The following is a 144,179-nucleotide window of genomic DNA, read 5'->3' on the forward strand; positions in this document are numbered from 1 at the left end:
TCTTTGCATAAATGTTTTGCAGATGATCTATTTATAAAGCCCATAAAGTTGTTGTTTTTTTATAAAAATTTATAATTTTGCTTATTTTTAAATAACATTACTCTGATTTTTAGACTCCTAACCAAGCCCCAAAGTTTTATGTGAATACCGTCAGCTACCTTCTCCAGCTTGCTCCTGTTTGTGTAAAGGGTCTTTTCATATGCAAAAGAAGAAGAGGGGGGGAGGGTCTTATTTGCCACTTGCAGTGGGCTTTCTAACTACCTTTTCAACAGAGCCAAACTGACAGCTTCTAAGTACGTTTTTAAACCATTTTATACTGGATTTTTATATCAGTATCTGTGCATCTTATTCTTTATAGTAGTGTCTATTACACGCAGTTATATAAAAATGAGTGTATACTGTCCCTTTAAAATCATACAAGTGAGGGGTCTCCCATATTGTAATATAGTACAAGGAATAGACTTGTGGTGCACCACATAAGCTGAATAAAGCTACTAATGCCAAAGTAGATTTCCAAAGGTTGCTTAGAAGAGACATGCAATGCAGAAAGGCTTAAATGCATAAGTGTTAGTGAGCTCAGCGAAGCAGACAATGCTGGTAAAGTTCTCCAGTTTAAACTGAATGATAGAAAAGCACTTCAAAGAGCAGCAAAGCATAAGAATGTAGCAAGCCTAGTCCACAGGCAGTTTTTCAATCTTTAGACAACCTGATAGATCCTTGCACAGTCACAAGCAATTACCCTCACTTGAGGTAAATAGATGATACATTCACTCATGGAACCATAGGTACTGCACTACCAGATAGTGTGAAGAGGATCACAGCCAGCGATATCTCTGGCGCCTCCGGTCACATGTATACTTATCCACATGCAGCGTCCCAGCATCAAGGAGTGTGTACAAGCCACCGAGGGTAATGCGATGAAGAGGGGATCCCCAAACAGTAAAAGGTAGTGACAAACCAACGCGTCCCTGTACGCGTTTCACTGCGCTTTCATGGTCGCGCTGAGCTTCTTCGGGGTTGTGACATCACCCTGTAGAGATTGACACAGTGTTACTGTATACTGGAGTTCAAGCCAGAAAAGAAACCAAATTGTTTGTGATATAATATATCCTTTCTCTTGAAGGTTTTTAGTGACACTCATTGTATACCATATTAAATGAATAAAATAAAATGGTGTGTCACAGGCCAGTTTAGTAACATGTGACTTTCAAACAAGAAGATGATCCCAATGCAAAAAACCGGATGGGTACTACTGAACTGCATTTGAGATGTCCCATGTTTTTTTTCATTGCTATTTCAATAACTGGATCTAAAAAAAAAAGAGGCTGGATAATTACTCTTAAAACAACAAACAAAAAACAACCTGTAATGGAAATTTGGCTTTTGAGGTTTAGGATTAGTCACTACAAGTCATCATCAGGTTTTATAAAGTCAAGCTAAAGGTGAAGGGATGCCTAAATGATAAGCCTGATATTTTTCAGTTTAACTTAAGCCACGGCAAAGCCATAAAGTGACAGAAAATTCAAAATTAAACTTTCAGGATTCAAATAGAGCATACATATTTAAACAATCTGAAATTTACTCTATTTGCAAATGTGCTTTATTCTCTAGATATGCTTTGTTGAAGAGTAAAGTTTACTACAGGGATCTAGCTAAACACATCAGGTAAACCAATGATAAGAGACATATGTGCAGCTACTAATCATCAGCTAACTCCTCATAGTGCTTTGCTGCTCCTGAGCCTACCTATGTAAGCTTTCAACAAAGAATACCAAGAACAAAGAAAACTTGAAAACAGCAGAAAATCAGAAAGTTGTTGCTTGCTCTATTTAAACCATGAAAGTTTAATTTTGAGTTTACTATCCCTTTAAATTCTGAATTTTAGTTTTTATAGCAAATATATATATGTTTTTAAATTGTGTAGCCATTACTCCCCATACCCCTTCATCCTACCAAATGCCACTATCAGCTGTTTCACACCTAGAAGCGTAGAAGAGGTGAACACTCTCTTGTAATTCTCAGACCTCACAGACCATTTTATCCCATTTTGTCATTCATCATTGCTTCCCTATGTGTCATCATAACCCCAGCTGTTACAAACCAATTACACCTCACTTTACCCACTGGCACATTTTCATGTCATTTCAAGCATGCGCATATAACACTCATCTTAAAAAAACATTCCCTTGACACATCTTGTCTAACTCACACCCAAGATCTTAACTTGCTCTGGCCTCAAATCTACTCACTGACTCTCTATCCTCCAACTCCTTCTTGCTTGATCCAGTCAGTAACACAAAATACTGACTGAATTATTTTTAGCAAGTTACACAAAAAAACAAAGGGTAGTGACTAACCCTTTTTGAGCCAATAACATAACAGTGGTATAACCTCTCAGAGCCTGTAACACTCACAAACCAAGAACAATGATTAAAGGGACATGCAACCAAAAATTGTTTAGTTTACAATTTGCTTCATTATATTGGCATCCTTTGTTGAAGGAGCAACAATGCACTACTGCGGACAAGCTGAAAACATTTAGTGAGCCAATGATAAGAGGCATATATGTGCAGTCACTAAGCAGCTAGCTCACAGTAGTGCATTGCTCCTCATAAGCCTACCTTGGTATGCTTCTCAACAAAGGCTACAAAAAGAACAAAGCTAATTAGATCATAGAAGTAAATTGGAAATGTGTTCAAAATTGTACTCTCTATCTAAACATGAAAGAAACATTTTGGGTTGAAAGTCCTTTTAACTACTGTAAACGAGTTAAATGCATCAGCAAACTTGCACACACGGTGCACCCCATATGGCTTCCAGAGAAGGATACACAGAGTGATCACTCAGTTGTGCATCTATCATCTATCTAATCTTTCTATCCAATTATCAAATATATAATTCATCTATCTATCTAATCTATAATGTATCTATCTATCTATCTATCATCTATCGATCTATCTATCTATCTATCTATCTATCTATCTATCTATCTTGAGCTCTGATAATGTTTGTGACAATGTAGCCATTAAAATTACAAATTTATTTCTATTTAATTATTGATATATTCAGAGTTAAGGAATTTATAAAAAAAAATACACTTTCAGTAACATAATTTGAAATAAAAATGAATTTAAATTAAAAAATCAGTATGTAGTATTTTTTTTTATAAGATGAAAGCTGCATTGGTACTGAAAACCCCCGAATATATACAGTTACCCTGTGCACATGCAAACATACGTTTTAGGAATCAACTCCAAATGGATAGACTCCTGTCACTGAAGGAGTTAAAACTAGGATGGATACAACACACTATAGATAATATATCGATTAGTCAAACATTATATTATTCGCTGGTGGATTAAAAAAAAGTATCTAGCTATATATTTTTCCTTGTGAATTACCTTTTTCTTTTCCCTTGAATTATCTTACTGAAAAACTTCAGTTCCTGGGGAAAAAAACAACTTTAAAATACTGTACTACTGCCTCAAAAACTAAATACAACTGTAGCTTCAACACCATGAATGGAGTCTCTTGGGCTTGTGATATTAATTCCCTTTGATCAAAACAGTAAGAATATTATCAACTGGTTTTGAATCTCAGTTATTTACCTAAACTGATATACCAGCAATACAAGTATTACGTTTTGGATTTGTAGAAAGTTTGTCCTCTTCGAGCTACCATAGAACTTTCTGCACACGTGTAGCTGATGACAGTTGTGTAAGATCGGTACATCATAACAAACACCAGGACTTCCCCTGCAATGGAGCCGACAATAAGACTCACACCAGGTAACTAATGTAAATAGAGAATGTATCATTTGTTTATTTGCTTTTTTATGGGGATCGTTAGAAGATTCTTGCACCTGCTGGGATAAAAATACAAATAATAGATGCTGCATAAGTGTAAAAAGAGGCGTGTTTATTATATTTTTTAGGTGTATATTTTACAATTTTACATTAATGTTTGTATCACATGTTCTGCTTTCTTTTGTAAAAAGAGATATCAAAAGGAATGATTTGGGGGATGCCCAAAGACTTTAATGGGATGTAACGTTAAAAGTGTTATAGCAACAACACGATGAGACATATTACATATATATTTACCAGATATATTCCCCAAGTAAAGTAGCATATTCTAAAATTGACATTACTTGGAATTAAAGCTGCTTTCTATGGAATGACAAGGGTAAATGACAAAATAGAATTTGCATAGACTGTAATGGGAGGTAAAGTGCAACGTGTTATAATAAAGCAGATTCTGGAAGTGAGATTACATGGAATACTAGTTGCTGTCTATGGATTAACAAGGGTTAATGACAAAATGTAAGGTCCATAGACTTTTTAAAGGGATATGAAACCCCAAAACCATTATTTTGTGATTCAGACAGCATACAAATTCTAAAAAGTTTCCAATTTACTTCGTTCCCAAGTTATTCTTTGCTGAAGAGAAACTTAGGTATGTGTCTGGAGAACTACATTCTAGTGCTTTTGCATATGGATAACATTCTTGCAAAACTGCTGCCATATAGTTCTTCAGACACCTGTACGCTCCCGAATTTACACCCCTGCTTTTCAACAAAAGATACTAAAAGAACAAATACAATTTGATCATAGAAAAAAGATGTTTAAAATGTCATGCTCCAGCCAAAGCATGAAAGAAAGATTTTGGGTTTCATGTCCCTTTAATATGATGTAAAGTTAAAATTGCTATAGCAACATAACTATGGGTCATATCCATATATATTTACCAGATATATTCCTCAAGTACAGTAGCAAACCCAGAAAGTGAGATTATGTAGAATTATAGCTGCTTTCTATGGTATAGCAAGGGTGAATGACAAAGTGGAATGCCCATAGGCTTTAATGGGATGTAAAGTTAAAGGGACACTGAACTCAATTTTTTTCTTTAACGATTCAGATACAGAATACAATTTTAAACTACTTTCCTGTTTTTACTTCTCTTATTTAATTTGTTTAATTCTCTTGCTATCCTTTGTTGAATTTGAAGAAGCAGCAATGCATTACTTGGAGCTCGTTAACACATTGGGTGAGCCAATAGGATGAGACATATATGTGCAGCCACCAATCATCAGCTCCTGAGCCTACCTGGGTATCCTATTCAACAAATTATAGTGAGAACATAGAAAATTAGATAATATAAGGAAATTGGAAAGTTATTTTACTAAATTGTTTAAAATTACATACTCTATCTGAATCATGAACGAGAAAATTACAAATCTCATTGCAATGTTTCTTTAGTAGATTGTGATACCTTTTAATGAATTAACACAAGGTTTGGATACATATAACATAGGTATATTCCTCAAAACTGAAGCAGGTTATGAGAGATTATTTGGGATTAGGCCTTTTCTATGAGATGACAAGAGTGAATAATAAAATTAAAAATCTCATAGAAGCAATTCTTAGAGACATATCAACTAGATATTTGCAAATATAGTCCCCAAGTAAATAGTAGATCTTGAAAGTTAGATTACATGGAATTATAGCTTTTTCCTATTGAATGACATTTATTACTATGTACCTCTAATATCTCTCTTATTAAAACATAGATACAAAGAATTTGACGGTAAATACAACCTATAAATGGCCCCTCAAGTCTACCCATATTACATGTAACTTTTTTTTCATAGTATAGCCTTATGCATGTCCCAGGCATATTTCATTCTTTTACAGTCCTTATGTTTATAACCTCTAATGGAAGTTTTTATTCCATAAATCCTCAAATGTCTATGGGCATTCTGTTTTGTCATATACCTTGTTATTCTATAGAAAACCACCATGCCATGTGTTTTCACTCTTAGAATTTGCTTATGTACTTGGGGAGTATATTTGCAAATATGGGATGTGCATCAATGTTTTGTCTTCGTGACACATTTACTTTATTCCATTTTACCATTCACCCTTGTCATTCCATTCAAAACAAGTATAGTGACACATAAGCTCACTCTTAGAACCTGATACTATACTTATGAAATATACCTGGTAAATTTCTTTGTGATATGTCGACAGGTTTTGTTTGTATTCTTTGTTGAAAGCTAAACATAGGTAGGCTCATATGCTACTTTCTAAGCCCTTGAAGGCCGCCTTTTATCTCAGTGCATTTTGACAATTTTTCACAGCTAGACGGCGCTGGTTCACGTGTGCCATATAGATAGCATCAGCACTGATTGGCTAAAATGCATTAATTTAGCACAAAATAGCAAGAGCACTACACTGGTAAGATAGGAACGCTCAGTTTAGTAGTTTAATACATACAAGAAATATTCAGGTTATTTACAAATGGTGTATCCTTTTATATAAGTATATTTGGATACCTGTGTCGATTTATACCTGGTGAGCTTGAGTGCTTGTGCATAAAACAACACTAGTTACAAATATAGTCTATATCAGAGAAGATAGAGACTAAAGGAATGCACTTAAGTAGCACTTCTGTTCCTGCTACTTAAGTGCATTCTGGCTAAAATGCAAGTCTGTCAAAATAACTGAAATAAGGGGCAGTCTGCAGAGGCTTAGTTACAAGGTAATCACAGAGGTAAAAGGTAAATGAACCCCTTCACCTAAATGGACGTGTATATATACATTGTGCGGTACTTTGGCCTATCATACCACTATATATATATATATATATATATATATATATATATATATATATATATATATATGTACGTCTTGGCTGTTAAGTTACGACCAAGAGCTTGAGTTCCTGAGCTCCAGGAGCTCTTGTTCCATATGAGGGATGATGCAAGATGCTGGTGCTGGCAGGAGGGAATCTGGGAGGCAGGTGGCGGTCCAGCAGCGGAAGGAGGAGGGAGGTGGTGGAAGTGGAAGGGCACTACAATAATAAAAAATAAAAAAAGGGAGGGAAGGGGCCCTAACTAATGATCACAGGGGGGGACACTACACTACAGAAAAAAATAAACACAAATAACCTGCCAGTACCTAGGATGGTGGACATTAGTTAGAGGGGGTAAGGTTAGACAGCTGTTTGGGAGGGATCAGGGAGATTGGAGGGTAAGGGAGGATCCCACACTGCAGCAAATATAAAAAATATTTAATAATAAAAAAAGAAGCCTTAAATCTTTATACTGGCAGACTGTCTACCAGTACCTAAGATGGGGGTGACGGGGGGAAGAGAGTTGTTTGGGAGGGATTAGGGGGTAGAAGTGTCAGGTGGGAGGGTAATCTCTACACTAAAGCTAAAATTAAAGGGACAGTCAACACCAGACGTTTTTGTTGTTTATAAGATAGATAATCCTTTTATTACCCATTCCCCAGTTTTGCACATCCAACACGGTTATAGTAATACACTTTTTATCTCTGTGATTACCTTATAGCGAAGCCTCTGCAAACTGTCCCCTTATTTCAGTTCATTTGACAGACTTGCATTTTAGCCAATCAGTGCTTACTCCTAGGTAACTTCACATGCGAGAGCTCAATGTTATCTTTATCACACACATGAACTAACACCCTCTAGTGGTGAAAAACTGTCGAAATGCATTCACATAAGAGGCGGCCTTCAAGGTCTAAGAAATTAGCATATGACCTACCTAGGTTTAGCTTTCAGATAGAGCATGCAATTTTAAGCAACTTTCTAATTTACTCCTATTATCAATTTTTCTTCGTTCGCTTGCTATCTTTAATTGAAAAAGAAGGCATCTAAGCTTTTTTTTGGGTTCAGGAGTAAATTAGAAAGTAAATTAGAAAGTTGCTTAAAATTGCATTATCTATCTGAATCACAAAAGAAAAAATTTGGGTTCAGTGTCCCTTTAAGAGGCGGCTTAGAAATTATCATATGAGCCTTTCTAGGTTTAGCTTTCAACTAAGAATACCAAGAGAACAAATCAAAATTGGTGATAAAAGTAAATTGGAAAGTTGTTTAAAATGACATGCCCTAATTGAAACATGAAAGTTTTTTTGGATTTGACTGTCCCTTTAAACTTTACATCCCATTAAAGTCTATGGGCATTCCACTTTTCATTCACCTTTGTCATTCCATGGAAAGAAGCTATAATTCAATGTAATTTCACTGTCTACTACGGTACTTGGGGATATATCTGGTAAGTACCTACTTGATATGTCTCATAGTTTTGTTGCTATAGCACTTTTAACTTTACATCTCATTAATAAGTTTAAGGCATTTCACTTTGTCACTCACCCTTGTCATTCCTTTTAGTATCTCCCTTTTATAAACCATGGTCTTTAGTTCCTGCATGCACAGGGCATTAAATAAACAAAAAACAAGATGTCTAAATATTTTCTTTATTTCCATTTTATTTGATTAAAGGATACACCAAGTGGGATATTCGGCAGAAGGTGTGGGATTATATTGAGAATAATAATTTGGCTGACTTTCCAAGACCAGTTCATCATAGGATCCCTAATTTCAAGGTAATCCTTTGTAAAGAGTTTTATAAAGTTTACTAAAGGGACAAAGGACTTTAAAGGGACAGTATACTGTAAAATAGTGTTTCCCTTAATGTGTTTACAATTGCTTTTTTTTTACCAACTGCAGAGTAAAAAAATTATGAAAATAAGCATTTTAAGGTTTATTTGTGTATATTAAAGCTCTGATTTTGTGTTTTGAAGCCACAACCTAATAAAATGGGTTGAGCTTGTTGGTATAATCAGATCTCATTACTGTATCACATTGTGTACATATACCTGCTTCTTTATCATATATCTGTCTATAAACCAATCACCAGTACTTGGAGAGAACAATTGAAAATCAACATTTTATTACCTTATCTCTGCTATATCCCACTGGGAGTGTAATTTCTTCTGCTGGCTGTGTTTACAAAGCTTATCTATAGCTTGGACCTGCGGCCACAAACTTTCAGAATAGGTGGGGATACCACATGCTAAATCAACTATTTCAAATGCCAATATAAGGGTAAAGGAGCTACTTGTAAACAATCTAATACACTCCAGCAGGTAAAGTGAATCATTGGGAACAAATAAAAGGAGAGAACATTTTTGAGTAAACTGTCCTTTAAGACCGTTAATTAACTATCACTAATCCTCAGTCATTTCTCCCTTCTGTGGTTCAAACAAAATGATCTAGCTATATATCACTTAGGACAAAGGACATTTGTCAGTAATAGGTGAAATTCTCTTAAAGATATTTTTTTGTAAACATGAGGCAGCAATCAAGTTCCCAAGGGTGGGAGGGGTTATAACATGTTTCTTTTCAATAGCTCTCTCTAAGTATTGGCCATTGTGTATAGACAAAAATAAGATAAAGAGGACTTAAAGGCATATAAAACAGTTCTCCTTTAGTAGAAAAAAAAAATGTTAAAGTAAGCGAAAATAGAAACAGATTGTGTTAAAAACAGTAAACAACTTGTTTTCTTGCTAAATACGTATTTAGAAATTCTCAGTATAGCCACTGATTATAGTTAGATAGCAGAGCAGACGTTACAGAGCCTAGTTTCTATTGTCACATGATTTTTGCAACAAAGTCCTCTACTAAACATGGGCAATAAACTGATTGCAGCTAGAATAGATGTCTCCTAGCCACGCTTCAGGTGAAAAACTGCTACTTTACCTTACTGTAGAGACTATAGACCCCTTGTTGAGCTGTGACAGGAAGTAATGGGCTCTGCACAAATTAAGGTAAAAAACGAAATAAAAGGTAAAATCCATTTAAAATAATAGAATTAATCACAATATGTATTATTCACCAAGTATAACCCACTGCTTAATACTTAATAAAATAGACTCTTTAATGTAAAGAGAGATGGATAAGTAGGTTTGCTATTTCTGTATGCTCAGAACATGTTCAGGCATACTTTGGAGATATTGCAGTTTCGATTCCAGACCATCACAATAAAGCGAATAGCGCAATAAAGTGAGTCAAATTAATTTGTTTGGTTTCCATGTGCATATAAAAGTTAAGTTTACACTATACTGACGTCTATTAAAGGGATATGAAACCCAACATTTTTCTTTCATGATCAATTTTTCTTCGTTTCCTTTGTATCTTTTGTTGAAAAGTAGGTACATAAACGTAGGAGTCTGCCCATTTCTGGATTACTATATGGCAACAATTTTGCAAGAATATTATCCATTTGCAAGAGCACTAGATGGCAGCAATATTTCCTGCATTGTTGTGCCCCAGACACCTCCCTAGGTATCTCCTCAACAAAGGATACCATGGGAACTAAGCAAATTTGATAATAGCAGTAAATTGGAAACGTTTTTAAAACTGTATGCTCTTTCTGAATCGCAAAACAAAATGTACATACCTTAATTGAAAAAAATACTTTATTTCTAAAAATAATATTTTTGCTGGTGTGTGTGTGTGTGTATGTATGTCCCTCTGTGTCGCCAGTTGCGCACGCATCCTCAAAGGAATGTTGGCTACGCTTCGCTGCATCCCGGTGGAATAGCAGGGTGGTGAAAGAATCCACCGAAGGTGGATTCTTTCACCACCCTGCCATTTTCGGAATCAACCTGGATGCAGCATAGGCAAATCTGAAGCCGTTTAAAAAAAAAAAAAAAAGAAAACACGCAACCGTCCGCACAAAATAAATAAAAAACATGTAAGCACTCGCACGAAGTATAACAAAAAACCTAACCTCCCGTATGAGGTATTAACAAGCACCGAAACCACCAACCCCCACATCGCAAAATAATAAAGTAATTAACCCCTAATCCGCAAATAACATAATTAAAATATTAACCCCTTAACTGCCAGCCCCCCACATCACAGTAAACCTAATTAACCCCTAAACCGACAAACCCCCATATCGCAAAAAACTTATTAACCTATTAACTCCTAAACCGCCAACCCCCCACAACGCAAATAACTAATTTTAATTACTAAGCCCCCTAACCTAACACCCCCTAAATTAACCCCAATACTAAGTTACACTTAAATAAAACCTAACATTAAATTACAAAAAATAAAAAAATAAAATTACAGAAAAAAATTAACAAAATTATCAAAAATATTTTTTTTAAACCTAATCCCTATGAGAATAAAAAAGCCCCCCCAAAATAAAAACACCCCCTAATCTAAACTACCAATAGCCCTTAAAAGCCTTTTGTAGGGCATTGCCCTAAGTTAAACAGCTCTTTTACATTTAACAATTACTAAATCCCCCCCCTAACAGTAAAAAAAACACACCCACCAAACCCCCCCCAAAAAAACTAACACTAAAAAAACCTAAACTACCCGTTGCCCCATAAGGGGCATTTCTATGGGCATTGCCCTTTAAAGGACAATCAGCTCTTTTCCAGCCCATTAAATCCCTAATCTTAAAAATAAATATAAATAACCCCCCCCCCCCCAAAAAAAAAAAAATTCTAACACTAAGCCCCAAATAGGTACACTACTCACCATTCCTGAAGTCCGGTGGAGAAGGTCTTCTTCCAGGCGGCTCCATCTTCTATCTTCATCCGGAGCGGAGGTGTGGAGCTGGCTTTCCCGATGTGTGGATCCTCGGCGGTCCTCAACAATGGCGGTCCTTGGCGGTGGCGGTCCTCAGCATTGTGGAGGCTCCTCTTCATGCGATCGTCTGTTGCACACTGAAGATTGAATGCAAGGTACCCCATATTTAATGGTGTACCTTGCATTCCTATTGGCTGAAATTTTGAAATCAACCAATAGGATGATAGCTACTGAAATCTTATTGGCTGATTTAAACAGCCAATAGGATTTCAGTAGCTCTAATCCTTTTGGCTGATTTCAAAATTTCAGCCAATAGGAATGCAAGTGTCAGGGTTTTTTCCCTGCTTTTTTTGCCATGTGCTGCTGGCAGCCATTTTACTCACCTCTCTTGCTGACTCTGGTGCATATAGTGTGTGATGCTGCTCATTTCCTGCACGCCCTTTTATGGCCAGACTGGTGTACATCATCCATGTGAGACAGGTTGCAGTCTCAGAATTGTGATGTCATCACTTATTATTTAAAGGGCCTCTGTTCAGTATGCTTTGCCCTTGCGTTGTCTCAGACCTGTTTGTGAGTTCCAGTTCCTGTGTATTACCTGGCTGTCTGACGTCCTTCCTGGTTCCTGATCCCTGGCTTGTTCCTGACTCTGCTGTTTTCCTTGTTCCTGATTCCAGCTCGTCTGACTATTCGCTTTGGCGCCTGACTCGGCTCATCTGACTACCAGTTCTGGTTTTGATTCCTGGCTTGTTATTTGACTTTTGGACTTTTTATTATTTTTTGCTATTAATAAAGGTGTGATTATTTTTGCACTTCTTGTCTCAGTCTGATTCCTGGCACCCTGACAGCAAGGTACCCCAAATTGATTGCGGTACCTTGCATTCAATCTTCAGTGTACGACGGACATCGGATGAAGCGGAGCCTCCATGCCGCCGAGGACCGCCGCTGCGGATCCACGCATCGGGGAAGACGGCTCCGCTCCGTGCCGCCTTCGTTCTGGATGAAGATAGAAGATGATTGAGCCACCTGGAAGAAGACCTTCTCTGCCAAACTTCAGGAATGGTGAGTACCTATTTGGGGCTATGGTTAGTATAGTTTTTTTTTAGTGTTACGTTTTTTTATTTTTGGTGTTAGGGGGTAATTGGTAATTGTTGTATTTAAAGAGCTGTTTAACTTGGGACAATGTCCTACAAAAGGCCCTTTTAAGGGCTATTGGTAGTTTAGTATTCGATTAGGGGGTGTTTTTATTTTGGGGGGACTTTTTATTTTATTGGGGTATTAGTTTAGGTTTAAATTTTTATTTTGGTTAGCTTTGTTTATTTTTTTTCTGTAATTTTATTTTTTATTAACAAATCTAGACAGGCCAGAAGACTTGTTTTTCCCACAGAAAACCTCTGAATGACATTGTTTCCAATGCAGCAAAGGATTCTGGGTAATATATGCAAATTAGGTTCACAGTGACACACCTTTTTTACTTTGTCTGCTTTTCAGCAGATTCCCTTTACGCCAAAGCATCGCTGTTAACACAGCTTATAAGCTTAGCTAGGGTTACTGCAGTGATTTATAACCATCCCAGGACAGACTGTTTCGTAGTTATTGCTACATATATATATGTAAGAAGAAAAGGGATGCACTCGCCAGGATTTTCAAAGTTACCCCCTTCGTCAGACAATACAAAATAACAATCCACAACCTGTTACAAACCGTGTCTTTTAAACTACCCTAAGTGATACAGTTTCAGGTCAACATCTGTGATGCCACCACCACAATTGGCATATAACAGGTGAGGGCCCCCACTGTGCTTGACTATCTAATCATATAGACACCAAACAATAAATATATAGTGAACACCAAATCACAGATATGCATGAAAGCACCATACAGCAGAAGTCATGCAGGACATTGCACAGAACTGGTTTGCAAACCAAAGAAAACAATGAAAAAGCAATGAAAAAACCCCAGGAATAGAATAATAATGATACGCTGTAAATACCTTAAGTTGATTGCTGCCAGCAGGTGGTTGTCATAGCAACCATATCAACGATACTACGGCCCCCAATCAGGGGAGAGGTAAATGCAAGCCAATCAAATGTTCTAGGACATGGAGGAGCGCCCAACCCCCCAAAAAATAGATACAGTATAGTGGCCAGCACTGGAAGTGAACATAAACATAAAAATCATAAGCATGAAAATAAATATAAATATAAAGCATAAAAATATGTATACAGCAACAATATGATCCCAAATCATCTTAATATAGTAGCATAAAGCTAGCCAACTGTTTTAAAGTCAGCACAGAGCAGGATATGAATATAACCAAGTAATAAATTAGTGACCTGTTAGCCTAACAAAAGCCACGTAATATAGCTAGTTGGTTAAAAACCCAAGAGGGACCCAAGCAGAAAGGGGAGAGAACAATACATCAGACTAGATAGAAACATGGAAAAAGGATATGTAAGAGTAGGGAGACCATCCCTGCCATATATATATATAAATAAATCACAACAGTACTGTTAAAGTTAGTTAACCATGGAGAGAGGCCCTACAGAAAACAATGCCAGTCCACCTTGCTTCTCTTTGCAGAATAATTTTCCCTCTGTCCCCACCTCTAGATAAAGGTGGTATATGGTCAATGATTGTGTATTTCAGATCAATTACTCTAGTCCTTTTTGAACAAAGTGTCTTACCATCGATTGGTCCGATGTTCCCTTTAGAATGGCTGACCTGTGGTTGGTCATTCATGTCCTCAAGTCGTCCGTTGTTTTGCCAACGTAAAACAGGCCACATGTGCAGTGGAGAAGGTACACAATATAAGTGGTTGTGCACGTCACTCTGTATCTGTGCTTATACTTCATCTTTTTGGTAGGATGAGTGAAGTATGGTCCTGTCTGTAAGGCACTGCAAGTCGTGCAGCCAAGACATCTAAAGCAACCAGGTTTCCTTTTATCCAACCATGACTTCTTCTTCTGATAGCAAGGACGGGGGTCCGTCTTTACCAGCATTTCCCTTAGAGATGTTGCTCTACGGAATCCCATGCGTGGTGGTACCATATTTTTAAATGGCAATGATGGATCACTTCTCACGATGTCCCAGTGTTTGTTGAACAGATCCCTAAGGCATGATTTGTCATTTGTGTATGTCACAAAAGTGAGTTGTTCTTGGGGTGTCCGAGTTCTGGAGGTATCCAGTTCCATCAACTGTTGATCTAGGATTTTAGTGGGGTACCCTCTGTCCTGGAACCTTATGTACATTTCCTCCATCTGTTGCTGGGCTTTTTCTTCGTTCGAGTTGTTTCTTTGGACCCTTTTGAACTGGGATTTAGGCAGGGATCTCTTGAGTGATGGTGGATGTCCACTAACAAAAGATAGCAGCGAGTTCCTATCCGTCTCTTTTCTGTAAAGTGTACTCTTCAGAAGGCTTCCATCCTTGAATAGCTGAAGATCCAGAAAATTAATCCTTTTGTCATCTGTCTTCATTTTGAACTTGAATGCCGGATTGGCATTGTTCAAGCTCTGAAACCAAATGTCCAATGTTGCTCTGCTGCCTTTTCAGATTAATACCAGATCGTTGATGTAGCGTCTATAGAACAATATGTAGTCATCTTTGAATAGTTCTGTATCATTGGTTTCAAATTACGCCATTTATAGGTTGGTGTAGGATGTGGCCACATTGGACCCCATCGCTGTCCCTGTTTTCTGTAGATAAAATTAGTGTTCAAACCGGAAGTAGTTCATGGTGAGGCAGAATTCCAGTATATTGATTAGAATTTCTACAGTGGGTCCAATAAAAGGATATTTGCCTAATTGTCTGTTTACTGCTTGTAGTCCCTCCTGATGGGGAATGACCGTATACAGGCTTGTCACATCAAGTGTAACCAGCAGGTCATCTTCTTCCAGAGGGAGTAGTTCCTTAATTGTTTTTATTAGTGCCTGTGAGTTGAGAAGGAATGATTCCATATTCCTTACCTCCGTCTGTAATAATCCATCAAGGTATGTTGCAATACGCTGTTGTATTGAACCTATTGCTGATACAATCGGTCTGCCGGGAGGTGAGATCAGGCTTTTGTGAACCTTTGGCAAAGTATATAGTACCGTGGTTCTAGGAAATGGTGTAATAAAATAGTCCAATGTCTTTTTGTCCAGATAGCTTTCATTGAAGACAGTGCTCAGGTAAGTATCAATCCTTGCCTTGAAACTTATTACAGTGTCTGCTTTGAGACGTGCGTAAGTTTCAGTGTCATTTAACTGTTTCATAATTTTTCCTTGTATTCTTCATAATTTTGCAGAACAATTGCACCCCCCTTGTCCGCCTGGCGGATCACTATGCTGGTTTGCTGAGCCAAATTCTTCAATGCAAGTCTCTCAATGCCACTGAGGTTATTGTGTGTTGTAGTCTTTGCTTTGTTGATGTTAGCATCCATCTCGGTCTGCATAAGTCTTGCAAAGGTTTTGATGCTGGCGTTATTGCTAACAGGGTCTAATTTTGATGGTTTGTCCATTTCTAAGAATTCCCTCAGTCTCATGTTGCGTTGAAATTTTTGTAGGTCAATGTAGAGTTCGAAATCGTCTGTTTTCTGTGTGGGGATAAAAGATAGTGCCTTGTTCAAAATTTCATTTTCCATATCCGAGAGCGTGTAAGAACTGAGGTTGATCACGATATTATCCTTCATTATCTCGGGGGTCTGGGCGGTTTTTGCTTTGTACCCCCCACGTCTGGGGTTGGTTCTCGGCTTAGATAGTCACGCACAGTGGGGGCCCTCACCTGTTATATGCTAATTGTGGGAGTGGCATCACAGGTGTTGACCTGAAACTGTATCACTTAGGGTAGTTTAATAGACACGGTTTGTAACAGGTTGTGGACTGTTATTTTGTATTGTCTGACAAAGGGGGTAACACCCCGAAACGTTACATTAAATGGTAACTTTGAAAATCCTGGCGAGTGCATCCCTTTTCTTCACTATATATATATATATATATATATATATATATATATATATATATATATATATATATATTCTCCAATTTAGAAATAAATTTTACTCTCTGGATTTAAAGTGAACCAAAGTATCTACACTAGGTGAGTGCAATTTTTGGCAGCACACACATATGCGCGTATACAATATGTTGGAAAAATGGCACTAATAGACTTGCTTGATGCAGGGTTGCCAGAAACCTTTAACCCCTTAACGACCAACGTCGTACCCTGTACGACGTTGGTCGTTATGCCCTTAAGGACCAGCTGCAGTGCTGGGCTTCTCTCTGCTGCGATCTCGCTCAAAATAGCGAGATCACACTATTTCTGCATGCCCCACGAGTGGGGCACTGCAGAAATAGATTTGCAGAGTTATCGATGCATCAGACAGCAGTGGTGCCGATTGTTGGTGGGTGGGAGCCTTAGCAGAGGGGCGGGTGAGCGGACCATCGCAGTTGCGGTATCCAGATCCTGTCCGTGATCCTGTGAGGGGGCGGGGCTCGGGTGCGTGCGTGCAAGCGCACGGTAATCACATTTACCAAAAATGTATAAGCAAAGGAGAGAGAGGGGAAAGGGAGTGGTAAAATGTTTTGGAAAGGGATCCGGGAGGGGTAGGGTATAAAGGGGGAGGAAGCTACACTACAGAAAATAGGGGGATTCGATTTTAGAGAGCCGTTTGGGGGGGGATCAGGGAGGTTGGGGGCTAAGGAGGGATCCTACAAGGCAGATTTTTTTTTTTTTTTTTGGTGGGGGGAGGGAAGAGAGCCGTTTGTGAGGGATCAGGGGGTAGGATATGTCAGGTGGGAGGCTGATCTCTAGACTAAAGCTAAAATTAACCCTACAAGCTCCCTAATTAACCCCTTCACTGCTGGGCATAATACACGTGTGGTGCTCAGCGTCATTTAGCAGCCTTCTAATTACCAAAAAGCATCGACAAAGCCATATATTTCTGCTATTTCTGAACAAAGGGGATCCCAGAGAAGCACTTGCAACCATTTGTGCCATAATTGCACAAGCTGTTTGTAAATAATTTTAGTGAGAAACCTAAAGTTTGTGAAAAAGTGAACAATTTTTTTTTTATTTGATCGCATTTGGCGGTGAAATGGTGGCATGAAATATACCAAAATGGGCCTAGATCAATAATTTGGGTTGTCTACTAAAACAAAATATATACATGTGACGGGTTGTTCAGAGATTTCTGACAGATATCAGTGTTCCAATGTAACTATCGCTAATTTTGAAAAAAAATGGTTTGGAAATAGCAAAGTGCTACTTGTACTTATTGCCCTATAATTTGCAAAGAACATGTAAACATTGGGTATTTCTAAACTCTGGACAAAATTTAGAAACTATTTAGCATGGGTGTTTTTTGGTGGCTATAGATGTGTAACAGATTTTGGGGATCAACGTTAGAAAAAGTGTGTGTTGTTTTTTTTACATTTTTTCATAATATTTTCTAAAAATTTTTTTTTAATAAGATATGATGAAAATAATGGTATCTTTAGAAAGTCCATTTAATTGCGAGAAAAACTGTATATAATATGTGTGGGTACAGTAAATGAGTAAGCGGAAAATTACAGCTAAACACTAACACCGCAGAAATGTAAAAATAGCCCTGGTCCTTAAGGGAAGGAAATTGAAAAATGTCCTTGTCCTTAAGGGGTTAATTTGTGAAAAGTGCGATATCTGCGGAGCACAATAAAATGAGGTATGAGGTAGTCTGTATATTGCCATATTCTAGAGAACAATGGATCGAGGCTTCTTTCAGTAAAATACAAAATAAACATAAAGGAGTAATTTCTCATACAGTTTTAAGTCTACAGCTACTCTAACAAGTCACTGGGAACACATTAAAGGAATACAAAACCGTAATCCTTTTGTAAAAAAAAAAGTATATATGTTAAATCGGAGTAAACACAAAAAGAAATAGATTATGTTAAAAAAACAGCAAACAACATACTTGTTTTCTTTCAAAATTAGCACTTAGAAATTCTCAGTGTAGTCCATGCCTACAGCTAAATAAGGGAACAGACATGCTGAGGGCTTAGGTTGCATTCTGCCTTTTCTGACCATGGGCAGAACCTGTTTCCTATCTCTCTGGCTTTCACTGATTAGTAAACCATCTCATTTTACTCTAGAAGATTTATGACATCAATCTAGATATGCCTTCATGTAGAGCCCCCAGCCCCCTTGTAGGGCTGTGACAGGAAGTAATGGTCACTGCACAAATTAAGTTAGAAAAAATAAACCTTTAAAAATGATGAATAATAAATATTGCAAGGATTTGTTATGTATAAGCACTGTTTAGTAGGTATGTGCATTCAGATCCTTCGTTGGGCTCCAAAAGTGGAAGTATGCGCTATTCGGCTTTTTCTGGAGCCGGGTTAATTCTTGTGCAAATCCAGATCAATCTGGTTCCGAAAAAAGCTGAATAGAGTTTTCGTCCACATTTGGATCCTAACGAAGTCTACTGCTTAGTGCTTTTATAACTACAACAATGAAACAGACTGTTATATCCCTTTAAGGGGAAACTAATTTGATAGCACAATGTCCCTTTAAATGGACATTTAACTGCTAGGTATTACTAAAGTAGCACAGTTACTACTCCAATATGCTGGTTAGTGAAGCTCTGCATCTTATGGGCACCACCATTTTGGAAATTTAAGTATACTCAACACACAGTGAGAGAAGTGGTGCACAGTTACATATCAGTTAAATTGCCTTCTTGACAAGCTTTATTGTTCTCTTTAGCTTAGAGTGCACACTACAGAGGGGGAGCTGTACATTTTTTATTTTTTTTGGACAAATATTTTTATTGGGGTAATAAAGAGACGAAGTACAAACATAGTAGATAGGGCAATATCTCAAACAGAAACAAAAGCATGACATTATTCCAGCATTCGGACATACATATAATAGACAATAAGAGGAGCATTGTATTGACCCTAATAAAACCCCATTTTATATATTTTAATAACAGGAGAAACATGTGTCAACAAAGTAAAATAGGTCCACTTATGGGACCTGGAACTTAGTACTTGTTGAAGACATAACTCGTAGGGAAAAGATTCTCAGAGTGAGACAAATAGAGCTAAAGGCAAATGGTAGGTAATGCTAATCGTGGCAATTCGGGAATTGTGGAATATTAGATTGGAAACGGGAATCAGCTGGATAAGGTTACATGTTGTGGGGGGTGGGGAAAGAGGGGTGTGAGAAAAAAAAAAAGAAAAAAAAAAATTATAATAACAATATATATGTATATATACATTCTATGTTTTGTGGGCACTAGGAGCCATAGGGGTTCTCAGGTCGCCAGCCCCTCTATCCAGATTAGGGCCTACACATCCATCTGGTCATCCAGTGGGGTTGAAGATTAGCCAGATCCCTTATATTCATCCCATGCTAACCATATAGAGCAGTAGTAATCATATCGGCCTTCAACCCTTAGTGCGTATTCTTCCATGTTTTGGATATAATCTAGTGAGTGAAGAACTGGGGCGAGTGAAGCAGGGGCTTGTTTCATCCATTGTCTGGCTATAACCAGTTTTGCCGACAAAAGAACAATAACACCCAGAAGACGGGATGGTTTTGGGAGATCTTGCAGACCAAAATGGAATAATGCCGTGCTCCCTGAGAGGTCGTCAATGAGGCCTAGTCCCCGGAGCAATCCAGCCACCTGGTTCCAGAAGTGTCTTAACTTGGGGCATTCCCACCAAATGTGGAGGTGAGTGCCTCGGTGGGCACAGCCTCTCCAACAGTCCGCCGACCTGGAGGGGTAAATTCTATGTAGCCTGGTGGGAACCCAGTGCCACCGAAGCAGAATTTTGAGGTACAGTTCAAACATGTTGGAGCAGCGCACTGCTGCCCCGACATCCCGAAGAGCGCTCTGCCACCCACCCTCCGAAGCCTCTACTCCCAGGTCTCTCTCCCAGTCCTCTGTGGAGCGGGTTTTTATGAAGTGAGGAGAATCCAAAAGAGTCCTATAGTGAAACGACAGAGAGCCTCGCAGAGGTCTGCCTGCCAACCACCTCCTCTCCCACTTAGTGAGAGCTCTCATGTTGTCCTTATGGAATCCCCAAGACAAGAGAAGTGAAGCCAGGCGGAGGTACTCGAACTGCAGCTCCCCGGGAAAGCCGTCCGTCGGGTAGTTTTGGGGTGGGATAGCTAGGGCACCCCCTCTATACAAGTCCGAGAGTAATCTGAGCCCCAAGGCTTCCCACCTCCCGGGGTGTGAGTCCGGGAGGCAGTGTAGCAGAGCATTGATAGAGTGAATGGGGGAGGGATGCGGGGCAACCGGGTCTAGATGACGGAGCCCCCTCCAAAGTTTCAGACAGGTCTTGACTATATGGCAATGTATTCCGCTCAGTACCTCTGCATGATCAGGGATCCATATGAGGTTAGCTATGTCCACTCCAGCGGGTAGCGAGCCCTGTTCGATTTGGAGCCACCTCGCGGAACAGTCCCTCACTCCCCAGGCCGTAATATGCGAGAGCATGGCAGCTTTATAGTATAGCAAAATATTCGGCATCGACATGCCTCCGCATCTTTTCGGTTTTTGTAATTGGGTTAGGGGAAGTCGAACGTGTTGTCCCTTCCATACGTATTTTGTGAAAATAGATTGGAAGTGGTTGAGAAGGTATGCCGGGACCGGGACTGGGAGGCAACGGAATAGGTAAATTAGTTTTGGTAGCAGGAGCATCTTTACCGCCGCCACCCTACCCATCCAGGAGACCTCCGGGACCTTCCAACTAGAGATTGTCTGTTGGAGCTCTTTGAGAAGAGATCCATAGTTTGCTGCCACTACTCTCTTAGGGTCATGGGAGAGTACTACTCCCAGATGCTTCAGACCTTCCGTTGACCACTTAAATGGGTAGGAGCTTTTCAAAGTCTCAAGGGTGGCTTCCGGGAGGCCAATAGCGTAGGCCTCAGTCTTAGAGTAATTAAGTTTGTAAAATGTTAAATTGGCAAATTCAGTTAGGATCTCAAACAGTTTAGGGAGCGATTCCTCTGGATCCGTCAGGAAAATGGTCAAGTCGTCAGCGAAGAGGGCAAGGACCTGAGGAATGTCGTGCAAAACTAATGGTTAAATTGAGGGAGACGTCCTGAGTCTAGTCGCTAACGGTTCCATTATAAGAGCAAAGAGGAGAGGTGACAGAGGGCACCCCTGCCTCGTGCCATTCCGAATCTCAAAGGGATTAGAGACGAACCCCAATCCTCTAACTCTGGCAGAGGGGCTTGAATACAAAGCCATTACTGCTTTGGTAAAGGCGGGTGGAAATCCAAAGGAGCGCAGGACCTCAACCATATACTCCCACCGGACCCTGTCGAAGGCTTTCTCAGCGTCTAACGACAGGGTGACCAGTGGGATCCCAAGCGCAGCAGTTTCAAAGAAGATATTTAAGAGGCGCCTAGTGTTGTCCGAGCCCTGTCGTCCTGGGGTGAACCCTACCTGATCATGATGAATCAGGACCGGGAGAGTTTTATTTAACCTTGAGGCCAGTATTTTTGCATATAATTTTACATCTCCGTTAATGAGAGATATTGGCCGGTAGCTCTCACAGAACTCAGGATTTTTCCCTGGTTTGGGAATAGTTATGATTGATGCCTCTAGAAAGTCTTGGGGGAAGTTACCTGTGTCCATAGCCTCGGCAAACACCCGAGCGAGAATAGGGCACAACTGGGTCACGAATTTTTTGTAAAACAAGGCATCAAATCCATCTGGGCCTGGGGACTTATGTGCCTTCAGGCTTTTGATCGTTTTCTCGATCTCTTCAACAGAGATAGGAGCAACGAGTTGCTCCGTCATGTCCTCAGGAACCTGTGGCAAGTGAAGCCTATCAAGGAACTCAGGGATAAGATGCGCTGGTGCATAACGAATGCCAGGGTCATCAGCTATCTGGTACAGTCCTCTGTAATAGTTTGCAAAAGCATCACCTATATCGTTAGGGGAATAAAATTTTTTATCGTCTCTTGTTATATGAGCTATCTTGCTCTGTAAGGTTCTCTGTTGGAGTTTGTGGGCCAGGAGCCGATCTGCCCTGTCCCCTTTATGGTAGTATCTCTGTTTCAGGAGATAGAGTCCCCTCTGTACCTTCTCAAGTTCATGGGCCTCAATCTGTCTTCTAAGGGACTGAACTCTCAAGACTAGAGAATCTGATCCCTTTTGTCTAAGCTGAGTTCTGGAGACGGTATGCTCGTGGTAGAGTTGGGCCAAACTGGCCCCCTTGTGTCTTCTAATCTCTGAGGATTTCTGTATAAATAGCCCACGGAGGTAGGCTTTGAGCGCCGCCCAAAGAGTCAGCGCCGATGTGGATCCTGTGTCATTTATAATTAAGAACTCTTCTATCTCCTTTGACCAGAGCGGGATCTGGGAGTCCGCAAGGAGGTATTCTGGTAGGCGCCAAGAGAGCCCACTTTTCCCCGAGGGGGAGAAGGTGATATCCACAACCACTGCGTCATGGTCTGACCACACACAAGGTACTATCGTGGCCGCAGCTATCATCTGCAGCGTCCATGAGGAACAAAAGAGGTAATCTAGTCGGGCAAAGGATTGGGAAGGAGTTGAAAAATAGGTGTAGTCATCCACGTCAGGGTGTAGGGCTCTCCAGACATCATGGTATGCATGCTGGGAGACAACGTTTCTAAAGAGGTGAGAGTAATGGTCCTCTCCGCGTCTTGAGGGAGCCCCACGCTGGGATTTCCTATCCCTGCGCGGGTCCCACACTAGGTTACAGTCACCCCCGATAATTACATGGCCCTGTTTAAATCTGGCGACCTTATTTAGCAGACCGCTGAGGAAGAGAGTCTGGTTAACATTTGGGGAAAACAAAGCCACCAACGTAACCAAAGTGTTGTCCAGCCAACATACGCAAATGACATAGCGGCCAGAAGGGTCTGAATCCAGATAGATGGACTCGTAGGAGATGTGTCTTCCCACTAGGACAGTAACTCCTCTGGCCTTCTTGTGAAACGATGAGGAGAGGCGAACAGGAAAATCTCTAGGATGGAACATGGCGGCCCGAGATCCCGTCCAGTGTGTCTCCTGTAAGAACACTATATCAAGGCGCTGGACTTTCAGAAATTTAACAAGTAAACTCTGTTTTGTAGGGGAGTTCAGGCCCCTAACGTTCAGCGTGCCCACTCTCATTGTGGGAGAGAGGGGGGAAAAAAAAGGGGGGGAATATAGAAAGAGGAAAGGAGAAACAGGGGAGGTGATAGGGCAGTGGGAGGGGGAATACTCGCTGGGATCCACTAGTTTCTCCGGGTTGGGCAGAGGCTACTACACTCTGCCAAATAGGGAGTGCGGAGGACACAGATGTTAGTCCCTAACCGCACCAGAAATGTGACCCCTGGTAAGGGGAAGTTAGGAGGTGGTCAGGGAGAGGAGGGCTCAGCGGCTCCCCTCCACCACCGGCTGTGGTGTACATTCGGTCATCAGGTTATATAGGTAGCTGTTGCCAGGTATTTTTAGGGAGGAGATAGGAAGGAGGAAGCAAGGGAAGGCTTAGGAGGGGTAGGAGGAGAAATGGAGGTCTAGGGTGGTGATGGTGAGAGGGTGATGTTAATATGAGGGGCCTCTGGGTGCCAGGTGCATGAGGTCAGCGGGGGGCCAAAAGGGTCCTGTGGGGCCGTGACTTCAGGTTGGTCATGTCAAGTCTAGAGGGTGAATCAGTTCGTGTACACGAATGTACAACAGTTAATAATAGCCTTTATCTAAGTAAACATTCAGGGAGTAATGGGTGAGAGGCAGTCTTTAGACGGGCATAGGGTGAGAATGTAGGAGGGAATGGAGGGGGAGAGTGAGATGTCCTGTTGGGTGGGTTCAGTAAGTAGGGGAAGTAGGTGGGAGGGTACAGGAAAGGGTGTACAAGAAGGAGTTACTTCAGTAAGAAATCTTGGAAGGGAGGGGAGGGCCTAGGGAGGGGAAATCAGGAAAAGGATTGGGGTTGAGCGATATGGGGTTATTTACCGAGGGAAGAGAGGAGGATGGAGGAAGCAGGGTAGGGCAGTAGTAAGGCTGCAGAATCAGGAGAGGGACCAGAGGGCGGCTGCAGCGGGGAGGGCAGGGCTATTGGTGGGGACAGAGAGAAATGAAGAGAGAACTTGGTCATTATAGGAACCTCTGATGAATCCTCAACATACAGTCCTAAACATGATATCATTCAAATTTCTGCAATGCTAAACATTTGATATTTTCCAGATGTTGAGATAGGATCAGAAGGTGAAGAGGTAGATAGACAGGGTAAAGCATGAAGGAGGTTGCGAAGAAGAGGCAGTTTTGGCTGGACAGGGCGAGTGAAGGAAGGGAGGGGGGTCAGAAAGGAAGAACATAGGAATAAAGAAGAGAGATGGGCGGGTGGCATAGAGTTCTGTCCTCCTGAGAAGGGGAGAAGAGCGGATGGCAAGGAAAGTGGAGCCAGCCACAAGAGGGCATAGGAGGAGAGGAAGGGTTGGGAAGCTGCTATAGAGGAGGGAATTGGGGAAAGGGGAGGTGATGAGGAGAGACGAAAAGAGAGCATATAAACAGTGCATATATTCATTAGATGTACCTCTACACATACTAGTAATCCAGCATTCTATGTGGGGATATTGTACAGTTCCGACAGTGCAGGTTAACTCAAATAGTCATATAGAAAAATAGTATACGCTAAACATCTACAGTGCTAAACATTTGACATTTTTCAGATGTTAAAATAAGATCAGAGGGTGAAGAGGGAAATAGACAGGATAGAGCATAAGGAGGGTTGGGAGGGAGAGGCGGTTTTGGCTGGGTAGGTATGTGGAGGGAGGATGGGTAGGTTGGGAAGGGAAGAACGAAGAGATAGAAAAGAAAAAAGATAGATAGGCGGATGACCTGGAGTTCTGTCCTCCTAAGAAAGGAGGAAGAGCATATGGAGAGAGGTACAAGAGGACATAGGAGCTGAAGAAGGGATGGGAAACTGCTGTAGAGCAAGGAATTAGGGAAAGGGAGGGTGACAAGGAGAGGAGAGACGAAAAAAGAGCCTATTATCAGAGCATATAGTCATTAGATATACCTCAACACAGACCAGTGCCCCAGAATTCTATGTGAGAAAAAATAAATAAATAAATTGTACATTTCGAACAGTGCAGGGTAAACTCAATAAGTCATATGGAAAAACAGTATGCCCAAAATATCTTGACATTGCTTAGATGATAGGACCCCTCCCAAGCCCACCCCACAAAGATACCCACCCAGTGACCGAAGTGGCATATGTAAAGTTGAAGCCAGGCTGGAATGGGGAAGTAGGTGGGGGGGAAAGAGTGGAGTACATGGGTGTGGAGAGATGGTAGGGTCTAGTGGGAAGGCATGAGGAAGAAAGGGGTTATTGGGGAGTCAAGAGAGACCAGGTTAGGATAGGAGAAGGGAAAACGAGTTAGGGGGGTAGGGAAAATAAGGGAAGAGTGGGAGGGAAGGGAGAGGTTAGGAAGAGAGACCAAAATCATCAGGAGCACCCTTGCAGGAACTATAAACTTTAGGAACATATTAAGAACATTATTGGAACATGATAAACAATTAGCGGTGTGAATACAACTCAGTAAAAATATTTGTAGTTGGTGAGATTAGATATTCTTTCAACAGTACATTACCAGCTCTCTGGTCATCTCCGACTCCGAGATGTAGTCCCAGTCCATATAGGGAGATGGTCTACTCGGGCAGACCATGTCCCAGTCCTCTAGAGGAGTGAGAGCGAAGTATGTAGAATTTAAACAACTAGTGTTGGGGGGGGGGAGGGAGGGAAAAAAAACATGGAATAGGGAATGATGTTAGAGGTGCCCAACAACTGGGCCCCTCAAGTTCTTCGGTACCATCTTGGTGCTAGGAAGTAGAACAGTCCTCTCAAGGGTTGGACCGCGATAAGCAGTCTATACAGCACCCGGAGAAGGGAGGTTAAGTAATCATAAGACCTCCATGGGTGGGCTGAGGGTGGTGAGTCATCGTCTGGGGTCTTGTCGAGATGGTTCTTGTCTGTCCGGGTTCCAAGGCTGGGCTCCAACTCTCAACAAAGGCCCTGCTCTATGTGGGCGGGGAGGATTCTCATCCCCGTTACCAGCAGGTAGATTCCAGATTCTCAGGAGGTCCTGCGCCTGTCGTGGTGTTAGCGCAGTGTGTTGGGCCCCGTCTTTGGTAATAATCAGTTTAGTCGGGAATCCCCACCTGTACCGGATATGGTGATCTCTCAGAGTTTTTGTGGTTTCACTGAAACTTCGTCGTTGCTGGAGCTTGAATGGGGACAGATCAGGATACAGTGAAATATCTCTAAATTGATCAGGGAGTTGTGGTTGTCTCAGGGTGACTTTCAGGAGCCTATCTTTGAAGGAAAAATAGTGCAGTTTGGCTATGGTATCTCTAGGCTTGTCCATAGGTAGGTTTTGCGGTCTAGCCGCCCTGTGTATTCAGTCGATTCTTGCATCCTGATCTCCCGATGGACCCAGGATTGATCTGAATAGTGCTTGAGCGAATTTTTCTAGTTCCTGGGGCCCCACAGACTCTGGGATTCCCCGGATCCTGACGTTGTTCCGCCTGGAACGGTCCTCCAGGTCAGCCAGCTTCGCCTCCAAGGAGGACACTTGGTCGGCCAAATTTTGTGTATAGCTTACCCAATTTGTGTGGTCTACTAGCAGGTCCTCTTGTTTGCGTTCTAAGATGTCGGTTCGCTCATTAACTGTGACAATGTCTTTTCTGAGATCGTCAAAGGACCTTTCTAGTTTATCAAACCTTTTTGTGAATGACTGGGTCTGTTGATCTAGCAGCAGCTTCATAGAGTCCATAGTGATCGTTTCAGACTGTGTGCGGGAGGGTGGTTGTCTCCGCACGCTAGACCTTCCCTCGGAGATAGAGGGGGAGACAGATCTATCATCATCTGAGATATCCGGTGACGGGTCCCTGATAGGGAGAAAATGATCCCGAACTGTATGCTTTGAAGGTTTCATTCCCTTGGATTTCCTCTTGGAATGTTGCGACATTGGAAGGTAGGGTTACCACTAGTGGTGAGTAGTGAATTAAGAGGTGTTAGGAGGAGAGAGGATCACTAAGAGGGAGACCTGGCAGAATCAGCTGGCTAACACCGGCAGGGAGGGGCGCCCTAGGACTTAGCACATCATAGTTGCGTTACGTGGGTTAAGCAACTGTAGAGAGTTCTTTTGGAGGCTGTGTTAGCAGTGAGCTATGGTGCAAATAGGCAGGAGTGTAGGTAGTAGGTGACTCCTAGAAGTAACAAGTTTTGACTGGATGTGTCTCTCCCCTAGGGAAATCAATGCCACCACTGGGCCTAGACGGGAAAAGGATGTGGGGTATGACCCACTCTAAGAGTTAGAGTGGGAAAGGGAAGAGGAGAGACACTGCAGCGCTGTATCTATCTGAGAACCAGGCAGGGATTTTGAGTCCTGACAGGGCTTTGAGGACTGAGCAATGCACAGCACTGCAGGGAGTCTCTGTGATAGCAGGGTCTTGTAGGTGTACTTTGCTCGCTGGAGATAGACAGTGCTAGAGGTAGAGTAGATGAAAATTATCTGGTACTGCAGGTCAGCCCAGATCTCAGGCCCCAAGCTAGTTATGAGGATTCAGAGTTAAGTGTGCAGAGTAAGGCCTCTAAGTTGGGAGACACGCCAGAATCAGTAGAATGCTGCAAGGTAACTTATGTGTAAAAGCAGAGTTAGGAATAGTCCCCCTTCGGTCCTGCAGTCTGTTCTAGATTGTCACTTAAGTAGACAGTCGATAAGCCTTAATTAGTGCTGCTAGTTACTGGGCCTCTGGCTCTATTGTGGTGACAGAGCTAATGACTTTTTAGATGGTGTAGCGAGTATACAGGGATCCAGGTGGAAACCATGCGCTGAGGCTTACCCTTATGTCTGTGGTCAACAGCACCTAGTATGCAGTGGAGGGCTCCGTTCCCCAGTCTGATCAGTCTGCAGCCGGCTTGCTGAATGAGGATGGCCGCAATTGCTGGAGGTCTTTAATTACACCCGGTAGCTACAGTCGGGTAGTTAGACCGCCGGGAGGATGAACTCCGGCGGTAGCGTTGCTCTATTAGATCGCGGCCCAGTGACGTCCGGAGCTGTACATTTTTGAAGGTACATTGTTCTTTATTATTCCTTAGGCCTTTTTATATTTGTTATGTAACTTTTAAACTGTGTAAAAAACAAAACAAAAAAAACTTGCAAATATGTAAAGCTTCTGTTTTCGGTTGTTTAAACAAACCCAAAGTGCAAGGTATAGCTATAAAAAAACAGTAACACTATACATCATGATAAACAGTGCCAAAATACTAATACCACAAATGTGGAAATCATAAGAAACACCTACACTTGCACAGTTGAAAATTCAGGCGGATGGCCTGCTAAATTTAGAGAGGTATCATTTTTACAAGACAGGCAGGATTGGTACTCCTGAGATGATGCTCATGAGGTGGAACGCTACTAAAAATGAGTGATATTGTACGTCTTTACACGCCTTCATAACACAAGACACTAGAACCATTTACCTTCTATCTCTCCCTTCCCCCCACCCTATCCTTCCCTCTTATCCTCCTTTCCCCAAGGGCAATACTGGATACTACAATGCAATAACCTATAGGGAAACATTGGATAAGGTCACTGGTTCTCTTTCTATTCTTTCCATACCCTACTTAGTTCTCTAATTAATATGCAATTACCGGTTTTATTGTCACAATGCATCAGGTCACACTGTATCTCTATCCTATGTATTACTTTACAAATAATGTTTGTTGGTCCTACTCAACAGTTTTAGGGGAGAATACTCGCCCTGAAGAAAAAGGAATTTAAACAGAACTTTGGACTTTACACATGCTAATATGAGATACATGGACTGAACTGTTCTCAATTCTAATTGTTATTGTGATATACAGGCAGATTTCTGTGTTGCTACACAGATTGAGCTGTCACTCTATTTTCATTTCAACAATTTTCAATAAAATATTTTAAAACTCAAAAAAATAAAAAAAATAAGCCAGTAACATCACTAATCTGCGAAAGCACACTGCATCTATCACAGGATCCAACAATACGTGTGCTACAAGATGGTGGCACCCAGTCTTAATTACTGATCTCTGTAATAGGTTAAAATAAGAGAATGGCTGTAAAGAGAACTGCAGATACAGGAGGAAAAACACAAGCATGGTGAGTAGTAACCATGCTACTGAAGTTGTAACTAGGAATTTTAACATCCCTTTAACTGAACGTGCATGGGAAGATAATATAGAGGTTATCTGTATCTAAATAAACATTTTACACTTTCCCCACTTAAGTACTTGTCTCATCACTGGATGGCTTGTTCAAGGGAGCCCCAAAACACCCTTTTGTAATAGTTTTATAAAGCACTTACACCTAATCTGTTGCAAAGAAACTATATATTATAGCAAATTACAATGTCATCAGTAAGATACATAATAACAGTTTGTACGGTCACTTGTAATTAGCCATGACACCAATACTATGCAAAAAAAATTATTGCAAAAATGTGTTTTGTGAAAGTCCACTTTACACTATAAATATATTTGGATATGCCCCTATGCTGCTGTTTTTATATTGTCTTGCACTCACTTCACCCACACAGCTAGGCCTGAGAGCAGACAGGTAATATATGTATAAAAGACATTTATTAAATCTATATCTCTAGCGGCACACAAACCTTATCAAATTGAAAGAAATATATACTAATAATATGATGCAATATGGTTGAAATATAACAAATGAATACCAATAAATGGTGATACAAGTGAATCAATCTAAAAATTAAAGCAAATTGTAGTCCAATCACTTCACCACATAAGACTCCAATCAGATAGGCAACGCTAAGCAGCTCCATTTCTAAACAATGCCTGCATAGGAAATGTTCTGTAGATTCAAAGTGTACATTTGTAGCAAAAAATAAAATTGTTACAAAGAAAAGCGTAAATTACATGAAACAATAAAGATGTCTTAACTATCTTACAGCTTGAGGCACATAATGTATGCAATATGCAAATTGGATCCTATACACAATCTTGTGGCTATAGAATTCGAGTGTGTGATGGTATTCAAACACAAAGGGAATTGATAAAAAAATATCTACAGCAAACAGTTAAAATAGATTAAAAACAGAAAAAAAGGTTATAGCAGCAAATTGTAGCACACTTGTCTGACCAGTCTAAACCTGTAAATACTCAACGCATTTCTGGGTCACGCCCCTTTCTCAAGTGTATAGTTGGTGTGACACGGCTTACTGCTATATAATGCCAAAGGAGTCTAACTTCCGGTTTGGCGATAACCAATCAGGTCTTGCTCATTCTATGATTGTAAAACAAACCAATTGAGGGGGCTCCCAAGTGGTAATATTGAAATAAATATTTCAACAGATATAACAGATCTTATCTCAATGAGAAATACAAACAATTAATCTGTTACCAAACAGTTATGCAATAATAGTCCCAAAAGAATCCGTGCTCTGCACTATTCAAAGGGCATCGATGGATATAAAGGTATAGGTGGCTGCTCTCCTCTTCACAGACGAATCCGAACCAAACTAGGAAGTGAAACACAAAACAAAGGGGCGCCTCATGTGCAGATCAACCAAAAGTAAGCATGAAATGATGCAACCAAAATCCAAAAATGGGTACTCACATTTGGCAATAGCACACCAATGTGCTAGTAGTGATGTGCTGATATCTCAGGGTGTATCAGTTCACCCTCTCTCCAGGTATTGATCAGCCAGTTGAATCACATGAAAGATCCAAGGATATGAATCGTAACTCCATGTAGCATTCAAATGGGAAAAACAAAGGTGCTAGAACTTTTGGTTGATCTGCACATGAGGCGCCCCTCTGTTTTGTGTTTCACTTCATCATTTTATGATTGACATCCTAAAACTCAATTTTAGCTTTAAATGTTAAGTTCCGAACTATCGAACATCAAGAGGATTGTGTGTGTGTGTGTGTGTGTGTATATGTATGTATGTGTATGTGTGTATGTATATATGTATATATGTGTGTGTATATGTATATATATATATATATATATATATATATATATATATATAAACAACTCAAAAGATATTTGCTAACAATGGATATACAAAGGAAAACCTCAATAGTTGTGAATACACATACATGTTGTCTTGCACGGTATCATGTTTTGTCATGTATTAGAAAAAAAAGGGGAAACTTCCGGTTTGGCGAAAGCCAATATGATCTCGATTAGTTTTTGATTGACAACCTAAACTTCTATTTTCAATCAACTTTTAAACTTGAAATTTTTACTTAACAGAAAAAATACATTTTTATCTCAACTTGAACAATGTTTGTTATACTTGCAAAAACAGTCACTATAAATATACATATATACAATTATTTACAATAACATAAATGTGCATATATTTCCTATTCAGTCTATAGTCAGATAGATGGCTTCACAGATAAATACATATCAAATTTGTATATATGGCGGAATGATAAAATATATACTCCTATTGATTCCACATTCCATTAATTTTTACAATAAATCTCAGATAACAAATTTTAAGAAATCCAATATTTTGAATAGTTCATTTCTAGTTTAATAGTGTAGTAACTAGCAGATATACACAGATAGGTGAACACTTGTATATGTATATATAATTTCAACAAATTGTCCATTATATTGTGGCCAAATTTAGAGAGTAGATCTAGGGACCTCCTGCCGGCTAAGAGTTCCCGATTAACCTTCATAAACACAATTGTGCATTATTTGTTTGGAAAACTGGACAAATCAAATAAAATTTGGCAAATAAAAAAAAAAAACAATATAGGAAAAATAAACAGTGAAGATATCTAAATAAATAAATAAAATAAAAAAATGGTGAATGAATGAATTGAATATATATGTGATGAAATTAAATAAATAAAAAATATATATTGAAATAAAAAAGAAATATAAATGAAATGGGAAAAATAAATTAAATGGAAAAAAAAGTGGTAACAGCGCTGCAAACACCTTATAGTGTAGATACTAATGTTTATTAAAATATATAAAACACAGTATGCAAAATATGCAAACATAGTTGCAACCTCTATACAGAGTGAATGATCACAGTTTTAGTAGCAATTTAAACACTTGAGAATGTTTTACAAGTGAATTGTATCTTAATACATCAATGCCTGCTGGCAGTATAGTGATATCTACTATCAATACAGTACAAAGGAACTGTTCATAATGTTATAATGTTACACAATAATAAAAACAAGTACATACAAAATTAAAAATATCTCAATAAAAATGAGTAAAAGTTAACAGCAAGTTGCAACCTACTGGTCTGGCCAGACAACTCAAACAATATACTCACTACACGTTTCTGGGTCACACCTGATGAAGGGGCGTGACCCAGAAATGCGTATTGAGTATATTGTTTGCAATTGTGGCACAAATGGTTGTAAATGCTTCTCTGGGATCCCCTTTGTTCAGAAATAGCAGACATTTATGGCTTTGGCATTACTTTTTGGTAATTAGAAGCCCGCTAAATGCCGCTGCGCACCACACGTGTATTATGACCAGCAGTGAATGGGGTTAATTAGGCACCTTGTAGGGTTAAATTTATCTTTAGTGTAGTAGACAACCCAAAGTATTGATCTAGGCCCTGATTTCTCAACAGCCGGGCCGTGGCCAGGTACCGGGCCGTGATAGCCCTGCTGGTGAGCCCCGACCTCTCATGCCCCCACTGCACACCAGGGGCAGACTGATACCAATCAAGGCCCCAGGAACACTGTCTCACACTGACCAAAATGTATTCAATTTTATGCAAATGAACATGGTAGCCTCCCTGCCCTGCCCCCAACAGGCCACTCAACTTCCAGAGCCAGGACCCCCAACATTAAGGTCCAGAGAAAGGGCACCCAACCTCCAGGGCCAGACCCCACACTCCATGGCCCTCACAGCGACAGACCCCCGCCAGGGCCCCCACTAAACCCACACTTTTTTTGCTTAGTTACTGATAGGGCAACTGAAAACTCCAGCTTAAGGAATGCACCAGGATCCGTGGAGATGCCATTTGTTGGCCTCCCTACTTGCTGGTCCCTCGGCCCAGGTCCTATTTGCCTGGCTGATCAGCCCGCCCCTGCTACTCACTATATATATATATATCCGGGCCCTGAACATGTCTAACTAAAATGTACCGGGCCTTGAGGTCACTTTGGTTGAGAACCACTGATCTAGGCCCATTTTGGTTTCTTACATGCCACCATTTCACTGCCAAATGCGATCAAATAAAAACAAAAATCATTAACTTTTTTTCACAATTTTAGGTTTCTCACTGAAATTATTTACAAACAGTTAGAGCAATCATGGCACAAATGTTTGTAAATGCTTCTCTGGGATCCCCTTTGTTTAGAAATAGCAGACATATATGGCTTTGGCATTGCTTTTTGGTAATTAGAAGGCCGTCAAATGCCACTGCGCACCACACTTGTATTATGCCCAGCAGTTAAGGGGTTAATTAGGTAGCTTGTAGGGTTAATTTTAGCTTTAGTGTAGAGATCAGCCTCCCACCTGACACATCCCATCCCCTTATCCCTCTCCCACCCCACAATTGTCAATTTTTTTTTTTAGTTTTTAAAAATCTCTCCAATCCTCCCCCCTCTTCCTAGTTGCCGACAATTTTTTTTATCTTAAAGGGACACTAAACTTTTGAATACACTTATCTTATTTCGATATATACATCTATGATATCCATATTTGTAATAGGCTTTGAGTGTCAGATTACTACTGTTCAATCAATATTCCATGTCAAAAATGAATTGCTTTCCAAACCCACCATTTTAACCTTTAGTTTGAATAACGAATCATACTTGATAACCTGAGTTATTAATATGGCCGATTTGCGCTGTACTGCGCATGCGCGAGCAAACCAACACGTCACACGTCACTCTAATCTGAACAAGCAGACCGTCTGAATCGATACTGGGAAACAGATATGACAGCATTATAGAACAGGTAGGATCGTAATTATGCGTAGCGAGAATGACCCTTGCAATAATGAGCATAAATTCTCATTTATACTTTTGATGAATGAAACCCCTATTTAATTCAGATACTTAATTCATCTAACATAATTTCATACTCTGAATACTTTTTGATATACTTAAAATTAATGCAGTTTAAAATCTTAGTACCACCAGCTTTCAATTGCCCTTATTGACCTTATTTATATCATCTTTGGTTATCATTAAGATTGATAAATGTCATACAATCAAGATTTAACTGCAAACATTAAAATGATTTTAAAATACGAATGTCATAATAGAAACAGCATAATAACGATAATACCATAAGCTTAACCCTCATTATCAATTCATTGCGAATACATAGGTTTTTATTTTAATTGAATATCTAACTCGATTTATGTAAATCAAATAAACAATAGTATTACAAATACTATAATTATGTATATACCTATGAATACCTATGCAATCAATAGTCTTTTTAAGAGCGCATGCGTTATGCCAGTAAATGCTTTGTGGTTCTGTTTATTCAAAGCGGCAATGTGCGCATGCGCAAAACACGGGATTCAAAAGCGCATGCGCAGGGTGACGCAACAATGCCTTAATGATATGCGCGAACAGGCTTTTTGATTGGAGACAAAAATTTGCATTGCAGGCACCGTTAAAGTGGGTATGACTTCTATGACGTTTATTCACGAATAAGATATATGTTATAATTACAATAATAACGCTCGTTTTCAACAAAAAGTGGCTAAGTTATGATTGTTCGTTTATGTAGATTCAATTTATAAAATTAGATTACATGGAGAGAAAAAAACTTTTGTAATCCTTTAAGTGACAGCCGTCAGCCAATCACAAAAAGCATATACGTAGATACTGTGCACTTTTGCACATGCTCAGTAGGAGCAAGAGCCTCAAAGTGTGTATATAAAAATAATATGCACGTTTGGATAATGGAGTAGACTTTAGTGGCTATTTAAAGGGACATTAAACACCTTGTAATAACAAGACATTTCAGTTGGCTGATATGTTATTCTATAGCAACACAAGTCTTAAAGTTTTTATAACAAATTAACACATTTACTGCAATTATTTTTCGTTAACCAAACTCCACTCCTCATCTTATTTTGAGGAGCCAATCTGGGCTTTAGTCCACAGAAAACAAAGCTAGTTCCAGATCATAATCAGAAATTGCTCAGGTTCTAAGCTAGGTTACATGAAAGGGGGCAAAATAAATAATGAAAACCTATTATTATCATTTATCATCATCTTTGTATAGTGCCATCATGTCCTGTTGCAGTATATTGAAAAGTTGTTTCATTATGTATAACTAAATACCGGTATTTTATATAGAAAATTGCAAGGTGTTTACAGTCCTTTTAAACCTCTGCTTTACCTTTTAGCCTCCATTTCATCATGACATCTCCCTCAAGAATCTTAAACTGTAATCACACAGTGACTATTGATCATTACCACCATCTGTTGCCCACTCTTTGTATCTTCTTAATATAACAAGACACTAACTTCAATTCTAGACAAAACCATTTGACCACTTTAGACCTCCTTCTAGACATACAGATCATACAACAGACCAGTTACATCAATAATACATTTACACCTCTAGAGGAGAAGCGTCATCTCCCTGTCATCTAATCAGGAGCAAACACCAACCAACCTTCAACAGCTTTCTCTAACCTCACAACGCTGAGAATGAACTGGGAATGAGGCTCCTGCCCTTCTTTCATCCTCCAAATATTTTCTTTCAGGATTTAGATTGAACAAACAATTTTAAAGAACTTTCCAATTTACTTCTATCAAATCTTCTTTATTCTCTTGATATCCTTTGCTGAAGGAGCAACAATGCACTACTGGGAGCAAGTAGTAACAAACTATCCCAAATGCACTTCATAATATTATTGAGAGTAATTCTCTTTATATCCTCTTCACTCTTACTGTCTGTTTCATCAATGAATCTCATTTCTACATCATACTTTTATTGCTTAGTCCCGGTGTTTATATTATAGGGATGTCTTGAAGGGGTGTGGTTATAGAAATGGTGGGGGTGGGACTTTAAAATAAATGACTGAAACATCAATGTAGTGCCAGAAATATTTACAAAATCAACAATCATCTACTGCAATACATGATGACCCCACTTCAGCTATCTTAGTACTAAAAAAAGACAACTAAGTTTTCAGAACTTTGGTAATTGTTTCCCAAAATTGGACACTTCAGCAGTTTCTAAGGCTTTTGGAATAGTTTCCAACTGTAACACCCATAGCGCTATGTAGTATGGTGCTTTGTATATATAATATATAGCTGCATTTCAGAAGTGCATTGTGGACGATAAGAAAGGTAGCAGATCATTTATAGGTGATGTAATACAATATTCATTGCATGTAGAGCTGGTAGCTGAGAATTTATCATGCATGGGAGGTTTGTAGAAGGCGTTTTTCATTCATTATGCTTTGCTCACCGTATAAGTAGAAATATTTTTTTGACTTTTTTTAATAAGGATCTGTTTAATACCATGTTATGCATATGTTCTCTTGGAATAGGGAGCTGCCCTGGCATGTCAAAAACTGTCAAGTTTACAGGACTTCCAAACTGCCAAGACTGTTAAGATTAACCCTGACACCCCACAGAAGAACGCACGTTTCCTCACTCTGGAAGTAAGTAACCCTTCTCTTGCTCTGTCTGTGCAGGGATCCCGCCAGGCTTGTCAGAATATAAAAACTCTAGAGGTTTTCAATCAAACTCAGGAAGTTAAAGTGGATCCTGACAAGCCACTAGAAGGCGTTCGTCTAGAAGCCCTGCAGGTAACAGAAGACAGACCTGATCTTATTTACATGTACACCTATAATAGTTTGTCTTGTATTAAGAACTAGATTTTCAGACTCCATTACATTTAAAGTTGAAGGAAACAAAACAAGAAATATAAAATGTTTTAAAATGTTATATTTGTTCAGTCTTTGTTTTGTTTATTATCTTGTTATCCATTGTTGAAGGAGCAGTAATGCACTACTGGGAGCTAGCTGAACACATTGGGTGGGCCAAGACAAAATGCATATGTCTGTAGCAACCAATCAGAAGCTAGCTCCCAGTAAGGCATTGCTGCCCCTGAACACACCTAGCTATGCATTTCAATAAAGGATACCAAGAGAACAAATAAATAAGTTGGAAAGTTGTTTAAATTTTAATTATATATATATATATATATATATATATATATATATATATATATATATATATATATATATATATAATTTTATTTTTTTCAATCATTATAGATCTGTACCCTATTTATTGTGCACATTACCATGTTTGTGTATTCTGCTATTTTATTTCTTTCCTTAGGCTCATAAAACATTACTGGTGCCAACACCGCGACTCCGATCTGGTCTCTTTAACAAAATCACCCCTCCAGCTGGGGCAACTAAAGAATTATTGAGAGTGTGTTCAACATCCCAGGTTAGTCTGGAAAATCAATTATTTTCACTTTCTTAAAGGGACAGTCAACACCAGAATTTTTGTTGTTTAAGAAGAAAGATAATCCCTTTATTACCCATTCCCCAGTTTTACATAACCAACACTGTTATATAAATTTACTTTTTACCTCTGTTATTACCTTGTATCTATGCTTCTACAAACTTCCCCCTTATTTCAGTTCTTTTGACAGACTTGCTTTCTCTTGTAAGGTGTATCCAGTCCACGGATCATCCATTAATTGTGGGATATTCTCATTCCCAACAGGAAGTTGCAAGAGGACACCCACAGCAGAGCTGTAATATAGCTCCTCCCCTAACTGTCATACCCAGTCATTCTCTTGCAACTCTCAACAAGCTAGGACGTTGTAGGAGAGAGTGGTTAAATATAGCTAGTTTATTTTCTTCAATCAAAAGTTTGTTATTTTTAAATAGTACCGGAGTTGTGCTATTTTATCTCAGGCAGTAAATAGAAGAAGAATCTGCCTGAGGTTTCTATGATCTTAGCAGGTTGTAACTAAGATCTATTGCTATTCTCACATATGTCTGAGGGGATTACACAGATGAGGTAACTTCAGCGAGAGAATGGCGTGCAGTTTATTCTGCTATCAGGTATGTGCAGTTATAATTTTTTCTAGAGATGGAAAACACTAGAAAATGCTGCTGATACCGGATTAATGTAAGTTAAGCCTGAATACAGTGATTTCATAACGACTGGTATCATGCTTACTCCCAGGGGTAATACCCTTATGATATTTACAATATAAAATGTTTGCTGGCATGTTTAATCGTTTTTATATATGCTTTGGTGATAAAACTTTATTGGGGCCTAATTTTTTCCACATGGCTGGCTTAAATTTTGACTAGAAACAATTTCCACTGTTGTAGTATAAAAGTTACAGTTGGTGCAGTTAAAATTACAAACTGTGACATCCAGCTTCCCTCAAAGGCCCTCTGAATGCTATAGGACATCTCTAAAGGGCCCAAAGGTTTTCCAAAGTTGTTTATTGGGGAAGGTAGGGCCACAGCTTGCTGTGGCAGTTGGTTGTGACTGTTAAAAAAACGTCTATTTAGTTTTTTTGATCCGTTTTTTGAACTAAGGGGTTAATCATCCATTTGCAAGTGGGCGCAATGCTCTGTTAGCCTATTATACACACTGTAAAAATTTTGTTTGATTTACTGCATTTTTTCACTGTTTTTCAAATTCTGACAAAATTTGTTTCTCTTAAAGGCACAGTACCGTTTTTTATATTTGCTTGTTAACTTGATTTAAAGTGTTTTCCAAGCTTGCTAGTCTCATTGCTATTCTGTATAAACATGTCTGACATAGAAGAAACTCCTTGTTTATTATGTTTAAAAGCCATGGTGGAACCCCCTCTTAGAATGTGTACCAAATGTACTGATTTCATTTTATGCAATAAAGATAATTTTCTGTGTTTAAAAAATGTATCACCAGAGGAATCTGACGAGGGGGAAGTTATGCCGACTAACTTTCCCCACGTGTCAGACCCTTTGACTCCCGCTTAAGGGACTCACGCTCAAATGGCGCCAAGTACATCTAGGGCGCCCATAGCGTTTACTTTACAAGACATGGCGGCAGTCATGGATAATACACTGTCAGCGGTATTAGCCAGACTACCTGAACTTAGAGGTAAGCGAGATAGCTCTGGGGTGAGACAAAATGCAGAGCATACTGACGCTTTAAGAACCATGTCTGATACTGCCTCACAATATGCAGAAGCTGAGGAAAGAGAGCTTCAGTCAGTGGGTGATGTTAATGACTCAGGAAAGATACCTGATTCTAATATTTCTACATTTAAATTTAAGCTTGAACACCTCCGCGTGTTGCTTAGGGAAGTTTTAGCTGCTCTGAATAACTGTGATACCATTGCAGTGCCAGAGAAATTGTGTAGACTGGATAAATACTTTGCAGTGCCGGTGTGTACTGATGTTTTTCCAAATACCTAAAAGGCTTACAGAAATTATTAATAAGGAATGGGATAGACCAGGTGTGTCGTTCTCTTCCCCTCCTATTTTTAGAAAAATGTTTCCAATAGACGCCACCACATGGGACTTATGGCAGACAGTCCCTAAGGTGGAGGGAGCAGTTTCTACTCTAGTAAAGCGTACTACTATCCCTGTCGAGGACAGTTGTGTTTTTTTTTTTAGATCCAATGGATAAAAAATTAGAGGTTACCTTAAGAAAATATTTATTCAACAAGGTTTTATCCTACAGCCCCTTGCATGCATTGCCCCTGTCACTGCTGCTGCGGCATACTGGTTTGAGTCTCTGGAAGAGGCTTTACAGGTAGCGACTCCATTGGATGACATACTTGGCAAACTTAGAGCACTTAAGCTAGCCAATTCTTTTATTCTGATGCCATTGTTCATTTGACTAAACTAACGGCTAAGAATTCTGGTTTTGCTATACAGGGGCGCAGAGCGCTATGGCTTAGATCATGGTCAGCTGACGTGACTTCAAAATCTAAGCTACTTAACATTCCCTTCAAGGGGCAGACCCTATTCGGGCCTGGTTGAAGGAGATTATTGCTGATATCACTGGAGGAAAAGGTCATGCCCTTCCTCAGGACAGGTCCAAATCTAGGGCCAAACAGTCTAATTTTCGTGCCTTTCAAAACTTCAAGGCAGGTGCGGCATCAACTTCCTCTAATAATAAACAAGAGGGAACTATTGCTCAATCCAAGACGGTCTGGAGACCAAACCAGACATGGAAAAAAGGTAAGCAGGTAAAAAAGCCTGCTGCTGCCTCTAAGACAGCATGAAGGAACGGCCCCCTATCCGGGAACGGATCTAGTAGGAGGCAGACTTTCACTCTTTGCCCAGGCGTGGGCAAGAGATGTTCAGGATCCCTGGGCGTTGGAAATTATATCCCAGGGATATCTTCTGGACTTCAAAGCTTCCCCCCCCAAAAGGGAGATTTCACCTTTCACAATTATCTGCACACCAGATAAAGAGAGAGGCATTCTTACACTGTGTACGAGTCCTCCTAGTTATGGGAGTGATCCATCCAGTTCCAAAGGAGGAACAGGGACAGGGTTTTTACTCAAATCTGTTTGTGGTTCCCAAAAAAGAGGGAACCTTCAGACCAATTTTGGATCTAAAGATCTTAAACAAATTCCTCAAAGTTCCGTCGTTCAAGATGGAAACTATTCGTACCATCCTACCACTGATCCAGGAGGGTCAATATATGACTACAGTGGATCTAAAGGATGCTTATCTTCACATTCCGATACACAAAGATCATCATCGGTTTCTCAGGTTTGCCTTTTAAGACAGGCATTACCAGTTGTAGCTCTTCCCTTGGGATTAGCTACAGCCTCAAGAATCTTTACAAAGGTTCTAGGGTCACTTATGGCGGTCTTAAGGCCACGGGGCATAGCAGTAGCCCCTTATTTAGACGACATCCTGATACAGGCGTCAAACTTCCAAATTGCCAAGTCTCATACGGACGTAGTACTGGCATTTCTGTGGTCGCATGGGTGGAAAGTGAACGAGGAAAAGAGTTCTCTATCCCCACTCACAAGAGTTTCCTTTCTAGCGACTGATAGATTCTGTAGAAATGAAAATTCACCTCACGGTGAACCCGGCAGGTTATAGATTCCTGCCGGGTTCTTCATTCCATTCCGCGTCCTTCGGTGGTTTAGTGTATGGAAGTAATCGGCTTAATGGTAGCGGCAATGGACATAGTGCCGTTTGCACGCTTACATCTCAGACCGCTGCAACTATGCATGCTCAGTCAGTGGAGCGGGATTACACAGATTTGTCCTCTCAACTGAATCTGGACCAAGAGACCAGGGATTCTCTTCTCTGGTGGCTATCTCGGGTCCATCTGTCCAAAGGTATGACCTTTCTCAGGCCAGATTGGACAATTGTTACGACAGATGCCAGCCTTCTAGGTTGGGGTGCAGTCTGGAACTCCCTGAAGGCTCAGGGATCGTGGACTCAGGAGGAGTCTCAACTTCCATTAAATATTCTGGAACTAAGAGCGATATTCAAGGCTCTTCAGGCTTGGCCTCAGTTAGCAACTCTGAGGTACATCAGATTTCAGTCGGACAACATCACGACTGTAGCTTACATCAACCATCAAGGGGGAACGAGAAGTTCCCTAGAGATGTTAGAAGTTTCAAAAATAATTCGCTGGGCAGAGATTCACTCTTGTCACCTATCAGCTATCCATATCCCAGGTGTAGAGCACTGGGAGGCGGATTTTCTAAGTCGTCAGACTTTTCATCCGGGAGAGTGGGAACTCCATCCGGAGGCATTTGCACAACTGATTCATCGTTGGGGCAAACCAGAACTGGATCTCATGGCGTCTCGCCAGAACGCCAAGCTTCCGTGTTACGGATCCAGGTCCAGGGATCCCAAGGCGACACTGATAGATGCTCTAGCAGCGCCCTGGTCTTTCAACCTGGCTTATGTGTTTCCACCGTTTCCTCTGCTCCCTCGACTGATTGCCAAGATCAAGCAGGAGAGAGCATCAGTGATTCTGATAGCACCTGCGTGGCCACGCAGGACCTGGTATGCAGATCTAGTGGACATGTCATCCTTTCCACCATGGTCTCTGCCTCTGAAACAGGACCTTCTACTTCAGGGTCCTTTCAACCATCCAAATCTAATTTCTCTGAGGCTGACTGCCTGGAGATTGAACGCTTGATTTTATCAAAGCGTGGCTTCTCCGAGTCAGTTATTGATACCTTAAGACAGGCACGAAAGCCTGTCACCAGGAAAATTTACCATAAGGTATGGCGTAGATATCTTTATTGGTGTGAATCCAAGGGTTCCAAGAAGGTTTGGAAAAAGGATTGTCAGCTAGTTAAGCGTCTGGCAGATGTTCCAGACGTTCAGGCATTTTGTCAGGCTTTAGTTAGAATCAAGCCTGTGTTTAAACCTGTTGCTCCACCATGGAGCTTAAACTTGGTTCTTAAGGTTCTTCAAGGAGTTCCGTTTGAACCTCTTCATTCCATAGATATCAAGCTTTTATCTTGGAAAGTTCTTTTTTTTGGTAGCTATTTCCTCGGCTCGTAGAGTCTCTGAGCTATCTGCCTTACAATGTGATTCTCCTTATCTGATTTTTCATACGGATAAGGTAGTCCTGCGTACCAAACCTGGGTTCTTACCTAAGGTGGTATCTAACAAGAATATCAATCAAGAGATTGTTGTTCCATCCTTGTGTTACACAATTTGGACGTGGTCCGTGCTTTAAAGTTTTACTTACAAGCTACTAAAGATTTTCGTCAAACATCTGCTTTGTTTGTTGTCTACTCTGGACAGAGGAGAGGTCAAAAGGCTTCGGCAACCTCTTTTTCTTTTTGACTAAGAAGCTTAATCCGCTTAGCCTATGAGACTGCTGGACAGCAACCTCCTGAAATGATTACAGCTTATTCCACTAGAGCTGTGGCTTCCACTTGGGCCTTTAAAAATGAGGCTTCTTTTATCAGATTTGCAAGGCGACGACTTGGTCTTCGCTTCATATTTTTTCAAAATTTTACAAATTTGATACTTTTGCTTCTTCGGAGGCTATATTTGGGAGAAAGGTTTTACTGGCAGTGGTTCCTTCCATTTAAGTTCCTGCCTTGTCCCTCCCTTCATCCGTGTACTTTAGCTTTGGTATTGGTATCCCACAATTAATGGATGATCCGTGGACTGGATACACCTTACAAGAGAAAACACAATTTATGCTTACCTGATAAAGTTATTTCTCTTGTGGTGTATCCAGTCCATGGCCCGCCCTGTCATTTTAAGGCAGGTAATTTTTAAATTTAAACTACAGTAACCACTGCACCCTATGGTTCCTCCTTTCTCGGCTTGTTTTCGGTCGAATGACTGGCTATGACAGTTAGGGGAGGAGCTATATTACAGCTCTGCTGTGGGTGTCCTCTTGCAACTTCCTGTTGGGAATGAGAATATCCCACAATTAATGGATGATCCGTGGACTGGATACACCACAAGAGAAATAAATTTATCAGGTAAGCATAAATTGTGTTTTTTAGCTAATCAGTGCTCACTCCAGGGTAACTTCACGTGCATGAGCTCAATGTTATCTATATGAAACACATGAATGCTCAGTCTTTAAGGTCTAAGAAATTAGCATATGAACCGCCTAGGTTTAGCTTTCAACTAAGAATAGCAATTGAACAAAGCAAAGTTGGTGGTAAATTGGAAAGTTGTTTAAAATTACATTCCCTATTTAAATCATGAAAGTTTTTTTTTTGGACTTGACTGTCCCTTTAAAGTGTTGTGTGCATATGATATACCCAGAATTCTATATTTTATACCTATGATCAAGTCTTTTCTGTTACTGCATTGCTTTAGTATGAGTAACTTCAGTCATTCTAAGATAGCATTTTTATGTTTGGGAAATGTAAAAAATATAAATATTCATTTGTACTTGTTTGTAAATATTCTTTTGTACGTGTTGTGGAAAATCCCGGTTTACTGAAATGTAGGAAATTACCCTAACAAGGTCAGAAATACTGCATTCTTGGCTTTCACATGGGAGCCATTAAAGTGGCTGTCACATTTGCTGGTTAAAACACCCCTACAGTTTAAAGCCATTGATCTGACAGCAGATCTAAAGGAAAATGATGAGCAAAGAAAATCCTTCATAAATTAATTCAAGAGCACAGATAAGAAAAATGTTAAACAAAATATTTCCAGCTGATTTAAATAAGCACAGTTAGATTACTAATCAAGACTCGGAAACTGAATCACACAACACAGGTACTGCCAAGAAACGTCTGGCCTTCAAAACTCAATGCTGTGAGGGAAGCCACAGAGAGACAAGTAGCAGGGGGTAGCGTAACGGTGCACTAGTTGCCTCTTTATATGTCTGCATAGCACTGGTTTTATGGGATGGTGACGTGAAAGAAGCCATTACTCAAAGTTCCATCTGAAAGCTTGTTTGGAGTTTGTTAGAGAGCATAAGGTTGTCCCTTATGTAGAAAATTTGCAGTCTAAACCATCCATACATCATATGAGAGGTTGCTCATGTTCTGGGGATGCTACTTTGCAGCAAGGACTGAGTATCTGTGAAAAGCGATGGAAGAACGGGTGGAACAAAATACATGGAGTTGGCGCAACAAACACCTGATTTAGTCAACAACAAAAAAAAAAGAAAGAAAATAACTTAGACTTAAAGGGACAGTGTACTGTAAAATTAGTTTCTCCTTAACCCCTTCGTGACCAGACCACTTTTCCATTTGTTGACCGTTTGGGACCAGGGCTATTTTTACATTTCTGCGGTGTTTGTGTTCAGCTGTAATGTTCCTCTTACTCATTTACTGTACCCACACATATTATATACTGTTTGTCTCGCCATTAAATGGACTTCCTAAAGATACCATTATTTTCATCATATCTTATAATTTACTATAAAAAAAATATTAAATATGATGAAAAAAATTGAAAAAACACACTTTTTCTAACTTTGATCCCCAAAATCTGTTACAGATCTACAACTACCATAAAACACCCATGCTAAATTGTTTCTAAATTTTTTATTGAGTTTAGAAATACCCAATGTTTACATGTTTGCTTTTTTTGCAAGTTATAGGGCAATAAGTACAAGTAGCACTTTGCTATTTCCAAACCATTTTTTTCAAATTAGCGATGGTTACATTGTAACACTGATATCTGTCAGGAATCCCTGAATAACCCTTCACATGTATATATTCTTTAAAAGAAGACAACCTAAGGTTTTTAACTCGGGGAATTTTGACTCTTTTCATGCAACCATTTTACCACCAATATATGCCAAAGTTTTAAGAAGAAAAAAAAAGTGGTGATTTTTTGACAAAATAGCAATTTAAGAATACATTTACTGAGAATGTTAAGGGTTGCTGCCAAATAACACCCCAATATGTCTTCAGCAACATCTCCTGAGTACAGTGATACCACTACTATTTGGGACATTTCTGAAGCTGGCCAATGTAATTTACCCCCATCAAACCATATATTTTTGAAAAGTAGACACCCTAGAGTATTTGAAGTGCTGGTATTTTAACACTTTCCATGCTCTAATTCAACCACCAGTCTTTGTCAAACTTTTGGGTAGTCATTTTTTTTGTGTCATCTTTCAGAAACATTGCATTTTAGGAATGGATTCTCAGCTCCTGTTATGTGTAACTGCCAAGGAAGACCCTAATATGTGTTCAGAAACCTCTCCTGAGTACATTGATACCACCTATGCATAGGTTTGTTGGCTTGTTTGGGGGGTGCAATGTCAAACTGACATGTGTTTGTGATTTATTTTCACATTTAACATATCTTCTTTGCCTACCTTCTTTTTGTGGGCCTTTTTACATACCCCAATTTATTTGCTTGCCATGTGCATATATTTTAAAAGTTGACACCCCAAGGTATTGTATATGGAGTGTTTGATGCAAACATTTTAGCCAACATAAATTGGAGAAAGTGTATGGTGGTAATTTTTCAATTTTACACACACATTACTTTTTGACTATGATTTAGGAGAGGTTGTAAGTTATTGCAAAAAAACACTCCAGGTTGTTTTCTGCAAGACCTCCTGAGTACACCTATGCCCCCCATGCATAGGTTTGCTAGGATTTTGAGAAGTTTCAGTTACAATTGTATGACATGTAATTTGAGTTGAAAGTGAGAGTATTTCTTCTGATAGGCCTATCTTTAGTTTGAGGCCTATTGCATACCCCGTTTTATTTATTGCCATGAAAGTGTATATATTTAAAACGTTGACACCCCAAGGTATTGTATATGGAGTGCTTTGAATCAACCGTTTTAACCCAAAAAAATTAGAAAGTGTATGATGGTAATTTTTTAATTTTCATTTTTACACACATATTGCTTTTTGACTAATTTAGGAGAGCTTGTTGTAAGTTATTGCAAGAAAACACTTCAGGTTGTTCTCTGCAGGACCTAAGTACACCCATGCCCCCCATGCATAGGTTTGATAGGGGTTTTGGTAAAATACTGCACCAATTTTAGAACAGTGAAATGTAAAACTCTGGCACAGTAAAAGTAAAAAACAAACTCAGTAACAGTAAACATAACCAACCTCCCCACCCCCCAAAAAAAACAGAACGGCAAATGTAAAAAAAAAAAAAAAAAATGTACCAGTGTGTGATACCGCTTATAGCAGTCCCCAATCCAGAGTCCAGGCTGTCCAGGGCAACCAGGACAGTAAAAGATGGTGTCCCTTCTCTGCCCCCTCCTTATACAGACTCTGCATTTTTATTTTTATTTTAGGTTTCTGCTTTGCGGCAGTAGGGGGGATTTTAAAAATAAAATGAGTAGCCCCAACTCTGCTCTCTCGGGGAGCAGGTGCATCTTGGTACAAAATCCCCGAAATGATCTGGAGCTGAAACTGTAAAAAATTCAGTTTCATTCCGGGGTTTGCTTTTTTGAACAACAAAAAAGTGTTGTGGGTTGCAATCTGCATTAAGTAAATTGCAACCTTTTTGTACCATGCCGTTGTCCTCTGCATAATTAGGTAGGGCTGCAGCAGCTGATCTGCCAGATCAACCCCACCCATATGCCGGTTATAAGCCTTGATGCACACTGGCTTCCTTATGCTCTCAGCTCTGCCACGTACACAGACCTCCACAGTCCTCTCATTGTGGATGGTGGTAAGAAGGTAAACATCCTTCTTGTCTCTGTACTTAACTGCCAACAGCTCCTCTTGGCGCAGAGCTGAGGTCTCCCCCCCTTTGTAGCCGGGTGTGTGCAAGTTGTCCTAGGAAACCTGCGTGGTTCTTTTTAATTGTACCAATACAGTAGCTTGAACCAAAGTACACTTGTATAAAAATTGTCTAAATACAAGTGGTACCCTTTGTTCATTAGGGGTAATATCAGGTCCCAGACAATCTTGCCAGTGGTTCCCATATGATCTTAGCAACCTGGAGGGTCAAGGTGGCTATCCTTTCCCTCATACACCCGGAAGGCCTGAATATACCCAGTCTCGCTCTCACAGAGCTTATACACCTTTACTCCATATCTGGAGCGCTTGGAAGGAATATACTGCTTGAATCCCAGCCTTCTCATATACTTCATCAGGGATTCATCCACACATATATTCCTTCCAGGTGTATAAGTCTCTGCAAACCTGGCAGCAATGTGGGTAATCAGCGGGTGGATTTTATACAGCCTGTCAATCTGGGGATGCTCCCTAGGGGGGCACAAGCTGTTGTCGCTGAAGTGCATGAAATGTAGAATCATTTCATACCTCTTTCTCGACATACTCTGGGAGAAAATGGGGGTAGAGCAAATGGGGCTACTGCTCCAGTAAGAGCGGATGGAGGGTTTCTTTATGATGCCCATCGGCATAGTCAATGCCCAGAATTATTTAAATGATGGCACATCAATGGGGGCCCATTGCTGCTTTGCCAAAAATGGGTCAGGCTTTGCAGTACGGAACTGATGGGCATATAAATTAGTTTGGGCGACAATGTTCCCTAATACATCATCGCCCAGAAACACCTCCATAAACTACTGGGGGCTAAATCCTGCCACATCCACATTGATGCCAGGATTTGCTGTGAAGGGTGGGATATCTGGCCTCTGGAGATGAGGCATTACCCACCCTTCAGCAGCAATGGCAGCTGATGCAAAACGTCTCCTTCTGGCAGGGGGGTAGCAGCCACAGATACATCACTATCAGTTTCGACTGTATCTAATAATGTATCTGAGCATATGGCAGGGTCAAAATTGGGGTCTGAGTCCGACATAGAGGCGTCTGACTCTGACGCAAGGATGGTGGCACAAGCCTCCTTAGCACTATATATTCTTTGTGACATGATTTATTTTTGTCACAGAAAAAAAAAATACTAAAAAAAAATCAACACAAAATTTAAATTAACTAAATGGCTCTGAAAAGAGCCTTTGGGTCTAACAAAAAAATTACTAAAAAAAAAAATGAACCCCCTCAGAAAATGCACAGAGCAAAAAAAGGACTTTTGTGCAAGAGCCAGTGATTTGTAGTGATCACTGGCAATCTAGGGGTTAATGGCTCTGAAAATAATCTTTAGGTCTCACAATTTCTAAACTAATATAAGTAACTAAATCTTTCTCTCTCAACAAAGCTCTCGCTCTCTCCCACAAAAATGTACTAATATTGACATGATCAGACAAATGGGATATTTTATTTTTGTAAATTAAATTATAAAACAAGCTCAGATTGGATGACCCCAGCCTGCTGAGGCAGGCTAGGAACACCCCCAGAAGCCCCATGATGCACTGGGCATCACTATTTTTGAAGCCACATGGGGGAGAGTGGCTATATGGGGCTATTTTATTAAAACTACATATATTTTTATTATTATTTTTATATGTTATGTTATTTTACTAAGTGCCTTGACACACCAAGGCACTTAGCACACTTACAGAACATCAGAAGCCTGCCTGATGGCTTCTGATGCTCTGCCTGATTGCTGGGCTCCATGTGGAGTCAAACCGAAAGTGATCACTCTGTGGGAACGATCAAAATGGAGCCCGCAGGCAGGAACAGTATTGCAGGATGCTTCAACATTTATTACCCTCTATATTTTCCATAGTGTAGCGGTCCCACCCGCTACCGCGTCCGTGCGTGCTCTTGGCGCCCCTGCACCTGATCCCGCCTCCCTCTGGCGTATATCCACCAGCAATGAGCCATCCACCAATGATCGTCACCATTGCTGGCTGATGTAGAGATGGCCACAGAGAGGCCCTCTCTGCATCAGTGGGTAAGAAAGGTATTGCAGTGATGCCTCAATATCGAGGCATCACTGCAATACCTTTAAAGCGGCTGGAAGCGATCATGATCGCTTCCACTGCTTGAAACCCCAGAGGACGTGACAGGAACGTCCTTGGTTGTTAATTGTATTTTTTCGTCGGATGTTCCTGGCACGTCCTTGGTCGCAAAGGGGTTAAAGGGATTCTAAACCCAAAAAAAATTCTTTCATGATTCAGATAGAGCATGCAAATTTTTAAGCAACTTTCTAATTTACTCCTATTATCACATTTTCTTTATTTGAAAAGTTGGAATGAAAGCTCAGGAGCCGGCCCATTTTTGCTTCAGCATCTTGGGTAGCGCTTGCTGATTGGTGGCTACATTTGGGTTTAGTATCCCTTTAATGTGTTTCTAATGACTTGTTATACCAGCTACCAAGTATAACATTTATGGGAAATTTTTCTTTAGGATTGTTTATGGGCTTGTTTGTTTTTGAAACAAGATTGGGCCTCCTTACCTTATCACTTTCTTCTCACAGAAATGTTACCTTATCTGTGTTCGGATTCCGAATCCCAGTACTTGGAGAGAACAATTAAAAAATATAGCTGCTAGCAGCAATAGAGGTGGCCAAGCACATCACTTTTGCAATGGCATACAAGCCGCAAAATTTTCGAAATGTTTGCATTTTTAAGATAGCTGCCATACCATATGACTAATACTTTTCAACACAAACAGAAGCGGTTAAAAATAAAAATAAAAACACTTTCAAATTTTTGTGTTTTTCAAGATGGCTGCCATACCATGTGACCAATACTTTCAACAGATGTAACTCTAGGTCACAATATAAGGTAATACATAAAGTTTCACAGTTCTAATATAAGCAGTCACAGAGAAAATAGATTTTCGAAATTTTTGCGTAAAACAAAATCGCTGCCAAATCTTATGATATACAGCCTCCATATTATGCACAATAGTTCTCACTATAGATGTCAATAAACATGGCAAAAATAAAGCATTTTTGTAAAACTGTTTTTGTTTTATTAATTTAAAAATATCTTTTTAAGTATTTTTGAACAATTCAAAATGTCTGCCAAACCACATGACGTATCAACTTGTCTTGAACAAATCTGAATGTTAGTCATAAGATATAAACAAAACTTCAAGTCTGTCCCATAAGCGGTTTCGGAGAAGAAGATTTTTGTAGTTTTTAAAAACAGCGCATTCATAAAAAAATGGCCACCAAGCTATGCAATGTATGGCTTTCAAATTGCACATACTAATGCTCACTATAGACCTCTACAATTTGCAGAAGTTTCATGAAACTTTGCAAATGTTTTATTTCACGAAGGTGCCTGCGCGGTGCGAATTAGATTGCAATATTTTCTTTGAGGGTTATGACTGTAATCATGTGTCTATTACACTGTAATATTGTTAAATATTGTAAAACTAATGTATAAAGTGCAAATTTACGCAATTAAATGATGATAAAAGGTTAATATCTCACAGCAGCCACATTGATTATGGAAAAATCACAATTTTAACAAACATGGTAGAGGACCTAGCAAAGAGCATATGTACTTTATTGCACTAAGCGGTTTAAGAGAAGAAGATGTTTCAAGATTTTCGCAAAATGCAAGATGGCTACTACATCATGTGACCAAGGCACTTCTGTTGGGCAATGGCAAATCTAGGTCATAGCATAACATAAACAGTTGGAAAAAAACACATTTTCAAAATGTTTGCGTTTTTTAAGATGGCTGCCACACCATATGACTAATACTTTCAATACAAACAGATGTAACTCTAGGTCACAATATATGGTTATACAGCAAATTTCACAGCTTTAACATAAGCGGTTGCAAAGAAAACAAATTTTTCGAAATTTTCACATAAACCAATATGGCTGCCACAGCTTGTGACCAATTCCTTCAACATTAACAACTGTGACTCTAGGTCTCAATACAGGGAGTGCAGAATTATTAGGCAAATTAGTATTTTGACCACATCATCCTCTTTATGCATGTTGTCTTACTCCAAGCTGTATAGGCTCGAAAGCCTACTACCAATTAAGCATATTAGGTGATGTGCATCTCTGTAATGAGAAGGGGTGTGGTCTAATGACATCAACACCCTATATCAGGTGTGCATAATTATTAGGCAACTTCCTTTCCTTTGGCAAAATGGGTCAAAAGAAGGACTTGACAGGCTCAGAAAAGTAAAAAATAGTGAGATATCTTGCAGAGGGATGCAGCACTCTTAAAATTGCAAAGCTTCTGAAGCGTGATCATCGAACAATGAAGCGTTTCATTAAAAATAGTCAACAGGGTCGCAAGAAGCGTGTGGAAAAACCAAGGCGCAAAATAACTGCCCATGAACTGAGAAAAGTCAAGCGTGCAGCTGCCAAGATGCCACTTGCCACCAGTTTGGCCATATTTCAGAGCTGCAACATCACTGGAGTGCCCAAAAGCACAAGGTGTGCAATACTCAGAGACATGGCCAAGGTAAGAAAGGCTGAAAGACGACCACCACTGAACAAGACACACAAGCTGAAACGTCAAGACTGGGCCAAGAAATATCTCAAGACTGATTTTTCTAAGGTTTTATGGACTGATGAAATGAGAGTGAGTCTTGATGGGCCAGATGGATGGGCCCGTGGCTGGATTGGTAAAGGGCAGAGAGCTCCAGTCCGACTCAGACGCCAGCAAGATGGAGGTGGAGTACTGGTTTGGGCTGGTATCATCAAAGATGAGCTTGTGGGGCCTTTTCGGGTTGAGGATGGAGTCAAGCTCCACTCCCAGTCCTACTGCCAGTTTCTGGAAGACACCTTCTTCAAGCAGTGGTACAGGAAGAAGTCTGCATCCTTCAAGAAAAACATGATTTTCATGCAGGACAATGCTCCATCACACGCGTCCAAGTACTCCACAGCGTGGCTGGCAAGAAAGGGTATAAAAGAAGAAAATCTAATGACATGGCCTCCTTGTTCACCTGATCTGAACCCCATTGAGAACCTGTGGTCCATCATCAAATGTGAGATTTACAAGGAGGGAAAACAGTACACCTCTCTGAACAGTGTCTGGGAGGCTGTGGTTGCTGCTGCACGCAATGTTGATGGTGAACAGATCAAAACACTGTCAGAATCCATGGATGGCAGGCTTTTGAGTGTCCTTGCAAAGAAAGGTGGCTATATTGGTCACTGATTTGTTTTTGTTTTGTTTTTGAATGTCAGAAATGTATATTTGTGAATGTTGAGATGTTATATTGGTTTCACTGGTAAAAATAAATAATTGAAATGGGTATATATTTGTTTTTTGTTAAGTTGCCTAATAATTATGCACAGTAATAGTCACCTGCACACACAGATATCCCCCTAAAATAGCTATAACTAAAAACAAACTAAAACTACTTCCAAAACTATTCAGCTTTGATATTAATGAGTTATTTGGGTTCATTGAGAACATGGTTGTTCAATAATAAAATTAATCCTCAAAAATACAACTTGCCTAATAATTCTGCACTCCCTGTATAAGGTTATACAGCAAGTTTCACAGTTCTAACATAAGCGGTTGCAGAGAAAATAAATTTTCAAAATCTTTGCGTAAAACAAAATGGCTGCCAGATCATATGATATACAGCCTCCATATTACGCACAATAGTTCTCATTCTAGATGTCAATAAACATCGCACAAATAAAGCATTTTTGTAAAGCGTTTTTTGTTTTATTATTAATTAAAAAAATATTGTTAAGCATTTTTTACAATTCAAATGGCTGCGAAACCACATGACCTATCAACTCTCCCATAAGCGGTTTCGGATTTTTTTTAAAGTTTAGAGTAGAGAGTTCAGCAATCTCCTATTATTCTACCAGCATGGGAGAAATTGTTCGTCAAAAATTGGTTAAAAGACAGGGCTGAACCAGGTCAGCATGTGAAACCACTTCCTGAGAGTAAAATATAAAAACAATGCTTTTTTTTCTTTTGCAACGCGTTTCTTGACCATTCAACCGGTCTTTTCATCAGGCAGTAGAAAACGAATTCAAAAATTTCTCCCATTCTGGTAGAATAATAGGAGATTGCTTTACTCTTTACCGGATTACAGCTTTGGAATCCACAAACCGTGTACTAGCTGCTGGAAAGATGTAACTCTAGGTCACAATATATGGTTATACAGCAAATTTCACAGCTCTAAGATAAACGGTTGTAAAGAAAACACATTGTCGAAATGTTTGCAATTTTCAAGGTGGCTACCACACCATATGACAAATGCTTTCAACATGAATAGATGTAACTCTGGTCACAATATATGGTTTTACAGCAAATGTTGCAGCTTTAACATAAGCGGTTGCAAAGAAAACACATTTTCGCATAAAGCAATATGGCTGCCACAGCTTGTGACCAATTCCTTCAATATGAACAACTTTGACTCTAGGTCTCAATATAAGGTTTACAGCAAGTTTCACAGTTCTTACATAAGCGTTGCTTATGGAAAAATTGTAGTTTGAACAAATTTGGTAGAGGACCTTGCAAGGAGCACATGTGCAAAATTGTGATTCATTGCACTCAGCGGTTTCAGAGAAGAAGATGTTTGAATATTTTTGCAAAATTCAAGATGGCTGCTGCAGCATGTGACTGAGGCACTTATTTTGAGCAATAGCAGATCTAGGTCATAGCAGCATTAAGGACAGCAAGTCTCAAAGTTATAACAAGATAGCCGCCAAGCTATGCAATGTATGGCTTTCAAATTGCACATACTAATGCTCACTATAGACCTCTACAATGTGCAGAAATTTCATGAAAATTTGCAAATGTTTTATTTCACGAAGGCGACTGCGCAGTGTGAATTTTGACTGCAATATTGTCTTTGAGGGTTATGACTATGTGTAATCATGTGTCTATTACACTGTTATATTGTAAAACTAATGCATAAAGTGCACATTTACGCAATTAAATGTCAATAAAAAGGTTAATGTCTCACAACAGCCATGTTGATTTTAGAAAAATCACAGTTTGAACAAACTTGGTAGAGGACCTTGCAAGGAGCATATGTGCAAAATTGCACTAAGCTGTTTAAGAGAAGAAGATGTTTCAAGATTTTTGCAAAATGCAAGATGGCTGCTACATTATGTGACCAAGGCACTGTTGAGCAATGGCAAATCTAGGTCATAACAGCACTGATCACAGCAAGTTTCAAAGTTGTAACATAAGCAGTTTTAGAGCTTAAGATTTTTAAGCGTTTCTCGAAATTTTTCGCAAAAAGCAATATGGCTGCCAGAGCATGTGACCTATGAGTAAAATGTTGCATGAGATGTAGCAGAGCAATAGGCTGTACCAGCATACTTGATTTCAATAGCTTTGCTTTAGCAGTTCAAGAGTTATGGGCAATAGTAAAAGCGGCGGAATAATAATAAAAATAATAATCCTGACAATAACAATAGGTGTCCAGCACTATAGTGCTTGGCCACCTAATAATAATAATAATCTGAACAAAAACAATAGGTGTCCAGCACTATGTGCTTGGCCACCTAATAATCCTGACAATAACAATAGGTTGTCCAGCAACTACGTTGCTTGGCCAACTAATAATAATAATCCTGACAATAACAATAGGTTGTCCAGCAACTACGTTGCTTGGTCACCTAATTAACATTTTATACAACACCCCCATCCCCACTGGGAATATATTTTTTGCTGCATAGATTTTCTATAGCCACTACTAAAGTATTTAAATTTTCATTATAGTTTGCAGATTCAACTGGCAAAATCAGGTAAAACAAACTATTTGTAAACAATAATAATACAGGCAAGTATAATCGATTACTGGCATCACGTTAAAGGGACAGTGTACTATAAAAATTGGTTTCTCCTTAGCCCAATCATGTATATATACGTTGTGCGGTACTTTGCTTATCGTACCGCACATCATTTATATACATCGGAGCTGCAGTAAGCTCTAGTAGTTTTGGCTGTTAAGTTACAGCTGAGAGCTGGAGTTCCTAAGCTCATAGCATCTGCCTACATATGGAACCGGATCCAGATTGTTACAGAAGTTGACACTGTGTGTGTCACCGTCTGTAACGGTCATCTGCTGGTGCTGGCGGAATGTGTGGGAGGGAATTCGGGAGGCGGGTGTGCGGTTCAACAGCAGAGGGAGGGAGAGTGTGGAAGGACCCTACACTGCAGAAAATAAAAAAATAAAGAGGGAGGGAAGGGGAACTATACTACTGAAAAAAGATTGGATGGCGGTATGAGGGGTTCCGTCCCTAACTGATAATCTGAGGAGGGGGTACCCCTACACTAAACATAACATTTTATAGGTAATGGCAGACAGCTGCCAGTACCTAAGATGGTGGACAGAGTTAGAGAGCTATTTGGGAGGGATCAGAGAAGTTGGAGGGTAAGGGGGGATCTTTCACTGCAGAAAAAAACATTTACCTAATGGGCAAAATATATTATGCGCCCGTAAATGGGCAAATTCGCCCGTTTACAGGTGCACAAGCTCACTGTAGCAATTAGCGCTCCAAAAATACATTTTAAAAATATCCCCAAATTGCCCCCCCAAAAAATAGTTTTTCATGTAATTGGCAAGAGTCCATGAGCTAGTAACGTATGGGATATACAATCCTACCAGGAGGGGCAAAGTTTCCCAAACCTCAAAATGCCTATAAATACACCCCTCACCACACCCACAATTCAGTTTTACAAACTTTGCCTCCTATGAAGGTGGTGAAGTAAGTTTGTACTTGATTTTCTTCTGTGATATGCGCTTCTCAGCATTTTGAAGCCCAATTCCTCTCAGAGTACAGTGTTTGTCAGAGGGATGTGAAGGGAGTATCACCTATTGATTCTATGGTTTTCCTCACGGGAAATCTTTTCAAAGGTTCTCGGTCGTAGAGATTCATTTCCTACCTCCCTTTTCAGATTGACGATATACTCTCATATTCCATTTCCTCTACTGATACTGTTTCAGTACTGGTTTGGCTATCTGCTATATGTGGATGGGTGTCTTTTGGTAAGTATGTTTTCATTACTTAAGACACTCTCAGCTATGGTTTGGCACTTTATGTATTATTATAAAGTTTTAAATATATGTATTGTACTTATATTTGCCATGAGTCAGGTTTATGTATATTTCCTTTTGCAGACTATCAGTTTCAAAATTGGGAAACATATTTAGGAAGTTATTTTTTTACCTGGGGTATAGTCTTTTCTTCAAAATTGACAACTTTTTCATTAATTTTTGCAGGCAAAAATAGGCTTGCGAGGTCGCAAAATGCTGATTTTTATTGCGTCATTCTTGGCGCGAGAATTTTTTTGGCGCAAAGGTACGTTCAGTGACGCAAATTCATAATTTCCTGCTTCTTAGTTGACGCCAGGTTTCCTTGCACAAGGTTGAGTCTGCCATGGTGCGCGTTGCGTCATTTCCGCATGTTGTTGGCTCCAAAAATTTTTATTTTGCATTGTGCATCATACTTGGCGCCGAATAATTTTATTATTTAAACCCCACTTCCTATATGCCTCTTGCCTTTTTTTACACTCAGAGGGCTATGCTGTTTGCATTTTTTTTCCCGTTCCTAAAATTGCCATATAAGGAAATTGATCATTTTGCTTTATATGTTGTTTTTTTCTCTTACATTTGCAAGATGTCTCAATCTGATCCTGTCTCAGTAACCACTATTGGAACCCTGCTGCCTAATAACAGTTCTACCAAAGCCAAGTGTATCTGTTGTAAGTTAGCGGAGATTATATCTCCAGCTGTGGTATGTAACAGTTGCCATGATAAGCTTTTACATGCAGAGTATGAGGCCGAATTATCAAGTATCTGTCGTACCTGATCCGACGGTGCAGATCAGGTCCGACAGAAATCGCTGAATGCGGATAGCAATACGCTCTCCGTATTCAGCATTGCACCAGCAGCTGCTGGTGCAACGCCGCCCCCTGCAGATTCGCGGCCAATCAGCCGCCAGCAGGGAGGTGTTAATCAACCCGATCGTACTCGATCGGGTTGAATTGTGGTGATTCCTGTCCGCCTCATCAGAGTAGGCAGACAGGGTTAGGTAGCAGCGGTCTTTAGACCGCTGCTCCATAACTTGTGTTTCTGGCGAGTCTGAAGACTCGCCAGAAACACGGGCCCTCAAGCTCCGTACGGAGCTTGATAAATGGGCCTCTATGTATCCATCAGTACTAGTACAATGCCTGTTGTTCCTTCAACATCTAATGTACATGATATCACTATGAATATAAAAGATTTTATTGCTGATGCGATTCAGAAGGCTTTGTCTGCTATTCCGCCTTCTAATAAACGTAAAAGGTCTTTTAAAACTTCTCATAAAGTTGATGAAATTTCAAATGACCGACAACATACTGAATTATCCTCCTCTGAGGATCTATCTGGTTCAGAAGATCCTACCTCAGATATTGACACTGACTAATCTACTTATCTCTTTACGATGGAGTATATTCGTTCCTTGTTAAAAGAGGCGTTGATTACTTTGGATATTGAGGAAACTAGTCCTCTTGATACTAAAACTTGTAAACGTTTAAATTCTGTTTATAAACCTCCTGTGGTTACTCCAGAGATTTTTCCAGTTCCTGATGCTATTTCTGATATGACTTCAAAGGAATGGAATAGGCCTGGTGGTAATTTTATTCCTTCTTCTAGGTTTAAAATGTTGTTTCCTTTTGCTAGGAAACTTGAATCTTATCTAAGGAAAAACTTATTTATTTTGTGGCTGCATTCTTATGCCTGCTATATCCATGGCTGATGTTGCAGCTGCATCAACCTTTTGGTTGCAAAGCTTAGAGCAACAGGAAACAGACCCTGATTTGTCTAGCATTGTTCGCTTGCTTCAACATGCTAATCATTTTGTCTGTGATGCTATTTTTTAATATCATCAATGGTGATGTTAAATCTATGCCTTTTAGCTATTTTTGCTTGAAGAGCTTTGTGGTTTAAATATTGGAATGCTGACATGGTATCTAAGTCTAGATTACTATCTCTTTCTTTCCAAGGTAACAATTTATTTGGTTCACAGTTGGATTCAATTATTTCAACTTGTCACTGGGGGGAAGGGAGTTTTTTTTACCTCAGGATAAAAGATCTAAGGGTAAATCTAAAGCTTCTAATCATTTTCATTCTTTTCGACAGAATAAGGAACAGAAAGCCAATCCTTCCCCCAAAGAATCTGGTTCCAATTGGAAACCTTCAAGTTGGAATAAATCCAAGCCTTTTAAGAAACCAAAGTCAGCCCCTAAGTCCGTATGAAGGTGCTGCCTTCATTCCAGCTCAGCTGGTGGGGGGCAGATTAACATTTTTCCAAAACATTTTGGCAGATTCTGTCCAAAATCGATGGATTCAGAGTATTGTCTCTCAAGGGTATCGAATAGGTTTCAGAGTAAGACCTCCTGTGTGAAGATTTTTTCTCTCACATGTTCCAGCAAATCCAGTGAAGGCTCAGACTTTTCTGAAGTGTGTTTCAGATCTATAACTTTCAGGGGTAATCATACCAGTTCTGTTTCAGGAACATGGTCTGGGGTTTTATTCATATCTATTCATTGTCCCAAAGCAAGAAAATTCTTTCAGGTCAGTTCTGGATCTGAAAATGTTGAATCGTTTTGTAAGAGTGCCAACTTTCAAAATGTTGACTATAAGGACTATTCGGCCTTTTGTTCAGCAAGGTCATGATATGTCCACGATAGACTTACAGGATGCATATCTTCATATTCCGATTCATCCAGACCAATATCAGTTTCTGAGATTCTCTTTTCTAGACAAGCATTACCAATTTGTCGCTCTTCCATTTGGCTTAGCGACAGCTCCAAGAATATTTTCAAAGGTTCTCGGTGCCCTACTCTCTGTAATCAGAGAACAGGGTATTGCAGTGTTTCCTTATTTGGACGATATCTTGGTACTAGCTCAGTCTTTACATTCTGCCGATTCTCACACGAATCAATTAGTGTTGTTTCTTCAAAGACATGGTTGGAGGATCAATTTTCCAAAAAGTTCCTTGATTCCTCAGACAAGGGTCACCTTTTTAGATTTCCAGAGAGATTCAGTGTCCATGACTCTGTCTCTAACTAACATACAAGAGACAAATAAAATTGGTTTTAGCTTGTCGAAACCTTCAGTCTCAATCATTCCCTTCAGTAGCTATGTGCATGGAAGTTTTAGGTCTCATGACTGTAACATCGGACGCGATACCCTTTGCTCGTTTTCATATGAGACCTCTTCAGCTTTGTATGCTGAATCAATGTTGTATGGATTATACAAGGATATCACAATTAATATTCTTAAATCCCAATGTTCGACTCTCTCTGACTTGGTGGTTAGATCACCATTGTATATTTCAAGGGGCCACTTTTGTTCGTCCAACCTGGACTGTAATCACAACAGATGCAAGTCTTTCAGGTTGGGGAGCTGTCTGGGAATCTCTGACAGCACAAGGGGTTTGGAAATCTCAAAAGGCGAGGTTACTAATCAATATTTTAGAACTCTGTGCTATTTTCAGGGCTCTTCAGGTTTGGCCTCTGTTGAAGAGAGAACCATTCATTTGTTTTCAGACAGACAATATCACAACTATGGCATATGTCAATCATCAAAGTGGAACTCACAGTCCCCTAACTATGAAAGAAGTATCTTGGATACTTTCTTGGGTGGAATCCAGCTCTTGTCTAATTTCTGCGGTACACATTCCAGGTGTAGACAATTGGGAAGCGGATTATCTCAGCCATCAGACTTTACATCTGGGGGAGTGGTCTCTCCATCCATATGTGTTTTTTCAGATTGTTCAGATGTGGGTCTTCCAGAAATAGATCTGATGACTTCCCATCTAAACAAGAAACTTCCCAGGCACGAGCATAGCCTCACAGGTTCTGGTATGCGGATCTTGTCCGGATGTCCAGTTGCCAACCTTGGCCACTTCATTTAAGACCAGACCTTCTGTCTCAAGGACCATTTTTCCATCAGGATCTCAAATCGTTAAATTTGAAGGTATGGAAATTTAGTGCTTAGTCATAGAGGTTTCTCTGACTCAGTGATTGATACTATGTTACAGGCTCGTAAATCTGTTTCTAGGAAGATTTATTATCGAGTTTGGAAGACTTATATTTCATGGTGTTCTCATAAATTCTCCTGGCATTCTTTTAAATTCCTAGAATTTTACAGTTTCTTCAGAATGATTTGGATAAAGGTTTGTCTGCAAGTTCCTTAAAGGGACAAATCTCTGCTCTTTCTATTTTATTTCACAGAAAGATTGCTAAGCTTCCTGAAATTCACTGTTTTGTGCAGACTTTGGTCCGTATCAAGCTTGTCATTAAATCAATCTCTCCTCCTTGGAGTCTTAATTTGGTTTTGAAGGCTTTGCAGGCTCCTCCTTTTGAGCCTATGCATTTTTTGGATATTAAACTACTTTCTTGGAAAGTGTTGTTCCTTTTGGCTATCTTTCCATCAGGATAAGGCAGTTTTGCGGACTTCATTTAAATTTTTACCTAAAGTTGTGAATTCTAACAACATTTAATAGGGAAATTATTGTTCCCTCTTTGTGTCCTAATCCTAAGAATTCTTTAGAGAGATCCTTACATTCTGTGGATGTTGTAAGAGCTTTGTAATATTATGTTGAAGCTACTAAAGATTTCAGGAAGACTTCTAGACTATTTGTTGTCTTTTCTGGTCCTAGGAAAGGTCAGAAAGCTTCTGCCATTTTCTTGGCATCCTGGTTAAAGCTTTTGATTCATCAGGCTTATTTGGAGTCGGGTCAGGCCCCACCTCAGATAATTGCAGCTTATTCTACTAGATCAGTTTCCACTTGGGCTTTTAAGAATGAAGCTTCAGTTGATCAGATTTGCAAAGCAGCAACTTGGTCTTCTTTGCATAAATTTACTAAATTCTACCGTTTTGATGTATTTGCCTCTTCGGAAGCAGTTTTTGGTAGAATAGTTCTTCAGGCAGCTGCTTCAGTTTGATTCATATGCTTATGTGTTAAGTTTTTTTTCTTTTCAATTATGAGAAAAACATATTTTTTTGGATGTGGATTTAATTTTTTCAGCGGTAAATGGCTGTTTTCATTTTTATCCCTCCCTCTCTAGTGACTCTTCTGTGGAGTACCACATCTTGGGTATTACTATCCCATACGTCACTAGCTCATGGACTCTTGCCAATTACATGAAAGAAAACATAATTTATGTAAGAACTTACCTGATAAATTCATTTCTTTCATATTGGCAAGAGTCCATGAGACCCACCCTTTTTATGGTGGTTATGTTTTTTTGTATAAAGCACAATTATATTTCCAGTTCCTTTTTTTATGCTTTTTACTCCTTTTTCTATCACCCCACTACTTGGCTATTCGTTAAACTGAATTGTGAGTGTGGTGAGGGGTGTATTTATAGGCATTTTGATGTTTGGGAAACTTTGCCCCTCCTGGTAGGATTGTATATCCCACACGTCACTAGCTCATGGACTCTTGCCAATATGAAAGAAATGAATTTATCAGGTAAGTTCTTACCTAAATTATGTTTTTTGTTTCCTCTTTTGTTTAAAAAAAATTGTAGCATTTTTTTTGTAAACAAAAAAAATGTCAAAAGCAGTTTTTTATGGGTTAAAGTGTGCAGGTGTGGGGTGTAAGAAAAAAACCGTCACTGAAAAGTGCCTTTACATAGCGGTCTATGGGGACTGTGTGTTCCCTGTAAATATATGTATATGCTTTTATACATATATATTTATGTGTTAATATGTGTATATACGCATATTAACACATACATCTATATGTATATATACATATACATGTATATGGATTATTTAGAATGTTTTACAGTATGTATAATAATGTTTAATAATTATTATTTTTTAATTTTTCAATAAAAAGTATTGAGGTTAGCAATTCTTTTTGTGCGCTAACCCGACACTACAAAATGTGAACCGTGATACACATATTTTACATTACTATGTTCTTTTTGTATTATTAAAGTGATTGGAAAGTTGCAGTATTTCCTTTGCTTATCTATGTAGCCTATACCTTTTTTACTTTAAAACTTATTTAGAAAACTGGAAAACGATTGATATAAATTTCTGTGTTACAGTTTCTCGCTCCTCCCACGTTCTACTTCCTGCTGTACACCCACTCTCTACGTCAGCAGCTAGGCTCGCTCCCGAAATTAGATATTTGTTAAGAAATAGAACATACGTTTAAAATTGTTAAAATATATATTGCTGTACACTAAAACAATTATAAACTTACTTTATTATTTGCGATCGCCAAAAATCTATATGGGCTTGTCCGGATCGATTCCACTATATTACTGACCTCAGATGGGATTCCCTAGTGTGAGCAACACGCATACGTCACACGGCAGCTTGCTTACTCTTCGGAAGAAAGATAAATAACTTGAGCAGGCCCTTTCTATAAAGGGGGCAGATTAGCTCAAGTCTTGGTCGCCTAATGGCCTGGATTTCAAATGGGTAAATCCTGAAACGTCACAGAATTTATTTTTTAAATTAACACTTTGCCTGGTGAATTACGGAACAATTGGAATCTTGATAAATAAAAGTACTATTTAATTAACAAACAAAAAAACAAATGCCGGGTTGACAGGTGCGTAACTTGACAGTTACTTTAAATATTTATTTCTATATCTATAGGATGTATATAGAAATAAATATTTACAATAAAAATTACATTGTTCTGTAATATTTGAATGTAAAATATTAATAATTTCTGTTAGGTAAGAGTGCGAGCGATAGGTTTTTTTTTTTTTAGTTCGCTCTTTTTTTACTTTTATGGGGAGAATAAGTTAACACGGTCACAATATTTGGTTTGCTCATGCACAAACTTTTTACTTTCAACTTGTAATACGAGCACAACCCGAAGCGCAAAAAGATTACTTCTAGTAAAGTTCACACTGTTTATTTATTTCTGTTTATTCAAAGACCAATACTTATAAAGAACAATGCAAAATTAAGATTTTAGCACCTCTCTGTCACACACACCCTCCCACTGGAAGAATGGTTACATCTAAACTTTTTTGTGTACATAGCATTACTATAACTAATAGTTAAATAGACATTCTAGTCAAAATTAAACGTTCATGATTCAGATAGGGCATGCAATTGTAAACAACTTTCCAATTTACTTGTATCATCAAATTTGCTTTGTTCTCTTGGTATTCTTTGTTGAAAGCTAAACCTAGGTTGGCTCATATCGTAATTTCTAAGCTATTGAAGGCGCCTCTTATCTCAATGTATTTTGACTACTCTTCACAGCTAGACAGCGCTAGTTAATGTGTGCCATATAGATAATATTTTGCTCACTCCTGTGGAATTATTTATGAGTCATCCTCGATTTGGCTGAAATGCGAGTCTTTAAAAAGAAGTGAAATAAGGGGACAGTCTGCAGAGGTTTAGATACAAGGTAATCACAGAGGTGAAAAGTGTATTAATATAACTGTGTTGGTTATGTAAAACTGGGAAATCGGTAATAAAGGGATTATCTATCTTTTTAAACAATACAAATTCTGGAGTAGATTGTGCTTTTAAGTACTGCAATTTTCAGTATAGGTTGTTATACAACAGGCAGCATCCGCTATTACAAATAAGAAAATAAAGATAAAATAGCTTTTTGTAAATATTTTAATGAACTCCAGCAGGTAAAATAGATCATTGGGAACACATTAAAGGGTAATAAAAAATTTATAGTACACTGTTCCTTTTAAAGGGGCTTTGAGATAGGGGGGGGTGTTGCAATATGTGTTCATTATTTATTTTGCTGAGTATTCCTACAGACAACAGTTTAAGCAGGTTATAAACGAGCATCTCTACAGTGTACACTCAGATGAACATTATTACTAGCACATAGACCAACAACAGAAGACATTATGCAACCCCCCACGCTTATATCTAGACATTCCCATTAATAGTTAGGGTAAAGCATTTTGCCTGTAGGATAATACTTATAAATGCTCAGCAGCCTCTGTTTTAACCTCCTGCATAGTAAACAGGTGAAAGTTACAAATGTAAAATGGCTGCTTATGAACCCTTCTTATTAGCATGTGCCACCTATGATACAGTACACAGAGAAAGAAAACACAATTGTATTCAAAGTTATCATCATATAATGTACATAACGAGAGCAAATCAGTAAAATAGGTTATAAAGCCATTAATTAGAAGTCCCCAGGATATATGGAAATGCAATGATTCTTGTTACTAAATTAATAATATTAGAAAATTAGGTGGAGGGTAATCTCTAGTAATAGGCAGTGATTTTTCAATCAAGGCTTTCCATATTTCAGTCTGTATCTGGGCCTGACCCAACAAAAGAAAATATGCTTTTGAAACTAGTTATGTGCAGTTATGACCAATAAGTAGAGAAACTCCAACTCATGGAGCAGACTATACCAAGATATAGAGTGGGAACAACTCTGTAGTAATTCTAATCTGCCTTCCTCCCTAATAAGAACACATATGGGACAGATAATTATACAGGCTACTACTAGATACTCCTTTTTAATATCTTTAATGTAGAATGAGCATTTTACTTTTGGGTTCCACACTACATATAAAGCTACTGGAAATGAAGAGCACAACACTAAGCTACTTATGAAGAGAGTAATTTAGAGTTCAGCTTCTAGTACTTTGTTATTACAGGGCAAGAAGTATGTCAGGAGAACTTGTAGTACAATTTTGTAAAATGTATTCTTGTAAAGTCACTAGCATATGTATTTATTGGTAGGGTTATACCAGGACTACTGGGACCTCTGACCAAGTATGGGTCTTATAAAGGACTATATAGTGATACTAGAGATTTATCAGGTGAAAGTTATTCAGGCACATGTCAAGCATGAGGTGACATCCATCTAGGCCTAGTCAAGCATAATTCATAATAATAATGTTATCCCCATCAACATATATATCTGCACATCATCATTCATTATCTCTGTTATGTATTTACAAATAAGTACAGTACTAATTAAAACTAAAGATGCAAACTGCAGCTCACCTAGATCACATCCATATATTATTTAGCCTTTATCAAACCTCAAAGACATGGAGCCCATCTCTCTGTTCAGTGTAGCATTCTTTTCAGGTGCTGATTACACTTCCAAATGATATGTCCACCTTTGTGACCTCTTCTTTCCTTTAACACTAGCAGCATCATTTCAAGGCTGCAGTCTGGACTTGCCACTGTGTCTGTGAGAGAGACGATGTCTGAGGAAATAGTAATATTTTGCCTCACAGACCCACAGTCATATGAGTCAGTAGTGATACCCAGATCGAGCTTCATGAAGCTATTAGATGTAGCACCCATATCTCCACCATCCAATGTCTGTAAGCTTTATATACTGAGTCTTTTAGCAATGAGTCTTGATAGTCCCTTGTCGCCTCCACCATTTCATTCTCGCAAGTACCTGTATGTGGAGATGTTCCATACACCACCTCAACCTCTTTAAGGAATTTGTGCTTATGCTCCTCCAACATGCTAATGAGTTCTGAGATGAGATTGTGTATGCTCTCTATAATGACCTTTAGTTGCTGTTCTTCACAGACTTATGTGTTACAGATAGCACATTGAATATAATAGTCTGACACTGACTGTTCTACCTGTATAACTGTCAGGATTTATATAAATAGCTGAATCCTGTTATATATAGGACCACTCAGTCTCACACCAAACCTCGGGTTCTCAGAGTTGTACTTTAGAGAACCCTGTTATGCTCATTAATCTGAGGGTTACTACTGTATGGATACAGAGTGAAGGGAGAGAACAGTTAACAAACAACAGATATTAGTAGTAAAGTAAGGTTCCCAATGTTGATTGCAGATTAGGAGTTGAGAATAATCAAACTAAACTGATATTGCAGGCAGTATACAAACAATTATAGTTTAAGCTGTTTAGCAAAGTCACTGGTTAACAAACATTAGATCCAATCCAACTGTTGCAAATGAGAGGGGAAACAACTTGATACAACTTGTGTTATGAGGGTAAGAAGCTAGAGTTAGGCTGGCCTTTAAGGGAGTTCAGGAGTTAATAAGCACACAGCAGATGATTTAGTAGCAGCTTAACTGAGAAGCAAGTTGTTAATGCAGCAGAGCAGTTAGTTTGATATATACAGTGAAGTAGCCAAATGAAGATGAGAGGTAACGTTAAGCCCAGTAAACACTAAGAGTCACAAGTATGAGGGTCATAAATCATACAACATTACCGGTCTCCTGAAGGCAGAGTAGATTTGTTTAGAGAACGTAGCAATCTGACTAGAAGCTGTCAGGAGCCGAACTGAATGCGGCAGCAACTGGGGATGTCTGGAGGATAGAAGCACATGCGTGACGTCACACGCTGAGAAGGCTGTGCAGAGAGGATCCGGAGCACCGCTGAGTCAGGGAACCAAGCAGGTAAACTGTAGAGAGGATTATAAGTAAAAGCATAAGCAGACACTCTAACAGGCAGTGCATTGGAGAAGAGACACTTGAGAACTATAAACAAGTAACAATGAAAGTTCTATTAATCCACTTGAATGGAAATCGGCAGGGTGTCTTCACAGCATGCTCAGATAGGACCTGAACACTAAGCAAATTACCAAGTGAGGAGCAACAAGGGGAGGGGCCTTAAATAGGGTACAATTCCAGAGACCAAAATCCTTAAAGAAACAGAACAACACCAGAAAAACCCCGACAATAACCGAGGGGTGTTAAAGATTTGATGCTAGGCTGCTGTCACAGCCAGAATATTTGACGGTTAGGATTAGTGCTCCATCGGGTGAATAACACAATTTTTTTTTTTTTTTTTTTTTTTTTTTTTTTTAAAGCTTTTATTAAGGATAAGACATATTGAACAAACATAACAATTTCAAACATACTCAATTACATCTTATTGGATTTGTCTCTCGCACATAATCAAGAAAGGAGACACCAAAGAGAAAAAAGGAGAAAAAAAAAATATAAAAAAAATACAAAACAAATCAAGGGAGGAAAGTAAGGGTCCAACACAGTGTTTCGCTGAATGAAAAAAAGAAAAGAAACGAAAAAAGCCCACACTTTGTTGCCTAATATGTTCTGGTATGGAACCCTCTAATACTTCCGACCCTTCCCCCCTTGCACCTGATGCTAGTGGGAGATACTGCTTCCAAATTTAAATACTAACTTAATCAGTTCTCCGACCCTTCGTGTCTCCCACTGTCCCAAAGGTCCTAGTGTTCCTGAGGAATGTGCACCCTTGGTGCTTTATTCTTATCGATTGAAACTGCCTTTTCTCGTCAATTTGTCCCTATTGCTGTTGGTGTCTTGCTCACTGGGAACTAAGATCAGCATCTCCTCGATTTTACAGTCAACCCGTTTGCTGCGGGTGAAAACTAATGCCAAAAAAGGGGGGGGGGGGGCTGGGCGCGGAGGGCTGGGTGGGGGAGGGAAAAAACAAACAAAAAAAAAAAAAACTGAAAGCTTAGTTTTTCTGTTGAGATGCGGGGCTTCTTCTTGCCCCAAATAAATAATGCACATGCTCTGTTGTATCTATCTATATCTTCCTTTTTAATTACTAGAGGTAAATTTTGGAGACGAAATAATATCTTCGGAAAGAGAATAGTTTTTATTAGTATGATTCGTGCTGATAATGACAAGTAATATATGTTCCATTTCCCTATTTCCAGTTGAATATTGTCAAACAGATCTTTGTAATTCAGCTGATACCAATCCGACGGATATCTCGCAATTTTGATCCCTAAGTAATTAATGTGCTGGACCTCTTTGAATATTGTGTTCTGACTCGTCTTTGTTTTGTTTAGCCATAGAATTTCGGATTTTGTGGGGTTTATTTTATAGCCTGTAAATGAGCTAAATTTCTGGATCATCAACAGGAGTTGCGGGACGCAGATATCTGTATCTTGTAGAAATAGTAAAATATCGTCTGCGTATAATGAAATCGTCATTTTTTTCTGTACCTATCTTTACTGGTGGTAATTTATCTCTGATATATATTGCCAGCGGTTCTAACGCGATTTCAAACAAAAGAGGGGAAAGAGGACACCCTTGGCGCGTTCCCCTTCCAAGTGTTATCGGTTTCAATAATTCCCCGTTGATTAATAACTGTGACTTCGGTTTCTTGTAGATCATCTTGACCAGGTCGAGCAGGGCACCAGAGAGGCCAAATTTCTCAAGAGTTGTAAAGAGATGATCCCATCCTATTGAGTCGAATGCCTTTTCGGCGTCTATTGTTACTATCGCTATATCCCGGTCCATCTTATTCTTTTTCTGCCCTGTGTGAACCCGCCCGACCTGGTAAAAATGGTCCACCATTGTCAGCACCCTTCTCATATTGCGTACCGAATTCCTACCTGGTATAAACCCGACCTGATCTGGATTTATTAAATCTGGTATTACTTTTTTTAATCTATCCGCTATTATAGACATTAACATCTTGTAGTCTTGGTTTAATAATGAGATAGGGCGATATGAGGTTAAGTTTGAAGCATCTTTCCCTTTTTTTTAGTATTAATGATATTATTGCATCTGAAAAATATGGGGATTTCATGTCTTTCTTGATATAATACCCATTATATAGTTTGGTAAGAGTCCCTACTAACAATTCTGAGATCATTTTATAGAATTCCGCAGAGAGACCGTCTGGTCCAGGTGATTTTCCTGTTTTGGCCTTTTGAATGGCTTTCAATACCTCGCCTTCCGAAATTTGTGCATTAACCTGCTGTAATGCTTCTGTGGGGATTTGGGGAATTTTAATCCGATCCCAGAATTGTTTCTTACACTCCTTATTTATGTCCTCCTTAGAGTATAGCTTTTGATAATATTGTGTAAATGCCTCTTTAATTGCTGAGGGGGTAGTGTGTGAATTTTCGCCGTTTTTGATTAAAGAGATTACATTTAGTTTCTTGCGAAATTTTGTTATTCCGACTTAACTTGATCATGTACGCCTTGATCTCCCTGCGCATGACTGCCTTACCTGCTTCCCATAAAGTCTCTGGTTTATCAGTATAATCCCTGTTAAATAAAATATATTCTTTCCATTTGTTCGAAACCCAATTAATAAATTTCGGATTATTAGCCATATATCCCGGGAATCTAAATGTGTTCGTCTTGTTACTTAACCTGTCAGGCGGTATGATCTTGAAACTAATTATTGCATGATCTGTCAATATAATCTCTTCAATGTGTGTCCTGTTTTCATATTTTAAGAGCTGTTCGTCTATTAGAAACATATCTATCCTAGAAAAACATCGGTGTGTCTTTGATTCACATGTATAGGTTCGATCATCTGGGTGCTGCAACCGCCAAATGTCGTTAACTTTGATCGTTTTTAGGAAATTCCTAAAGATCCTAGCATCCCGGTGATATGCTTGTCTGTGACTAGCCTTAAATCTATCACTATCTGGATATGGTGTTGTATTCATATCACCCGCTACAATTAAGTTCTGGCCTAGGTACGGTGTCAGCTCCTTTTGTATCAGCTGCCAAAATCTAGCTTCAAATGTGTTGGGTGCATATATGTTGCACAAGGTCCATATTCTTTCTTCCACTTTTATTTGCATAACAATGAATCTCCCTTTCTGATCTAATTTTACCTTTTAATATCTCATAATCCAAGCTCCTATTTAGTAATATCGCCACCCCTCGTTTACGTGATTCACACGGAGTTGCAATAACTTCCGCCAGCCAATTAGTTTTTAGTTTGTCTATTTCAGATGCTTTCAAGTGCAACTCTTGTAGAAATATCACGTCTGGTTTCTGCCTTTTTAGTAATTTAAAAATGTTCTTGCGTTTAATGGGGGAGGTGATCCCTCCCACATTCCAAGACACAAAATTAAGTGACACACTCATCTATTACACATAATAGTCTGTATTTACTAGCCATACTACTGCATAGTCCGAGAGGAGGAGAAAAAAAAAAAAAAAAGTAAGAAAAAAAAAGGGAAAGACCCCCCCCCACCCCCACACCCCTCCCTGTTTCAGTTTCTCTATTCGTCTTGTCTCTGCAATTGTGGTGATCTACTGGCACCCACCGCAAGTACATTATAGTTCTATGTTGTTTTCTGTACAGAACGCTTTCGCTTCTTCTACCGTATTTAGCGCCATGATTCCGTCCATGCCCAGCACCGGGATTTTGGCTGGATATCTCATTGTAGCTCTCAGCCCGGCTTTAATCAGCGCTGTGCAGTACGGAGCCATGGCACGCCTTTTAGCCGATGTCTCGACCGAGAAATCTTGAAAGATTAAAATTGGTTTGTCGCCTATCATAAGTGTTCTTGTTTTCCTGTAGTGATACATTATGTTGACCTTATCCTGGAAATTCAGGTATTTTATAATAATCACTCTTGGCCTAGTGTTACTCTCTCTGGGTTGCCTTAAAGGACCAATCCTGTGTGCTCTTTCAACCAGGAGCGGTCCGCATGCGGATTGCATCCCTAATAAATTAGGTAATGTGACGGCACCAAAGGTCAAAAAATCTTCCTGCCCATTTATTTCAGGAAGGCCAACTACGCATATAATACTCCTTCGTGACCTGTCTTCCAGGTCTTCTATCTTTGACTGCAGTGCATTAATTTTTTCAGTGTGCCTAGCTAATGTTGACTCCTGTAAATTTGTTTTGTCCTCTACCTCTGAGACCCTGCCCTCTACCTCTGTTAGCCTGATAGAAAATTGCCTAAATTTGTTAGATAAATCTGCAATCTCTTTTTTGACAATTTCGAATTGTGGCAAAATTAGGTCAGCCAGTTGATTTATTGTGAGCTGTGTTTCTATATTTCTCTCTGGGCTCTGTGTGTTGGATTCTATGCAAGTTTCACTTTGTACTTTCTGTCTTTTGTCTCTTTTTATCGGCATTGCTGGTGATTTGTTCTTCGCACTTGTAACGTATTTCTCCAACATAGGTGTGTCCGGTCCACGGCGTCATCCTTACTTGTGGGATATTCTCTTCCCCAACAGGAAATGGCAAAGAGCCCAGCAAAGCTGGTCACATGATCCCTCCTAGGCTCCGCCTTCCCCAGTCATTCTCTTTGCCGTTGTACAGGCAACATCTCCACGGAGATGGCTTAGAGTTTTTTGGTGTTTAAATGTAGTTTTTATTCTTCAATCAAGAGTTTGTTATTTTAAAATAGTGCTGGTATGTACTATTTACTCTGAAACAGAAAAGAGATGAAGATTTCTGTTTGTAAGAGGAAAATGATTTTAGTAACCGTTACTAAAATCGATGGCTGTTTCCACACAGGACTGTTGAGAGGAATTAACTTCAGTTGGGGGAAACAGTGAGCAGACTTTTGCTGCTTGAGGTATGACACATTTCTAACAAGACTTGGTAATGCTGGAAGCTGTCATTTTCCCTATGGGATCCGGTAAGCCATTTTTATTAAATAAGAATAAAGGGCTTCACAAGGGCTTTAAAGACTGGTAGACATTTTTCTGGGCTAAAACGATTGATTTATAAGCATTTTTAATACTTCATAGCTTTGAGGAGTTATTTTATTCTTGGGAATTATGTAAAATAACCGGCAGGCACTGTATTGGACACCTTTTTCACTGGGGGCCTTCTCTAATCATAGGCAGAGCCTCATTTTCGCGCCTCTATTGCGCAGTTGTTTTTGGGAAGCAAGGCATGCAGATGCATGTGTGAGGAGCTCAGATACATAGAAAAAGCTTACTGAAGGCGTCATTTGGTATCGTATTCCCCTTTGGGCTTGGTTGGGTCTCAGCAAAGCAGATACCAGGGACTGTATAGGGGTTAAATATTAAAACGGCTCCGGTTCCGTTATTTTAAGAGTTAAAGCTTTCAAATTTGGTGTGCAATACTTTTAAGGCTTTAAGACACTGTGGTGAAATTTTGGTGAATTTTGAACAATTCCTTCATACTTTTTCACATTTTCAGTAATAAAGTGTGTTCAGTTTAAAATTTAAAGTGACAGTAACGGTTTTATTTTAAAACTTTTTTGTAGTTTGTTATCAAGTTTATGCCTGTTTAACATGTCTGAACTATCAGATAGACTATGTTCTGTATGTGGGGAAGCCAAGGTTCCTTCTCATTTAAATAGATGTGATTTATGTGACACAAAATTTAGAGAAAATGATGCCCAAGATGATTCCTCAAGTGAGGGGAGTAAGCATGGTACTGCATCATCCCCTCCTTCGTCTACGCCAGTCTTGCCCACACAGGAGGCCCCTAGTACATCTAGTGCGCCAATACTCCTTACTATGCAACAATTAACGGCTGTAATGGATAATTCTATCAAAAACATTTTAGCCAAAATGCCCACTTATCAGCGAAAGCGCGACTGCTCTGTTTTAGAAAATACTGAAGAGCATGAGGACGCTGATGATATTGGTTCTGAAGTGCCCCTACACCAGTCTGAGGGGGCCAGGGAGGTTTTGTCTGAGGGAGAAATTTCAGATTCAGGGAAAATTTCTCAACAAGCTGAACCTGATGTGATTACATTCAAATTTAAATTGGAACATCTCCGCGCTCTGCTTAAGGAGGTGTTATCTACTCTGGATGATTGTGAGAATTTGGTCATTCCAGAGAAATTATGTAAGATGGACAAGTTCCTAGAGGTCCCGGGGCCCCCCGAAGCTTTTCCTATACCCAAGCGGGTGGCGGACATTGTAAACAAAGAATGGGAAAGGCCCGGCATACCTTTTGTCCCTCCCCCTATATTTAAGAAATTGTTTCCTATGGTCGACCCCAGAAAGGACTTATGGCAGACAGTCCCCAAGGTCGAGGGGGCGGTTTCTACTCTAAACAAACGCACTACTATCCCTATAGAAGATAGTTGTGCTTTCAAAGATCCTATGGATAAAAAATTAGAGGGTTTGCTTAAAAAGATGTTTGTTCAGCAAGGTTACCTTCTACAACCAATTTCATGCATTGTTCCTGTCACTACAGCAGCGTGTTTCTGGTTCGATGAACTAGAAAAGTCGCTCAATAAAGTTTCTTCTTATGAGGAGATTATGGACAGAATTCATGCTCTCAAATTGGCTAACTCTTTTACTTTAGACGCCACTTTGCAATTGGCTAGATTAGCGGCGAAAAATTCAGGATTTGCTATTGTGGCGCGCAGATCGCTTTGGCTAAAATCTTGGTCAGCGGATGCGTCTTCCAAGAACAAATTGCTTAACATACCTTTCAAGGGGAAAACGCTGTTTGGCCCTGACTTGAAAGAGATTATTTCTGATATCACTGGGGGTAAGGGCCACGCCCTTCCTCAGGATAGGTCTTTCAAGGCTAAAAATAAACCAAATTTTCGTCCCTTTCACAGAAACGGACCAGCCGCAAGTGCTACATCCTCTAAGCAAGAGGGTAATACTTCTCAAACCAAGCCAGCCTGGAGGCCAATGCAAGGCTGGAACAAAGGTAAGCAGGCCAAGAAACCTGCCACTGCTACCAAGACAGCATGAGATGTTGGCCCCCGATCCGGGACCGGATCTGGTGGGGGGCAGACTTTCTCTCTTCGCTCAGGCTTGGATTCAATTCAAGGAGCTTCCCCCAAGGGGGAGGTTCCACAGGTCTCAATTGTCTTCAGACCACATAAAAAGACAGGCATTCTTACATTGTGTAGAAGACCTGTTAAAAATGGGAGTGATTCATCCTGTTCCATTAGGAGAACAAGGGATGGGATTCTACTCCAATCTGTTCATAGTTCCCAAAAAAGAGGGAACATTCAGACCAATCTTAGATCTCAAGATCCTAAACAAGTTTCTCAAGGTTCCATCGTTCAAAATGGAAACCATTCGGACAATTCTTCCTTCCATCCAGGAAGGTCAATTCATGACCACGGTGGATTTAAAGGATGCGTATCTACATATTCCTATCCACAAGGAACATCATCGGTTCCTAAGGTTCGCCTTTCTGGACAAGCATTACCAGTTTGTGGCACTTCCATTCGGATTAGCCACTGCTCCAAGAATTTTCACAAAGGTACTAGGGTCCCTTCTAGCGGTGCTACGACCAAGGGGCATTGCAGTAGTACCTTACTTGGACGACATACTGATTCAAGCGTCGTCCCTACCACAAGCAAAGGCTCATACGGACATTGTCCTGGCCTTTCTCAGATCTCACGGGTGGAAAGTGAACGTAGAAAAAAGTTCTCTATCTCCGTCAACAAGAGTTCCCTTCTTGGGACCCGTAGCAAGGCGACTCTAGTAGATGCACTAGTAGCACCTTGGACCTTCAACCTAGCTTATGTATTCCCACCGTTTCCTCTCATCCCCAGGCTGGTAGCCAGGATCAATCAGGAGAGGGCATCGGTGATCTTGATAGCTCCTGCGTGGCCACGCAGGACTTGGTATGCAGACCTGGTGAATATGTCATCGGCTCCACCATGGAAGCTACCTTTGAGACAGGACCTTCTTGTTCAAGGTCCGTTCGAACATCCGAATCTGGTTTCACTCCAACTGACTGCTTGGAGATTGAACGCTTGATTTTATCAAAGCGAGGGTTCTCAGATTCTGTCATTGATACTCTTGTTCAGGCCAGAAAGCCTGTAACTAGAAAAATCTACCATAAAATATGGAAAAAATATATCTGTTGGTGTGAATCTAAAGGATTACCATGGAACAAGATAAAAATTCCTAAGATTCTATCCTTTCTTCAAGAAGGTTTGGAGAAAGGATTATCTGCAAGTTCTTTGAAGGGACAGATTTCTGCTTTATCTGTTTTACTTCACAAAAAGCTGGCGGCTGTGCCAGATGTTCAGGCTTTTGTTCAGGCTCTGGTTAGAATCAAGCCTGTTTACAAACCTTTGACTCCTCCTTGGAGTCTCAATTTAGTTCTTTCAGTTCTTCAGGGGGTTCCGTTTGAGCCCCTACATTCCGTCGATATCAAGTTATTATATTGGAAAGTTTTGTTTTTGGTTGCAATTTCTTCTGCTAGAAGAGTTTCAGAGTTATCTGCTCTGCAGTGTTCTCCTCCCTATCTGGTGTTCCATGCAGATAAGGTGGTTTTGCGTACTAAACCTGGTTTTCTTCCGAAAGTTGTTTCTAACAAAAACATTAACCAGGAGATAGTCGTGCCTTCTTTGTGTCCGAATCCAGTTTCAAAGAAGGAACGTTTGTTGCACAATTTGGATGTAGTTCGTGCTCTAAAATTCTATTTAGATGCTACAAAGGATTTCAGACAAACATCTTCCTTGTTTGTTGTTTATTCTGGTAAAAGGAGAGGTCAAAAAGCAACTTCTACCTCTCTATCTTTTTGGCTTAAAAGCATCATCAGATTGGCTTATGAGACTGCCGGACGGCAGCCTCCTGAAAGAATCACAGCTCATTCCACTAGGGCCGTGGCTTCCACATGGGCCTTTAAGAACGAGGCTTCTGTTGATCAGATATGTAAGGCAGCGACTTGGTCTTCACTGCACACTTTTACCAAATTTTACAAATTTGATACTTTTGCTTCTTCTGAGGCTATTTTTGGGAGAAAGGTTTTGCAAACCGTGGTGCCTTCCATCTAGGTGACCTGATTTGCTCCCTCCCATCATCCGTGTCCTAAAGCTTTGGTATTGGTTCCCACAAGTAAGGATGACGCCGTGGACCGGACACACCTATGTTGGAGAAAACAGAATTTATGTTTACCTGATAAATTACTTTCTCCAACGGTGTGTCCGGTCCACGGCCCGCCCTGGTTTTTTAATCAGGTCTGATGATTTATTTTCTTTAACTACAGTCACCACGGTATCATATGATTTCTCCTATGCAAATATTCCTCCTTTACGTCGGTCGAATGACTGGGGAAGGCGGAGCCTAGGAGGGATCATGTGACCAGCTTTGCTGGGCTCTTTGCCATTTCCTGTTGGGGAAGAGAATATCCCACAAGTAAGGATGACGCCGTGGACCGGACACACCGTTGGAGAAAGTAATTTATCAGGTAAACATAAATTCTGTTTTTTCCATTTGTGCGGTTCCTTTTTCCTTACAACCTAGTGTTACCCGGCCCCTTTGTGTAGATTGTGGTCCCTCTGTTATTTCTTCTCTATCGCTTTCCTCTTAATTTCTCAATTATTCTTGTGTTAAAAGCCTCACTGCGTTAGAAATTAATCTATTAGACTCTAACCCTGAATTGTTGTAATATGTAGACATTGCGGCTACCTTGTCTGTTCCCTAGCTGTACTTTGCCTCTGTAAAGTTACAGATGTGATACACGTATCACCCCTTCACATATCACATATATAACCATTGTCAGTTTCACATGCATCAAGAATAAGGAGTGTATTTCCACCTTCAACTGTAATCAGTAACTATGCACAATATTAAATACTCAGCAAGGTTCTATACATACATTAACCATTATGATTTTCACTTCTTTTTGTCCGCTTTCACAACTCAAATGCCTTAATAAGTGGAAAAAAAACCACGCAAAAAGTTCCCTCTGCTGTATTCCTTCTACCTAGACATACCTGTCCTGTTAATCAGTATATTATCCTACGCCTAGTGTCTCACATTTTTACAACATCAGAAGTATATAATGTATTTCAGTGTTGGACTATGTCAAGTTACTATTCCTAATGTAAAGTACTATTAGACTCTACTCCTAAGCTACCAATTTAGGCACTCATTGCAATAACTCTGTCTGCTTCCAAACTAAACTTTGCCCTTATGGGGTTAATCTTGTGGAGCGCCTGTAATCCCTTTACTGCTGTGACACTTATGTTTTTCAGTTCTCGGATGTCTTAGTAATCAGCATACATTATAAACCAGGCTACTATGCTATTATCCGCTAATGCTTAACATGCACAGCCTATTGCCTACTTTCTTGCACATGCTATCTAGTGTTTTGCAGTTCTCACAGTATGCAATGTATATCAGCCTTCCACTGGTAATTGTTCAAGCTAATAAATGATAAACACAGTTATTGTCCTGTTCCTTTAACGCCTTTAACTTATGCCAGGGCACTGCTTCCACCTCTAAATCTCTTAATTACAAGAAGTTTATCCCAAGTTTGGGTCCAAAAAAAAGGAAAAAAAAAAGAGGTTGTTTTATATTCCACACCCTCCTGCCCGATGAGTTTTAATTTATGGCACATTCACTTTTGTTGCATTGAGGTTAATTCCACACATACAGTACAGTCTATGCCTTAATCTCTGACAGTTCCTGTTGTTAGCGGCGTGCCCTCAAGCTGTGGACAGTCTGGCCTGATACTCGAGTCCCTTGAATCTCAGCCTTAGGTCTTTTATTTAAGCCGGTCCTGCTGTGTTAACCTGCACATCACAGTCTTTAGGTATTTTGTACTCTATATTATACAAGAGCAAATACATATAAAGAAGAAATGTCCTCTGTGGGTATAGGGGTTGTGGCCTGCCGTGTCTTAGATGTTTCCAGTGGCTACCGTGGTATGTCTGTGTGTAAACACTTATGCTCCGTATAACCAGCCTAGCTCAATGTGCATAAAAAATTACAGGCCTTGTCCCTGTGCAGCTTAGGCTTATTTAGCTCTCTAAAATTAACACACACCAGTTCTGGCTTCTGCCGCTCTTCAATTGTACACATGTGAGTCACTCTGTTATACACTTACCCCCCCATTTCTTCACGGCCGGTTTGAAAATCCCTTCTCAGCTTGCTTGCCCCACCAGGGGGGTCTCTGCTGCCTTTTGCCCTTGTCTCCTTGCACGCAATTCGGCTTTCACCGTGGCTCCTGCTCAGCCTCTCCTCTCCACACCGCGGTCCTGCAGTTATGACGTCACGTTGCCTTAGCGTCTTTCCGGCATGGGGGGATGTCAGTGCCGCCGGCAGTTCTGTTCCCTACGGTAGCCACCTCGTCATACTCCCCAGCAGACCGGTTCTCATGTAGCTCCTTTCCCTACCTCTCCACCGTCAGGTAGGTCCCAGCACTCTTATCTGTACCCCAGATTGGGGTGGCTGTGCCGTCCCGGCTCCTTCTTGGCAGGTGTATTTGTGGCCACTTTTTAAGGTGTTGTTAACTTCCTTACGCCACACTTTGTCTCCCCCAGGCTGGGTAAGTCTTTCGCCCCAGCAATAGGGCTCCGTGGCAGGGTGTTGGATCTTTACTTAGCTCCACATACGAGAGAGCTCAGCGTGAGTGCACCTTCCTCAACGCTCCACCCACAGGAAGTTCCGAAGAACGAGACCGAGAACACAAAATTGATGCCTTACAGTGCAGCTGCTTCTACATTTTTCCTAGTGTCTATTGGAAAATATGTTGTTTCTTTTGCAAGATGTACCGAGTCCACGGATTCATCCTAACTTGTGGGATATTGTCCTTCCTGACAGGAAGTAGCAAAGAGAGCACCACAGCAGAGCTGTCTATATAGCTCCCCCCTTAACTCCACCCCCAGTCATTCTCTTTGCTGGCTCTAAGCAGGAAGGGTAAAGAGAAGAGGTGTTAAACTGTTAGTTTTATTTTATCTTCACAAAGGTGCTAGGGTCCCTTCTGGCGGTCCTAAGGCCGAGGGGCATAGCAGTGGCGCCTTATCTAGACAACATCTTAATTCAAGCGTCGACTTTCCAACTTGCCAAGTCTCACACGGACTTAGTGTTGGCCTTTCTAAGATCTCATGGGTGGATGGTGAACGTGAAAAAGAGTTCTCTTATTCCTCTCACAAGAGTTTCATTCCTGGGAACTCTGATAGATTCGGTGGACATGAAAATATTTCTGACGGAGGTCAGGAAATCAAAGATTTTAACCACCTGCCGAGCTCTTCATTCCATTCCTCGGCCGTCAGTGGCTCTGTGTATAGAGGTAATCGGACTTATGGTAGCGGCAATGGACATGGTTCCGTTTGCTCGCTTGCATCTCAGACCAGTGCAACTATGCATGCTCAAACAGTGGAATGGGGATTATGCAGATTTATTTTCCTCAGATAAATCTGGATCAAGAGACCAGAGACTCTTCTTTGGTGGTTGTCACAGGACCACCTGTCCAGGGGAATGTGTTTCCGCAGGCCTGCGTGGGTTATTTTGACGACGGACGCCAGCCTACTGGGCTGGGGTGCAGTCTGGAATTCCCTGAAAGCACAGGGTTTGTGGACTCAGGAGGAGGCCCTCCTACCGATAAATATTCTGGAATTAAGAGCGATATTCAATGCTCTTCAGGCGTGACCTCAGCTGGCTTCGGCCAGATTCATCAGGTTTCAGTCGGACAACATCACGACTGTAGCTTATATCAATCATCAGGGGGGAACAAGGAGTTCCTTAGCGATGATAGAAGTTTCCAGGATAATCCGATGGGCAGAGACTCACTCTTGCCATTTATCAGCGATCTATATCCCAGGGGTGGAGAACTGGGAGGCAGATTTTCTAAGTCGTCAGACTTTTCATCCGGGGAGTGGGAGCTCCATCTGGAGGTGTTTGCTCAACTGGTTCAGCTATGGGGCACACCAGAATTGGATCTGATGGCGTCTCGTCAGAACGCCAAACCTCCTCGTTACGGATCCAGGTCAAAGGATCCTCAGGCAGTACTGATAGATGCTCTAGCAGTACCCTGGTCGTTCAACCTGGCTTATGTGTTTCCACCATTCCCTCTCCTTCCGCGTCTGATTGCCAGGATCAAACAGGAGAGAGCTTCAGTGATTTTGATAGCGCCTGCGTGGCCACGCAGGACTTGGTATGCAGACCTGGTGGACATGTCCTCTCTGCCACCATGGACTCTGCCACTGAGACGTGACCTTTTGATTCAAGGTCCATTCAAGCATCTAAATCTAATTTCTCTGCAACTGACTGCTTGGAGATTGAACGCTTGATTTGATCAAAGCGGGGTTTCTCTGAGTCGGTCATAGATACCTTGATTCAGGCTCGAAAGCCTGTCACCAGGAAGATCTATCATAAGATATGGTGTAAGTATCTTTTTTGGTGTGAATCCAAAGGCTACTCATGGAGTAAGATCAAGATTCCTAGGATTTTGTCTTTTCTCCAAGAAGGATTGGAGAAAGGATTGTCTGCTAGTTCCTTAAAGGGACAGATATCTGCTTTGTCTATTCTGTTGCACAAGCGTCTGGCAGATGTCCCAGACGTTCGGGCTTTTTGTCAGGCTTTAGTTAGAATTAAGCCTGTGTTTAAACCTGTTGCTCCGCCATGGAGTCTCAATTTATTTCTTAAAGTTCTTCAGGGGGTTCTGTTTGAACCCATGCATTCCATAGATATTAAGCTTCTATCTTGGAAAGTTCTGTTTCTAGTTGCTATCTCTTCAGCTCGAAGAGTTTCTGAACTATCTGCATTACAATGTGACTCGCCTTATCTTGTTTTCCATGCTGATAAGGTGGTTTTGCGTACCAAACCTGGGTTCCTCCCTAAGGTTGTTTCTAACAGGAATATCAATCAGGAAATTGTTGTTCCTTCTCTGTGTCCTAATCCTTCTTCTAAGAAGGACCGTCTGTTGCACAACTTGGACGTGGTTCGTGCCTTGAAGTTTTATTTGCAGGCAACCAAAGATTTTCGCCAATCATCTTCTTTGTTTGTTGTCTATGCTGGAAAGCGTAGAGGTCAAAAGGCTACGGCTACCTCTCTTTCCTTTTGGCTGAAAAGCATCATCCGTTTGGCTTATGAGACTGCTGGACAGCAGCCTCCTGAAAGAATTACAGCTCACTCCACTAGAGCGGTGGCTTACACATGGGCTTTTAAAAATGATGCTTCTGTTGAACAGATTTGTAAGGCTGCGACTTGGTCTTCACTTCATACCTTTTCCAAATTTTCCAAATTTGATACTTTTGCTTCTTCTGAGGCTATTTTTGGGAGAAAGGTTTTGCAAGCAGTGGTGCCTTCCGTTTAGGTTCCTGTCTTGTCCCTCCCTTCATCTGTGTCCTAAAGCTTTGGTATTGGTATCCCACAAGTTAGGATTAATCCGTGGACTCTTACCTGATAAATTTCTTTCTTTTGCGATGTACCGAGTCCACGGCCCGCCCTGTCTATTCAAGACAGACAGTATTTTTTATGTAAACTTCAGTCACCTCTGCACCTTATAGTTTCTCCTTTTCTTCCTTGGTCTTCGGTCGAATGACTGGGGGGTGGAGTTAAGGGGGGAGCTATATAGACAGCTCTGCTGTGGTGCTCTCTTTGCTACTTCCTGTCAGGAAGGACAATATCCCACAAGTTAGGATGAATCCGTGGACTCGGTACCAAACTGGTTTGCGTACCAAACCTGGATTCCTTCCTAAGGTTGTTCCTAATAGGAATATCAATCAGGAAATTGTTGTTCCTTCACTGTGTCCTAATCCTTCATCAAAGAAGGAACGTCTGTTGCACAATCTGGATGTGGTTCGTGCTTTAAAGTTCTACTTACAAGCAACTAAAGATTTCCGTTTACTCTGGTAAGCGGAGAGGTCAAAAGGCTACGGCTACCTCTCTTTCTTTTTGGCTGAAAAGCATCATCCGTTTGGCTTATGAGACTGCTGGCCAGCAGCCTCCTGAAAGGATTACTGCTCATTCTACTAGAGCAGTGGCTTCCACATGGGCTTTTAAAAATGAGGCTTCTGTTGAACAGATTTGTAAGGCGGCGACTTGGTCTTCGCTTCATACTTTTTCCAAATTTTCCAAATTCGATACTTTTGCTTCTTCAGAGGCTATTTTTGGGAGAAGGGTTCTACAAGCAGTGGTGCCTTCCGTTTAAGGTACCTGTCTTGTCCCTCCCTTCATCCGTGTCCTAAAGCTTTGGTATTGGTATCCCACAAGTATGGCTGAATCCGTGGACTCGATACATCTTACAAGAGAAAACAGAATTTATGCTTACCTGATAAATTTATTTATCTTGTGATGTATCGAGTCCACGGCCCGCCCTGTCTGTTTAAGACAGGTAGTGTATTTTTATTTTAAAAACTTCAGTCACCTCTGCACCCTATACTTTCTCCTTTTTCTTCCTAGCCTTTGGTCGAATGACTGGGGGGGGGTGGAGCTAAGGGAGGAGCTATATAGACAGCTCTGCTGTGGGTGCTTTCTTTGCCGCTTCCTGTTAGGAAGGCGAATATCCCACAAGTATGGATGAATCTGTGGACTCGATACATCACAAGAGAAAGAAATTTATCAGGTAAGCATAAATTCTGTTTTTTGCAGTATAGCACCAGTTTATAGAAGATTGTATGCAACATCTATATGTAAATGATTCATTCACATTGCTCCCGTTTTATAAAAATTAACCACAAACTAATACTACAAAAAAACATAAGATTTGTCCAAAGTAGTAAATACATACAGAGTTTCTTCACATATTTGTATGAATGAATTCTCTCTGTCAGTTTTGTATATGTCTGTGCTGATGGATCATGAGAGTAAAAATTGAGATCAGGGAATGAATACAGTGTTAATTACTATATCCCCATTTTCACTGGTATTTGCTTTATTTTTGCACATAAACATGTTATATTGAATGCTTCAGACACTAATGATCGCTGTGTCCTACTTAGCTAAATTAATGTTTCTCCAACATAGGTGTGTCCGGTCCACGGCGTCATCCTTACTTGTGGGATATTCTCCTCCCCAACAGGAAATGGCAAAGAGCCCAGCAAAGATGGTCACATGATCCCTCCTAGGCTCCGCCTACCCCAGTCATTCTCTTTGCCGTTGTACAGGCAACATCTCCACGGAGATGGCTTAGAGTTTTTTAGTGTTTAACTGTAGTTTTTCATTATTCAATCAAGAGTTTGTTATTTTCAAATAGTGCTGGTACGTACTATTTACTCAGAAACAGAAAAGAGATGAAGAATTCTGTTTGTATGAGGAAAATGATTTTAGCAACCGTAACTAAAATCCATGGCTGTTCCACACAGGACTGTTGAGAGCAATTAACTTCAGTTGGGGGAACAGAGTGCAGTCTCTTACTGCTTGAGGTATGACACATTCTAACAAGACGATGTAATGCTGGAAGCTGTCATTTTCCCTATGGGATCCGGTAAGCCATGTTTATTACGATTGTAAATAAGGGCTTCACAAGGGCTTATTTAAACTGTAGACTTTTTCTGGGCTAAATCGATTGATTATTAACACATATTTAGCCTTGAGGAATCATTTTATCTGGGTATTTTGATATAATAATATCGGCAGGCACTGTTTTAGACACCTTATTCTTTAGGGGCTTTCCCAAAGCATAGGCAGAGTCTCATTTTCGCGCCGGTGTTGCGCACTTGTTTTTGAGAGGCATGGCATGCAGTCGCATGTGAGAGGAGCTCTGATACTTATAAAAGACTTCTGAAGGCGTCATTTGGTATCGTATTCCCCTTTGGGTTTGGTTGGGTCTCAGCAAAGCAGATACCAGGGACTGTAAAGGGGTTTAAAGCTTAAAACGGCTCCGGTTCCGTTATTTTAAGGGTTAAAGCTTCCAAAATTGGTGTGCAATATTTTCAAAGCTTTAAGACGCTGTGGTGAAAATTTGGTGAATTTTGAACAATTCCTTCATGTTTTTTCGCAATTGCAGTAATAAAGTGTGTTCAGTTTAAAATTTAAAGTGACAGTAACGGTTTTATTTTAAAACGTTTTTTGTACTTTCTGATCAAGTTTATGCCTGTTTAACATGTCTGAGCTACCAGATAGACTGTGTTCTGAATGTGGGGAAGCCAGAATTCCTATTCATTTAAATAAATGTGATTTATGTGATAATGACAATGATGCCCAAGATGATTCCTCAAGTGAGGGGAGTAAGCATGGTACTGCATCATTCCCTCCTTCGTCTACACGAGTCTTGCCCACTCAGGAGGCCCCTAGTACATCTAGCGCGCCAATACTCCTTACTATGCAACAATTAACGGCTGTAATGGATAATTCTGTCAAAAACATTTTAGCCAAAATGAACCCTTGTCAGCGTAAGCGTGGCTGCTCTGTTTTAGTTACTGAAGAGCATGACGACGCTGATATTAATATCTCTGAAGGGCCCCTAACCCAATCTGAGGGGGCCAGGGAGGTTTTGTCTGAGGGAGAAATTACTGATTTAGGGAACATTTCTCAGCAGGCTGAATCTGATGTGATTACATTTAAATTTAAATTGGAACATCTCCGCATTTTGCTTAAGGAGGTATTATCCACTCTGGATGATTGTGAAAATTTAGTCATCCCAGAGAAACTATGTAAAATGGACAAGTTCTTAGAGGTGCCGGGACTCCCAGAAGCTTTTCCTATACCCAAGCGGGTGGCGGACATTGTTAATAAAGAATGGGAAAGGCCCGGTATTCCTTTCGTCCCTCCCCCCATATTTAAAAAATTGTTTCCTATGGTCGACCCTAGAAAGGACTTATGGCAGTCAGTCCCCAAGGTCGAGGGAGCGGTTTCTACTTTAAACAAACGCACCACTATTCCCATAGAGGATAGTTGTGCTTTCAAAGATCCTATGGATAAAAAATTAGAAGGTTTGCTTAAAAAGATGTTTGTTCAGCAGGGTTACCTTCTACAACCCATTTCATGCATTGTCCCTGTCACTACTGCCGCATATTTCTGGTTTGATGAACTGCTTAAGGTGCTCGATAGTGACTCTCCTCCTTATGAGGAGATTATGGACAGAATCAATGCTCTCAAATTGGCTAATTCTTTCACTCTAGACGCCTCTTTGCAATTGGCTAAGTTAGCGGCTAAGAACTCTGGGTTTGCTATTGTGGCGCGCAGAGCGCTTTGGTTGAAATCTTGGTCGGCTGATGCGTCTTCCAAGAACAAGCTACTAAACATTCCTTTCAAGGGGAAAACGTTGTTTGGTCCTGACTTGAAAGAGATTATCTCTGATATCACTGGGGGTAAGGGCCACGCCCTTCCTCAGGATCGGCCTTTCAAGGCAAAAAATAGACCTAATTTTCGTCCCTTTCGTAAAAACGGACCAGCCCAAGGTGCTACGTCCTCTAAGCAAGAGGGTAATACTTCTCAGGCCAAGCCAGCTTGGAGACCAATGCAAGGCTGGAACAAGGGAAAGCAGGCCAAGAAACCTGCCACTGCTACCAAGACAGCATGAAATATTGGCCCCCGATCCGGGACCGGATCTGGTGGGGGGCAGACTCTCTCTCTTCGCTCAGGCTTGGGCAAGAGATGTTCTGGATCCTTGGGCGCTAGAAATAGTCTCCCAGGGTTATCTTCTGGAATTCAAGGGACTTCCCCCAAGGGGGAGGTTCCACAGGTCGCAGTTGTCTTCAGACCACATAAAAAGACAGGCGTTCTTACATTGTGTAGAAGACCTGTTAAAAATGGGAGTGATTCATCCTGTTCCATTAAGAGAACAAGGGATGGGGTTCTACTCCAATCTGTTCATAGTTCCCAAAAAAGAGGGAACGTTCAGACCAATCCTAGATCTCAAGATCTTAAACAAATTTCTCAAGGTCCCATCGTTCAAGATGGAAACCATTCGAACTATCCTTCCTTCCATCCAGGAAGGTCAATTCATGACCACGGTGGATTTAAAGGATGCGTATCTACATATTCCTATCCACATGGAACATCATCGGTTCCTAAGGTTTGCATTCCTGGACAAACATTACCAGTTCGTGGCGCTTCCTTTCGGATTAGCCACTGCTCCAAGGATTTTCACAAAGGTACTAGGGTCCCTTCTAGCGGTGCTAAGACCAAGGGGCATTGCAGTAGTACCTTACCTGGACGACATTCTGATTCAAGCGTCGTCCCTTCCTCAAGCAAAGGCTCACACGGACATTGTCCTGGCCTTTCTCAGATCTCACGGCTGGAAAGTGAACGTGGAAAAGAGTTCTCTATCCCCGTCAACAAGGGTTCCCTTCTTGGGAACAATTATAGACTCCTTAGAAATGAGGATCTTTCTAACAGAGGCCAGAAAAACAAAGCTTCTGGACTCTTGTCGGATACTTCATTCCGTTCCTCTTCCTTCCATAGCTCAGTGCATGGAAGTGATCGGGTTGATGGTGGCGGCGATGGACATAGTTCCTTTTGCGCGCATTCATCTAAGACCATTACAACTGTGCATGCTCAGTCAGTGGAATGGGGACTATACAGACTTGTCTCCGAAGATACAAGTAAATCAGAGGACCAGAGACTCACTCCGTTGGTGGCTGTCCCTGGACAATCTGTCTCAAGGGATGATGTTCCACAGACCAGAGTGGGTCATTGTCACGACCGACGCCAGTCTGATAGGCTGGGGCGCGGTCTGGGGATCCCTGAAAGCTCAGGGTCTTTGGTCTCGGGAAGAATCTCTTCTACCGATAAATATTCTGGAACTGAGAGCGATATTCAATGCGCTCCAGGCCTGGCCCCAGCTTGCGAGGACCAGGTTCATTCGGTTTCAATCAGACAACATGACGACTGTTGCGTACATCAACCATCAGGGGGGAACAAGGAGTTCCCTAGCGATGGAAGAAGTAACCAAAATTATTCTTTGGGCGGAGTCTCACTCCTGCCACCTGTCTGCTATCCACATCCCAGGAGTGGAAAATTGGGAAGCGGATTTTCTGAGTCGGCAGACATTGCATCCGGGGGAGTGGGAACTCCATCCGGAAATCTTTGCCCAAGTCACTCACCTGTGGGGCATTCCAGACATGGATCTGATGGCCTCTCGTCAGAACTTCAAAGTTCCTTGCTACGGGGCCAGATCCAGGGATCCCAAGGCGGCTCTAGTGGATGCACTAGTAGCACCTTGGACCTTCAAACTAGCTTATGTGTTCCCGCCATTTCCTCTCATCCCCAGGCTGATAGCCAGGATCAAGCAGGAGAGGGCGTCGGTGATCTTGATAGCTCCTGCGTGGCCACGCAGGACTTGGTATGCAGATCTGGTGAATATGTCATCGGCTCCACCTTGGAAGCTACCTTTGAGACGAGACCTTCTTGTTCAGGGTCCGTTCGAACATCCGAATCTGGTTTCACTCCAGCTGACTGCGTGGAGATTGAACGCTTGATTTTATCGAAGCGAGGATTCTCAGATTCTGTGATCGATACTCTTGTTCAGGCCAGAAAGCCTGTGACTAGAAAGATTTACCACAAAATTTGGAAAAAATATATCTGTTGGTGTGAATCTAAAGGATTCCCTTGGGACAAGGTTAAGATTCCTAGGATTCTATCCTTCCTTCAAGAAGGATTGGAAAAAGGATTATCGGCAAGTTCCCTGAAGGGACAGATTTCTGCCTTGTCGGTATTACTTCACAAAAAGCTGGCAGCTGTGCCAGATGTTCAAGCCTTTGTTCAGGCTCTGGTTAGAATCAAGCCTGTTTACAAACCTTTGACTCCTCCTTGGAGTCTCAATTTAGTTCTTTCAGTTCTTCAGGGGGTTCCGTTTGAACCCTTACATTCCGTTGATATTAAGTTATTATCTTGGAAAGTTTTGTTTTTAGTTGCGATTTCTTCTGCTAGAAGAGTCTCAGAATTATCTGCTCTGCAGTGTTCTCCTCCTTATCTGGTGTTCCATGCAGATAAGGTGGTTTTACGTACTAAACCTGGTTTTCTTCCAAAAGTTGTTTCTAACAAAAACATTAACCAGGAGATTATCGTACCTTCTCTGTGTCCAAAACCAGTTTCAAAGAAGGAACGTTTGTTGCACAATTTGGATGTTGTTCGCGCTCTAAAATTCTATTTAGATGCTACAAAGGATTTTAGACAAACATCTTCCTTGTTTGTTGTTTATTCAGGTAAAAGGAGAGGTCAAAAAGCAACTTCTACCTCTCTCTCTTTTTGGATTAAAAGCATCATCAGATTGGCTTACGAGACTGCCGGACGGCAGCCTCCCGAAAGAATCACAGCTCATTCCACTAGGGCTGTGGCTTCCACATGGGCCTTCAAGAACGAGGCTTCTGTTGATCAGATATGTAGGGCAGCGACTTGGTCTTCACTGCACACTTTTACCAAATTTTACAAGTTTGATACTTTTGCTTCTTCTGAGGCTATTTTTGGGAGAAAGGTTTTGCAAGCCGTGGTGCCTTCCATTTAGGTGACCTGATTTGCTCCCTCCCTTCATCCGTGTCCTAAAGCTTTGGTATTGGTTCCCACAAGTAAGGATGACGCCGTGGACCGGACACACCTATGTTGGAGAAAACAGAATTTATGTTTACCTGATAAATTTCTTTCTCCAACGGTGTGTCCGGTCCACGGCCCGCCCTGGTTTTTTTAATCAGGTCTGATATTTTATTTTCTTTAACTACAGTCACCACGGTACCATATGGTTTCTCCTATGCAAATATTCCTCCTTAACGTCGGTCGAATGACTGGGGTAGGCGGAGCCTAGGAGGGATCATGTGACCAGCTTTGCTGGGCTCTTTGCCATTTCCTGTTGGGGAGGAGAATATCCCACAAGTAAGGATGACGCCGTGGACCGGACACACCGTTGGAGAAAGAAATTTATCAGGTAAACATAAATTCTGTTTTTTTGTATTTTCTGCAGGGTGTAAAGGATTACAGTGTCCCTTTGGGTTTGGATGCCAAAGTCCATGTGGACCTTGTGGTTGTGGGTTCAGTTGCTGTATCAGAACAAGGTAAAGACAAAAGATGGCATTAAGCCAGGACACACCTGTTTGACCTGGATAGACACTGTTTTTTCTAAGAGAAAAGAATCTAAAGAAACATAAAATAAAAAAGATACTATAGGTAATGAGAGTGGCGCTCATTAGATAATAAGCTGGGATGGATTCTAAACTACAAATTGATATGTTACAAATGTACACTTTAATACAATAAATCAATTTATAAAACCAATATTTCAAAATATCTTATATATTATTTAAACTGATAAAACAAACAAACAATTGTGGCAACAATATAATATATTTTATAAAATCCAAAATGGAAATAGCATTTTTTTTTTAGATTGTCTACAATCAACTTTTTTAAAAAGAATTTGTGTGCTGATATCTACCTTGCTATAAAGATCGGTAGAAAACGGTCTAGCAGATATATCAAGTAGTCTGCAATTCTGTTATTAACATAATATCCACCTTACTACAGGATGTATATACAATTGTATCAATAAAGCTAAATCAATGTACTGTATTAATCTGATGTCAAGTGATATAAACAGTACCGTTCACCATATATATCAATTGTGACGTTCACCCTAAATAAGGGAATCGGTATGATTCAAAAGTACTATGATCTACAGTAGTATATGATTATTGCGCACACTTACTTAAAAAGAGATTTTAATCCCCAATGATATGAAATGTTGAATTCCTAAGTATTCAGTTGAAAGTATGAAAGTTTTTATACCTTACTCTCTGAATTGTGGGTAACTGAACCTTCCGGGAGTTTTCAGTTTGTTAATGTGGGGGCTGATAATCACAGCCGTGTATTTTACTCACATGCTCCACGGTAACCTATCAGAAAGTCGGATCCTTCTTTCTTAACTAATTTTTCAAATATTTCTAGGAATTTACCCTTTTTTGTGTCGGGACAAAGTTAGATTTGTTTTTTAGCTCCGTATGTATATACTGATTGTTTTTTAAATTTTGTTGTTCTAGAGATCTTTCCAAGGGATTTTTTTTAAAATATCTCCTTAATGTTATTTCCTCACAAATTGATTTATATTAATCCATAGTTTGAAATGTATTCATTCTACAATTTGGGGCAAAAGATAGCCCTTTGATTAAAACTGAGGTTTGTTCTTTACTTAGGTTAAAGGGACAGTCTAGTATAAATTAATCTTTAATTATTTAGATAGGACTTTTAATTTTAATCAACTTTCCAATTTACTTTTATCATAAAATTTGCTTTTTTCTCTTGGTATTCTTAGTTTAAACTAAACATAGGTAGGCTCATATGCTAATTTCTAAGCCTTTGAGGGCTGCCTCTTATCACATGCTTTTTAAATCTCTATTCATGACAAAGAGACAGAAAGTACACATGGGCCATATAGATAACACTGTGTTCAGGCACAGGGGGTTATTTAAGATTTAGCACAAAACAATGCTAAATTTAAGACAATAGATAATAAACAGTCACAGTCATGTGATCAGGGGGCTGGAAGAAGGTTCCTAGATACCAGGTAATCACAGAGGTAAAAAGTATATTAATATAACGGTGTTGGTTATGCAAAACTGGGGAATGGGTAATAAAGGGATGATCTATCTTTTAAAACAATAACAATTCTATGGTAGACTGTCCCTTTTGACCTTACTCAAATTGAAAATCCCTTTTGTTTGATATACTCCTGTATTTTGTTTCCTAGTTGTTCTTCCTCTCCCTCTTCCTCCTCTAACATTCTTTTTCCTCTTTTTAACCAATCTTTGAATTTGATTGGTGTGCTTTTCTTGTTCCCCAAGATGTTTCTGCTCTTGGGGAACCTGACTCTAAAAAAGGTTGATCACAATTTTCCTCTCTTAATCCATCTAAGATCTCAAATCTATTACTATTATTGTGACCTCTTTGGTACTGATTATGTTCCTCAAATGTATCATTTGTGTGAGTATTTCTTCTATTGTTTTTATTATATGTTTCTAATTGAAATTCTCTATTAGGATTATATTCCTCGTTTTTTCTTGGGAACCATCCTCTTGAGTTTGTATTAGTTTTATAATGAGTCTCCCTTTTCATATTTTGATAATGTGTCCTATATCCTTTTTGCTCTTCTGATATATTGTGAAATGACTTTGCAAGAAAAAAATGAGGAATATAATCCCAATAGAGAATTTCAATTAGACACATATAATAAAAACAACAGAAGAAATACTCTTACAAATGATACATTTGAAGAACATAATCAGCACCAAAGAGGTCACAATAATAGTAATAGATTTGAGATCTTAGATGGATTAAGAGAGGAAAATCAAATTCAAACAAAGATTAGTTAAGAAGAGGAGGGAGAGGGAGAGGAAGAACAACTAGGAAACAAAAGACAGAAGTAGATCAAACAAAAAGGATTTTCAGTTTGAGTAAGATTAACCTAAGTAAAGAACAAACATCAGTTTTAAACAAAGGGCTATCTTCTGCCCCAAATTGTAGAATGAATACATTTCAAACTATGATTAAAATAAATCAATTTGTGAGGAAATTAACATTAGAGATATTTAAAAAAAAAATCCCTTGGAAAGATCACTAGAACAAAATTTCAAAAACAATCAGTATTTACATACAGAGCTAAAAAACAAATCTAACTTTGTCCCGACACAAGAAAAGGGTAAATTCCTAGAATATTTGAAAAAATTAGTTAAGGAAGAAGTTCAAAATTTTGATTAAAAAAATAACAAAAAAAGATATACACAAAATCTCACAAGAAAAGAAAATGACACCCTTAAAGACTTGAAAAATAACCCAGATATAATCATAAAATCTGCGGGTAAGGGTGGAGGGTTGGTTATTTTAAATACTGAAGACTATTTGGAAGAAGCTTACAGACTTCTAAATGACAAGAGTACATATATAAGATTAACTAAAAATCCAGTTTGGGAACAAACTAGAAAATAAGACAAAATATTACACTTTGCTAATAGAGAAAATATAATTAATAACAAAGAATTTTAGTTCCTAAAAAAACATAGACCCAAAAACACCTATTTTTTATTACCTCCCCAAAATACATAAGTCCCTGGAAAAACTACATGGAAGGCCAATTATATCAGGCATAAATTCACTCACATCAAATTTATCAAAATATGTAGATAATTTTCTGCAAAAATATGTGGAAGAACTACCATCCTTCCTAAAATATTCTACACAACTGATTAATATCTTACAAAAAATAGAATGGCAAGAAAATTTCATATTTGCTACTTGTGATGTTAATTCATTATATTCAAATATGATACATTCACTAGGTATAGGAGCTGTGAAATTCTATCTACATGGAGATAAGAGCCTACCTACAGTACAAGCAGATTTTCTATTAGAGTGTATTTTATTCATTTTAGAAAATAATTATTTTAGCTTTAATGCTGAATTTTTTTTCTTCAGATCAAAGGAACAGCGATGGGCACGAGGTTTGCACCCAGCTATGCAAATTTGTTTATGGGACTTTTTGAATAACAACCTATTATAGACTCCAGCTGGGGTGAAAACCTCATGCTTTTCAAACGTTTCATCGATTATATTTTTATTATTTGGAGGGGAGGGCAAGAATTTTTTTATATTTTTTTATGGAAGACCTCAATACTAATGATTGGGGCATCTCTTTTACTCATGAAACAAACAATACAAACATCAATTTCCTGGATCTCACTATAGAGAGAACAGAAACGAGTCTAAAAACAAAAACATTTTTCAAAAAGGTAGACTCAAACGATTATATACACTCTACAAGTTACCATTTGAAACAGTGGAAATTAAATATCCCCAAGGGTCAGTTCCTCCGGTTAAGAAAAAACTGCTGAACAGTAGAAGATTATCTAGATCAGGCTAATGTTTTAGAAAGCAAATTTATAGAAAAGGGATAAAGCCCAGAATTAATAATAGAAGCAAAAAATGATGCAGAGAAAAAAAAGATAGAATTGAAATACTATCCAGAGAAGAAAAGATTAATATGAATAAATCAATTTCTACATTAGACACTACAAATAAATTTGATACTGCATTCATTACACAATATAACTGATTACAGATTGATTGATACAATTTTAAATAAACACTGGCATTTTATATAAAAAAAAAAAAGATCCTATCCTTAGTGAAATTGTAGAAGATAGAAAAACTAAAACTTTAAAAAATGTACTGGCCCCGAGTGAATTTAAAAATTAATAAAAAGAATGGTCACTATATTGATCTAAAAGGCTTGTAAATTCAGTACAAAATGTAAAACAGGGAGCTCTAACCAAACAGATTTTAAATATAAGATTAGAGACATAATCAGATGTACTGACAGTAATATTGTCTATCTGTTCCAATGCCTATGCAAACAACAGTACTTGGGACAAACTGGACAACCCCTACATGATAGAATTAGACAACATCTATTAAATATTGACTGGGTATATGAAGTCCATTTATTATCAAAACACTTTAAAGACCATCGTAACCAGAAAACAGATGGTTTCTTATATTGGTGCCTAAAAAAAAGTTACCAATCATAGAGGTAGTAATAAAAGTAGAGATCTTTTGTATAGTGAAGCAGAGCTTATAGTAAATTTTAATTCTCTAACTCCAAGAGGGTCAAATGCGGAATTTGATTTAAATCCCTTCGTTTAAAATGAATAAGATCATTATAAATTTCTATACATATCTCTATAGATCATCAGGTTAGAAATAGAATAATAATAAAAATTCTGTTCACAAAAACTAGAGATAATTATATACTGCGTATATATATATATATATATATATATATATATATATATATATATATATATATATATATATATATATATATATATATATATATAATTATGAAATAAACGCTCTACCTAAATATATATTTTATATATAGAACAACCCATATTATCAGAATTTTTATATAAAATACCCTAACACTAATTTCTCAAATGGATTTGTTGTATGTGTTCACTTTAATATAGTGAAAAAAACAGTGTTGCTGGAAAAAAAAATTTTTAAAGATATTATTTATAAAGAATGTATTTTAAAATATTATTTGAAAAATATTATTAGGAAGTTGTTTTATATTATAATTTATATTTTATTCAGATTGCACTGTAAAGATTTTTAATAATAAATGTTATGAAATTTTAGAAACTTTTTAAGACAGCAGCAGATTTCTTGTATTAAATATGAAATGAATGTGTATATATAAAAACTTTTACATGTTGCTGCAATCTAATGCATTTGTCACTTTAAAATGCAACAAATGGTTAATTTGGATCTGGAGTTAAGGGGTATAAATTACCCGCAAAAACAAAATGGAGTCATCTTGATAAAGGCTCTTTAATGAGCCGAAACGCGTAGAAGTGACTCCTGAGAACACCACAGAAACGGATTACAAATATCAATCGATCTTGATAGATTCTGCAGCTTGTAAAAAGATTTGAAAACAGCGATTTAAATTTCAACGCCTAAAGGATCCTACTTTCTGATAGGTTACCGTGGAGCATGTGAGTAAAATACAAGGCTGTGATTATCAGCCCCCACATTTACAAACTGAAAACTCCCAGAAGGTTCGGTAACCCACGATTCAGAGAGTAAGGTATAAAAACTTTCATATTTTCAACTGAATACTTAGGAATTCAACATTTCATATCATTGTGGATGAAAATCTCTTTTTAAATTGTGTGCGCACACTAAAAAATATCGGCAATAATCATATACTACTGGAGATCATAGTACTTTTGAATCATACCAATTCCCTTATTTAGGGTGAACAACACAATTGATATATATGGTGAACGGTACTGTTTATATCACTTGACATCAGATTAATACATTGATTTAGCTTTGTTGATGCAATTGTATATACATCCTGTAGTAAGGTGGATATTATGTTAATAACGGAATTGCAGACTACTTGATATATCTGCTAGACCGTTTTCTACCGATCTTTATAGCAAGGTAGATATCGGCACACAAATTCTTTTTAAAAAAGTTGATTGTAGACAATCTAAAAAAAAAATGCTATTTCCATTTTGGATTTTATAAAATATATTATATTGTTGCCACAATTGTTTGTTTGTTTTATCAGTTTAAATAATATATAAGATATTTTGAAATATTGGTTTTATAAATTGATTTATTGTATTAAAGTGTACATTTGTAACATATCAATTTGTAGTTTAGAATCTATCCCAGCTTATTATCTGAGCGCCACTCTCATTACCTATGGTATCTTTTTATTTTATGTAATTTAACCGTTGTGGGAGAATAACGGGATAAAGAGAGGTGGCTTTGGGAAATACATTTTCAGCTCTAGGGTCGAGAGTCCAACACATATTTTTTACCTAATCTAAAGAAACATGCTGCTGTTCTTTGTATAAGTTTTTAAGAAACAGTCTACTTGAAAATGTTTTTTGTTTAAAAAGATAGATAATCCCTTTATTACCCGTTCCCCAGTTTTGCATAACCAACCCTGTTATATTAATATACTTTTTACCTCTATGATAACCTGTATCTAGGCCTCTGCAGACTGCCCCTTATCTCAGTGCTTTTTATAATCTTGCATTTTAGCCATTCAATGCTGGTTCTTGCATAACTATTATCATAGGGAGTGAGTAAAATTGTATCTATTTGGCACACATGAACAAGCACGGTTTAGCTGTTGTGCAAGATTTAAATAGATAAGGGGTGGCCTGCTGGGACTTAGAAACAGGCAAACAGAGGTTATTAAGTATATTAATATAACAATGTTGGTAATGCAAAGCTGGAGAATAGGTAGTAAATGTGTTATCTATCTTTTTAAAAAATAAAAAAAATTAAGTGCACTGTCTCTTTAATGGGTGCTGCCATTTTGGTACTTAGATTTCACAGCAGGTCTTTGAAGAAGAATTGCTGCATTTATTCCAAACCTCAGCACTGAAATGCAGTGAAAAATAGATTTCAACATGGCGCACCCATGACTAGAGGGAGGTGGGGAATAACCTAAATTCTATGTTTATAAAATGTATTTAGTGTTTACTGCCCCTACTGATCTACAGTTTTTTGCAGGTTGGAGAATCGGGAAAGGGGAAGGTTTTGCTGATATGGAATATGCAATGATGGTGGCTATGGGAGCAGTCACTGAACACACAGTTGTGGTCACAGTAGTTCACGATTGTCAAGTATGTAACTGTTAGTGGCTTTAATCCATTACATTAGGCATTTTTTATATTTTCCCATTCTTTCTTGTCACAAACGAACTTAGTGGAACTGCTTCGTTTCCCACAGTACATTTTTTTTATCTAAATCTTAATTAGATTGAAGCCAGAACTCTGCTTTCGTTCTTATATAACATTTCTTTTTTTAGAGTGAGTTGTTTAAAGGGATATTTAACAGCATGAGCTTTTAATATAAAATGTTTAATAACGTGTAGAAATTTTTTTTTCAATATAATTTCATTATTTATTTTGTCTCCTTTCCCTGTAATTTAATTTTGAAAAGGACTGATGTCTAAAAATCTATAAAATAGGTTCTGCCATGTTTAAACTTGATTCCCCCTTATCTACCTTTCCTGCTGTGGACAATTGGGGACAGATATAAAACAGAGAGACTGTCCAAACAAGGCTAAGGAGCATAGAATTTTTAATTATGTAACCGGGTTTCCACACAGCCTTGTATGGACAGTCTCTTTTATTTTCTGTTTTATGTCTGTTTCTAATTGTCCTCAGCAGGAGAACTAAATAAGGGAGAATACTTAAGTTTAAACATGGCAGCGCCAATTAATTTATAACTTTATAGAATCTAATCCGTTACGCTTAAAATAATATAATTGTAAAAAATAAATCTACATATTTTAAGGCTAATCTTTACATCATTATGTCTAGCATTTTTTACTGTTTAACCTGCAGATCCCCCCAGTCTTGGATCTCCTGCTTGGTCAGAATTTACCCAGATGTAATGCAGCCTCCATATATAGAAGAATAGCTCTGGTCTCTGATATTGCTTTTGCACAAAGTTGATTTGCTTTGGACTGAAAAAATTATGTTTTGTCCCAAATTATTTTTCACTTCACTAATGAAATTCTGTTTTTCTTCTGGTTTGTTGTAGGTGGTTGACTTTTCAGAGGAGCTGTTAGACGATCACGATCTCACAGTAGATTTCATTTTGACACCTACACGCGTTATTAAAACTGAATGCATGCGCCCAAAGCCACAAGGAATAATATGGTCTAAGGTGAGTCCTGATTTTTATATATATATATATATATATATATATATATATATATATATATATATATATATAGAGAGAGAGAGAGAGAGATACACACTATGTATATTGTGTGTGTGTATATATATATATATATATATATATATATACTGTATATATGACACACACACACACACAAAAACTGTTTTTATATATAATAGTTTTATTTTAAGAAATGAGCTCATTTGTAATCTGTTATTTTCCATTGTTTATTCAGCCCCCAGTGACAAGTTAACACCCCTAAAGGTCATTTGTTAGAGATCACAAGCACATTTTGGGCTAAGCATTTTGAATTATGAAAAATAATATGAATGCTTCTGTTAGACAGTTCTGTGAGAAAATTGTGTGATGTTTTTTGTAATTCAATGCTGGTGATGTCTTCCCACATTCATTGGGCAAAAATCAAAATGCTGAGCAGGACTTCCAGAAATGTTCCATCCTACCAGCAAAATAACTTGTTCAGTGCATACAACCGCTTCACAAACCGTCTTTTCTTTCATGTAATTAGCAAGAGTCCATGAGCTAGTGACGTATGGGATAAACATTCCTAACAGGAGGGGCAAAGTTTCCCAAACCTCAAAATGCCTATAAATACACCCCTCACCACACCCACAAATCAGTTTTACAAACTTTGCCTCCTATGGAGGTGGTGAAGTAAGTTTGTGCTAGATTCTACGTTGATATGCGCTCCGCAGCAGGTTGGAGCCCGGTTTTCCTCTGAGCGTGCAGTGAATGTCAGAGGGATGTGAGGAGAGTATTGCCTATTTGAATGCAATGATCTCCTTCTACGGGGTCTATTTCATAGGTTCTCTGTTATCGGTCGTAGAGATTCATCTATTACCTCCCTTTTCAGATCGACGATATACTCTTATATACCATTTCCTCTACTGATTCTCGTTTCAGTACTGGTTTGGCTTTCTACTACATGTAGATGAGTGTCCTGGGGTAAGTAAGTCTTATTTTCTGTGACACTCTAAGCTATGGTTGGGCACTTTATATAAAAGTTCTAAATATATGTATTCAAACATTTATTTGCCTTGACTCAGGATGTTCAACGTTCCTTATTTCAGACAGTCAGTTTCATATTTGGGATAATGCATATGAATAAATCATTTTTTTCTTACCTTAAAAATTTGACTTTTCCCTGTGGGCTGTTAGGCTCGCGGGGGCTGAAAATGCTTCATTTTATTGCGTCATTCTTGGCGCGGACTTTTTTGGCGCAAATTTTTTTTTCTGTTTCCGGCGTCATACGTGTCGCCGGAAGTTGCGTAATTTTTTACGTTCTTTTGCGCCAAAAGTGTCGGCGTTCCGGATGTGGCGTCATTTTTGGCGCCAAATAATGTGGGCGTCTTTTTTGGCGCTAAATAAATATGGGCGTCACTATTGTCTCCACATTATTTAAGTCTCATTATTTTGTGCTTCTGGTTGCTAGAAGCTTATTCACTGGTATTTTTTCCCATTCCTGAAACTGTCATTTAAGGAATTTGATCAATTTTGCTTTATATGTTCTTTTTTTCTATTACATATTGCAAGATGTCCCACGTTGAAGCTGAGTCAGAAGATACTTCTGGAAAATCGCAGCCTGGTGCTGGAGCTACCAAAGCTAAGTGTATCTGCTGTAAACTTTTGGTATCTGTTCCTCCAGCTGTTGTTTGTACTGTTTGTCATGACAAACTTGCTAATGCAGATAATATTTCCTTTAGTACTGTTACATTACCTGTTGCTGTTCCGTCAACATCTAATATTCAGAGTGTTCCTGATAACATAAGAGATTTTGTTTCTAAATCCATTAAGAAGGCTATGTCTGTTATTCCTCCTTCTAGTAAACGTAAAAAGTCTTTTAAAACTTCTCATTTTTCAGATGAATTTTTAAATGAACATCATCATTCTGATACTGATATTGGTTCTTCTGATTCAGAGGATTCTGTCTCAGAGGTTGATGCTGATAAATCTTCATATTTATTTAAAATGGAATTTATTCGTTCTTTACTTAAAGAAGTCCTAATTGCATTAGAAATTGAGGATTCTAGTCCTCTTGATACTAAATCTAAACGTTTAGATAAGGTTTTTAAATCTCCTGTACTTATTCCAGAAGTGTTTCCTGTCCCTGGTGCTATTTCTGAAGTAATTACCAGGGAATGGAATAATTTGGGTAATTCTTTAACTCCTTCTAAACGTTTTAAGCAATTATATCCTGTGCCATCTGACAGATTAGAATTTTGGGACAAAATCCCTAAGGTTGATGGGGCTGTCTCTACTCTTGCTAAGCGTACTACTATTCCTACGGCAGATGGTACTTCCTTTAAGGATCCTTTAGATAGGAAAATTGAATCCTTTCTAAGAAAAGCTTACTTGTGTTCAGGTAATCTTCTTAGACCTGCTATATCTTTAGCGGATGTTGCTGCAGCTTCAACTTTTTGGTTAGAAGCTTTAGCGCAACAGGTAACAGATCATAATTCTCATAGCATTATTATTCTTCTACAACATGCTAATAATTTTATTTGTGATGCCATCTTTGATATCATTAGAGTTGATGTCAGGTATATGTCTCTAGCTATTTTAGCTAGAAGAGCTTTATGGCTTAAAACTTGGAATGCTGATATGTCTTCTAAGTCTACTCTGCTTTCCCTTTCTTTCCAGGGTAATAAATTATTTGGTTCTCAGTTGGATTCTATTATCTCAACTGTTACTGGAGGGAAAGGAACTTTTTTACCACAGGATAAAAAATCTAAAGGTAAATTTAGGTCTAATAATCGTTTTCGTTCCTTTCGTCACAGCAAGGAACAAAAGCCTGATCCTTCATCCTCAGGAGCGGTATCAGTTTGGAAACCATCTCCAGTCTGGAATAAATCCAAGCCTTTTAGAAAACCAAAGCCAGCTCCCAAGTCCACATGAATGTGCGGCCCTCATTCCAGCTCAGCTGGTAGGGGGCAGATTACGTTTTTTCAAAGAAATTTGGTTCAATTCCGTTCACAATCTCTGGATTCAGAACATTGTTTCAGAAGGGTACAGAATTGACTTCAAGATAAGGCCTCCTGCAAAGAGATTTTTTCTTTCCCGTGTCCCAGTAAACCTAGCGAAGGCTCAAGCATTTCTGAAATGTGTTTCAGATCTAGAGTTGGCTGGAGTAATTATGCCAGTTCCAGTTCTGGAACAGGGGCTGGGGTTTTATTCAAATCTCTTCATTGTACCAAAGAAGGAGAATTCCTTCAGACCAGTTCTGGATCTAAAAATATTGAATCGTTATGTAAGGATACCAACATTCAAAATGGTAACTATAAGGACTATCCTGCCTTTTGTTCAGCAAGAGCATTATATGTCCACAATAGATTTACAGGATGCATATCTGCATATTCCGATTCATCCAGATCATTTTCAGTTTCTGAGATTCTCTTTCCTAGACAAGCATTACCAGTTTGTGGCTCTACCGTTTGGCCTAGCTACAGCTCCAAGAATTTTTACAAAGGTTCTCGGTGCCATTCTGTCTGTAATCAGAGAACAGGGTATTGTGGTATTTCCTTATTTGGACGATATCTTGGTACTTGCTCAGTCTTCACATTTAGCAGAATCTCATACGAATCGACTTGTGTTGTTTCTTCAAGATCATGGTTGGAGGATCAATTTACCAAAAAGTTCATTGATTCCTCAGACAAGGGTAACCTTTTTAGGTTTCCAGATAGATTCAGTGTCCATGACTCTGTCACTAACGGACAAGAGACGTCTAAAATTGATATCAGCTTGTCGAAACCTTCAGTCACAATCATTCCCTTCGGTAGCTTTATGCATGGAAATTCTAGGTCTTATGACTGCAGCATCGGACGCGATCCCCTTTGCTCGTTTTCACATGCGACCTCTTCAGCTCTGTATGCTGAACCAGTGGTGCAGGGATTACACAAAGATATCTCAATTAATATCTTTAACACCGATTGTACAACACTCTCTGATGTGGTGGACAGATCACCATAGTTTAGTTCAGGGGGCTTCTTTTGTTCTTCCTACCTGGACTGTAATTTCAACAGATGCAAGTCTGACAGGTTGGGGAGCTGTTTGGGGGTCTCTGACAGCACAAGGGGTTTGGGAATCTCAGGAGGTGAGATTACCGATCAATATTTTGGAACTCCGTGCAATTTTCAGAGCTCTTCAGTCATGGCCTCTTCTAAAGAGAGAATCGTTCATTTGTTTTCAGACAGACAATGTCACAACTGTGGCATACATCAATCATCAAGGAGGGACTCACAGTCCTCTGGCTATGAGGGAAGTATCTCGAATTCTGGTATGGGCGGAATCCAGCTCCTGTCTAGTTTCTGCGGTTCATATCCCAGGTATAGACAATTGGGAAGCGGATTATCTCAGCCGCCAAACGTTACATCCGGGCGAATGGTCTCTTCACCCAGAGGTATTTCTTCATTATGTTCAAATGTGGGGACTTCCAGAAATAGATCTGATGGCCTCTCATCTAAACAAGAAACTTCCCAGGTATCTATCCAGATCCAGGGATCCTCAAGCGGAAGCAGTGGATGCATTGTCACTTCCTTGGAAGTATCATCCTGCCTATATCTTTCCGCCTCTAGTTCTTCTTCCAAGAGTAATCTCCAAGATTCTGAAGGAATGCTCGTTTGTTCTGCTGGTAGCTCCAGCATGGCCTCACAGGTTTTGGTATGCGGATCTTGTCCGGATGGCCTCTTGCCAACCGTGGACTCTTCCGTTAAGACCAGACCTTTTGTCGCAAGGTCCTTTTTTCCATCAGGATCTCAAATCCTTAAATTTAAAGGAGATATATTATAGAGTCTGGAAGACTTATATTTCTTGGTGTCTTTCTCATCATTTTTCCTGGCATTCTTTTAAAATTCCGAGAATTTTACAGTTTCTTCAGGATGGTTTGGATAAAGGTTTGTCTGCAAGTTCCTTGAAAGGACAAATCTCTGCTCTTTCTGTTCTTTTTCACAGACAGATTGCTAATCTTCCTGATATTCATTGTTTTGTACAAGCTTTGGTTCGTATAAAACCTGTCATTAAGTCAATTTCTCCTCCTTGGAGTTTGAATTTGGTTCTGGGGGCTCTTCAAGCTCCTCCGTTTGAACCTATGCATTCGTTGGACATCAAATTACTTTCTTGGAAAGTTTTGTTCCTTTTGGCCATCTCTTCTGCCAGACGAGTTTCTTAATTATCTGCTCTTTCTTGTGAGTCTCCTTTTCTGATTTCTCATCAGGATAAGGCGGTGTTGCGAACTTCTTTTAAATTTTTACCTAAGGTTGTGAATTCTAACAACATTAATAGAGAAATTGTGGTTCCTTCATTGTGTCCTAATCCTAAGAATTCTAAGGAGAGATCATTGCATTCTTTGGATGTAGTTAGAGCTTTGAAATATTATGTTGAAGCTACTAAGAATTTCCGAAAGACTTCTAGTCTATTTGTTATCTTTTCCGGTTCTAGGAAAGGTCAGAAGGCCTCTGCCATTTCTTTGGCATCTTGGTTGAAATCTTTAATTCATCATGCTTATGTCGAGTCGGGTAAAACTCCGCCTCAAAGGATTACAGCTCATTCTACTAGGTCAGTTTCTACTTCCTGGGCGTTTAGGAATGAAGCTTCGGTTGATCAGATTTGCAAAGCAGCAACTTGGTCTTCTTTGCATACTTTTACTAAATTCTACCATTTTGATGTGTTTTCTTCTTCTGAAGCTGTTTTTGGTAGAAAAGTACTTCAGGCAGCTGTTTCAGTTTGAATCTTCTGCTTATAATTTCATTTTTTTTCATTTAATCTTTATTTTGGGTGTGGATTATTTTTCAGCGGAATTGGCTGTCTTTATTTTATCCCTCCCTCTCTAGTGACTCTTGCGTGGAAAGATCCACATCTTGGGTAGTCATCCCATACGTCACTAGCTCATGGACTCTTGCTAATTACATGAAAGAAAACATAATTTATGTAAGAACTTACCTGATAAATTCATTTCTTTCATATTAGCAAGAGTCCATGAGGCCCACCCTTTTTTGTGGTGGTTATGATTTTTTTGTATAAAGCACAATTATTCCAATTCCTTATTTTTTATGCTTTCGCACTCTTTTCTTATCACCCCACTTCTTGGCTATTCGTTAAACTGATTTGTGGGTGTGGTGAGGGGTGTATTTATAGGCATTTTGAGGTTTGGGAAACTTTGCCCCTCCTGGTAGGAATGTATATCCCATACGTCACTAGCTCATGGACTCTTGCTAATATGAAAGAAATGAATTTATCAGGTAAGTTCTTACATAAATTATGTTTTCTATGCATCTTGTGCCCACTACTTGTTGATTTATCAAGAATAATTTAATTTATGGGTCTTCTTTTGTGATTCTCCCTAGTTTTAGTCTATAAAATAATATCATTTATTTGTAGAGCGCCAGCAGATTCCGCAACGCTGTAAACATGATATGTGAAGGTTATTTTCTGATAAAATTCTGATCTCTAACCAACCGTACACTAATCCAAATTTATAATTAAATGGACATGAAAGTAAAATATTTTCACGATTCACGCAGTTTTTTTTTTTTTTTTTTTTTTTTTTTTTTAAATTTCAAATTATTTCTATTATTAAATAGATTTAATTCTTCTGGTATCCTACTTTTTTTGCAAGCTTTATCTGAACGATGAACGTTTTTAATTTTCAATTTCATATCTCATATCTCTTATATTTAAAGAAATAAATAATCACCCCCAGTTGGACCATGTTACCTCACATATAGGTCCATAACCCCCTTCTTTTCCTTATTGTAAGCAATCTACCCCCTATTCTCAATAACCAATTATACTGGGGTATTAAGTGTGATTGCATAGACAACAAATGAAGAATATATTTAAAAATGGGGCACAGTGTGACACATGAAAACCACAAAATACTTTTTGGCCCATACACAGGGGTCAAGTCCTACAAAAAAAAGTGTGGGAACTCACCAAGACTTCCACCCCCCCCCTCCCCGCTCACAATCAATAGTGTTTTTTTATATATATATATATATATATATATATATACACACACACACACACTGTATTTAAGTGTATATAATCTATACACTTTGGCTAATGAAAGCAAATTAAATCCAATGAAGGGTTGAATGGATGCCGTTAGCCCTGAGAATCCTTCTCTGTCACAGAGTCTCACCTACTTAAGGTGCAATAGTCCTATTTCTGCTGAGGGGAGCTAAATAACCCCAGAGCAAGCCACACAGAAATGTAAGCACCATGTATTATACACATTGCGGGGTGATCACACAGCAGGACCGCTGACAGTCTTACATTTAGTGTATTGTAGGAAGTGTTACTGCCCATTACTAGAGAATCTCCCCATCCCTCTAACAAGACTGTGCTTCAGCTTCAACCACCAGCAACAGCAGTGTTTACTGAAACATTTCTGTTCTCTGCTACAAAAATAGTGCAGGAACTCCGTTCCCATGCATTCCCACACGACTCTACCCCTGCCCATACATGCACTCGTATAGGTGAATGTGTTTTCTGTGGGACATTTTACTGCAGTCTAGCAATCTTCTGGAGGCTGTACACCAGTATAATAAAATAAATATCTTAATTTCGTTCTGCTACATTTGTGTTTCCAGTCTCTATTGCTGTACTTTTTCATTTCTCAGAGATGTGGAGAAGCCAAAAGCGCTATAAAAAAAAAAAGTTTCTGAAAATACTTAACATGCCCAAACAATGAGAAGATATGCTTGTACTAAGTCACTTCTAAGTCACTTTTTAAATGTAATTAACCAGACAGATCAGTCTTTATGTGTTGTCTAGACACTAAAGTTAATTTACGGTTAGGATAATACATTTATAATATTTTGTATAGTATAGTAATGTGTTGATGTGCAGTTTTCACTTTGTCAGGAACTGTTTTCATTGTGTCACTGTCCTGAAAAATTATTTCTTTCTAATGACACGATGAGTCCACGGATCATCTAATTACTATTAGGAATATCACTCCTGCCCAGCAGGAGGGGGCAAAGAGCACCACAGCAAAGATGTTAAATATCACCTCCCTTCCCTCCAACCCCAGTCATTCTTTTTGCCTATGTTAGAGCAAGGTGGTAAAGTTAGGTGTTAAAAAAGATTCTTCAAGCAAGATTTTATTATTTTTTTAAGTAGTGCAAGATTGGGCTGCTTTGTCCTAGGGTGTAGCCGTAGTCCATATCAGTCTCTTCAGTAGAGCAGTGGTGGCTTTCAAGCAATGGGAACTTGTGGGACATAATTCTCACTGCGCCTCCCATGTAGTTAATGCTGCCCTAATACTGAAAGCCTGAGTAAGATTACTCAGTCTTTATCTCTTTTTCCACAGGTCCATGTGAGGGAGAAGACATCTCAAGCCTAGTGAGCTGCCTGGCAGATTTATGAGGTAAGTGCTGACTTTATTTTTCTGGGAAACTCAGGAAAAATTGGGCACTTTATTCACTAAGGGACACATGAATTTCTCCTATATATTTGGGGGAACATATAAAGGCAGTATTATTATGGCAGGCACTGGGGCTGAGGAGGTTAATTAAGGCTCAGTTTGATGTGGTTTCACTTCTCCCGGCGTCTTGACTTTAAAATATACCGACCGGGAGGTTCATTTTTTTTAGACGCCCACGGTGGGCGGGGCTAACTGAGACGGCAGTTTGCTGTTGCGTGCCATTTTCCCTTTCACTTCTTGTGACCAGAGGGTACAATAGGTTGTGTCAGATAGCAGTCTCAGTCAGTTAAGCGCATAATAAGACTTAATGCTGCGCTTTTAGGTCCGGACAGCTGTTCATTGTGCTGCAAGTCGAGTTTCAGATCTTTTACTGGGAGAATACTATCCGGTGTCAGCAGGGCAGGTAGGCACCTCAGCAAAGCTAAGCTGACATGTAAAGGTGGTCATTAGTACTTGTGTAACACTATTTAGTTCTTTACTGCAAAAAATAAAAAAGTTACGTTTTAAAATTTAAAGAGACAGTAACGTTTTTTTGTGTTTTAATTTTTATCAAAAGGTTAAGTTTTTTTGTTGGTAATTTGTTCCATTGTGAGTCAGAATGGACCAAGATGCCCTGCAAAGTGTTACTTTATGTTTTGATGCTAATGTGGAACCACCAATCCCTTTCTGTTCCTCATGTATTGAGAGAACTTTAAATTATAGTGAGAGACTTTTTCCTGAGCCAACATTGTCTAAGGCGGATGCTGTTCAAGAGTCTAATGACAATGTTCAATATATGCCGCAGCTTTCTCCTCAAGTGTCCAAAATATTATTGCCCACACATGCAGTGCCCTGCGCTACCTCTCTAACTCCACCTGGAGTTACGTTGCAAGACATCGCTTCCCTCATGTCCTCTGCGGTTTCTGATGCGTTGTCTGCTTTTCCCATGCTGCAGGGAAAGCGCAAGAGGAAAAGTAAACATTCAGTAAGTGAGATTACTGACGCAGTTGTTGCTATTTCGAATGCCCCCTCCCAGAAGCCTGAGGAGGAGGATACTTTGGTAGCATCTGAGGGTAAAATCTCAGACTAAGACAGTGTAATTCCTTCTGCTGATACTGAAGTTTTATCCTTCAGGTTTAAGCTAGAACACCTCCGTCTGTTACTTAATGAGGTTTTAGCTACACTGGACGACAGCGACACCACAGTCGTAGTTAATCCTAAGAAATCCAGTAAGCTAAACAAATATTTTGATGCACCTTCCATGGTGGAGGTTTTTCCTGTACCAGATGGAGCTACAGAGATCATTGCTAAGGAATGGGTGAGACCGGGTATCCCTTGTTCCCCATCCTCTATATTTAAAAAGATGTTTCCTATAGCAGACTCTATCAAGGAGTCTTAGCAGACACTACCCAAGGTGGATGGGGCAATTTCCACTCTGGCTAAGAGGACTACTATTCCCATAGAGGATAATTGTTCTTTTAAGGATCCTATGGACAAAAAATTACAGGGGTTACTCAAGAAGATGTATGTACATCACGGTTTACAATGGCAACCTGCAGTGTGCATTGCTACCGTCACTAGTGTGGCGGCATGCTGGTTTGATGTGTTGTCTGATTTTATTAGGACAGACACTCCCCTTGAAGAGATCTAGGATAGGATCAAGGCCCTTAAGTTGGCCAATTCCTTTATTATGGATGCTCCCCTACAGGTTATTAAACTGGGAGCAAAGATTTTTGGTTTTGCTGTGCTGGCCCGCAGAGCTTTATGGTTAAAATCTTGGTCTGCGGACGTGTCATCTAAGTCTAAACTTTTGCCGATTCCTTACAAGGGAAAGACCTTGTTTGGACCGGGTTTGACGGAAATAATTTCTGAAATTACGGGAGGAAAGGGCCATTTCCTCCTTCAGGATAGAGAAATAATCAAAAGGGATGTCAGTGTAATTTTTGTTCCTTTCGAAATTTCAAGGGAAATCCTTCCACTCCTTCTTCCAAGCAAGAGCAGTCCAAACCTTCCTGGAGACCCAATCAGTCTTGGAACAAGGGGAAACAGTCCAAAAAGCCTGCTATTGAATCAAAAGCAGCATGAAGGGCCTGCCCCCGATCCGGGACCAGATCTTGTGGGGGGCAGACTTTCCTTCTTCACTCAGGCTTGGGTTTGAGATGTTCAGGATCCCTAGGCGGTGGACATCGTGTCCCAGGGATACAAACTAGAGTTCAAAACATTTCCTCCCAGGGGCAGGTTTCTGCTTTCAAAGTTATCTGTAGTCCAGACAATAAGAGAGACGTTCTTACACTGTGTTCAGTACCTCTCCGACCTGGGAGTGATTGTTCATGTTCCGATACAGGAACGGGGTCTGGGATTCTATTCCAAACTGTTCGTGGTTCCCAAAAAGGAGGGAACCTTCAGACCAATTTTAGATCTCAAGAGTCTAAACAAATTCCTCAGAGTGCCGTCCTTCAAGATGGAAACTATTCGTTCCATTCTTCCTTTTGTCCAAGAGGGTCAATTTATGACAACGATGGATTTAAAGAACGCGTACCTGCATGTCCCCATCCACAGGGACCATCACAAGTTTCTAAGGTTTGCATTTCTAGACAAACACTTCCAGTTTGTGACTCTTCCATTCGGCCTTGCCACAGCTCCCAGAATTTTCTCAAAGTTTCTGGGATCTCTGTTGGCGGTGCTCCGCTTGCGGGGCATTGCAGTGGCGCTTTATCTGGACAACATTCTGGTTTAGGCGCCATCCTTTCAACAAACAAGATCCCACCCGGAAATGTTGTTATCTTTCCTTTGATCTCACTGATGGAAGGTACATTTGGAAAGGAGTTCCTTAGTTCCAAATACAAGGGTAGTTTTCTTGGGAACCATAATAGATTCCTTATCAATGAAGATTTTTCTGACAGAAGTCAGGAAATCAAAGATTTTCGATTCTTGCCTAGCGCTTCAGTCCTCTCCTCGGCCATCAGTGGCTCAGTGCATGGTGATGATAGCAGCAATGGACATCATCCCGTTCGCTCGTTTCCACTTCAGACCTCTGCAGTTAAGCATGCTCAGTGGAACAGAGATTATGCGGATCTGTCTCCACGATTACAGCTGGAACAGGAGACAAGGGATTCTCTTCTTTGGTGGTTGTCTTAGGATCATCTCTCCCAAGGAACCTGCTTTTGCAGACCCTCTTGGGTGATTTTGACAACAGACGCCAGCCTTCTGGGATGAGGAGCAGTCTGGGGCTCTCTAAAGGCTCAGGGAACATGGACTCGGTCGGAGTCTGTCCTACCCATAAACATTCTGGAGCTGAGAGCAATCTTCAATGCTCTCCTGGCCTGGCCTCAGTTAGCCTCGGCCGTTTCATCAGGTTCCAGTCGGACAACATAACTTCAGTGGCTTACATGAACCATCAGGGAGGAACGCAGAAAGATCTTGACAGAGGTAGCCAAGATAATTCAGTGGGCGGAGACCCACAGTTGCTGACTGTCGGCGATTCACATCCCAGGAGTGGACAACTGGGAGGCAGACTTTCTGAGCAGGCAGACCTTTCAACCGGGGGAGTGGGAACTCCATCCGGAAGTATTTTACAGTCTAATTCTCAAATAGGGTCAGCTGGAATTGGATCTCATGGCATCGCGGCAAAATGCCAAGCTACCGAGGTACGGGTCAAGGGACCCTCAGGCTGTACTGATAGATGCCCTGGCGGTACCTTGGAATTTCAGTCTCGCATACCTATTTCCTCTGTTCGCTCTTCTACCTCAGGTCATTGCTCGAATCAAGCAGGAGAGGGCATCGGTGATCCTAATTGCACCGGCGTGGCCTCGCAGGATTTGGTATGCAGTCCTGGTGGACATGTGATCTCTTCCACCTTGGAGACTCCCGTTGAGGAAGGACCTTCTACTTCAGGGGCCCTTCCTTCACCCAAATCTAGACTGTTCGGAGATTGAACCCTTAATTCTATCCAAGCGTGGATTTTCGGAATCGGTCATTGACCATGATTCAGGCTCGTAAACCTGTGACTAGAAATATTTACCACAAGATATGGCGTAAATATCTATATTGGTGTGAATCCAAGGGCTACTCTTGGAGTAGAGTTAGGATTCCTAGAATTCTGTCCTTTCTCCAAGAAGGTTTGGAGAAGGGTTTATCGACAAGTTCCCTAAAGGGGCAAATATCTGCCTTGTCTATTTTGTTACATAAACGTCTGGCGGACGTCCCAGACGTACAATCGTTTTGTCAGGCCTTGGTCTGGATCAGGCCTGGGTTCAAGCCAGTTACTCCTCCCTGGAGTCTTAGTTTAGTGCTTAAGGTTTTTCAAGAGGCTCCGTTTGAGCCTATGCATTCCTTAGATATTAAGTTGTTATCTTGGAAAGTTTTGTTTCTTGTTGCTATCTCATCTGCTCATAGAGTGTCAGAACTCTCTGTATTACAGTATGAATCTCCTTACCTTATTTTTCATTCGGATAAGGTAGTTTTGCGTACTAAGTTAGGTTTTCTCCCTAAAGTAGTTTCAGATCGGAACATTAATCAGGAATTTGTTGTTCCTTCCTTTTGTCCTAATCCTCCTTCTCAGAAGGAACGGCTTCTGAACAATCTGGACATGGTGCCTGCACTAAAATTCTATTTGCAGTCGACTAAGGATTTTCGTCAGTCTTCTGCTCTGTTTGTGGTATTCTCTGGAAAATGTAAGGGGCAGAAAGCTACGGCTACTTCTCTTTCTTTGTGGCTGAAGAGTAACATTAGGTTTGCTTATGAAACTGCTGGACAGCAGCCTCCTGAGAGAGTTACAGCTCATTCTACGAGGGCTGTTTCCTCTTCCTGGAAATTCAAAAATTAAGCTTCTGTGGAACAGATTTGCAAGGCTGCAACTTGGTCCTCTCTTCACACTTTTTCAAAATCTTATAAATTTGACACTTTTGCCTCGGCTGAGGCCTCTTTTGGGAGAAAGGTTCATCAAACAGTGGTGCCTTCCGTTTAGGTTTCCTGTCTTGTCCCTCCCTTATCATCTGTGTACTCTAGCTTGAGTATTATTATCAGTTATTTATAGAGTCCAACAGATTCCGCAGCGCTATAAACAAAGGGGGAGTACAACAAAACAATTATAGGGATCAAATGGGTAGAGGGCCCTGCACTGTTGTAGTCAGCTCTTAAGAAGACGATCTACAAACAACTGGACTCTTAGGCTTACATTCTAAGGGAGTTCAGGGGATGGCAATGGAGGAGTGGAACTGGTAAAAAGTAAGGTTAGCATAGGTTGTATGCATCCCTGAACAGTAGAGTCTTTAGGGAGCGCTTGAAGCTTTCAAAACTAGGGGAGAGTCTTGTGGGGCGAGGCAGAGAGTTCCATAAGATGGGAGCCAGTCTGGAGAAGTCCAGTAAACGGGAGTGCGATGAGGTAACCAGAGAGGAGGAGAGTAGGAGGTCATGAGCAGAGCGAAGGGGACGGGAGGGAGAGTATCTGGAGACAAGGTCTGAGATATTTGGGGGAGCAGTGCAGTTGAGGGCTTTGTATGTCAGAGTGAGAATTTTGTGTTTGATCCTAGAGGCAAGAGGAAGCCAGTGAAGGGATTGGTAGAGTGGTGCAGCAGATGAAGAGCGACGTGTAAGTAAGATGAGTCTGGCAGAGGCATTCATTATGGATTGTATAGGAGCTAGGCGGCAGGTGGGGAGACCAGAGAGGACAGAGTTGCAGTAATCGAGGTGGGAAAGAATGAGAGAGTGGATTAAAATCTTAGTTGTGTCTTGTGTAAGGAAGTGTCTAATTTTAGTGATATTTTTAAGGTGGAAGGGCAGGCTTTGGCCAAGGACTTAATGTGAGGAGTGAAAGAAAGATCTGAGTCAAATGTCACCCCGAGACATGCGGGGTAGGGGTAATGATGGAGTTGTTGACAGTTATAGAGATATTGGGGTGGAGATTTTGGAAGAAGAGGAGTTCAGTTTTGGAGAGATTTAGCTTGAGGTAGTGAGAGAACATCCAGGAAGAGATGTGAGAAAGACAGTTAGTGACACGGGTTAGCAAGGAAGGAGATAGGTCTGGTGCAGAGAAGTAGATTTGGGTGTCATCGGCATACAAATGATATTGGAAACCGTGGGACTTTATTAGGGAACCTAGTGATGATTTGTAGATTGAGAAGAGAAGGGGACTGAGGACAGAGCCTTGCGGTACTCCGACAGAGTGGTGGAATTGATTCCCAATAGTAATTAGATGATCCGTGGACTCATTGTGTCATTAGAAAGAAAACAAAATTTATGCTTAACTGATAAATTTATTTATTTCTTGACACGATGAGTCCACGGCCCGCCCCGTTCTTTTTGGACAGGGTTAGTTAGTATGTTATAAACTTCAGACACCTCTGCACCTTTTTGCTTCCTTTCTCTCCTTTGCTTCGGTCGAATGACTAGGGTTGGAGGGAAGGGAGGTGATATTTAACAGCTTTGCTGTGGTGCTCTTTGCCGCCTCCTGCTGGGCAGGAGTGATATTTCCAATAGTAATTATCCCAATAATCTGTGGACTCATCATGTCAAGAAATAAATACATTTATAAGGTAAGCATAAATTTTGTTTTCTTAAATTGTATTCCCTATTAAAGGTATGGACTGTTCATTATTTATATTGTATTTATAAATTATTTATGATCTCTGTTATTACACTGGATATATACTACCATTTTCTGTTGCTGTGCACAGATATTGCAGTATTTAGCAATACATATATGCATTTCCCCCCCCCCCAACTATGTTGTAAAATATATTTTGTATGTTCTGTAATATTGATGTCAGCATTGTTGAGTAATAGGGAGATCTTAGCTTTTATTATGGAATGATTCCTAGTAAAAAGTGCCTAGTGTCTGATATATTGCCTGAAGCCTTGTCATTGTGGATGGAGAAAGGAGAAGGTACATGTAGTTAGTCCTTCCTCCCCTACTTTGTAGTTTACACAGACAGAGATGCATGTCACGTATACCTGGCGCTTAAGAGGGCAATGAAGTGGTAATGCTACCATTGCCTCTTTGTTGCAAGCAGTCAAGGCTTATTCTAGCTCAGAATACCACAAAATGTTGCTCTTTTAATTATGTATAACAGTTTTGAAAGAAATAATTAGATTCTTATTTGAAAAAAATTATATATATATATCCATCTAGATTGTAAATTCCCACAGCTCCCTTACTATCTTTTGATACATCTGTTCATCCTTTTTCTTAAAGAGACCTCAGCCCCTATATAACTGCCTTTGCACAAAATTAAATCTGTGTTATTGTCTGTAAAAATTCCCTACAAGGACATGTCAGATAATCCACACCTTGCATTAGTTACTTACACTGATCCATTATAATCCCTTAGATCAGACGGACAAATTGCATCGTTATTTAAATCTACTGTTAGTTAATCTTTTGTCACACCTATTTGTGCTCCAAATCCCCTGCTATTCTCCCATTGTTATTAGTTAAATTGCTACACTAACCTCATTCTTGAATGTGTAAAGTTTTGGACAAGCTGGTCAATCAAATAAAACATGTTAAGGGACTATGTCTTGTAATTGGCAGTTGTTTAAAAATTAAATTAAAATGGATTTTAAGCATAAATTACTCCCCTTCCTCGGACCAACTTCACTAAATAAATGGAAATTTATGCTTGATATCCAGCGTGTGCGGTCCTACTTTAGATATTTATGCAATTCTGTACCGGCACCCTGGTAGATGACACACCAGTAAGTGAGAGTGCAGTCCCTTTTGCATGATTTTATATATATATATATATATATATATATATATATATATATATATATATATATATATATATATATATATATATATATATATATATATACACACACATATACACACACACACACACAAAGGAAACACAATGTATTTTTGGCCCAGATGACTGAGAAATTGGAGTGCCTCATTATAATTATGTAATTGTGTTTTATTTCAGATTAGTGAGGAAATGATGGTTAAGATACCGATTCTAAGAAAACTTCTAGACAAAGAAAGAAGAGCTGGAAAAGATGTTAATCTGAAAACCAGTGAAGATTCCACTGCTGAAAGCAGGAATGAATATTCATGTTCCAGGGTATCTGAGAAGACTACTGAAGTATCCAGCTCTAGAAAGCAAGGGTTGACTGATCGGCAGGACACTGTGCAGGAGGTGGCCACAGTGTATGTAGGAGATATCCCACAGAGTACTCGAGTTAGTGAGCTGAAGGGCATATTAAGAGAGCGAGGAGCAGCACCGCTGAGGCTAACATGGCAAGGAGCCCAGCACAGGGCCTTCCTTGACTACCAGGACAGGTGCCAGGCGGAAAAGGCCCTGAATAGCTTGGCAGGTCTGAGCATTGCTGGTCATTCTGTTCGAATAGAAATGGCCAGAACGCAAAGACTTAAAGGAAATGAACGGCGAGGGTATGAGGACAAGGAATCTGGAACACTCATAAATCAAAGCAAATTAAGTGATCAGATTGGATCAAGTTAAGTATTAAGCTTTTTTTCTGACTGATATATACTCCTCGGGTACTGTGGAATTGGACTCTAAAATCCTTCTAGACATCATTAAAAAAAAAAATTAAAACACTCCAAGGATATGAAAGACCATCCTTTACCTTTTTAAATTATGTAAGACTGCTTTACTTCAATTGCAGATTTCAAAAAATGAATGGACGTGAACAACTCATTATTTTAGTGCTTGCTGTGTCTGGCTTAGCACACATTTTGAAAAGAAAAGTAGGTTTATTCAGCAATGAAAAAAAAACATAAAAACATTATCTGTGACTTATTTTAAGAAATATAACAAAATGTTGTCATATTGCAATGTCTGAGGATTGTGTACTCCTAACACCCAGGCTCAATCAGCTGGTTAATCAGATACCAACACCCGCATCCTACCTTACTAAATGTGTAGCTAGGATTACTGCCCAACTAGTATTTTTAAACATCTGGTCAATGTCGGGAATTGTGGCTGGATGATTTTAAACAAATAGGGCTTAAGATAAGAAACATATATTTTTTTCATAAGGGGGAATTCAACTGCTGGCCAGTAGGAGGAGGCAGATACTTAATATTCTACAAATGTTTAATGCTTCTTACCTCTCTGGTATCCTAGTCTTGTCTTTGCCTCCACAGGAGGAATGTGAAAAATTGAGGTGCTCCAGAATCTTTGTTGGAGTTGGATTTTTAGCCCTGTTAATCCCCTCATCAGGTTAAACTTTAAAGAGAGAGGCATAGAAGAGTACTTTGCTTTGTTAAGTAGTCTTCCTGCTGGAGTATTTGTCACAAGCCTGCCACAGGTATTGATGGGAGTGGTCCCTTAGCTTCCTCCGGTTTGGCCATGTTGTTGTGCTCCCAAGGTAAATCATCTGTTGTTTTATACAGTACTAGATGGGCTCTCACTGAAGCAGAAGTTGCAGCTGGGTAAGCACAGAATTAGATTGGGTTTCTATCAGGTAAGTAATTTCACTCAAAAGCCCACAGACTATCAGTAGGTACATAGTCATAGCATAGACAGAGGACATGTATCAGGTAAGCACAGACAGAGGGTGTATGTGGGGCTGTCTGCTTATATACATTTTATTGTGTATACCACTTTAAGAAGCCTGAGGGACAACTTAAAAGGACATTTTCTGTTTATGTTTGTTGTTTTATGAATTATTTAGCACTCTTGGCTTTGATAACACAGAGCAGCTCTCTCAAGCAGTGCAACCAATAAGGATTTTTCCTGCCACACTGCAGAGATGCTTGCTTGCTTCTCTCCTCTCTTCAGTAGGCGGCAGCCATTTTATGCATCATATCTGTGTTTCTCTGCTTCAGTCACCATTGTGGGATAGGAGGGGGTAAGGGCGCACCATTACAAGGGCGCAGTAATTAAAATAACTTTCTTTCCTAAGATATGCTGAGTCCACGGCTTGAGTAATTACTGTTGGGATTATCACTCCTGGCCAGCAGGAGGAGGCAAAGAGCACCACAGTTAAACTGCTAAGTATCACTCCCTTACCCACAACCCCCAGTCATTCTCTTTGTCTTCGGTGCATGGAGGAGGGGAAGTTTAGGTGTCTGAAGAAAAATTTTGATTTCATCTACAAGCAAGTTTTGGGGTATAGCCATATTCCATGTCATTCCTTGCAGTCGGGTAGTGGTGGCTTTAAATCAGTTAGGAACTTGTAAAGAGGTACTTACTGCGTTTTCCTAACAATTGCTGCCCTAGTTTAGAAAGCCAGAGTTGGCTACTCTGTTCTTTTTTTTTAAAGTTCTCTGTGAGGAACTGTGTCCTCTCATACCTTGTAACTGTCTACATGCCGGACAGCGGAGCAGGTAAGTGCTTTTTCTTCCAGTTGGGGAGACCATACACTTAAGAAATGAAGACACTGCTTTTTTATTGGGACATAGTTAATCCTGTTGTATGGGTTACACTGGGGCATGAAGCAGGCACTGTAGCATGTGTGAGACTAACATTTAAACTCTTTTAAACAGAAAGGGTAAAATGTTTTTATTAGGCTTTATTTTCTGACACATATTTACTTGATAAAACAATACAAATTTAATCTGAAAGTAAGGCTGAATTTTCTTTTTCAGCAGCTTTTTAATTTCCCATTTGCTTTAAAATAAAAAATGATGCAACATTTTAAACTGTCCAGTTTGAAAAACTGGATATTTCTAGTACTCAGTGTACCAGGAAGCTATTTCTTTTGCAAGATGTACCGAGTCCACGTATTCATCCTAACTTGTGGGATATTGTCCTTCCTGACAGGAAGTAGTAAAGAGAGCACCACAGCAGAGCTGTCTATATAGCTCCCCCCTTAACTCCACCCCCAGTCATTCTCTTTGCTGGCTCTAAGCAGGAAGGGTAAAGAGAAGAGGTGTTAAACTGTTAGTTTTATTTTATCTTCAATCAAAATATTTCTGACGGAGGTCAGGAAATCAAAGATTTTAACCACCTGCCGAGCTCTTCATTCCATTCCTCGGCCGTCAGTGGCTCAGTGTATGGAGGTAATCGGACTTATGGAAGCGGCAATGGACATAGTTCCGTTTGCTCGCTTGCATCTCAGACCATTGCAACTATGCATGCTCAAACAGTGGAATGGGGATTATGCAGATTTATCTCCTCGGATAAATCTGGATCAAGAGACCAGAGACTCTCTTCTTTGGTGGTTGTCACAGGATCACCTGTCCAGGGGAATGTGTTTCCGCAGGCCAGTGTGGGTTATTGTGACGACGGACGCCAGCCTACTGGGCTGGGGTGCAGTCTGGAATTCCCTGAAAGTACAGGGTTTGTGGACTCGGGAGGAGGCCCTCCTACCGATAAATATTCTGGAATTAAGAGCGATATTCAATGCTCTTCAGGCGTGGCTTCAGCTGGCTTTGGCTGGATTCATCAGGTTTCAGTCGGACAACATCACGACTGTAGCTTATATCAATCATCAGGGGGGAACAAGGAGTTCCTTGGCAATGATAGAAATTTCCAGGATAATCCGATGGGCAGAGGCTCACTCTTGCCATCTATCAGCGATCTATATCCCAGGGGTGGAGAACTAGGAGGCAGATTTTCTAAGTCGTCAGACTTTTCATCCGGGGGAGTGGGAGCTCCATCCGGAGGTGTTTGCTCAACTGGTTCAGCTATGGGGCACACCAGAATTGGATCTGATGGCGTCTCGTCAGAACGACAAACTTCCTTGTTACGGATCCAGGTCAAGGGATCCTCAGGCAGTACTGATAGATGCTCTAGCAGTACCCTGGTCGTTCAACCTGGCTTATGTGTTTCCACCATTCCCTCTCCTTCCGCGTCTGATTGCCAGGATCAAACAGGAGAGAGCTTCAGTGATTTTGATAGCGCCTGCGTGGCCACGCAGGACTTGGTATGCAGACCTGGTGGATATGTCATCTCTGCCACCATGGACTCTGCCACTGAGACGAGACCTTTTGGTTCAAGGTCCATTCAAGCATCCAAATCTAATTTCTCTGCAACTGACTGCTTGGAGATTGAACGCTTGATTTTATCAAAGCGGGGTTTCTCTGAGTCGGTCATAGATACCTTGATTCCTGTCACCAGGAAGATCTATCATAAGATTTGGCGTAAATATCTTTTTTGGTGCGAATCCAAAGGCTACTCATGGAGTAAGATCAGGATTCCTAGGATTGTGTCTTTTCTCCAAGAAGGATTGGAGAAAGGATTGTCCGCTAGTTCCTTAAAGGGACAGATATCTGCTTTGTCTATTCTGTTGCACAAGCGCCTGGCAGATGTCCCAGACGTTCGGGTTTTTTGTCAGGCTTTAGTTAGAATTAAGCCTGTGTTTAAACCTGTTGCTCCGCCATGGAGTCTAAATTTAGTTCTTAAAGTTTTTCAGGGGGTTCCGTTTGAACCCATGCATTCCATAGATATTAAGCTTCTATCTTGGAAAGTTCTGTTTCTAGTTGCTATCTCTTCAGCTCAAAGAGTTTCTGAACTATCTGCATTACAATGTGACTCGCCTTATCTTGATTTCCATGCTGATAAGGTGGTTTTGCGTACCAAACCTGGGTTCCTCCCTAAGGTTGTTTCTAACAGGAATATCAATCAGGAAATTGTTGTTCCTTCTCTGTGTCCTAATCCTTCTTCTAAGAAGGAACGTCTGTTGCACAACTTGGACGTGGTTCGTTCCTTGAAGTTTTATTTGCAGGCAACCAAAGATTTTCGCCAATCATCTTCTTTGTTGTCTATGCTGGAAAGCGTAGAGGTCAAAAGGCTACGGCTACCTCTCTTTCCTTTTGGCTGAAAAACATCATCTGTTTGGCTTATGAGACTGCTGGACAGCAGCCTCCTGAAAGAATTACAGCTCACTCCACTAGAGCGGTGGCTTCCACATGGGCTTTTAAAAATGATGCTTATGTTGAGCAGATTTGTAAGGCTGCGACTTGGTCTTCGCTTCATACCTTTTCCAAATTTTCCAAATTTGATACTTTTGCTTCTTCGAAGGCTATTTTTGGGAGAAAGGTTTTGCAAGCAGTGGTGCCTTCCGTTTAGGTTCCTGTCTTGTCCCTCCCCTCATCCGTGTCCTAAAGCTTTGGTATTGGTATCCCACAAGTTAGGATGAATCCGTGGACTCGGTACATCTTGCAAAAGAAAACAACATTTATGCTTACCTGATAAATTTCTTTCTTTTGCAATGTACCGAGTCCAAGGCCCGCCCTGTCTATTCAAGACGGATAGTATTTTTTATGTAAACTTCAGTCACATTATAGTTTCTCCTTTTCTTCCTTGGCCTTCAGTCGAATGACTGGGGGGTGGAGTTAAGGGGGGAGCTATATAGACAGCTCTGCTGTGGTGCTCTCCTTGCTACTTCCTGTCAGGAAGGACAATATCCCACAAGTTAGGATGAATCCGTGGACTCAGTACATCGCAAAAGAAAGAAATTTATCAGGTAAGCATAAATTTAGTTTTTTAGTGGCTCTCTGTGTCGCAGCGGTAATTTGAGCGTGGCAGTTGCGGTCACATGACCAGCTTTGCTTCATAACGTTTCTGAGGAAAAAATATTTTTTCTCCATTTCTGGGCGATCCGGTCTTAATTGGTAGTGGTAAGGCACCTCAGTAATTGAGGTGTGTGGTTGCCTGAGGGGTATTTTGATGTTTTTTCTTAACTTTTCTCACATAATTTTAGCTGGGGATCAATCCTAATTTGGGATAAAATTTAAAGTGTATTTTTTCCTTGGCTTAATCTGTTTGATGGTGGCTTCCATGGACATCATTCCTTTTGCTCGATTTCATTTGAGAGCTCTCTAGTTGTGCATGCTCAGACAATTGAATGGTGACCATGCGGATCTATCTCAGAGAATAGAGTTAGATCACTCGTCAAGGGACTCTCTCCTGGGTGATCGTGACCACAGACGCCAGCCTGCTGGGCTGGGGAGAAGTCTGGAACTCGTTAAAAGCTCAGGGCCTTTGGACTTGTGAAGAGTCTGCTCTTCCCATCAACATCTTGGAGTTGAGGGTTATTTACAATGCTCTATTGGCTTGGCCTCAGTTGTCCTCAGCCTAGTTTATCAGGTTCCAGTCAGACAACTTAACCTCTGTGGCTTACATCAATCATTATGGAGGAACTCAGAACTCCTTAGCCATGAAGGAGGTTACTCGGATTCTTCAGTGGGCAGAGACCCACAATTGCTATCTGCCATCCACATTCCAGGAGTAGACAACTGGGAAGCAGATTTTCTGAGCAGACAGACTTTTTTATCCCGGGAGTGGGAACTCCATCCGGAGATGTTTTCCAGCTTAGTCCTCAGATGGGGGGTGCTGGAGTTGGATCTCTGGTGGTTCCTTGGGTTTTCAGATTGGCATACCTGTTTCCTCCGTTTGCTCTCCTTCCACGAGTCATTGCTCATATCAAACAGGAGAGGGCATCAGTGATTCTAATAGCCCCTGTATGGCCTCGCAGGACCTGGTTTGCAGACCTAGTGGAGATGTCATCTCTCCCACCTTGGAGACTACCTCTGAGGAAGGACCTCCTGATTCAGGGTCCCTTCCTTCATCCAAATCTCGTTTCTCTGAAACTGACTGCTTGGAGATTGAACGCTTAATTCTGTCTAAGCGTGGTTTTTCTGAGTCGGTCACTGAGACCATGATTCAGGCTTGCAAGCCTGTTACTAGAAAAGATTTACCATAAGATATGGCGTAAATATCTTTATTGGTGTGAGTCCAAGGGCTACTCTTGGAGTAGAATTAGAATTCCTAGAATGTTATATTTTCTTCAGGAAGGCCTGAAGAAGGGATTGTCAGTCAGTACCCTGAAGGGTCAGATTTCTGCTTTATCAGTTTTACTACATAAACGTTTGGCGGATGTGCCAGATGTGCAATCTTTTTGTCAGGCCTTGGTCAAAATCAGACCTGTCTGTTTCTCCTCCTTGGAGCCTTAACCTTGTTCTTAAAGTTTTACAGCTGATTTGAGCCATTGCATTCCATAGACATTAAGTTATCTTGGAAGGTTTTGTTTCTTGTTGCTATCTCTTCTGCTCGAAGAGTCTCAGAACTCTCAGCTCTGCAGTGTGATTCCCCTTATCATATTTTTCATGCCAATAAGGCGGTCCGTACTAAGTTAGGTTTCCTTCCTAAGGTTGTTTCTAATAGAAATATCAATCAGGAGATTGTTGTTCCCTCTCTGTGTCCTAATCCTCCTCCTTCCAAAGAACGTTTGTTTCACAATTTGAATGTTGTACGTGCTCTTAAATTCTACTTACAGGCGACTAATGATTTTCGCCAGTCCTCTGCCCTCTTTGTCTGTTTCTCTGGGAAACGTAAAGGTCAGAAAGCTACTGCTACTACTCTTTCTTTTTGGTTGCAAAGTATAATTTGTTTGGCTTATGAGACTGCTGGACAGCAGCCTCTTGAGAGAATTTTGGCTCATTCCACAAGAGCTGTTTCCTCTTCTTGGACTTTCAAAAATGAAGCTTCTGTGGAGCAAATTTACAACGCTGCAACTTGGTCTTCTCTACATACTTTTTCCAAGTTTGATACTTTTGTCTCGGCTGAGGCTTCTTTTGAAAGAAAGGTTCTTCAAGCGGTGGTGCCTTCTGTTTAGGACTGCCTGTCTTGTCCCTCCCTATTTGTCCATGTCCTCTAGCTTGGGTATTGGTTCCCAACAGTTATTACTCAAGCCGTGGACTCACCATATCTTAGGAAAGAAAAACAAAATGTATGCTTACCTGATAAATTTATTTCTGGATATGGTGAGTCCACGGCCCCACCCTTTATTTTAAGACAGTTGTTCTTTTGACTATAACCTCAGGCTCCTCTACACCTTGTGTTACTCCTTTTTCTCCATTTCCCTTCAGTCGAATGACTGGGGGTTGTGGCTAAGGGAGTGATACTTAGCAGTTTAACTGTGGTGTTCTTTGCCTCCTCCTGCTGGCCATGAGTGATATTCCCAACAGTAATTACTCAAGCCGTGGACTCACCATATCCGGAAATAAATTTATCAGGTAAGCATAAATTTTGTTTTTTTTTATTCAGTGCTATAGCTGTTTTAAATTTTGAAATTGTATAGTTTTTCACATGTACAAGCGTAAAGGGCCACTAAACCCAAAAATCTTTTTTCTCCAACATAGGTGTGTCCGGTCCACGGCGTCATCCTTACTTGTGGGATATTCTCTTCCCCAACAGGAAATGGCAAAGAGCCCAGCAAAGCTGGTCACATGATCCCTCCTAGGCTCCGCCTACCCCAGTCATTCTCTTTGCCGTTGTACAGGCAACATCTCCACGGAGATGGCTTAGAGTTTTTTAGTGTTTAACTGTAGTTTTTATTATTCAATCAAGAGTTTGTTATTTTAAAATAGTGCTGGTATGTACTATTTACTCAGAAACAGAAAAGAGATGAAGATTTCTGTTTGTATGAGGAAAATGATTTTAGCACCGTAACTAAAATCCATGGCTGTTCCACACAGGACTGTTGAGAGCAACTAACTTCAGTTGGGGGAACAGTGTGCAGTCTCTTACTGCTTGAGGTATGACACATTCTAACAAGACGATGTAATGCTGGAAGCTGTCATTTTCCCTATGGGATCCGGTAAGCCATTTTTATTAAGATAGTAAATAAGGGCTTCACAAGGGCTTATTAAGACTGTAGACTTTTTCTGGGCTAAATCGATTCATTATTAACACATATTTAGCCTTGAGGAATCATTTATTCTGGGTATTTTGATATGATTATATCGGCAGGCACTGTTTTTGACACCTTATTCTTTAGGGGCTTTCCCTAATCATAGTCAGAGCCTCATTTTCGCGCCGGTATGGCGCACTTGTTTTTGAGGACAGCATGGCATGCAGCTGCATGTGTGTGGAGCTCTGATACATAGAAAAGTCTTTCTGAAGGCATCATTTGGTATCGTATTCCCCTTTGGGCTTGGTTGGGTCTCAGCAAAGCAGATTCCAGGGACTGTAAAGGGGTTAAATATAAAAACGGCTCCGGTTCCGTTATTTTAAGGGTTAAAGCTTCCAAATTTGGTGTGCAATACTTTTAAGGCTTTAAGACACTGTGGTGAAATTTTGGTGAATTTTGAACAATTCCTTCATACTTTTTCGCAATTGCAGTAATAAAGTGTGTTTAGTTTAAAATTTAAAGTGACAGTAACGGTTTTATTTTAAAACGTTTTTTGTGCTTTGTTATCAAGTTTATGCCTGTTTAACATGTCTGAACTACCAGATAGATTGTGTTCTGACTGTGGGGAAACCAAGGTTCCTTCTCATTTAACTATATGTATTTTATGTCATAAAAAAAAATTTAGTAAAAATGATGCCCAAGATGATTCCTCAAGTGAGGGGAGTAAGCATGGTACTGCATCATCCCCTACTTCGTCTACACCAGTCTTGCCCATACAGGAGGCCCCTAGTACATCTAGTGCGCCAATACTCCTTACTATGCAACATTTAACGGCTGTAATGGATAATTCTATCAAAAACATTTTAGCCAATATGCCCACTTATCAGCGAAAGCGCGACTGCTCTGTTTTAGAAAATTCTGTAGAGCATGAGAACGCTGATGATATGGTTTCTGAAGGGCCCCTACACCAGTCTGAGGGGGCCAGGGAGGTTTTGTCTGAGGGAGAAATTTCAGATTCAGGAAACATTTCTCAACAAGCTGAACCTGATGTGATTAATTTTAAATTTAAGTTGGAACATCTCCGCGCTCTGCTTAAGGAGGTGTTATCCAATTTGGATGATTGTGATTATCGGGTCATTCCAGAACCACTATGTAAAATGGAAAAGTTCTTAGAGGCCCCGGGGCCCCCCGAAGCTTTTCCTATATCCAAGCGGGTGGCGTACATTGTTAGTAAAGAATGGGACAGGCCCGGTATACCTTTAGTACCTCCCCCCATATTTATAAAATTGTTTTCCTATAGTCGACCCTAGAAAGGACTGATGGCAGACAGTCCCCAAGGTCGAGGGGGCGGTTTCTACTCTACACAAGCGCGCCACTATACCCATAGAAGATAGTTGTGCTTTCCAAGATCCTATGGATAAAAAATTAGAAGGTCTGCTAAAGATGTTTGTTCAGCAAGGTTCCCTTCTACAACCAATTGCATGCATTGTCCCTGTCACTGCAGCCGCGTGTTTCTAGTTTGATGAGCTAGGAAAGGCGATTATTAGTAATTCTTCTTCTTATGAGGAGATTATGGACAGAATTCGTGCTCTTAAATTGGCTAATTCTTTCACCCTAGACGCCACCTTGCAATTGGCTAGGTTAGCGGCGAAAAAATTCTGGGTTTGCTATTGTGGCGCAGAGCGCTTTGGTTAAAATCTTGGGCAGCGGATGCGTCTTCCAAGAACAAATTGCTTGACATTCCTTTCAAGGGGAAAACACTCTTTGGCCCTGACTTGAAAGAGATTATCTCTGATATCACTGGGGGCAAGGGCCACGCCCTTCCTCAGGATAGGTCTTTTCAAGACCAAAAATAAACCTAAGTTTCGTCCCTTTCGCAGAAACGGATCAGCCCCAAGGGCTACGTCCTCTAAGCAGGAAGGTAATACTTCTCAAGCCAATCCAGCCTGGAGACCTATGCAAGGCTGGAACAAAGGAAAGCAGGCCAGGAAACCTGCCACTGCTACCAAGACAGCATGAAATGCGGGCCCCCGATCCGGGACCGGATCTGGTGGGGGGCAGACTCTCTCTCTTCGCTCAGGCTGGGGCAAGAGATGTTCTGGATCCTTGGGCGCTAGAAATAGTCTCCCAAGGTTATTCTCTGGAGTTCAAGGGGCTTCCTCCAAGGGGGAGGTTCCACAGGTCTCAGTTGTCTTCAGACCACATAAGAAGACAGGCATTCTTACATTGGGTAGAAGACCTGCTAAAAATGGGAGTGATTCATCCTGTTCCATTAGGAGAACAAGGGATGGGGTTCTACTCCAATCTGTTCATAGTTCCCAAAAAAGAGGGAACGTTCAGACCAATCTTAGATCTCAAGATCTTGAACAAGTTTCTCAAGGTTCCATCGTTCAAGATGGAAACCATTCGAACACTTCTTCCTTCCATCCAGGAAGGTCAATTCATGACCAAGGTGGATTTCAAGGATGCGTATCTACATATTCCTATCCACAAGGAACATCATCGGTTCCTAAGGTTTGCATTCCTGGACAAGCATTTCCAGTTCGTGGCGTTTTCTTTCGGATTAGCCACTGCTCCTAGGATTTTCTCATAGGTACTAGGGTCCCTTCTGGCGGTGCTAAGACCAAGGGGCATTGCTGTAGTACCTTACTTGGACGACATTCTGATTCGAGCGTCGTCCCTTCCTCAAGTAAAGGCTCACACGGACATTGTCCTGGCCTTTCTCAGATCTCACGGATGGAAAGTGAACGTGGAAAAGAGTTCTCTATCTCCGTCAACGAGGGTTCCCTTCTTGGGAACTATAATAGACTCCTTAGAAATGAGGATTTTTCTGACAGAAGCCAGAAAAACAAAACTTCTAGACTCTTGTCGGATACTTCATTCCGTTCCTCTTCCTTCCATAGCGCAGTGCATGGAAGTGATAGGTTTGATGGTAGCGGCAATGGACATAGTTCCTTTTGTGCGCATTCATCTAAGACCATTACAACTGTTCATGCTCAGTCAGTGGAATGGGGACTATTCAAAGATACAAGTAAATCAGAGGACCAGAGACTCATTCCGTTGGTGACTGTCCCTGGACAACCTGTCACAAGGGATGACCTTCCGCAGACCAGAGTGGGTCATTGTCACGACCGACGCCAGTCTGATGGGCTGGGGCGCGGTCTGGGGATCCCTGAAAGCTCAGGGTTTTTGGTCTCGGGTAGAATCTCTTCTACCGATAAATATTCTGGAACTGAGAGCGATATTCAATGCTCTCAAAGCTTGGCCTCAGCTAGCGAGGGCCAAGTTCATACATCAACCATCAGGGGGGAACAAGGAGTTCCCTAGCGATGGAAGAAGTGACCAAAATCATTCTATGGGCGGAGTCTCACTCCTGCCACCTGTCTGCTATCCACATCCCAGGAGTGGAAAATTGGGAAGCGGATTTTCTGAGTCGTCAGACATTGCATCCGGGGGAGTGGGAACTCCATCCGGAAATCTTTGCCCAAGTCACTCAACCGTGGGGCATTCCAGACATGGATCTGATGGCCTCTCGTCAGAACTTCAGAGTTCCTTACTACGGGTACAGATCCAGGGATCCCAAGGCGGCTCTAGTGGATGCACTAGTAGCACCTTGGACCTTCAAACTAGCTTATGTGTTCCCGCCGTTTCCTCTCATCCCCAGGCTGGTAGCCAGGATCAATCAGGAGAGGGCGTCGGTGATTTTGATAGCTCCTGCGTGGCCACGCAGGACTTGGTATGCAGATCTGGTGAATATGTCATCGGCTCCACCATGGAAGCTACCTTTGAGACGAGACCTTCTTGTTCTAGGTCCGTTCGACCCACTCCAGCTGACTGCTTGGAGATTGAACGCTTGATCTTATCAAAGCGAGGGTTCTCAGATTCTGTTATTAATACTCTTGTTCAGGCCTGAAAGCCTGTAACCAGAAAAATTACCACATAATTTGGTATATCTGTTGGTGTGAATCTGCAGGATTCCCTTGGGACAAGGTTAAGATTCCTAAGAGTCTATCCTTCCTTCGAGAAGGATTGGAAAAAGGATTATCTGCAAGTTCCTTGATGGGACAGATTTCTGCCTTGTCTGTGTTACTTCACAAAAAGCTGGCAGCTGTGCCAGATGTTCTAGCCTTTGTTCAGGCTCTGGTTAGAATCAAGCCTGTTTACAAAATTTTGACTCCTCCTTGGAGTCTCAACCTAGTTCTTTCAGTTCTTCAGGGGGTTCCGTTTGAACCCTTACATTCCGTTGATATTAAGTTATTATCTTGGAAAGTTTTGTTTTTGGTTGCAATTTCTTCTGCTAGAAGAGTTTCAGAATTATCTGCTCTGCAGTGTTCTTCTCCTTATCTGGAGTTCCATGCAGATAAGGTGGTTTTGCGTACTAAACCTGGTTTTCTTCCAAAAGTTGTTTCTAACAAAAACATTAACCAGGAGATAGTTGTGCCTTCTTTGTGTCCTAATCCAGTTTCAAAGAAGGAACGTTTGTTGCACAACTTGGATGTAGTTCGTGCTCTCAAATTTTACTTAGCAGCTACTAAGGATTTCAGACAAACTTTGTCTCTGTTTGTTGTTTATTCTGGTAAAAGGAGAGGTCAAAAAGCAACTTCTACCTCTCTCTCCTTCTGGATTAAAAGCATTATCCGATTGGCTTATGAGACTGCCGGACGGCAGCCTCCTGAAAGAATCACAGCTCACTCCACTAGGGCTGTGGCTTCCACATGGGCCTTCAAGAACGAGGCTTCTGTTGATCAGATATGTAAGGCAGCGACTTGGTCTTCACTGCACATTTTTTCTAAATTTTACAAATTTGATACTTTTGCTTCTTCTGAGGCTATTTTTGGGAGAAAGGTTTTGCAAGCCGTGGTGCCTTCCATTTAGGTGACCTGATTTGCTCCCTCCCTTCATCCGTGTCCTAAAGCTTTGGTATTGGTTCCCACAAGTAAGGATGACGCCGTGGACCGGACACACCTATGTTGGAGAAAACAGAATTTATGTTTACCTGATAAATTACTTTCTCCAACGGTGTGTCCGGTCCACGGCCCGCCCTGGTTTTTTTAATCAGGTCTGATAATTTATTTTCTTTAACTACAGTCACCACGGTAACATATGGTTTCTCCTATGCAAATATTCCTCCTTAACGTCGGTCGAATGACTGGGGTAGGCGGAGCCTAGGAGGGATCATGTGACCAGCTTTGCTGGGCTCTTTGCCATTTCCTGTTGGGGAAGAGAATATCCCACAAGTAAGGATGACGCCGTGGACCGGACACACCGTTGGAGAAAGTAATTTATCAGGTAAACATAAATTCTGTTTTTCATGATTCAGATAGAGAATACAAATGTAAACAACATTACAATTTACTTCTATTATTTATTTTGCTTCATTTTTTAGATATCCTTAGTTGAAGAAAAAGCAATGCACATGGGTGAGCCAATCACACGAGGCTTCTATGTGCAGCAACCCATCAGCAGCTACTGAGCATATCTAGATATGCTTTTCAGCAAAGAATATCAAGATGATAAAACAAATTAGATAATGGAAGTAAATTAGAAAGATGTTTAAAATTGCATTCTCTTTCTAAATCATGAAAGAAAAAATGTGGGTTTAATGTCCCTTTAACTTGTTAATTCTGCATTTATAAAAAGTATTGAATCCCAATTTCTGTTAGTGCCCCTGTAAAGGTGACATTTCTTTCATTATTCTGTCTGTGCTGTATAATATTTAGCTTTTTTTATTTTATTATTTGTCCTGATTTACACAATGCAGCAGAATAGAACTCCCTTTGGCTGTTCATCAGACCCATTAGAAGGAGATTAACATATTATGTAATTCCTCTAAACAAATGTATGCTTTGCAAACTGGCTACTTTATGCCCTCCAGCTCAGCTTGGCAATTCTTGTGTAAACTATGTTTTACATTCTCATATGAGTACTAATACTGTTCAATCTAAGTGGTTTGTCCTCCTGCTCAGGGGGGCCTAGTGATTTTTCCCCAGGTTTTAGGGTTTTTGGTACTCTAAATTTTGTGAAAGAAAAGTCTGTAAAACAGCTTGATTTAGATCAGTCCATTTAAGACACTGACTCCTCTGATTTGTCTTCTGCGGGTGAGATGTCTGATAATAAGGAATTTAATCCTGATCAAGATATGTAAGAAGCCTACCTGTATCTTAGGCTCTTCAATTCTGCTGATGCAGGATCAATACACGTAAGCTCAGACATGTCACAGTTGATGCCTTAGAGGGCTTCCTAACAGATCCTAACATTGCCGCTCTAGAGAGAAACTCTTTATCTACATCTATGCTATTTGCTAAGAGAGGTTTTAGGTATTTTAAGTGTCCAATACCCTAATCCAACTGAAGGTATATCTATCATACAATGAATTTGAATTTTTCTACTTCTGCTAAACCTCTACATGCATTTCCTATTTCTGAGGCTATACCACTTTATGAAGCTTGAGGAACAAGTTGAGCTATGATTTAGCACTGCACAACTTTACACATTTTCAGTTTTTTTTGTCTTTGGTCATAATTTTAAACTAATTGCAGTCTTTTTACTTTGATGTGAAAATCTGTGTGATCTAGTTTCATAGGATTCTGTTGTTGAAGCTTTCCAAAATCCTTTGACTCTCTAAAGTTTGCTAATTCCTTATTTGGCAATGTCATTATTCATATAAATACTAAGAATATAACCTTTGCTGTCCACACAGAAGAGCTCTGTAACCCGATCCATAGTAAGCAGACATGGTCTTTAGGGTAGACTTTTTCTGGGTAAGACTTTATTTTCCTTGGTTACATACCATTATTTCTACTGTGACTGGAGTATTTAGAAGCTTCTTTCCTCAGGACATGACGTCTAAAGGAAAATTTTGATTTTAATAGCCATTTTTGTTCCTAGGAATCTAGGAACGTAAACATTTTTTTCCTTGTCACAAATTCTAGATATTTATAGAGCTGCTTGGAAGTCTGTTATTTGGAATAAGATCAAACAATATAAGAAGTCATCTTCCTCTTACAAATAACTTGAAACGCCAATCCATACTCTATTCTGGTAAATGGTAGGTTATTCCTTTCTCAAAAGGCCTAATTTGCAGTATGTCCAGAATCTCTGGATTGTAATGATAATTTTCTATGGTTACAATATGGGCTTCAGGACATCATTGCCTTTGTTGAAAGCTATTCTGGCTTCTTTGTGAAAGATCCTGTCCAGACAGCAGTTCCCTTTTCTCCCAGCCCTTGACCTGAAACCTAGGAGGTAATAGTTTCTGTTTTTTGGAATTTTTTATTTTTATTGATGTTCAGTAACACAATTACAAACAGTGTAAAAGGTATAAGAGCATTTTCACAGTACATAATGCAAACCGGTACAGATATTTGCTCTAGGTATACCTGAGAAATCAAAAATATAAAGGATTCATAAATTGGCAGATCACTTGGTAAAATCCTTTGTAACAAACAATGAGGGTTAATACTATATGGCGGAACAACATAGTCTTAGTTGAAATAAAATCTGAAAATTTTAAGAAAAGTTATGTCCCTGCACTACCGCTATGTTAAATTTGTGAACCTCACATGTTAACCTTCTGAATCTATCAAAAGGATGCTCTTGGACCTTACCTATTATAATCATTCCAAAAGGAAAAGATCTAATATGTTTCTTAAAGGGACACTGAACCCAATTTTTTTTTTCTTTTGTGATTCAGATAGAGCATGCAATTTTAAGCAACTTTCTAATTTACTCCTATTATCAATTTCTCTTCGTTCTCTTGCTATCTTTATTTGAAAAAAGAAGAAATCTAAGCATTTTTTTGGTTCAGAACCACGGACAGCACTTGTTTATTGGTGGGTGAATTTATCCACCAATCCGCAAGAACAACCCAGGTTGTTCACCAAAAATGGGCCGGCATCTAAACTTACATTCTTGCATTTCAAATAAAGATACCAAGAGAATGAAGAAAATTTGATAATAAGAGTAAATTAGAAAGTTGCTTAAAATTGCATGCTCTATCTGAATCACAAAAGAATAATATGGCTAATATACTAGCATGCTAGTCTAGTCCACCTGCATAGTAATGGAGATTACCGGGACACTCAAGTCAAATTTTAAGAATCTTTCTATTTTACTTCAATTATTCAATTTTGCATACTTTTTATATGCACACTTTTTGAGGCACCAACCCCTACTGAGCATGTGCACAAGCTCACAGTATATACGTATACTTGTCTGTGATTGACTGATGTCTGTCACATGATACAGGGGGCTGGCAAATGGGAGAAAAAAAAAATGCCAGAAAAAGTGCTACTGCTTTTATGAAGTTCAGAGTAAGTGTTACTGCATTGTCTTGTTATTATACACTTGCTAATTATGCAATTCTACTGTATTTAGTGGTCCTTTAAGTTCACAAAAAAAGGTCTATGTCCAAAAAAAAAAATCTGAATTACATCAAAGGTATGACTTGTAAGTGGAGAATTAGCAAGATGTGAAATACAAATATGGATAGATGCAGCTTATTGTTTATAACTCCGGTTTCCCAAAAGAAGGGAAAAAGGGGGGGGTGTAGAGGGAGAGAGACATATATCATGCCACAAAAAATGATAAAAGAGAGCGTTAGAAAATAAAATAAAACTTAACCTTTATTCGGCCAGTGTAAAAATATAGGGCAAGCAGAAATCCTTTACAGACAAGAGGTAGGGTACCTCTGGCTGGCAGGGCTTACGTGTTTCGGCAGCGCCGTAATCATAGCATACTAGAGCCAGCCACAGGTGTACAATATATACATAATTGCAACAACATAATTTGTTAAAAAGCACATCGTTAAAAACAACAATACGCCCAAAGTTTTATTTAACCCTATATATACAGGTGGAGAATCAAACAATATACTCAAAAAACAAATTATATGTATGATCAGACAAAAAATTGGGATATTAAGAAACTACTGAATATTTCTGAATAGCTACTACACAATATTAACTTCCTAGAAGGTATTGCTAAAGTATACATTATAAATGGAGAACATAGAGCCAAATTTAACTATATAAGTATTAGCGTGTAAACATACAGCAATATATATACCTATACACTAGATAAAGAACAGTTCCCTAAATTTTGCAGAATGGTGTATGTTAGTAGTTATATAAAGATTTACAGACCAGACGTGCATAAAGCACTACTAGAGATTTAACTAGATTTTTTCCATTAGGAAGTCTATATGTCTATTTTTTAAAAATACATAATGTACTGACAATAATAACCAAAATATATTTTAAAAAGTATAAACAAAAAAGCACATATCAATTATAGCTGAACCCAGGTTGATCAAAACCAATAATTACAACCCAATATACTGTGCCACAATATATAGTGATTATATGTCAGTATTATATTTATAGAGACATATATGAGAACAAAAAGATAGAGAAGAGAGTATGCTATTCCCAATAATTAAGGAGATCAAACTCAGAGTTCAATCCATTTGGGACTCTGGTTTCCATTTTGAAAATACATAGCATCTCTCTTTTGCATTATGCAACTTCTCGGTCACCTCCTCTTTTAGGCTTTAACACCATATCTATGGGTTGCCAAGAAAAACTTTTTAGATCCTTGTTATGGATCTGGGCAAAATGGTTTACCAAAGGAGTAGTCGCTTTTCCTACTCTAATAGTGGATAGATGTTCTCTAATCCTAGTCCTTATATCACGGGTAGTGAGCCCAACATACTGCTTTCCACAAAATGTGCAGGTTATACAGTATACAACATATGTTGAGGTACAATTCAAACAAAAATTTATGTCATACATTTTGTTTGTAATTCTAGATTGAAAATAGTCTGACACAATCAGATAGTCACATTCTCCACATCTGGAGCTCCCAGATCTATAGGAGCCTTTGCTAGTAAGCCAAGCACTCCCTTGGGAGATGGATTTTGGAAGAACAGTGGGAGAAAGAATATTCCCTAGTGTTCTATTTTTTCGGTAAGAGCATCTTAGCCCCTCTTTGACACAATGGATAAGTCTATCGTCTGCAACCAACATCCCAAAGTGATGCTTAATTATATTACAAATCTCCTCATATTGAGTACTATATTCAGTTACGAACGTTACACCTCTATGAGTACTTTGGCTATCCTGTTGTTTGTCTTTAAGGAGATCTGATCTACTAATTCTATTGACATTTCTTTGTGCCCTCATAACTACTTTTCTCTTGTAAGGTGTATCCAGTCCACGGATCATCCATTACTTGTGGGATATTCTCATTCCCAACAGGAAGTTGCAAGAGGACACCCACAGCAGAGCTGTAATATAGCTCCTCCCCTAACTGTCATAGCCAGTCATTCTCTTGCAACTCTCAACAAGCTAGGATGTTGTAGGAGAGAGTGGTTAAATATAGTTAGTTTATTTTCTTCAATCAAAAGTTTGTTATTTTTTAATAGTACCGGAGTTGTGCTATTTTATCTCAGGCAGGAAATAGAAGAAGAATCTGCCTGAGGTTTCTATGATCTTAGCAGGTTGTAACTAAGATCCATTGCTATTCTCACATATGTCTGAGGGGATTACACAGATGAGGTAACTTCAGCGAGAGAATGGCGTGCAGTTTATTCTGCTATCAGGTATGTGCAGTTATAATTTTTTCTAGAGATGGAAAACACTAGAAAATGCTGCTGATACCGGATTAATGTAAGTTAAGCCTGAATACAGTGATTTAATAACGACTGGTATCATGCTTACTCCCAGGGGTAATACCCTTATGATATTGCAATATAAACGTTTGCTGGCATGTTTAATCGTTTTTATATATGCATTGGTGATAAAACTTTATTGGGGCCTAGTTTTTTCCACATGGCTGGCTTAAATTTTGACTAGAAACAGTTTTACTGAGGCTTTCCACTGTTATAGTATAAAAGTTACAGTTGGTGCAGTTAAAATTACAAACTGTGACATCCAGCTTCCCTCAGGAGTCCCCTGTATGCTATAGGACATCTCTAAAGGGCTCAAAGGCTTTCCAAAGTCGTTTATTGGGGAAGGTAAGACCACAGCTTGCTGTGGCAGTTGGTTGTGACTGTTAAAAAACGTCTATTTCGTTTTTTTTATCTGTTTTTTGAACTAAGGGGTTAATCATCCATTTGCAAGTGGATGCAATGCTCTGCTAGCCTATTACATACCCTGTAAAAATTTCGTTTGATTTACTGCATTTTTTTCACTGTTTTTCAAATTCTGACAAAATTTGTTTCTCTTAAAGGCACAGTATCGTTTTTTATATTTGCTTGTTAACTTGATTTAAAGTGTTTTCCAAGCTTGCTAGTCTCATTGCTAGTCTGTATAAACATGTCTGACATAGAAGAAACTCCTTGTTCATTATGTTTAAAAGCCATGGTGGAACCCCCTCTTAGAATGTGTACCAAATGTACTGATTTCATTTTATGCAATAAAGATCATATTCTGTTTTTAAAAAAAATTATCACCAGAGGAATCTGACGAGGGGAAAGTTATGCCGACTAACTCTCCCCACGTGTCAGACCCTTTGACTCCCGCCCAAGGGACTCACGCTCAAATGGCGCCAAGTACATCTAGGGCGCCCATAGCGTTTACTTTACAAGACATGGCGGCAGTCATGGATAATACACTGTCAGCGGTATTAGCCAGACTACCTGAACTTAGAGGTTAGCGAGATAGCTCTGGGGTGAGACAAAATGCAGAGCATACTGACGCTTTAAGAACCATGTCTGATACTGCCTCACAATATGCAGAAGCTGAGGAAGGAGAGCTTCAGTCAGTGGGTGATGTTAATGACTCAGGAAAGATACCTGATTCTAATATTTCTACATTTAAATTTAAGCTTGAACACCTCCGCGTGTTACTTAGGGAGGTTTTAGCTGCTCTGAATGACTGTGATACCATTGCAGTGCCAGAGAAATTTTGTAGACTGGATAAATGCTTTGCAGTGCCGGTGTGTACTGATGTTTTTCCAATACCTAAAAGGTTTACAGAAATTATTAATAAGGAATGGGATAGACCAGGTGTGCCGTTCTCTTCCTCTCCTATTTTTAGAAAAATGTTTTCCAATAGACGCCACCACACGGGACTTATGGCAGACAGTCCCTAAGGTGGAGGGAGCAGTTTCTACTCTAGCAAAGCGTACTACTATCCCTGTCGAGGACAGTTGTGCTTTTTTAGAGCTAATGGATAAAAAATTAGAAGGTTACCTTAAGAAAATATTTATTCAACAAGGTTTTATCCTACAGCCCATTGCATGCATTGCCCCTGTCACTGCTGCTGCGGCGTACTGGTTTGAGTCTCTGGACTCCACAGGTAGAGACTCCATTGGATGACATACTTGGCAAACTTAGAGCACTTAAGCTAGCCAATTATTTTATTTCTGATGCCATTGTTCATTTGAATAAACTAACGGCTAAGAATTCTGGTTTTGCTATACAGGCGCGCAGAGCGCTATGGCTTAAATCATGGTCAGCTGACGTGACTTTAAAATCTAAGCTACTTAACATTTCCTTCAAGGGGCAGACCCTATTCGGGCCTGGTTTGAAGGAGATTATTGCTGATATCACGGGAGGAAAAGGTTGTGCCCTTCCTCAGGACAGGTCCAAATCTAGGGCCAAACAGTCTAATTTTCGTGCCTTTCGAAACTTCAAGGCAGGTGCGGCATCAACTTCCTCTAATAATAAACAAGAGGGAACTTTTGCTCAATCCAAGACGGTTTGGAGACCAAACCAGACCTGGAAAAAAGGTAAGCAGGTCAAAAAGCCTGCTGCTGCCTCTAAGACAGCATGAAGGAACGACCCCCTATCCGGTAACGGATCTAGTAGGGGGCAGACTTTCACTCTTCGCCCAGGCGTGGGCAAGAGATGTTCAGGATCCCTGGGCGTTGGAAATTATATCCCAGGGATATCTTCTGGACTTCAAAGCTTCCCCCCCAAAAGGGAGATTTCACCTTTCACAATTATCTGCAAACCAGATAAAGAGTGAGGCATTCTTACACTGTGTACGAGACCTCCTAGTTATTGGAGTGATCCATCCAGTTCCAAAGGAGGAACAGGAACAGGGTTTTTACTCAAATCTGTTTGTGGTTCCCAAAAAAGAGGGAACCTTCAGACCGATTTTGGATCTAAAGATCTTAAACAAATTCCTCAAAGTTCCGTCGTTCAAGATGGAAACTATTCGTACCATCCTACCACTGATCCAGGAGGGTCAATATATGACTACAGTGGATCTAAAGGATGTCAAACTTCCAAATTGCCAAGTCTCATACGGACGTAGTACTGGCATTTCTGAGGTCGCATGGGTGGAAAGTGAACGAGGAAAAGTGTTCTCTATCCCCACTCACAAGAGTTTCCTTTCTAGGGACTCTGATAGATTCTGTAGAAATGAAAATTTACCTTGACGGAGTCCAGGTTATCAAAGCTTCTAAATTCCTGTCGGGTTCTTCATTCCATTCCGCGCCCTTTGGTGGCTCAGTTAATGGAAGTAATCGGCTTAATGGTAGAGGCAATGGACATAGTGCCGTTTGCACGCTTACATCTCAGACCGCTGCAACTATGCAGGCTCAGTCAGTGGAGCGGGGATTACACAGATTTGGCCCCTCAACTGAATCTGGACCAAGAGACCAGGGATCCTCTTCCCTGGTGGCTATCTCGGGTCCATCTGTCCAAAGGTATGACCTTCGCAGGCCAGATTGGACTATTGTAACAACAAATACCAGCCTTCTAGGTTGGGGTGCAGTCTGGAACTCCCTGAAGGCTCAGGGATCGTGGACTCAGGAGGAGTCTCTCCTTCCAATAAATATTCTGGAACTAAGAGCGATATTCAAGGCTCTTCAGGTTTGGCCTCAGTTAGCAACTCTGAGGTACATCAGATTTCAGTCAACATCACGACTGTAGCTTACATCAACCATCGAGGGGGAACAAGAAGTTCCCTAGAGATGTTAGAAGTTTCAAAAATAATTCACTGGGCAGAGATTAACTCTTGCCACCTATCAACTATCCATATCCCAGGTGTAGAGCACTGGGAGGCGGATTTTCTAAGTCGTCAGACTTTTCATCCGGGAGAGTGGGAACTCCATCCGGAGGTATTTGCACAACTGATTCTCCGTTGGGGCAAACCAGAACTGGATCTCATGGCGTCTCGCCAGAACGCCAAGCTTCTGTGTTACGGATCCAGGTCCAGGGATCCCAAGGCGACACTGATATATACTCTAGCAGCGCCCTGGTTTTTCAACCTGGCTTATGTGTTTCCACCGTTTCCTCTGCTCCCTCGACTGATTGCCAAGATCAAGCAGGAGAGAGCATCAGTGATTCTGATAGCACCTGCGTGGCCATGCAGGACCTGGTATGCAGATCTAGTGGACATGTCATCCTTTCCACCATGGTCTCTGCCTCTGAGACAGGACCTTCTACTTCAGGGTCCTTTCAACCATCGAAATCTAATTTCTCTGAGGCTGACTGCCTGGAGATTGAATGCTTGATTTTATCAAAGCGTGGCTTCTCCGAGTCAGTTATTGATACCTTAATACAGGCACGAAAGCCTGTCACCAGGAAAATTTACCATAAGGTATGGCGTAGATATCTTTATTGGTGTGAATCCAAGGGTTAAACATGGAGTAAGGTCAGGATTCCTAGGATTTTATCTTTTCTCCAAGAAGGTTTGGAAAAAGGATTGTCAGCTAGTTTCTTAAAGGGACAGATTTTTGCTCTGTCTATTCTTTTGCACTAGCATCTGGCAGATGTTCCAGACGTTCAGGCATTTTGTCAGGCTTTAGTTTTAATCAAGCCTGTGTTTAAACCTGTTGCTCCACCATGGAGCTTAAACTTGGTTCTTAAGGTTCTTCAAGGAGTTCCATTTGAACCTCTTCAATCCATAGATATCAAACTTTTATCTTGGAAAGTTCTTTTTTTTTTTTTTTTTTGGTAGCTATTTCCTCGGCTCGTAGAGTCTCTGAGCTATCTGCCTTACAATGTGATTCTCCTTATCTGATTTTTCATACGGATAAGGTAGTCCTGCGTACCAAACCTGGGTTCTTACCTAAGGTGGTATCTAACAAGAATATCAATCAAGAGATTGTGGATCCATCCTTGTGTTACACAATCTGGACGTGGTCTGTGCTTTAAAGTTTTACTTACAAGCTACTAAAGATTTTCGTCAAACATCTGCTTTGTTTGTTGTCTACTCTGGACAGAGGAGAGGTCAAAAGGCTTTGGCAACCTCTTTTTCTTTTTGGCTAAGAAGCTTAATCCGCTTAGCCTATGAGACTGCTGGACAGCAGCCTCCTGAAAGGATTACAGCTCATTCCACTAGAGCTGTGGCTTCCACTTGGGCCTTTAAAAATGAGGCTTCTGTTGAACAGATTTGCAAGGCGGCGACTTGGTCTTCGCTTCATACTTTTTCAAAATTTTACAAATTTGATACTTTTGCTTCTTCGGAGGCTATATTTGGGAGAAAGGTTTTACAGGCAGTGGTTCCTTCCATTTAAGTTCCTGCCTTGTCCCTCCCTTCATCCGTGTACTTTAGCTTTGGTATTGGTATCCCACAAGTAATGGATGATCCGTGGACTGGATACACCTTACAAGAGAAAGCACAATTTATGCTTACCTGATAAATGTATTTCTCTTGTGGTGTATCCAGTCCACGGCCCGCCCTGTCATTTTAAGGCAGGTAATTTTTAAATTTAAACTACAGTAACCACTACACCCTATGGTTCCTCCTTTCTCGGCTTGTTTTCGGTCGAATGACTGGCTATGACAGTTAGGGGAGGAGCTATATTACAGCTCTGCTGTGGGTGTCCTCTTGCAACTTCCTGTTGGGAATGAGAATATCCCACAAGTAATGGATGATCCGTGGACTGGATACACCACAAGAGAAATAAATTTATCTGGTAAGCATAAATTGTGTTTTTTAGAGTAGCCTCTCGGAATGAGGCGTCTCCTCACCTCTGCTATTTGTGTCTCACTCTCTCTAGCATCAGAGCAATTTCGTTTAGCCCTCATAAGCGGTCCCTTGGCTATTGCATACGGCACATGTTTGGGGTGACAGCTTTTTGCGTGCAATAATGAATTGCCCGATATTAGGTTTTCTATACAGGCTTGTTCTTACTGTTCCATCAGGGCTCCCACTCAATGCCACATCCAAAAAATTGATACTATCTAGTTGGATATCACTGGTAAATCTAAGGCCTATGTTATTGGTATTGAGCTCCTTCAAAAACAAATCTAAGTCAGCTAAACTACCTTCCCATATAAAGATCAAATCGTCTATAAAACGACGGTAGAAGGTAATACAGTGTCGATACCGGTTATTATCTCCAAATATGTGGGACAGCTCCCACCAACCCATAAACAGGTTGGCATAGGAGGGGGCAAATTTGCCCCCCATTGCCGTCCGACATCTCTGGAGATAAAACTGACCCTCAAACTCAAAAAAGTTATGGCTCAACAGAAACTCAGAGACCCGAAAGACATAGCCCTGAAAGGCCACTGTAAAAGTTGACCAATTCTTTAGAAAAATTATAGTGCTTCTATTCCCTTTGAATGTGGTATAGAGGAGTACAGAGCTGTTACATCCACAGTCGCCCAAATATGTACTCCCTTCTTCCAGTTGACATCATATACCAAATTCATGGTGTTTAGTATCCCTAAGGAAGCTTGGTAAAGCCTCAACAAAGGGATGCAAAATCATGTCTAACCACTGGGAGAGATGTTCAAAAAGTGACCCAATGCCACTAACGATTGGACGACCTTTCACATTAAAGAGAGACTTGTGCACCTTCGGGAGGTGGTGGAATACAGGGATGACTGGATATTCCACATAGATATATGCTGCAGTATCTGTATCAATAAAACCATCCTCCACCCCCTCATCCAGAAGGTGCATCAACTCTCTCTGAAAATGATTAGTGGGGTTCATGGACAGCTCTGAATAACACTGACCATCCTCAAGCTGTCGTTTAGCTTCACGTATGTAATCTACTTTATTGAGGACCACCACCGAACCACCTTTGTCCGCATTCCATATTACAATATCATGGTTATTAGCCAGAAGTGCTAAAGCCTCCTTTTCAGCTTTATTCAAATTATCAGCAGATTTATTGGTACGTTTAGCTAGTGACCTGAGATTGCCTTCCACCCTTCTGTAGAAGTTCTCTACAATGTGACCCCTACTATGTATGGGGTAAAACTTTGAGGGGGGTTTCAAACCTCCCACACAATTAGTGTTTATTAAGGTTTCTGAGACCTCTCCTTCCACTAGAAGAGTGTTAAGCGATGCCAGGTCACAAGATTCAGTAAAAGTTAAATTAGTATTCAAATTAGTGGTAACCCATTCTGTGGACTGTCTAGAGTTAGGTGTCATTGCGTCTCCGCCTTAGAAATGGCCCTTGAGAGTGATGTTCTGGATCAACCGATTCACATCTACCACTGTTCTAAATAAATTAAAATCGGTAGTGGGCATAAATCCCAGGCCAAGACTCAAAACACGCAACTGTGTGTCAAGACCACATCTGCTAGATTTATAACACACGTAACTTGTATTTCGTCTGTTGTCTCGTCTCCCTTAGTTTGTAGCCTGTTTTTTCTGTTTGCTGGCCTACTGTCCCCCCTCTGTCCGGTTTGCTCTGGGGCAAGGAAAAAACCTGCTGTATATGTTCCTGTCCATTATCAGTATTAGGTTTAGTGTAGATGGTATCACTAATGACATTAGCTCCACCTTCAAGATTCTTGGCAATATTCTGGTCGCTTGTTTTGTATTTGCTTCCTGAGGTTTTTGATCTAACAGCTGAGCTAGTTCCAGTGCTAGTATCTGATCTAGCACCAGTATCTATTCCCATAGCCTTGTTGTTTTTAAGAATACCCTTTTGAGGGATCAACTCATCAGCACTGGTACTTAAACCATCATCCCCTGACTCAGCCTCAGTGTCAGAGAATGTAACCTGTGACTGTGCCTCAGTGTCCGAGAATGATCAACTCATCACCACTGGTACTTAAACCATCTTCCCCTGAGATCAACTCATCACCACTGGTACTTAAACCATCATGCCACCCTGGCTGTAGGTGGCACCACCTTCTTGATAAACATTGCACAGATCACCCCACACCTAGGGAGCTGGAGGAAGAGACATCACTATAATGGCCCCCATAGGACTATATGAAAACAGTAAGTCACATTATATATATACATACACAATAGCTTCCTACTCTCAATCAAATGTATGCTAACTATAATTATTGTTCAAAAGCTAAACATATCACACAAGAATAAGGCACAAACATTAGGAACATCACAAAGACTTACCTAAAGTGAAAACTATAAACAGTGAAGACCTTATTAAAACACACATACTTTAATAACAAATAAGGCAAGTGGGTAGGACCCCAAATTCACAGTGAAAATACAAGTAATTAAAAAAGCAACATCCTCTGGAGCAATTCAAATATTTTCTATTGCAAACTGACTATATACAAGTAGAAGTCTATAATCACACCTATGTATATTAATAAACAATTTTATAACATATGAAGGAGTATTAAACATGCCACAGACATAAAAGAACAACAATTGTGATGCTAAACAGTATGCCAAACAAAGCCTTGAAATAGGCACTATACATATTTGATTATATGCATCCCAGTGTATTACTTCAAACCAATAGGTCATCATTTTGAAAGTCTGCATGGGAGAATAAATAAATGCAGGACTCCAGTTAGTCAGGACACCAGACTTACCTTTAGCCGATGTCAGTTCTGCCCAGTATTGTATGGGAATGAAGACAGAGATAGCTAGATGGGAAAATCAACTCCCAGTTAACTATAGGTCCCACCGTAGAAGAGAGGAGTAAATAGTTGACATCCACTTTACCAGTGGTCTTGATGGACAGTTGAGCATATGAAAGGGATGCCGATCTTCCTGGTGTCAATCCCAGTATCACTGTAAGGGTCTCCCCAGGACCTAGATTATTAAGCCATAATCACTGCAAATACAGCCGTGAACTGCTATGATGATCTCCCTCATCCCATCTGGGTCCACAAGAATCTAATTTCCAAGCTTGATAGTTTCCTTTTCTCCAACATAGGTGTGTCCGGTCCACGGCGTCATCCTTACTTGTGGGATATTCTCTTCCCCAACAGGAAATGGCAAAGAGCCCAGCAAAGCTGGTCACATGATCCCTCCTAGGCTCCGCCTTCCCCAGTCATTCTCTTTGCCGTTGTACAGGCAACATCTCCACGGAGATGGCTTAGAGTTTTTTGGTGTTTAAATGTAGTTTTTATTCTTCAATCAAGAGTTTGTTATTTTAAAATAGTGCTGGTATGTACTATTTACTCTGAAACAGGAAAGAGATGAAGATTTCTGTTTGTAAGAGGAAAATGATTTTAGCAACCGTTACTAAAATCGATGGCTGTTTCCACACAGGACTGTTGAGAGGAATTAACTTCAGTTGGGGGAAACAGTGAGCAGACTTTTGCTGCTTGAGGTATGACACATTTCTAACAAGACTCTGTAATGCTGGAAGCTGTCATTTTCCCTATGGGAACCGGTAAGCCATTTTCTTAGTTTAAGTAAAAGAATAAAGGGCTTCATTAGGGCTTAAAAAACTGGTAGACATTTTTCTGGGCTAAAACGATTACTTTACTAAGTATATTTGGCAGATTATTACTTTTAATAGTTGTTAAATCTTGGGGATTGTTTTAATAAAAACGGCAGGCACTGTATTGGACACCTTTTTCACTGGGGGCCTTTTCTAGTCATAGACAGAGCCTCATTTTCGCGCCTCTAATGCGCAGTTGTTTTTGGAAAGCATGGCATGCAGATGCATGTGTGAGGAGCTAAGAACCACTGAAAAAGCTTATAGAAGGCATCATTTGGTATCGTATTCCCCTCTGGGCTTGGTTGGGTCTCAGCAAAGCAGATACCTGGGACTGTATAGGGGTTAAATATAAAAACGGCTCCGGTTCTGTTATTTTAAGGGTTAAAGCTTTCAAATTTGGTGTGCAATACTTTTAAGGCTTTAAGTTACTGTGGTGAACAATTCCTTCATACTTTTTCACATATTCAGTAATAAAGTGTGTTCAGTTTGAAATTTAAAGGGACAGTAACGGTTTTATTGTAAAACGTTTTTTGTGCTTTGTTGACAAGTTTAAGCCTGTTTAACATGTCTGAACCATCAGATAACGATGTTCTATATGTATGAAAGCCAATGTGTCTCCCCATTTAAATATATGTGATATATTTGTGTCATAATGTCCAAACAAAGTAGGGATAATAATGCCATAGATATGATATTGCCCAAGATGATTCCTCTAATGAGGGGAGTAAGCATGGTACTGCATCATCCCCTTCTGTGTCTACACCAGTTTTGCCCACACAAGAGGCCCCTAGTACATCTAGTGCGCCAATACTTATTACCATACAACAATTAATGGCTGTAATGGATAATTCTATTGCATGCATTTTTTTTTTCCAAAATGCCTACTTATCAGAGAAAGCGTGATTGCTCTGTTTTAAACACTGAAGAGCAAGAGGACGCTGATGATATCTGTTCTGACATACCCTCACACCTATCTGAAGGGGCCAGGAGGGAGGTTTTGTCTGAGGGAGAAATTTCAGATTCAGGGAAAATTTCTCAACAAGCAGAACCTGATATTGTAACTTTTAAATTTAAATTTCAACATCTCCACGCACTACTTAAGGAGGTATTATCTACTCTGGATGATTGTGACAATTTGGTCATTCCAGAGAAATTAGGTAAGATGGACAAGTTCCTAGAGGTTCCGGTGCCCCCCGATGTTTTTCCTATACCCAAGCGGGAGGCGGACATAGTAAATAAGGAGTGGGAAAGGCCCGGCATACCTTTTGTCCTCCCCCTATATTTAAGAAATTAGTTCCTATAGTCGACCCCAGAAAGGACTTATAGCATACAGTCCCCAAGGTCGAGGGGGCGGTTTCTACTCTAAACAAACGCACTTCTATTCCTATAGAAGATAGTTGTGCTTTCAAGATCCTATGGATTAAAGGTTAGAGGGTTTGCTTAAAAAGATGTTTGTTCAGCAAGGTTACCTTCTACAACCAATTTCATGCATTGTTCCTGTCACTACAGCTGCGTGTTTCTGGTTCAAAGAACTAGAAAAGTCGCTCAATAAAGAATCTTCGTACGAGGAGGTTTTGGACAGAGTTCAAGCTCTTAAATTGGCTAACTCTTTTTTATTTTAGATGCCGCTTTGCAATTAGCTAGATTAGCGGCGAATAATTCAGGGTTTGCTATCGTGGCGCGCAGAGCGCTTTTGCTTAACATCCCTTTCAAGGGTAAAACACTGTTTGGCCCTGACTTGAAAGAGATTATTTCAGACATCACTGGGGGAAAGGGCCACGCCCTTCCTCTGGATAGGTCTTTTAAGGCTAAAAAGAAGCCAAATTTTCGTCCCTTTCGCAGAAACGGACCAGCCTCAAATTCTACACCCTCTAAGCAAGAGGGTAATACTTCTCAAACCAAGCCAGCCTGGAGGCCGATGCAAGGCTGGAACAAGGGTAAGCAGGCCAAGTCACCTGCCACTGCTACCAAAACAGCATGAAGTGTTGGCCCCCGATCTGGGAAGGATCTGGTGGGGGGCAGACTTTCTCTCTTTGCTCAGGCTGGGGCAAGAGATGTTCAGGATCCTTGGGCGCTAGAAATAGTTTCTCAAGGTTATCTCCTGGAATTCAGGGAACTACCCCCAAGGGGAAGGTTCCACGGGTCTCAATTATCTTCGAACAGGCATTCTTACACTGTGTAGAAGACCTGTTAAGCATGGGAGTGATTCATCCTGTTCCATTAGGAGAACAAGGGATGGGTTTTTACTCCAACCTGTTCATAATTCCCAAAAAAGAGGGAACATTCAGACCTATTTTAGATCTCAAGATTCTAAACAAGTTTCTAAGGGTTTCATCATTCAAAATGGAAACCATTCGAACGATCCTTCCTACCATCCAGGAAGGTCAATTCATGACCACGGTGGACTTAAAGGATGCGTACCTACGTATTCCTATCCACAAGGACCATTTTCGGTTCCTAAGGTTCGCCTTTCTGGACAAGCATTACCTGTGGCACTTCCATTCGGATTAGCCACTGCTCCAAGGATTTTCACAAGGGTACGAGGGTCCCTTCTAGCGGTGCTAAGACCAA

The 144,179-nt window shown here is 40.0% G+C and overlaps 1 protein-coding gene across 2 annotated transcripts; it reads left to right on the forward strand.

The window, feature by feature from the left end:
* The first annotated feature begins 3,710 nt into the window (after positions 1-3,710).
* On the forward strand, positions 3,711-114,286 carry MTHFSD (methenyltetrahydrofolate synthetase domain containing). 2 transcript variants are annotated; one of them, XM_053700910.1, is made up of 8 exons: positions 3,711-3,788; positions 8,305-8,408; positions 36,926-37,039; positions 37,725-37,838; positions 88,764-88,854; positions 95,891-96,003; positions 96,929-97,054; positions 113,414-114,286. In XM_053700910.1, exons 1-8 carry the CDS (start codon positions 3,761-3,763, stop codon positions 113,948-113,950), a joined length of 1,227 nt encoding a protein of 408 aa, XP_053556885.1. In that variant the 5' UTR covers positions 3,711-3,760; the 3' UTR covers positions 113,951-114,286. The 2 variants fall into 2 exon arrangements, with proteins under 2 accessions (XP_053556885.1, XP_053556890.1); XM_053700915.1 differs by lacking the exon at positions 36,926-37,039 and adding an exon at positions 37,073-37,186.
* Positions 114,287-144,179: the final 29,893 nt, after the last annotated feature.

The sequence above is a fragment of the Bombina bombina genome, chromosome 1 (genome assembly GCF_027579735.1).
Source record: "Bombina bombina isolate aBomBom1 chromosome 1, aBomBom1.pri, whole genome shotgun sequence".
Classification (NCBI taxonomy): Eukaryota; Metazoa; Chordata; class Amphibia; order Anura; family Bombinatoridae; genus Bombina; species Bombina bombina.

What these genes read in the sequence shown, in the direction of transcription:
- MTHFSD (XM_053700910.1), top strand. Translation starts at nt 3,761, where the DNA reads ATGGAGCCGACAATAAGACTCACACCAG. An exon ending in AGTTGCTGTATCAGAACAAG is followed by an intron (nt 88,855 to 95,890) that starts GTAAAGACAAAA and finishes AGTTTTTTGCAG; the next exon opens with GTTGGAGAATCGGGAAAGGG. An exon ending in AAGGAATAATATGGTCTAAG is followed by an intron (nt 97,055 to 113,413) that starts GTGAGTCCTGAT and finishes GTTTTATTTCAG; the next exon opens with ATTAGTGAGGAAATGATGGT.